This window comes from Eleutherodactylus coqui, chromosome 1 (assembly GCF_035609145.1).
Source record: "Eleutherodactylus coqui strain aEleCoq1 chromosome 1, aEleCoq1.hap1, whole genome shotgun sequence".
NCBI lineage: Eukaryota > Metazoa > Chordata > Amphibia > Anura > Eleutherodactylidae > Eleutherodactylus > Eleutherodactylus coqui.
In genome coordinates this window covers 332,860,510-332,998,655 of record NC_089837.1, presented here as the reverse complement: position 1 = coordinate 332,998,655, position 138,146 = coordinate 332,860,510, and the positions used below count along the sequence as shown (strand labels likewise).

Genomic DNA, 138,146 nt, shown 5'->3' with positions numbered 1-138,146 from the left:
CAAAAAGCAAAGAGGGATGCGGGCGGAAGCAGGGGACCGTCGCCAGAAAGAGGGCCGGTCCCGCCAAAAAGCAACGAGGGATGCGGGGGACCGTCGACAGAAAGGGGGCCGGTCCCGCCCAAAAGCAAAGAGGGATGCGGGCGGAAGCGGGGGACCGTCGCCAGAAAGAGGGCCGGTCCAGCCAAAAAGCAAAGAGGCATGCGGGCAAAAGCGGGGGGCCGTCGTCAGAAAGAGGGCCGGTCCAGCCAAAAAGCAAAGAGGGATGCGGGCAAAAGCGGGGGGCCGTCGCCAGAAAATGGGCCGGTCCCGCCAAAAAGCAAAGAGGGATGCGGGCGGAAGCGGGGGACCGTCGCCAGAAAAAGGGCCGCTCCCGCCAAAAAGCAAAGAGGGATGCGGGCGGAAGCAGGGGACCGTCGCCAGAAAGAGGGCCGGTCCCGCCAAAAAGCAAAGAGGGATGCGAGCAGAAGCGGAGGACCGTTGCCAGAAAACGGGTCGGTCCCGCCAAAAAGCAAAGAGGGATGCGGGCAGTAGCGGGTGACCGTCGCCAGAAAAGGGGCCGGTCCCGCCAAAAAGCAAAGAGGGATGCGGGCGGAAGCGGGGGTCCGTCCCAGAAAAAGGGCCGGTCCCGCCAAAAAGCAAAGAGGGATGCGGGCGGAAGCGGGGGACCGTCGCCAGAAAGAGGGCCGGTCCCGCCAAAAAGCAAATAGGGATGCGGGGGACCGTCGCCAGAAAGGGGGCCGGTCCCGCCAAAAAGGAAAGAGGGATGCGGGCGGAAGCGTGGGACCGTCGCCAGAAAGAGGGCCGGTCCCGCCGAAAAGCAAAGAGGGATACCGGCGGAAGCGGGGGACCGTCGCCAGAAAGAGGGCCGGTCCCGCCGGAAAGCAAAGAGGGATGCGGGCGGAAGCGGGGGACCGTTGCCAGAAAGAGGGCCGGTCCCGCCGAAAAGCAAAGAGGGATGCGGGCGGAAGCGGGGGACCGTTGCCAGAAAGAGGCCCGGTCCCGCCGAAAAGCAAAGAAGGATGCGGGCGGAAGCGGGGGTCCGTCCCAGAAAAAGGGCCGGTCCCGCCAAAAAGCAAAGAGGGATTCGGGCGGAAGCGGGGGACCGTCGCCAGAAAAAGGGCCAGTCCCGCCAAAAAGCAAAGAGGGATGCGGGCGGAAGCGGGGGACCGTCGCCAGAAAAGGGGCCGCTCCCGCCAAAAAGCAAAGAAGGATGCGGGCGGAAGCGGGGGACCGTCGCCAGAAAGGGGGCCGGTCCCGCCTAAAAGCAAAGAGGGATGCGGGCGGAAGCGGGGGTCCGTCCCAGAAAAAAGGCGGGTCCCGCCAAAAAGCAAAGAGGGATGCGGGCGGAAGCGGGGGACCGTCGCCAGAAAAAGGGCCAGTCCCGCCAAAAAGCAAAGAGGGATGCGGGCGGAAGCGGGGGACCGTCGCCAGAAAAGGGGCCGGTCCCGCCAAAAAGCAAAGAGGGATGCGGGCGGAAGCGGGGGACCGTCGCCAGAAAAGGGGCCGGTCCCGCCAAAAAGCAAAGAGGGATGCGGGCGGAAGCGGGGGACCGTCGCCAGAAAAGGGGCCGGTCCCGCCAAAAAGCAAAGAGGGATGCGGGTGGAAGCGGGGGACCGTCACCAGAAAGAGGGCCGGTCCCGCCAAAAAGCAAAGAGGGATGCGGGGGACCGTCGCCAGAAAGGGGGCCGGTCCCGCCAAAAAGCAAAGAGGGATGCGGGCGGAAGCGGGGGACCGTCGCCAGAAAAGGGGCCGGTCCCGCCAAAAAGCAAAGAAGGATGCGGGCGGAAGCGGGAGACCGTCGCCAGAAAAGGGGCCGGTCCCGCCAAAAAGCAAAGAGGGATGCGGGCAGAAGCGGGAGACCGTCGCCAGAAAAGAGGCCGGTCCCGCCAAAATGCAAAGAGGGATGCGGGCGGAAGCGGGGGACCGTCGCCAGAAAAGGGGCCGCTCCCGCCAAAAAGCAAAGAGGGATGCGGGCGGAAGCGGGGGGCCGTCGCCAGAAAAAGGGTCGGTCCCGCCAGAAAGCAAAGAGGGATGCGGGGGATCGTCGCCAGAAAGGGGGCCAGTCCCGCCAAAGAGCAAAGAGGGATGCGGGCGGAAGCGGGGGACCGTCGCCAGAAAAGGGGCCAGTCCCGCCAAAAAGCAAGGAGGGATTTGGGCGGAAGCGGGGGACCGCCGCCAGAAAGAGAGCGGTCCCAGCAAAAAGAAAAAAGGGATGCGGGCAGAAGCGGGGGACCGTCGCCAGAAAAAGGGCAGGTCCCGCCAAAAAGCAAAGAGGGATGCGGGCGGAAGCGGGGGACCGTCGCCAGAAACGGGGCCGGTCCCGCCAAAAAGCAAAGAGGAATGCGGGCGGAAGCGGGGGACCGTCGCCAGAAAGAAGGCCGGTCCCACCAAGAAGCAAAGAGGGATGCGGGCGGAAGCGGGGTACCGTCGCCAGAAAAGGGGCCAGTCCCGCCAAAAAGCAAGGAGGGATGCGGGCGGAAGCGGGGGACCGTCGCCAGAAAGAGGGCCGGTCCCGCCAAAAAGCAAAGAGGGATGCGGGCAGAAGCGGGGGACCGTCACCAGAAAAAGGGCCGGTCCCGCCAAAAAGCAAAGAGGGATGCGGGCGGAAGCGGGGGACCGTCACCAGAAAGAGGGCCGGTCCCGCCAAAAAGCAAAGAGGGATGCGGGGGACCGTCGCCAGAAAGGGGGCCGGTCCCGCCAAAAAGCAAAGAGGGATGCGAGCGGAAGCGGGGGACCGTCGCCAGAAAAGGGGCCGGTCCCGCCAAAAAGCAAAGAGGGATGCGGGCGGAAGCGGGGGACCGTCGCCAAAAAAGGGGCCGGTCCCGCCAAAAAGCAAATAGGGATGCGGGCAGAAGCGGGAGACCGTCGCCAGAAAAGAGGCCGTTCCCGCCAAAATGCAAAGAGGGATGCGGGCGGAAGCGGGGGACCGTCGCCAGAAAAGGGGCCGCTCCCGCCAAAAAGCAAAGAGGGATGCGGGCGGAAGCGGGGGACCGTCGCCAGAAAGAGGGCCGGTTCCGCCAAAAAGCAAAGAGGGATGCGGGCGGAAGCGGGGGGGGCCGTCGCCAGAAAAAGGGCCGGTCCCGCCAAAAAGCAAAGAGGGATGCGGGCGGAAGCGGGGGACCGTCGCCAGAAAGAGGGGCGGTCCCGCCGAAAAACAAAGAGGGATGCGGGCGGAAGCGGGGGACCGTCGCCAGAAAGAGGGCCGGTCCCGCCGAAAAGCAAAGAGGGATGCGGACGGAAGCGGGGGACCATCGCCAGAAAGATGGCCGTTCCCGCCGAAAAGCAAAGAGGGATGCGGGCGGAAGTGGGGGACCGTCGCCAGAAAGGGGGCCGGTCCGCCAAGAAGCAAAGAGGGATGCGGGCGGAAGCGGGGGACCGTCGCCAGAAAAGGGGCTGGTCCCGCCAAAAAGCAAGGAGGGATGCGGGCGGAAGCGGGGGACCGTCGCCAGAAAAAGGGCAGGTCCCGCCAAAAAGCAAAGAGGGATGCGGGCGGAAGCGGGGAACCGTCACCAGAAAGAGGGCCGGTCCCGCCAAAAAGCAAAGAGGGATGCGGGGACCGTCGCCAGAAAGGGGGCCGGTCCCGCCAAAAAGCAAAGAGGGATGCGGGCGGAAGCGGGGGACCGTCGCCAGAAAGGGGGCCGGTCCGCCAAGAAGCAAAGAGGGATGCGGGCGGAAGCGGGGGACCGTCGCCAGAAAAGGGGCCGGTCCCGCCAAAAAGCAAAGAGGGATGCGGGCGGAAGCGGGGGACCGTCGCCAGAAAAGGGGCCAGTCCCGCCAAAAAGCAAGGAGGGATGCGGGCGGAAGCGGGGGACCGTCGCCAGAAAAAGGGCAGGTCCCGCCAAAAAGCACAGAGGGATGCGGGCGGAAGCGGGGGACCCTCGCCAGAAAAAGGGCAGGTCCCGCCAAAAAGCAAAGAGGGATGCGGGCGGAAGCGGGGGACCGTCGCCAGAAACGGGGCCGGTCCCGCCAAAAAGCAAAGAGGAATGCGGGCGGAAGCGGGGGACCGTCGCCAGAAAAGGGGTTGGCCCCGCCAAAAAGTAAAGAGGGATGCGGGCGGAAGCGGGGGACCGTCGCCAGAAAAAGGGGCGGTCCCGCCAAAAAGCAAAGAGGGATGCGGGCGGAAGCGGGGGACCGTCGCCAGAAAAGGGGCCGGTCCCGCCAAAAAGCAAAGAGGGATGCGGGCGGAAGCGGGGGACCGTCGCCAGAAAAGGGGCCGGTCCCGCCAAAAAGCAAAGAGGGATGCGGGCGGAAGCGGGGGACCGTCGCCAGAAAGGGGGCCAGTCCCGCCAAAAAGCAAAGAGGGATGCGGGCGGAAGCGGGGGACCGTCACCAGAAAAGGGGCCGGTCCCGCCAAAAAGCAAAGAGGGATGCGGGCGGAAGCGGGGGACCGTCGCCAGAAAAGGGGCCGGTCCCGCCAAAAAGCAAAGAGGGATGCGGGCGGAAGCGGGGGACCGTCGCCAGAAACAGGGCCGGTCCCGCCAAAAAGCAAAGAGAGATGCGGGGGACCGTCACCAGAAAGGGGGCCGGTCCCGCCAAAAAGCAAAGAGGGATGCGGGCGGAAGCGGGGGACCGTCGCCAGAAAAGGGGCCGGTCCCGCCGAAAAGCAAAGAGGGATGCGGGCGGAAGCGGGGGACCGTCGCCAGAAAAGGGGCCGGTCCCGCCAAAAAGCAAAGAGGGATGCGGGCGGAAGCGGGAGACCGTCGCCAGAAAAGGGTCCGGTCCCGCCAAAAAGCAAAGAGGGATGCGGGCGGAAGCGGGGGACCGTCGCCAGAAAAAGGGCCAGTCCCGCCAAAAAGCAAAGAGGGATGCGGGCAGAAGCGGGGGACCGTCGCCAGAAAAGGGGCCGGTCCCGCCAAAAAGCAAAGAGGGATGCGGGCGGAAGCGGGGGACCGTCGCCAGAAAAGGGGCCGATCCCGCCAAAAAGCAAAGAGGGATGCGGGCGGAAGCGGGGGACCGTCACCAGAAAGAGGGCCGGTCCCGCCAAAAAGCAAAGAGGGATGCGGGCAGAAGCGGGGGACCGTCGCCAGAAAAAGGGCAGGTCCCGCCAAAAAGCAAAGAGGGATGCGGGCGGAAGCGGGGGACCGTCGCCAGAAACGGGGCCGGTCCCGCCAAAAAGCAAAGAGGAATGCGGGCGGAAGCGGGGGACCGTCGCCAGAAAAGGGGTTGGTCCCACCAAAAAGCAAAGAGGGAGGCGGGCGGAAGCGGGGGTCCGTCCCAGAAAAAGGGCCGGTCCCGCCAAAAAGCAAAGAGGGATGCGAGCGGAAGCGGGGGACCGTCGCCAGAAAAGGGGCCGGTCCCGCCAAAAAGCAAAGAGGGATGCGGGCGGAAGCGGGGGACCGTCGCCAAAAAAGGGGCCGGTCCCGCCAAAAAGCAAATAGGGATGCGGGCAGAAGCGGGAGACCGTCGCCAGAAAAGAGGCCGTTCCCGCCAAAATGCAAAGAGGGATGCGGGCGGAAGCGGGGGACCGTCGCCAGAAAGAGGGCCGCTCCCGCCAAAAAGCAAAGAGGGATGCGGGCGGAAGCGGGGGGGGCCGTCGCCAGAAAAAGGGCCGGTCCCGCCAAAAAGCAAAGAGGGATGCGGGCGGAAGCGGGGGACCGTCGCCAGAAAGAGGGCCGGTCCCGCCGAAAAGCAAAGAGGGATGCGGACGGAAGCGGGGGACCATCGCCAGAAAGATGGCCGTTCCCGCCGAAAAGCAAAGAGGGATGCGGGCGGAAGTGGGGGACCGTCGCCAGAAAGGGGGCCGGTCCGCCAAGAAGCAAAGAGGGATGCGGGCGGAAGCGGGGGACCGTCGCCAGAAAAGGGGCTGGTCCCGCCAAAAAGCAAGGAGGGATGCGGGCGGAAGCGGGGGACCGTCGCCAGAAAGAGGGCCGGTCCCGCCGAAAAGCAAAGAGGGATGCGGACGGAAGCGGGGGACCATCGCCAGAAAGATGGCCGTTCCCGCCGAAAAGCAAAGAGGGATGCGGGCGGAAGTGGGGGACCGTCGCCAGAAAGGGGGCCGGTCCGCCAAGAAGCAAAGAGGGATGCGGGCGGAAGCGGGGGACCGTCGCCAGAAAAGGGGCTGGTCCCGCCAAAAAGCAAGGAGGGATGCGGGCGGAAGCGGGGGACCGTCGCCAGAAAGAGGGCCGGTCCCGCCAAAAAGCTAAGAGGGATGCGGGCAGAAGCGGGGGACCGTCGCCAGAAAAAGGGCCGGTCCCGCCAAAAAGCAAAGAGGGATGCGGGCGGAAGCGGGGAACCGTCACCAGAAAGAGGGCCGGTCTCGCCAAAAAGCAAAGAGGGATGCGGGGACCGTCGCCAGAAAGGGGGCCGGTCCCGCCAAAAAGCAAAGAGGGATGCGGGCGGAAGCGGGGGACCGTCGCCAGAAAAGGGGCCAGTCCCGCCAAAAAGCAAGGAGGGATGCGGGCGGAAGCGGGGAACCGTCGCCAGAAAAAGGGCAGGTCCCGCCAAAAAGCACAGAGGGATGCGGGCGGAAGCGGGGGACCGTCGCCAGAAAAAGGGCAGGTCCCGCCAAAAAGCAAAGAGGGATGCGGGCGGAAGCGGGGGACCGTCGCCAGAAACGGGGCCGGTCCCGCCAAAAAGCAAAGAGGAATGCGGGCGGAAGCGGGGGACCGTCGCCAGAAAAGGGGTTGGCCCCGCCAAAAAGTAAAGAGGGATGCGGGCGGAAGCGGGGGACCGTCGCCAGAAAAAGGGGCGGTCCCGCCAAAAAGCAAAGAGGGATGCGGGCGGAAGCGGGGGACCGTCGCCAGAAAAGGGGCCGGTCCCGCCAAAAAGCAAAGAGGGATGCGGGCGGAAGCGGGGGACCGTCGCCAGAAAAGGGGCCGGTCCCGCCAAAAAGCAAAGAGGGATGCGGGCGGAAGCGGGGGGGGCCGTCGCCAGAAAAAGGGCCAGTCCCGCCAAAAAGCAAAGAGGGATGCGGGCAGAAGCGGGGGACCGTCGCCAGAAAAGGGGCCGGTCCCGCCAAAAAGCAAAGAGGGATGCGGGCGGAAGCGGGGGACCGTCGCCAGAAAAGGGGCCGATCCCGCCAAAAAGCAAAGAGGGATGCGGGCGGAAGCGGGGGACCGTCACCAGAAAGAGGGCCGGTCCCGCCAAAAAGCAAAGAGGGATGCGGGCAGAAGCGGGGGACCGTCGCCAGAAAAAGGGCAGGTCCCGCCAAAAAGCAAAGAGGGATGCGGGCGGAAGCGGGGGACCGTCGCCAGAAACGGGGCCGGTCCCGCCAAAAAGCAAAGAGGAATGCGGGCGGAAGCGGGGGACCGTCGCCAGAAAAGGGGTTGGTCCCACCAAAAAGCAAAGAGGGAGGCGGGCGGAAGCGGGGGTCCGTCCCAGAAAAAGGGCCGGTCCCGCCAAAAAGCAAAGAGGGATGCGGGCGGAAGCGGGGGACCGTCGCTAGAAAAAGGGCCAGTCCCGCCAAAAAGCAAAGAGGGATGCGGGAGGAAGCGGGGGACCGTTGCCAGAAAAGGGGCCGGTCCCGCCAAAAAGCAAAGAGGGATGCGGGCGGAAGCGGGGACCGTCGCCAGAAAAGGGGCCGGTCCCGCCAAAAAGCAAAGAGGGATGCGGGCGGAAGCGGGGGACCGTCGCCAGAAAAGGGGCCGGTCCCGCCAAAAAGCAAAGAGGGATGCGGGCGGAAGCGGGGGACCGTCGCCAGAAAAGGGGCCGGTCCCGCCAAAAAGCAAAGAGGGATGCGGGCGGAAGCTGGGGACCGTCAGAAAAGGGGCCGGTCCCGCCAAAAAGCAAAGAGGGATGCGGGCGGAAGCGGGGGACCGTCGCCAGAAAGAGGGCCGGTTACGCCAAAAAGCAAAGAGGGATGCAGGCGGAAGCGGGGGACCGTCGCCAGAAAGAGGGCCGGTTACGCCAAAAAGCAAAGAGGGATGCAGGCGGAAGCGGGGGGCCGTCGCCAGAAGAAGGGCCGGTCCCGCCGAAAAGCAAAGAGGGATGCGGGCGGAAGCGGGGGACCGTCGCCAGAAAAGGGGCCGTTCCCGCCAAAAAGCAAAGAGGGATGCGGGCGGAAGCGGAGGACCGTCGCCAGAAAAGGGGCCGGTCCCGCCAAAAAGCAAAGAGGGATGCGGGCGGAAGCGGGGGACCGTCGCCAGAAAAGGGGCCGGTCCCGCCAAAAAGCAAAGAGGGATGCGGGCGGAAGAGGGGGTCCGTCCCAGAAAAAGGGCCGGTCCCGCCAAAAAGCAAAGAGGGATGCGGGCGGAAGCAGGGGACCGTCGCCAGAAAGAGGGCCGGTCCCGCCAAAAAGCAACGAGGGATGCGGGGGACCGTCGACAGAAAGGGGGCCGGTCCCGCCCAAAAGCAAAGAGGGATGCGGGCGGAAGCGGGGGACCGTCGCCAGAAAGAGGGCCGGTCCAGCCAAAAAGCAAAGAGGCATGCGGGCAAAAGCGGGAGGGCCGTCGTCAGAAAGAGGGCCGGTCCAGCCAAAAAGCAAAGAGGGATGCGGGCAAAAGCGGGGGGCCGTCGCCAGAAAATGGGCCGGTCCCGCCAAAAAGCAAAGAGGGATGCGGGCGGAAGCGGGGGACCGTCGCCAGAAAAAGGGCCGCTCCCGCCAAAAAGCAAAGAGGGATGCGGGCGGAAGCAGGGGACCGTCGCCAGAAAGAGGGCCGGTCCCGCCAAAAAGCAAAGAGGGATGCGGGCGGAAGCGGGGGGGGGCCGTCGCCAGAAAAAGGGCCAGTCCCGCCAAAAAGCAAAGAGGGATGCGGGCAGAAGCGGGGGACCGTCGCCAGAAAAGGGGCCGGTCCCGCCAAAAAGCAAAGAGGAATGCGGGCGGAAGCGGGGGACCGTCGCCAGAAAAGGGGTTGGCCCCGCCAAAAAGTAAAGAGGGATGCGGGCGGAAGCGGGGGACCGTCGCCAGAAAAAGGGGCGGTCCCGCCAAAAAGCAAAGAGGGATGCGGGCGGAAGCGGGGGACCGTCGCCAGAAAAGGGGCCGGTCCCGCCAAAAAGCAAAGAGGGATGCGGGCGGAAGCGGGGGACCGTCGCCAGAAAAGGGGCCGGTCCCGCCAAAAAGCAAAGAGGGATGCGGGCGGAAGCGGGGGACCGTCGCCAGAAAAGGGGCCGATCCCGCCAAAAAGCAAAGAGGGATGCGGGCGGAAGCGGGGGACCGTCACCAGAAAGAGGGCCGGTCCCGCCAAAAAGCAAAGAGGGATGCGGGCAGAAGCGGGGGACCGTCGCCAGAAAAAGGGCAGGTCCCGCCAAAAAGCAAAGAGGGATGCGGGCGGAAGCGGGGGACCGTCGCCAGAAACGGGGCCGGTCCCGCCAAAAAGCAAAGAGGAATGCGGGCGGAAGCGGGGGACCGTCGCCAGAAAAGGGGTTGGTCCCACCAAAAAGCAAAGAGGGAGGCGGGCGGAAGCGGGGGTCCGTCCCAGAAAAAGGGCCGGTCCCGCCAAAAAGCAAAGAGGGATGCGGGCGGAAGCGGGGGACCGTCGCTAGAAAAAGGGCCAGTCCCGCCAAAAAGCAAAGAGGGATGCGGGAGGAAGCGGGGGACCGTTGCCAGAAAAGGGGCCGGTCCCGCCAAAAAGCAAAGAGGGATGCGGGCGGAAGCGGGGACCGTCGCCAGAAAAGGGGCCGGTCCCGCCAAAAAGCAAAGAGGGATGCGGGCGGAAGCGGGGGACCGTCGCCAGAAAAGGGGCCGGTCCCGCCAAAAAGCAAAGAGGGATGCGGGCGGAAGCGGGGGACCGTCGCCAGAAAAGGGGCCGGTCCCGCCAAAAAGCAAAGAGGGATGCGGGCGGAAGCTGGGGACCGTCGTCAGAAAAGGGGCCGGTCCCGCCAAAAAGCAAAGAGGGATGCGGGCGGAAGCGGGGGACCGTCGCCAGAAAGAGGGCCGGTTACGCCAAAAAGCAAAGAGGGATGCAGGCGGAAGCGGGGGACCGTCGCCAGAAAGAGGGCCGGTTACGCCAAAAAGCAAAGAGGGATGCAGGCGGAAGCGGGGGGCCGTCGCCAGAAGAAGGGCCGGTCCCGCCGAAAAGCAAAGAGGGATGCGGGCGGAAGCGGGGGACCGTCGCCAGAAAAGGGGCCGTTCCCGCCAAAAAGCAAAGAGGGATGCGGGCGGAAGCGGAGGACCGTCGCCAGAAAAGGGGCCGGTCCCGCCAAAAAGCAAAGAGGGATGCGGGCGGAAGCGGGGGACCGTCGCCAGAAAAGGGGCCGGTCCCGCCAAAAAGCAAAGAGGGATGCGGGCGGAAGAGGGGGTCCGTCCCAGAAAAAGGGCCGGTCCCGCCAAAAAGCAAAGAGGGATGCGGGCGGAAGCAGGGGACCGTCGCCAGAAAGAGGGCCGGTCCCGCCAAAAAGCAACGAGGGATGCGGGCGGAAGAGGGGGTCCGTCCCAGAAAAAGGGCCGGTCCCGCCAAAAAGCAAAGAGGGATGCGGGCGGAGCCAGGGGACCGTCGCCAGAAAGAGGGCCGGTCCCGCCAAAAAGCAAAGAGGGATGCGGGCGGAAGCGGGGGATCGTCACCAGAAAGAGGGCCGGTCCCGCCAAAAAGCAAAGAGGGATGCGGGCGGAAGCGGAGGACCGTCCCAGAAAAAGGGCCGGTCCCGCCAAAAAGCAAAGAGGGATGCGGGCGGAGCCAGGGGACCGTCGCCAGAAAGAGGGCCGGTCCCGCCAAAAAGCAAAGAGGGATGCGGGCGGAAGCGGGGGATCGTCACCAGAAAGAGGGCCGGTCCCGCCAAAAAGCAAAGAGGGATGCGGGCGGAAGCGGAGGACCGTCGCCAGAAAAGGGGCCGGTCCCGCCAAAAAGCAAAGAGGGATGCGGGCGGAAGCGGGGGACCGTCGCCAGAAAAGGGGCCGGTCCCGCCAAAAAGCAAAGAGGGATGCGGGCGGAAGAGGGGGTCCGTCCCAGAAAAAGGGCCGGTCCCGCCAAAAAGCAAAGAGGGATGCGGGCGGAAGCAGGGGACCGTCGCCAGAAAGAGGGCCGGTCCCGCCAAAAAGCAACGAGGGATGCGGGGGACCGTCGACAGAAAGGGGGCCGGTCCCGCCCAAAAGCAAAGAGGGATGCGGGCGGAAGCGGGGGACCGTCGCCAGAAAGAGGGCCGGTCCAGCCAAAAAGCAAAGAGGCATGCGGGCAAAAGCGGGAGGGCCGTCGTCAGAAAGAGGGCCGGTCCAGCCAAAAAGCAAAGAGGGATGCGGGCAAAAGCGGGGGGCCGTCGCCAGAAAATGGGCCGGTCCCGCCAAAAAGCAAAGAGGGATGCGGGCGGAAGCGGGGGACCGTCGCCAGAAAAAGGGCCGCTCCCGCCAAAAAGCAAAGAGGGATGCGGGCGGAAGCAGGGGACCGTCGCCAGAAAGAGGGCCGGTCCCGCCAAAAAGCAAAGAGGGATGCGAGCAGAAGCGGAGGACCGTTGCCAGAAAACGGGTCGGTCCCGCCAAAAAGCAAAGAGGGATGCGGGCAGAAGCGGGGGACCGTCGCCAGAAAAGGGGCCGGTCCCGCCAAAAAGCAAAGAGGGATGCGGGCGGAAGCGGGGGTCCGTCCCAGAAAAAGGGCCGGTCCCGCCAAAAAGCAAAGAGGGATGCGGGCGGAAGCGGGGGACCGTCGCCAGAAAGAGGGCCGGTCCCGCCAAAAAGCAAATAGGGATGCGGGGGACCGTCGCCAGAAAGGGGGCCGGTCCCGCCAAAAAGGAAAGAGGGATGCGGGCGGAAGCGTGGGACCGTCGCCAGAAAGAGGGCCGGTCCCGCCGAAAAGCAAAGAGGGATACCGGCGGAAGCGGGGGACCGTCGCCAGAAAGAGGGCCGGTCCCGCCGAAAGCAAAGAGGGATGCGGGCGGAAGCGGGGGACCGTTGCCAGAAAGAGGGCCGGTCCCGCCGAAAAGCAAAGAGGGATGCGGGCGGAAGCGGGGGACCGTTGCCAGAAAGAGGCCCGGTCCCGCCGAAAAGCAAAGAAGGATGCGGGCGGAAGCGGGGGTCCGTCCCAGAAAAAGGGCCGGTCCCGCCAAAAAGCAAAGAGGGATTCGGGCGGAAGCGGGGGACCGTCGCCAGAAAAAGGGCAAGTCCCGCCAAAAAGCAAAGAGGGATGCGGGCGGAAGCGGGGGACCGTCGCCAGAAAAGGGGCCGCTCCCGCCAAAAAGCAAAGAAGGATGCGGGCGGAAGCGGGAGACCGTCGCCAGAAAGGGGGCCGGTCCCGCCTAAAAGCAAAGAGGGATGCGGGCGGAAGCGGGGGTCCGTCGCCAGAAAAGGGGCCGGTCCCGCCAAAAAGCAAAGAGGGATGCGGGCGGAAGAGGGGGTCCGTCCCAGAAAAAGGGCCAGTCCCGCCAAAAAGCAAAGAGGGATGCGGGCGGAAGCGGGGGACCGTCGCCAGAAAAGGGGCCGGTCCCGCCAAAAAGCAAAGAGGGATGCGGGCGGAAGCGGGGGACCGTCGCCAGAAAAGGGGCCGGTCCCGCCAAAAAGCAAAGAGGGATGCGGGCGGAAGCGGGGGACCGTCGCCAGAAAAGGGGCCGGTCCCGCCAAAAAGCAAAGAGGGATGCGGGTGGAAGCGGGGGACCGTCACCAGAAAGAGGGCCGGTCCCGCCAAAAAGCAAAGAGGGATGCGGGGGACCGTCGCCAGAAAGGGGGCCGGTCCCGCCAAAAAGCAAAGAGGGATGCGGGCGGAAGCGGGGGACCGTCGCCAGAAAAGGGGCCGGTCCCGCCAAAAAGCAAAGAGGGATGCGGGCGGAAGCGGGAGACCGTCGCCAGAAAAGGGGCCGGTCCCGCCAAAAAGCAAAGAGGGATGCGGGCAGAAGCGGGGGACCGTCGCCAGAAAAGGGGCCGCTCCCGCCAAAAAGCAAAGAGGGATGCGGGCGGAAGCGGGGGGCCGTCGCCAGAAAAAGGGTCGGTCCCGCCAGAAAGCAAAGAGGGATGCGGGGGATCGTCGCCAGAAAGGGGGCCAGTCCCGCCAAAGAGCAAAGAGGGATGCGGGCGGAAGCGGGGGACCGTCGCCAGAAAAGGGGCCAGTCCCGCCAAAAAGCAAGGAGGGATTTGGGCGGAAGCGGGGGACCGCCGCCAGAAAGAGGGCCGGTCCCGCCAAAAAGCAAAAAGGGATGCGGGCAGAAGCGGGGGACCGTCGCCAGAAAAAGGGCAGGTCCCGCCAAAAAGCAAAGAGGGATGCGGGCGGAAGCGGGGGACCGTCGCCAGAAACGGGGCCGGTCCCGCCAAAAATCAAAGAGGAATGCGGGCGGAAGCGGGGGACCGTCGCCAGAAAGAAGGCCGGTCCCACCAAGAAGCAAAGAGGGATGCGGGCGGAAGCGGGGTACCGTCGCCAGAAAAGGGGCCAGTCCCGCCAAAAAGCAAGGAGGGATGCGGGCGGAAGCGGGGGACCGTCGCCAGAAAGAGGGCCGGTCCCGCCAAAAAGCAAAGAGGGATGCGGGCAGAAGCGGGGGACCGTCACCAGAAAAAGGGCCGGTCCCGCCAAAAAGCAAAGAGGGATGCGGGCGGAAGCGGGGGACCGTCACCAGAAAGAGGGCCGGTCCCGCCAAAAAGCAAAGAGGGATGCGGGGGACCGTCGCCAGAAAGGGGGCCGGTCCCGCCAAAAAGCAAAGAGGGATGCGAGCGGAAGCGGGGGACCGTCGCCAGAAAAGGGGCCGGTCCCGCCAAAAAGCAAAGAGGGATGCGGGCGGAAGCGGGGGACCGTCGCCAAAAAAGGGGCCGGTCCCGCCAAAAAGCAAATAGGGATGCGGGCAGAAGTGGGAGACCGTCGCCAGAAAAGAGGCCGGTCCCGCCAAAATGCAAAGAGGGATGCGGGCGGAAGCGGGGGACCGTCGCCAGAAAAGGGGCCGCTCCCGCCAAAAAGCAAAGAGGGATGCGGGCGGAAGCGGGGGACCGTCGCCAGAAAGAGGGCCGGTTCCGCCAAAAAGCAAAGAGGGATGCGGGCGGAAGCGGGGGGGGGCCGTCGCCAGAAAAAGGGCCGGTCCCGCCAAAAAGCAAAGAGGGATGCGGGCGGAAGCGGGGGACCGTCGCCAGAAAGAGGGGCGGTCCCGCGGAAAAACAAAGAGGGATGCGGGCGGAAGCGGGGGACCGTCGCCAGAAAGAGGACCGGTCCCGCCGAAAAGCAAAGAGGGATGCGGACGGAAGCGGGGGACCGTCGCCAGAAAGATGGCCGTTCCCGCCGAAAAGCAAAGAGGGATGCGGGCGGAAGCGGGGGACCGTCGCCAGAAAGGGGGCCGGTCCGCCAAGAAGCAAAGAGGGATGCGGGCGGAAGCGGGGGACCGTCGCCAGAAAAGGGGCTGGTCCCGCCAAAAAGCAAGGAGGGATGCGGGCGGAAGCGGGGGACCGTCGCCAGAAAGAGGGCCGGTCCCGCCAAAAAGCTAAGAGGGATGCGGGCAGAAGCGGGGGACCGTCGCCAGAAAAAGGGCCGGTCCCGCCAAAAAGCAAAGAGGGATGCGGGCGGAAGCGGGGAACCGTCACCAGAAAGAGGGCCGGTCCCGCCAAAAAGCAAAGAGGGATGCGGGGACCGTCGCCAGAAAGGGGGCCGGTCCCGCCAAAAAGCAAAGAGGGATGCGGGCGGAAGCGGGGGACCGTCGCCAGAAAAGGGGCCGGTCCCGCCAAAAAGCAAAGAGGGATGCGGGCGGAAGCGGGGGACCGTCGCCAGAAAGGGGGCCAGTCCCGCCAAAAAGCAAAGAGGGATGCGGGCGGAAGCGGGGGACCGTCACCAGAAAAGGGGCCGGTCCCGCCAAAAAGCAAAGAGGGATGCGGGCGGAAGCGGGGGACCGTCGCCAGAAAAGGGGCCGGTCCCGCCAAAAAGCAAAGAGGGATGCGGGCGGAAGCGGGGGACCGTCGCCAGAAACAGGGCCGGTCCCGCCAAAAAGCAAAGAGGGATGCGGGGGACCGTCACCAGAAAGGGGGCCGGTCCCGCCAAAAAGCAAAGAGGGATGCGGGCGGAAGCGGGGGACCGTCGCCAGAAAAGAGGCCGGTCCCGCCGAAAAGCAAAGAGGGATGCAGGCGGAAGCGGGGGGCCATCGCCAGAAAAAGGTCCGGTCCCGCCAAAAAGCAAAGAGAGATGCAGGCGGAAGCGTGGGACCGTCGCCAGAAAAAGGGCAGATCCCGCCAAAAGCAAAAAGGTAAGCAGACAGAGGCGGGGACCGTCGCCAGAAAAAAGGGAAGGTCCCGCCAAAAACAAAGAGGGATTCGGACGAAAATAGGGGACTGTCGCTGGAAAGAGGGCAGTCCCACCAAAGACAGAGAGGGTTGCGTATGGAAGTCGGGGACCGTCGCTAGAATATGGACCTTCTGATTTAATATTCAGAGCCAGTGTAGAAAATCCACCTTGAATGCAGGTACTCTTACGTAGCTACAGGCAATATTTTATCAACGACAGCAACAACATTTGTAGAACTGCGATAAAAGCACAAATTCTGGAAAGACGCACAGTTTTTGCCATGTGGTCATTCCTGCTACACCTTCACCGTTTCATGTGTAAATGTGTACCTTAGGCTATATTCACACTGTGTTTTTCTGAAGTGTAGAAGAAAAAAACATGCTTTTTTGTTTTAAATAAACTTTTTAAAAAAACACGTTTTTTTTTACTGCAATTTTTTTCACTGCATATCAGAAACGCATGAAACAAGACACAAAAAATGCTCAGTGTGACTGCAGAATAAAGCAATTACTGTACAATCCCCCCATATAAAAGGGCTTCCCATAATATCTAACAATCAGCTGTTCAGTATATAAACATGAAGACACAATTAGTCTAGACAGATGTGAAAAATAAGACGCAGGAAGAAAAACACTTATCTGCGAACATCCACCTAGAGCGTCCAGGAGCTCCTCTCGCCAGGGATGATGTATGCGGCTATCAGCGGCTATATCCACGTAACGTCCACCTAGAGCGTCCAGAAGCTCCTCTCGGACAGGAATGATATACGTGCCTATCAGCGAGTATCAGCTGTTATATCCATGTAACGTCCACCTAGAGCGTCCAGAAGCTCCTCTCGGACAGGGATGATGTACACAGCTAACGATGAGGAGATGTTAAGGTGTAGCAGAGGCAGCAGAGCTCAGGTGACTGTTGTAGTGCCGATGCTGCAGGAACTGCCTGTGTGGATGGGTTCTATCTGCATCTAGAACTGGAAACCGCTGTGACCTCATAAGGTCTCCATGGAAATAGCTGCACAGTGGGCCTGGACTGTCCGGAGACCCCCCAAAACCAGCAAATTTCTATACACATTTTAGGCAAATTTCACACAAATTAAAATTTTGCACTAAAATCCACAACAAATTCTGCACATGATTTTTGTGAGGATTTTGGTGCAGATTTCACTCGTGTTGAGATGAATAAAATACACCCTGAAATATCCACTACATACAGAGCATGCTGGGAATGCGAGAACCGCAGCAAGATGCCAATCCACGGCAGATTTTCCACCCTGTGAGTGAAATCCCCATTCACCAGCATTTTACTGTGCAACCAAATTGATGCAACCAGCACACAATGTGTTAAACCGGACTTCATCCAATATTTGTCTAGAAGTACTAACGAAGTGTTCCATATGTAGACCAGCGTTATGCAATTTATGTCGCCAATTCTGTCAGAATCCTAAAAAACGCAACACTGTGGGGTTTTCACCATTGCAAGATCAGATCCGCATGACAATTCAGGGTAACGCAATCTCATAGGCCAACGCTGCAGGGGGATCACAGCGCAATTTAGCACAAACAGGTGATACATTAAAACAGTGGAGTTTTCGCTTCAGGTGCTACAAGCGTCCTCCACCGCTCTCCTGCCCCCTGATGCCAGCGCTACCAACTTCCTCCACCGCTCTGTTGCCTCCCGATGCCGGCACTACCAAAGTCCTCCACCGCTCTCCTGCACCCTGATGCCGGCACTACCAACGTCCTTTACCGCTCTCTTGTCCCCTGATGCCAGTGCTACCAGTGTCCTCCACCACTCTGCTGCCCCCGATGACGGCGCTGCCAGCATCCTCCACCCTTCTCTGGGATCAAAACTGTCTAAAAGAAACTCTGTCATGGTTGCCCATAGCAACCAATCACAGCACAGTTTTGATTTCTGAAACTGCTCTAGTAAAATGGCAGCTGCGCTCTGATTGGTTGCTATGGGCAACAAGGCCTGTTTGTCTTCTAGATATATTACATAAATGAGGCCCTCTGTTCTTCTTGACATGTCCACACCACACGTGACCTCTGCATCCATGCTGTAGTGGTGACATGTTCGTACTACACGAGACCTCTGCATCCATGCTGTAGCCATGGCATGTCTACACCACACGTGCCCTTTGCATCCATGCTGTACCGGTGACATGTCCGTACCACACGTGTCTTCTGCATCCATGCTGTACCGGTGATTTGTCCGTATCACACGTGTCCTCTGCATCCATGCTGTAGCGGTAACATGTCTACACCACACGTGTCCTCTGCATCCATGCTGTAGCGGTGACATGTCCGTACCACACGTGTCCTCAGCATCCATGCTGTAGCAATGGCATGTCTACACCACACATGTCCTCTGCATCCATGCTGTAGTGGTGACATGTCCATACCACACGTGTCCTCCGCATCCCTGCTGTAGTGGTAACATGTCTGCACCACACAAGACCTCTGCATCCATGCTGTAGCAGTGACATGTCCGTACCACACGTGTCCTCTGCACCCATGCTGTAGCGGTGACATGTCCATATCACACGTGTCCTCTGCATCCATGCTGTAGTGGTAACATGTCTGCACCACACAAGACCTCTGCATCCATGCTGTAGCGGTGACATGTCCGTACCACACGTGACCTCTGCATCCATGCTGTAGCGGTAACATGTCTGCACCACATGTGTCCTCTGCATACATGCTGTACTGGTGACATGTCCACAGCACGCGTGACCTCTGCATCTATGCTGTAAGAGTAATAGAGAACGGCCGGGGACAAGGGACGTATTGGCAGAGGAGCGGCGGGTATTAATCCTCTTGTTATTTTACACCATTGTAGACTGTTCTTTATTCCTGGGATTGAACAACCCGACTATGGTGCCCACATACCCGCATACGATGCGGCGACCCGCAGTAATGGCCAAACCTGCAGGATGCTGCGATTACAAAATAAAGCCTCTGACCCAAGAAACATATGACTAAAGAAGAAAAACCCCAACAGAGGATCCCTGTATTCTTTATGGTGTTCCATACTTCGCTGTTGATCTGCTGCTAACATCCGGCCACAAGGTTTTATGGCAAAAATCACCCAGAAAAATGTCACTGAAAATGCACCTTTATTATGCTGGTGTAAAAGCGTCCTTAACGTGTCTTCACATGTCGCAGTCACAGTGCGGCTGAGAACCACATCAACGACCGCGTGTAGTTTTGCTGTGGTTTCGCGATGTCATCATTTACTTTAGGTTTCACCTGTGAAAATTATGTGGCCAAAACCACGTCTCACATCTGCGGTGAAACTGATGGGATTCTCAGATTTGGTGTGAATATACCCTTACACACAGCGCTCCGCACCACGTACTTTACACTGTATTTACACAGGCGAGTGCGATATAGGTCAGAGAAAATCAAATCTATATCTCAATAGTACACCTGTGATTTTCAGGCTTCTGTGATACGTTTCCATGTTAGAAATTTGATAATCGCATCACTGCACGTACGTTTTTAAGCATGTGAAAAAAAAAAACCAACGTGTTCAAATAGCTAAAATGGGAAAAAAGCATTGCACTCACATGCAAATAACATAGCATGTGAGTGTAATGCTTTTTTTTTCACGCTCCCATAGAAAAGCATGAGCAGTGGAATCGCCCCATAATAGGACATGCTGCAATTCTTCGATCTGGCACTCAAGTGCACCATGAGGTTTTAACCAGTACATGCGCAATGAGTAACACAAACCTGTCCACGATTACAAAGATACCAAAATTATTATGTTTTGTTTTTCCACTTTTGCATTTTTTTTACCTTGTTGCATTCAGAGTCCCATAACTTTTTTATTTTCCATGGACGGAGGTCTGTGACAGGGCTTATTTAGACGACCGTATATTGGCCGGGTATTCACGCTGGCCGAAAAACGGCATCTCTCTCTGCAGGTGGAGGAGGCTGGAAGAGTCGGCAGCAGTGCTCTGAGCTCCCGCCCCCTCTCTACTTCCTCTCTGGGAATTAGCTCCACCCCTGCCCCACCTCCCCTCATTGCAAATACTGCAGAGGGGCGTAGAGGGGGTGGAGAGTTGGCGGAGAGGGGGCGGGAGCTCAGTGCACTGCTCCCAACTCTTCCAGCCTCCTCCCCCTGCAGAGAGGGACGCCGTATATCGGCCGGCGTGAATACGCAGCCGATATACAGTCGTCTGAATAAGCCCACAGCTTGTTTTTTCATTGGTACCATTTTGGGGTCAAACAGCTTTTCTGACCACTTTTACTGTGTTTTTTGGAAGGCAAAATGAACAAACTAAGCATCTTGCCTCATTTTTTTATGGTTTTTGTACAGGTCATTATGGATATGATGATACCAAATATGTAAAATTTATTTTTTTATGCAAATGGGAAAGTGCGCAACAAGGCTTTTTGCCGAGTGTTTTTAATCGTTTTTTACATTATTTTTAACTTTTTTTTTTAACATATTTTTATGCCCTTGCAGGGAACAAGAGCTATAAAAGCTCTGATCACTATGATAATGCTTTGCAGTACTTGAATAGCAAGCACAGTCCATGAAAGGCCCAGGCACTAGAGTATGGTGTTTGTTTACCATAGCAACCCATCAGCCCTCCGTTTTCCCACTTTGAACTCTTTAGATGCCACAATGTACATTGATTGTGGCATGCAAGGGGTTGGAGGTTGGGGTTGTGTGGCAAGAGAAGAGACTGGTATTCATAAATTCCTGCTGTAGCAGTGGGAGGCTGGCTATTAGTCACAGCTTGCTGCCACTGTGGTATGGCACGTGATTACTTCTGAACCCGCGCCATCCACAGGACGGGAGTTTACATCCTGTCGCGTTAACTGCCACTCTGTCAGGGTGGAAACTTGGAGTTTTGCCCCCTGTGGTGTTAAGGGGCTAAACTCCAATTACTAAGATATATAACTGTGGAAAACAGAGGACCGTCAATATTATAGAGTTGCTCTTAGATTACTTTACTGAAATGTAATGACAGGTTCCCTTTAAAGGGGTTGTTCCCAATTCTAGCTGTTTGCTGCAGGAAGCAGACTGCTCCGTACATTGTACAGTGGCCCAGGTAGGTACTGCAGGCTGAGACTCATTCACTTAAATAGGGCTCATCCTGCAGTACCAACTTGGGCCGCTGCACAATGTACAGAGCGGTCTGCTTCCTGCAGCTAAACAGCTAGAAGTGGGCTAACTTTTTTAAGAGTGAAAAGCAGCCTAACCGTACCGAGATGTCAGAGTCTGGTGTATTGCAGGATGTGTCTGTGACTTGGCGTACTTTTATATGGAGCGATTATTAGCTGGAATGAGTGAATGACGACCGAGTTATTTGCTTTCAAACATCTGTTTACAGGCGCAGATCATCGTTAAAAAATTTTTTGTACTTTTCTCGTCATAAATTGTTCAGTCAATTGTTGGTCTTGTCTGGGAAGTCTGGGAATGGCTGAGAATCAGGGGCGTAACTGTATAGAGGATGCAGGGGATGCGGTTGCACCCGGGCCCAGGAGCTTTAGGGGGCCCATAAGACCTCTCCTCTCCATATAGGGAGCCCAGTACTATGAATAAAGCATTATAGTTGGGGGCCCTGTTACAGGTTTTGCATCGGGGCCCATGAGCTTCAAGTTACGCCTCTGCTGAGAATGGTCTGGGAACGACTAAATGATAGCCTTTTACACAAAAAGACTGGCAAACGATAAATAATTTGTTCGTTTACGTAAAATGAACAATATGTGAACGAATTACGGTTCATTATTCAATTGTTGAACAATAATTGTGCAGTGTAAACACGGACGTTTTCGCATGACTCAACGCTTATTTGAACAATAATCGTTCCATTTGAAAAGGACCCTGATTTGGCGCCCCGTTCATCGGCAAGTCTCTGTGTAGTTGCAGGAAGGCCAAAGCTATGAGACAAGATGTTGCCGGCAGCTCCTCCTCAGCATCTGCTCAATGCTGCTCTGCGCTCTGATGCTGCGGGTAGTAAAGATGGGGGACAAATGACTTATTGTAGTAATAAACTATTGTGGTGACCCGAGCGGGAGGCCCGCCGCAACAACCATGGGGAAACAAGATGGAATGTCACAGGTGGCTCTGCGATCTCTCCCATTAGCGGTGCCAGCTTGGCCTAGCTGTACATAAACGTAGTATTAAAGAATTGAATGTCACGTGACGCCAGCACCTCTTTTAGGGCTGTATTCATACGGTGCAAAATAAAGCACATTCACAGCATTCACTCAAGTTTTCTATTTGGTTCTCAGACTTCTTAAAGGGGTTGTCCGCCGCCGAAACTGATTTTTTTTTCCCCCCATGAATGCCCTGTAGAGGAGAAGCATCACACACTACAGCTTTACCCATAAAAAACTATATTTTGCTCACCTTTTTATTCCTTTCCTTCCCTATATAAAGCTTGCCTGAAGGATTTTTTCAAAGATGGCGCCGCTGGGTAGTTCCCATGATGCACTGCTGCCTTTCTCTCCTCAGTGCGCGCTCCCGATGACACCGGTCACATGACTGGAGGACCAGTGTCATGCATGCTTCACTGCTTTGAATGGAGCCGGCCGGCCCCATTCAAAGTAATGATAGGGCAGGGAGAGCAGTGCGATCTGCTCCTACTGCTCTGACAGCAGTAGCAAGAGTTTCCTTCATCTCCCCGGCATGTCCCCTCATCACTGGACACTGTGACAACAGTGTCCCAGTGTCCAGTGATGAGGGGACATGCTGGGGAGATGAAGAAATCTCCTGCTACACCTGTCACAGCAGTAGGAGCAGATCCTGATCTCTAGCGGCACTTTCAATAGCAGACGATGGTCTGCTATTGAAAGTGAAAGTAGCACCAAACATGCCCTACACACACACACACACCTTACAGTGCCCCCTCCACAGTGTCCCCCTCCAGTTCCCCCACCCCCCCACAGCCCCCCCTTCACAGTGCCCACACACAATGCACCCCCCCACAAGGACCTCCCCACAGTGCCACCAGCACCCCCCCCCCCCCCCCCCACACTCGGCATCTGACAGCCCGGCCGCCGGCACTACTAGCACCCCCCTCCCCTCCCCCTTTCCCCACTGCATCTGACAGCCCGGCCCCCACCAGCACCCCCCATCCCCCCAAACCCCCCCTTCAGGTTCTTACCTTACCAAGAAGATCAAGCAGCAGCACGTCCCCTGCAGGCAGACCAGAGCTTCCCAGCCGCTGAAGCTCTACTGCACATGCGCAGTAGAGAGAACAACCAGGAAGCAAGAAGCGCGTCCCCGACGTCCCGTCAAGACATGGAGCCGGCCCGACAAGAAGAACAGAAGACTTGTCGTAACCATGGACGACGGAGGAGCAACACAGGGGGGGCACCCCTAAAGGTAAGTCAATAACTTCTGTTTGCATCATTTTCCATGCACAATGTATATTAAAAAGTGCATGGAAATGGGCAAACAGAAGTAATGAGATGTAATGTTTCTGACCGGACAACCCCTTTAACCTGGAAAGGGGTTTTCCAGGACTGAAAGAAAACATCTAAAGGGCAAGGAAAGGTGTAAAATAAGTCATGCTCACCTCTTAAATGCCCTCCCTTGTCCAGCGTAATCACCCTGATACCTGCTGCCTTCATTCTGGAAGAAGCTACAGCACTTGTACCATTTAATTGTATGTTTCTCAGCCAATCACAGGCTTCAGCTGCAGCTTTTTCCAGAATTAAAGCGGCAGGGACCGGGGCTACGCTGGACGAGGGAAGAAGCATTTAAGTGAGAGGCGTATGGCTTTTTTTTACTTTCCACTATTCCCTGCCCATTATTTACTATTTTTCAATCCAGGAAAACCTCTGGGTGTGTTTACACGGGGCAAAACGTGCGGCATGTCCACAGCAGAATTGGCTGCAGAAAATCTGCAGCGTACTTTAACATTAAGGGCTCCTGCACACGGTCGGATTTGATTTGTAGAATCTGGGGCCAGTGTCTGTCCCCAGATTCTGCAGATGCATGTGCAATGCGATCTGTATACTTTTACTATTGAGGGTAAACACCCACTTTTTGCTCGCGATTGTCGATGGGACTTTCTAATGTTAAAAACTGCAGTCCTGGCTGCTGGCAGATCACATGACTCTGCACCCAAATCCCACTGCGTTTGCCATGTGGACCAGAAGTTAGGCTCTATGCAAGTCTGAGAAACTCACATTGAGGCATACAGGTAAGTGGGGGGTAAGGAAGAGGGAATTGGACCAATAAAAGAAAAATCTTGTAGTGTTTCTTAAGTCCAATATGCTTATTACCTATGGGAACAGATTGCATCCCGAAGCACTGAAGTCACCTTCATGGTGCGGTATATTGGATACAGAGAGGTAGACTTCTTTTATTTCACATTTTATTAATTCAGTGTAAAATACAGATATAAAACATTGTAATCCCACATGTAAAATGTACTGTACGTCGTCATACTGATCTCTGAAAACATTAGTGTTGAGACGTTTTCTACATTCAACTTACAGCAAGACCCAGATACTGTACCTAGAGGTGGTCAGGCTACAGCGAGTATGTACTGCTTGTAACCCAGTGTCTTGACATTGAACACCACTTCTATATCACATTACCATTGGCACACGGCACACTTATGATGTGATTTTTTTTCAGTGGATGCAATAAAAAGAATCAATACTTTTCCGGTTAGGAGTTGTGGCTTCACGGGAAAGGAGCACAACCTATCTGTGCCATTAGAAAGGGACCCTCCTAAGGGTGTGGAGTGCTGAAGAATATATCGCTGCCATATAAGCAACAGGAACTACATTTACATAAGGGAACAATGCTGAGATGAAAAATAAAACCATGCTTTCTCTAAGAGCCCTCATCTGCCTCGCATTGCACTTTAGCCTATGGGATTCAGATCTAGGGTAAACCATAACGTAGGTGGAGCATGGGTCATGGAGTAAGCACTTCTAGACTCCTTACATGGTCCATAAAGAGAATGTGTAACAATGAAAACTCCCTTGCAGCTACTATAATGAGTAGAAAGCAGAAGAGCCAGATTCCAGTCATGTCATTATTATATCTGAACTCACTTTCACTCCCCGCAGTAAACCTGCAAACAATTTGTGCTCTGCATTATAATATATCCCCCAGACTCCTAAACTCTGACAAACACCACAGGGGACTCCTAGATGCTTCATTAGAATACAGTGCACAGGCTATTTGCAGACTTGCTGCGGGGGGAGTGAAAGTGAATTCAGAGATAATCATTACATCACTGAAATTATCTCTCTTCAGCTACCCATCTATATATATAAAGACGAAAGCCCTCACTGACTCACTCACTGACTCACTCACTGACTCACTCACTGACTCACTCGCCAAAAGTTCTCCAACTTCCCGATGTCGTAAAAACATGAAATTTGGCACAAGCATAGATTATCTCCAAAATAGGAAAAGTAATTGGGTCCCAACTTGATTATTCAATTCTAGCGCAAAAGAATTGGAATCGAAATTTAATGTACATAATCTAAATCTCTCACTTCCCAATGTCATAGAAACTTAAAGTTTGGCACGAGCATTGAATATGTCATAAATAGGAAAAGTTAATGGGTCACAACTCGATTATTCAATCTATGCGCAAAAGAATTAGCATCCAAATTTTACGTACGGAATCTAATTCTCTCACTTCCGGGTGTCATAGAAACTCGAAATTTGGCAGGAGCATTGATTATGTCATAAATAGGAAAAGCTAATGGGTTCCAACTCGATTATTCCATTCTAAGCACCAAAGAATTAGCGTCCAAATTCTACGTACGGAATGTAATTTTCTCACTTTCCGGTGTCATAGAAACGTGAAATTTGGCACGAGCATTGATTAGGTCATAAATAGGAAAAGCTAATGGGTCCCAACTCAATTATTCAATTCTATGCGCAAAAGAATTAGTGTCCACATTTTACGTACGGAATGTAATTTTTTCACTTCCCAATGTCATAGAAACGTGAAATTTGGCATGAGCATTGATTATGTCATAAAAAAGAAAAGCTAATGGGTCCCAACTCAATTATTCAATTCTATGCGCAAAGAAATTAGCGTCCAAATTTTACGTGCGGAATCTAATTTTCTCACTTTCCGGTGTCATAGAAACGTGAAATTTGGCACGAGCATTGATTATGTCATAAATAGGAAAAGCTAATGGGTCCCAACTCGATTGTTCAATTCTATGCGCAAAAGAAATAGCGTCCAAATTTTATGTACGGAATGTAATTTTCTCACTTACCAATGTCATAGAAACGTGAAATTTGGCACGAGCATTGATTATGTCATAAATAGGAAAAGCTAATGGGTCCCAACTCGATTGTTCAATTCTATGCGCAAAAGAATTAGCGTCCAAATTTTATGTACGGAATGTAATTTTTTCACTTTCCGGTGTCATAGAAATGTGAAATTTGGCACGAGCATTGATTATGTCATAAATAAGAAAAGCTAATGGGTCCCAACTCGATTATTCAATTCTATGCGCAAAAGAATTAGTGTCCAAATTTCATGTACGGAATGTAATTTTCTCACTTACCAATGTCATAGAAACCTGAAATTTGGCACGAGCATTGATTATGTCATAAATAGGAAAAGCTAATGGGTCCCAACTCGATTATTCAATTCTATGCACAAAAGAATTAGCGTCCAAATTTTACGTACGGAATGTAATTTTCTCACTTTCCGGTGTCATAGAAACGTGAAATTTGGCACGGGCATTGATTATGTCATAAATAGGAAAAGCTAATGGGTCCCAAATCAATTATTCAATTCTAAGTGCAAAAGAATTAGCGTCCAAATTTTACGTATGAAATCTAATTCTCTCACTTCCTGATGTCATTTTATATAAAGGAAACGTTGCATGGTTACCTCCACGTGGTGTTTCCTGGGTAACGCAAGAGAACTATGCAAAATGGTGAACATATGTTTTTCCGGTATCTCTAAAGTAACCACAACTACATAAGATTTTCCGTGTGAACACCAGATAAACACCAGTACCAAATTAACTCGGGCGAAGCCGTGTATATCAGCTAGTACATTATAATAGTTTAGTGACATTTTCCCTTTAAAATAGAAGAAAACTGTTACTCATATACTTACAAGTAAAACAGCTCATCATACACTGGGTGTAAAGTTTTAGCTTTAACTTGTGTTCGTTGACCTTTCACCATTGGGAAAATATGATGGGGACAGAGATCAAGGATGACGAAGGGATCACTAAGACCTATAGAATATTATAGCATTAGACATAGAAATCATCTGCAGATAGTCGATCACATATAGCATATATCTTAAAGAGGCTCCTAGTATACATAGCATATTATCATATGTACATTATATAATGCTGCAGAGATCATTAGAAGTAAACGGCCTTCTTTAAACTCTCGATACACAATTGTTTGTGCCAAACTGTCACTTACAGTACTGCTTTTTTGCAAATGCTGGCTGTAGACACAAATGTAACAGCACCCCCTTTCAAATTTTAAAGGGAACCCGTCACCAGTTTTTGAGATAAACAAGGAGCATGATGGTCTAGCAATTTTTACAAGCATTCTACATATGTAGTTATTAAAATTGCAATTGTCTGATTCAACCCCAAAAACATACCTTCACAGCTGCATGTGCAATCTGTTACTTGGGCCCTCGGAGTCACTGTGGTGGAGCCAAAGCCTTCCCAATTGACTGTTTGTACAGGGACCATTCTGATTACATTGACCCTCCATGTGCTTGTGACATCATACTAGAAGTGCTGCTGTAAAGGTTTTTTGGAGTGAACAGCACGCAGACAATTACTTGTCTGTGTCATTGGGTAAAGCTGCTACCGCTAGGAGATGGACACAGAGCACAATAAGAGCTTGTCCCTCCCACTAGCTATACCCCTCCTGCAGGCACTGAGATACAGTTTACCCCTCCTGCAGGCCCATAGCAGGCGGGCCTTCCTGCTCTCTAGGTCTCTGCGCTTATCCCCTAGCTGGGAGCTGAAATGAAGATAATAAAGACACGGTGAGTAAATGGGATTCGTAAGTATGGCACTACCACCCCTCACCTCCCTACTTCCATCTCCCCCTCCTCCTAAGCAGATAAGAGGAGGTGAACCTCTCACTGGCGCTCCTTTAGGCTCTGACGCTGTGGTTGGCACTGCCTTACCCTGCGACATTACAGTTGCAGATCACTGGTCCTTTCAGGTACCACTAGCAATTTTGGGTCCTGTCATCGCAAAAGTGTAGATTTTTAACCATTTGTAGAGCTGCACCATTTTATTGCTATGATTGTAAAGCCTTAACTGATGGGCATTATGGACATGTTTTAGATCAGTGGTCCCCAACCTTTTTGGCACCAGGGACCGGCTTCAAGCAAGAACATTTTTACAAGGCCCGGCAAGGTTGGGCGGGACATAGGCGGGGCTTTGGTTATATGGGGCGGGGTTATGAAGGGGGTTGGAGTTTAGTGCATTCTTATTTAATTATGACATTTAGAATGTCCTGGCAGTACACACATAGGGCAGTATATAATATATCCCTCCCCCAGCACACACATAGGGCAACATATAATTTATCCCCCCCCAGCACACACATAGGGCAACATATAATTTATCTCCCCCCTCCCCCCCAGCACACACATAGGGCAGCATATAATTTATCTCCCCCCCCAGCACACACATAGGGCAGCATATCATTTATCTCCCCCCCAGTAATTAGCAGCCCCCCAGTAATTAGCAGCGCCTCTGCCTGTAATAAGTAGCCCCCCCCCTCAGTAATAAGCAGCCCCCCCCAGTAATAGGCAGTCCCCTCCCTTAGTAATAGGCAGCCCCTCCTGTAGTAAGCAGGCCCCCCAGTAGTAAGCAGCTTCCCCCAGTAGTAAGCAGACCCCCCAGTAGTAAGCAGACCCCCCCAGTAATAACAGTAATAAGCAGCCCCCCCCCCAGTTGTAAGCAGCCCCCCCGTAATAAACAGCCCCCCCAGTTGTAAGCAGCCCCCCCCCAGTAACAGGCAGCCCCCCCAGTAGTAAGCAGCCCCCACCCCTCAGTAATAACCAGAACCCCCCCCCCCTTCAACCCATATACTTACCTCCTCCCCGCTGTCATCGTCGGTCCCTCTCTGCTTGCCCAGACGTCAGTGTGCAGCCCGGCACGCTTCCTCCCCGAGTCCTCTCCTGCGGAACTAATGAGCAGGGAACTCGGGGAGGAGGTTCCTGGTTGCACACGGAGGTCAGTGTGTGCCGGGACCAGCGCGATTACCAGCGGGGAGCTGGGGCGCCCCCGCTGGTAATCGCCTCAGTGGTCAGCGGTGTCGGCACGCTGCGGGCCACATAGCACAAGGCAGCGGGCCCGATTCTGCCCGCAGGCCTTGTGTTTAGAAGAAAAGTTCCGCGCACCGGCGCTGACCTCCTAACGGCCCGGCCCCGGTCTGCGGACCGGTGGTTGGGGACCCCTGTTTTAGATGACGTGACAGCCGTTTGTCATCAGTATTTGCCTTTTGCGATCTACTGGGCAAATGTTGTCGGCATTTGTCCAATAGAAAATAATTGCAATACTGATGCAAATATGCTGATAGATCGTGAAAAGGCTGCAAACCTTCCACAGCAGAATTGGCTGCAGAAAATCCACAGGATTGTACAGAATCAGCAGTGTGGATGAGACTTCAAGGAATCTCAAGCAAACGCTGCAGTGGAAATCCGTCGCGTAAAATAACCTACAGTGCAGATTTTAATTCTGCATCTTGTCAATCCATGCTGCGGATTCTTAGCGCTGATTTCACCGTTTCATAAATGGAGTTGAAATCCATGACAAAGTTGGCCTGATTTGCACCAAAATCCAGAGCGGAATGCTTTACGATGAGGGAATGTAGCCTTTAGCTGTATAATTGGCAATGACCTTTTCTATTCCGTTGTCACCGGCATTTGGTATCTATGCAGTCTTAAAAAGATGTTTGTAATTTTTCAGATTAACAAATGATGAAAGTGATGAAGAAGAGTCGTCTGATGAGGAAGAAGAAGAGGGTAGTAGTGATGCTGCGAAAGGAAGTGATGAAGCCTCTGGAGAGGAGAGTGAGGAGGAGGAGGATGATAAGGCAGCCTGTAGTAAACCTGTTGTTTGGAAAGGAGTCAAAAAGAGACTCAGAGACTGAATTGGGAAAACCATGATCGTCACATCCCTCTGTATGAAATCATATATGTATAGTATTTTGTACTGTAAATGTACATGTTAAGTATTAAAATTAATTTAAATTTTCATTAGTCATTACATATTGGGCACTAATATTGATTTGTTTTAACCTTTGGCTGACAGCTGATGTACATCGGATATGCATGGGGTTTGTATGAAGTGGGCCCTATCTGGCTATTAACAAGTAAAGGCCCGTTTAGACAACGATTATCGCTCAAAAGCCGTCTTTTGAGTGATAATCGTTGTGTCTAATTGCACTGACATTGTCCAGTTTTCGTTAAGCAGTCGCTGAACTTTCAGCATGCTGAAAGATAGCGATCAGTTATCAGGCATTCACAGCGGAATACAGCTGATACTATTGTTTCAGTTGTATCCTGCTCTCTGAAGACAGGCGGGGGATATAAAGAACACAGCTGTCCAGCTGTGTTCTTCATCCCCCGCTCGGAGCGCTTGGCTGTATAACAGCCAGTCACTCTGAGCAGGGAACAGCTGGATGCAGAAGACATGCAGCCCCGCTTGTCTTCCGCATCCCCCGATTGGAGCGCAAGGTGATCGCTCAACGTTTGAGCAATCACCTTGCGCTATAAATGGAAACCCGATTATTGCTCAAAAGACATCTTTTGAGTGATAGTAATTGTGTTTAAATGGGCCTATACTAGATATGAGCAAGCACGCTTGGCAAGGTCAGATATTCGAGCGAGCCTCGCTCATCTCGACTAACTGCCCTCTCCTCCGAGCGTGCGCGCGCGGTGGGGGTGGGGTGGAAGAGAGAGACATCCCGCTCCCCTCCGCTTTTCCCTGCCGACCCCCGCTACCTCACCGAGCACGCTCGGAGAAGAAGGCAGTTACTTGAGATGAGCAAGGCTCGCTCAAGTAACTGACCTTACCGAGCGTGCTCACTTATCTCTAGCCTTTACATCTTGTGGTCAGTACTGGCAGCAGCATTTAAATGGCCCAACAGAAGGGGCTCCCACTGTCTGCCGATCTCTGAGATCTCGGGGTGCCATTCATTGTGGAGGCCTGAGAGCTGCCATGGATTTTCGCCTATAGAATGTCTGCAAAAATACAATATACTGTGATACTGAGAAATTGCAGTATGTTATAAGCATTCAAATGATTGCAAGTTTAAAGTTCCCTGTGGGAACAAACAAAAAAATGTAAAAATTAGAAATCTGTTTACCTTAAGAAAAAAAGGGAACGTTTCAACCCCCCCCCCTTCTTATTTTTAACATTGGATTTATTAAAGTCCTATCAATGAATTTGTAAAACAAACAAAAAGATTTATCCCACACAGTGAAAAGAAATACACAACACTAAAATTGTGTTGTTTTTGGTCATCCTGTCTCGAAGAAAAGATTTAAGAAGCATTTAAAGAGTCATGATGTATCTGAAAATAATACCAATAGAAACTGCAGGATGTGCTGCACACAAATGAGCCCTCCTACAGCCTCATCGACAGAAAAGTAAAGTCACGGGGTTAGAAGATGACAATGAAACTTTTAGTACGTACCTTTTTTTTCTTTACAAAAAATATTTTTTTTGAAAGTAGTGAAAGAAAATATGGCCGTATCAAATTTATGCTTTATTCATCCTGACCCACAGAATAAAGTCAGCTGCACCAGGTACGCCGTAAACACAAGATGCCCCCCAAAATAGCACAAGGGTTTTTTCCATTTCATACCACGGAGAAATATTTTAAAGTTTTTCAGTACGATAAGTTGTACCATAGAAAACTACAGCTTGTCCTGCAAAAAACAACACCTCGAGGCAGCTATGTCGATTGAAAAATTAAATTTTTTTTTAAAGCCAGGCAACCGCTTTAATTTTTTTTTCAACAGCTGTCCATGCAATAAAATAATAAAAAATACAAACTGTGACCTCTGATTGGCTGCAGTGGTCACCTGACTTCCACTTTCAGTACAATCAGACCTCACAGGAGCTGCTGCACCGTTATCCAGGGGTAGAAGAAAGTTGTTTTGCGGGAAAACGCCTCAATGGAAATGGTGTCCACGGCATCGGGGATCCTGTTTGCTAAGGACACGTCTCCTACGGAGCAGGAGAGGTTGGTCCTATGGATGAGGAAGCCCAAGGTAACAGTAGTGCCGCATATTTCTTGTGTGACACCCTTGTGCTGGTGACATCGACGACGCCTGGAGTTCTGCGGTGTTCGGACGCAGCGCCTACAGAGTGGAAGGGGTCAGTGATGATTGCAGAAGGCCCATGAAACAAGTGCCTTATGGCCACCAGATCGGGGCGTTGCACATGACATGTATATGCTGGTGAGAGACGCCACATGATGGAAAAAGCAGCGTATTATGCAGTGAAAAAACGTCCATGGGACTTACCCATAAATTGTGATTGTGTAAGGAGATGCCGAGTTATGACACAATTCACACCACATCCACAGCTAAATGGTGCCCATTTGGCTGCAGTTTTTTATTGCAGATCCTAACCCCTGTAGTTCAAGAATTGAATTCTGTAACATAAATGGACATTCTGCAGATTTGTCGCAGAAAATTTCAGCACCGTGTGAATATTTTTGAAAACTCCTGCCTCTGGATTGTACTGTAAGGCTGGGTTCAGATGGGGCGGAAATTCCGCCGGCAATCTTAAGGCCGAGCTTAAACACCAAAGTGGCCAAGATTTGCGCAACATGCAATAGCCCATTGATTTTTATTGGGCCACTCATACTTAGGTGTGTGAAAAAACACATCATTCATGTGAAAGAGAACTGCAGCATGCACTATAATGTTTGGAGATTGGCATCACGCAGCAAACGAACATCACTGTGTAGTTGTTGTGCAGCGCGCCGCTTCTCACGGCCATAATAATGGTGGCCAAAAACAATTGTACTATATTTTTCAGTGTATCCTCCATATATATATGGCGGCAAATTCTGAATATGAATTCACATGAAAAATGCGTCAAAAAGACGCGTACTTTGGAGGCAGAATTACCGTGGACATTCACACGTAGTGGAACCAGTGCGGATTTTCCGGAAGGAGAATTTGGACCAAAATCTGCATCAAATTCCATGTAAAAAAAACGCACAATTGGTGTGGACTTCAAAGGGGTGACGTCTGCTGCGGTGCCAAGTCAAAGGGCGAAATCTGTTGCAAATCTGTTTAATAAAATACAAAAAAAATCAACAATGGTGCAGAATGTGATGTAAATATTCCGCTGTGGAAAACCTGCATCGATTCTGTTACGTGTACCCTATGGCTGGGTTCACACAATCCAGAATTGCCGCAGAATTTCGGTGCAGACTTTCTGCAAGGAAATTCCACTGGCAATTCTAATCCCGGGATGAAGCAGCAAATTGGACGAGATTTGCAAAATTCTAGTCCACATGCTGCGGCCAAGCTGCGCTGAAATTAACATGGCGCACGGAAATCCAAGCCGCAGCATGTCAATATTATTGCCGTTTCCACTGCGGCCAACTCCCTTCTTAACCCCTTGAGTGGCAGGTTTTCTACCACCCTGTCGTGCCCACCAGGGCAGGTTTTTTAAAATGGTCTAATCATTGAATTTCAACTAGTTTTGCAGTTGTGTCTCAAGAGCCATAACTTTTTCATTTTTCCATTGACATGGCCATATGAGGGCTTGTTTTTTGCGGGACAAGTTGTGATTTTTTAAACAGGGGGGAGGAACAAAAGAAATGGGGAAAAAAGAAAAAAAGGGGCCATGTCATTAAGGGGTTAAATAATGTATTAACTTCCTTCTCTGGGTCATTACGACGCATGGATACCACATGTGTGATTGTATTTTTGATTTTTTACAAAGTAAAGGGAGACAAGTGTTTTTTGTTTTTTTTTAATAATTTTTTTACTTTAAAAAAAATTTTTTTTTTTTGTCCCTTTAGGGGACTTCCACAGGGACCCATCAGGACCCCTGATCACATTCCGGGGGTCTGATGGTGACAGCCCTTTACATGCTGCAGTGACAACCCTTTACATGCTGCAGTCACATAGACTGCAGCATGTAAAGGGTTAACACAGCAGAGACCAGAGGTTTTCTCTGATCTCTGCTGTAAGAGCTAGTACCTAGCTGTCCTCTGACAGCTAACAACCAGCTCTCCCTGCCACAGAAACCATCGGCTTGCTTCTGACAAGCCGATGGTCTCTATGGCAACCTGTAAACAAAGCAGGAGGTTGCCGACATGTCGGCAATATCTTCTGCTGGTTTTTCAAAGCCCTTGCTTTGTTCTCTGTGGGTCTGTGCATGCAGAGCACACTGTCACAGCTTGTGACATTGTGCTCTGCAGCTCCCATAGTGATACATAGCCCGGAAATCTTCCGGGCTATGTTGCTATGAGCAGTGGAGCTCGTCCCAGGAAATTTTCCGGGCGTGCCACTCAAGGGGTTAATGGGGAAGAGCTGGCCGCAGAGGAATAAGCCGCTTGAAAACCCGCTGGACTTCAAGCTGCGGAAATCTTGTGGAATTTCCGTGCTGTCCCACTGCGGAAATTCGCGTGAGATTTCCGCGGGATTTCCATCCTGTGTGACCGCAGCCTAAGGTCTCCCTCACACATGCGTTACGGTAAGCACCGCGATTTAAATCACGGTGGTTTGCCGCAATTTTACTTTCGCTTTTAGCCTCAGGGAGCTGCGGCTGACAGCGGAGTTTAACATACCTCACCATTGATGAGGTGCGCTAAACAGACAAAAATAGAACAGCCACCGCTCGAAAATCGCGGCACTGCGATGGAGCTGCTGTATAAGCGGTCTCATTGAAAACAATTTTTTAATACAAAGGAAAAAGGGAGGAGTTAATGCAATTTATATGAATAATATCTACAATACATAGGTAAAAAGGATGAAAACGCCTGTGCTTGGTAATTTATGAGAAGAAATTCATCATGAGAAATTAGGGTAATACAATAGTGTTTAATTCATCCATGCATTTTTCAACCTGAACACCATAAGGCATTAAGCCTCAAGAGAGCGGAAAAACTGTATTAAAAAACTCCAGAAAAATGCATGCTGGGTCTTGGCCAAATAGTGCCTATTGTTGAAGAGCAGGAAATTGCAAGGAAATTGCAAAACTGAAGCAAAAGATTGTCAGGACAGCACCAGGACTGACGATGAAATGGGTTAACCAGGCGTCCGCCATGTCATGGGGCACAGGCAGGATATCATTGCGCAGTACAAGTGTCTCTCCCTCGAGGGTCAGCTGTCTGAGGCTCCACAGTCCATCTTTACGTTGACTTTGGGCAAGAGATTTTGCCAATACTCTAGGACTGCATGATCTTTTCCGAATGTGACTCCCAGGATCTTCATAAAGTCCAGCTGGATGGAGAAAGGGGACGTACTATGGACTCCAACCTCCCGCAGTTGACTTTGGCTCCTGTAGCTTGACCATATTCCTCACAGGTCCGGATAAGCACCATCACGAAGTTCATTGTCGAGCAAATACTTGGCCACCTGGTTCTCTGGATTTCTATGAATAGACTCTGTAAAGAAATTCATGACACAAAAAAAAGAGAAGATGTGAAAGAAGGCAGTTTTATCTGAGCACAAAAGAGACCCAAGGTTATGGACGGAAGCGGGGGACCTTCGCCAGAAAAAGGGCCGGCCCCGCCAAAAAGCAAAGACGGAAGTGGGCGGAAGCGGGGGACGGTCGCCAGAAAAAGGGCCGGTCCCGCCAAAAAGCAAAGAGGGATGCGGGCGGAAGCGGGGGACCGTCGCCAGAAAAAGGGCCGGTCCCGCCAAAAAGCAAAGTGGGATGCGGGCGGAAGCGGGGACCGTCGCCAGAAAGAGGGCCGGTCCCACCAAAAAGCAAAGAGGGATGCGGGAGGAGGGGGGACCGTCGCCAGAAAGAGGGCCGGTACCGCCAAAAAGCAAAAAGGGATGCGGGCGGAAGCGGGGGACAATCGCCAGAAGGAGGACCGGTCCCGCCAAAAAGCAAAGAAGGATGCGGGCGGAAGCGGGGGACCGTCGCCAGAAAAAGGGTCGATCCCGTCATAAAGCAAAGAGGGATGCGGGCGGAAGCAGGGGACCGTCGCCAGAAAGAGGGCCGGTCCCGCCAAAAAGCAAAGAGGGATGCGGGTGGAAGCGGGGGACCGTCGCCAGAAGGAGGGCCGTTCCCGCCAAAAAGCAAAGAGGGATGCGGGCGGAAGCGGGGGACCGTCGCCAGAAAAAGAGCCGGTCCCGTCAAAAAGCAAAGAGGGATGCGGGCGGAAGCGGGGGACCGTCGCCAGAAAAAGGGCCGGTCCCGCCAAAAAGCAAAGAGGGATGAGGGCGGAAGCGGGGGACCGTCGCCAGAAAAAAGGCCGGTTCCGCCGAAAAGCAAAGAGGGATGCGGGCGGAAGTGGGGGACCGTTGCCAGAAAGAGGGCCGGTCCCGCCAAAAAGCAAAGAGGCATGCGGGCGGAAGCGGGCGACCGTCGCCAGAAGGAGGGCCGGTCCCGCCGAAAAGCAAAGAGGGATGCGGGTGGAAAGCGGGGGATCGTCGCCAGAAAGAGGGCCGGTCCCGCCGAAAAGCAAGGAGGGATGCGGGCGGAAGCGGGGGACCGTCGCCAGAAAGAGGGCCGGTCCCGCCGAAAGGCAAAGAGGGATGCGGGCGGAAGCGGGGGACCATCGCCAGAAAGAGGGCCGGTCCCGCCGAAAAGCAAAGAGGGATGCGGGCGGAAGCGGGGGACCGTCGCCAGAAAGAGGGCCGGTCCCGCCGAAAATTAAAGAGGGATGCGGGCGGAAGCAGGGGACCGTCGCCAAAAACAGATCCGGTCCCACCGAAAAGCAAAGAGGGATGCGGGCGGAGCGGTGGACCGTCGCCAGAAGGAGGGCCGGTCCCGCCGAAAAGCATAGAGGGATGCGGGCGGAAGCGGGGGACCGTCGCCAGAAGGAGGGCCGGTCCCGCCGAAAAGCAAAGAGGGATGCGGGAGGAGGGGGGACCGTCGCCAGAAAGAGGGCCGGTAACGCTAAAAAGCAAAGAGGGATGCGGGCGGAAGCAGGGGACCGTCGCCAAAAAGAGGGCCGGTCCCGCCGAAAAGAAAAGAGGGATGCGGGCGGAAGCGGGGGACCGTCGCCAGAAGGAGTGCCGGTCCCGCCGAAAAGCAATGAGGGAAGCGGGCGGAAGCAGGGGACCGTCGCCAGAAAGAGGGCCGGTCCCGCCGAAAAGCAAAGAGGGATGCGGGCGGAAGCGGGGACCGTCGCCAGAAAGAGGGCCGGTCCCGCCAAAAAGCAAAGTGGGATGCGGGCGGAAGCGGGGACCGTCGCCAGAAAGAGGGCCGGTCCCACCAAAAAGCAAAGAGGGATGCGGGCGGAAGCGGGGGACCGTCGCCAGAAAAAGGGCCGGTCCCTCCAAAAAGCAAAGAGGGATGCGGGCGGAAGCGGGGACCGTCGCCATAAAAAGGGCCGGTCCCGCCAAAAAGCAAAGAGGGATGAGGGCGGAAGCGGGGGACCGTCGCCAGAAAAAAGGCCGGTTCCGCCGAAAAGCAAAGAGGGATGCGGGCGGAAGCGGGGGACCGTCGCCAGAAAGAGGGCCGGTCCCGCCAAAAAGCAAAGAGGCATGCGGGCGGAAGCGGGCGACCGTCGCCAGAAGGAGGGCCGGTCCCGCCGAAAAGCAAAGAGGGATGCGGGTGGAAAGCGGGGGATCGTCGCCAGAAAGAGGGCCGGTCCAGCCGAAAAGCATGGAGGGATGCGGGCGGAAGCGGGGGACCGTCGCCAGAAAGAGGGTCGGTCCCGCCGAAAGGCAAAGAGGGATGCGGGCGGAAGCGGGGGACCGTTGCCAGAAAGAGGGCTGGTCCCGCCGAAAAGCAAAGAACGATGCGGGCGGAAGTGGGGGACCGTCGCCAGAAAAAGGGTCGATCCCGTCAAAAAGCAAAGAGGGATGCGGGCGGAAGCGGGGGACCGTCGCCAGAAGGAGGGCCGGTCCCGCCAAAAAGCAAAGAGGGATGCGGGCGGAAGCGGGGGACCGTCGCCAGAAAAAGGGTCGGTCCCGTCAAAAAGCAAAGAGGGATGCGGGCGGAAGCGCAAGACCGTCGCCAGAAAAAGGGCCGATCCCGCCAAAAAGGAAAGAGGGATGCGGCGGAAGCGGGGGACCGTTGCCAGAAAGAGGGCCGGTCCCGCCGAAAGGCAAAGAGGGATGCGGGCGGAAGCGGGGGACCGTCGCCAGAAAAAGGGCCGGCCCCGCCGAAAAGCAAAGAGGGATGCGGGCGGAAGCGGGGGACCGTCGCCAGAAAGAGGGCCGGTCCCGCCGAAAAGCAAAGAGGGATGCGGGCGGAAGCGGGGGACCGTCGCCAGAAAGAGGGCCGGTCCCGCCGAAAAGCAAAGAGGGATGCGTGCAGAAGCAGGGGACCGTCGCCAAAAAGAGGGCCGGTCCCGCCGAAAAGCAAAGAGGGATGCGGGCGGAAGCGGGGACCGTCGCCAGAAAGAGGGCCGGTCCCGCCAAAAAGCAAAGTGGGATGCGGGCGGAAGCTGGGACCGTCGCCAGAAAGAGGGCCGGTCCCGCCGAAAAGCAAAGAGGGATGCGGGCGGAAGCGGGGACCGTCGCCAGAAAGAGGGCCGGTCCCACCAAAAAGCAAAGAGGGATGCGGGCGGAGGGGGGACCGTCGCCAGAAAGAGGGCCGGTATCGCCAAAAAGCAAAGAGGGATGCGGGCGGAAGCGGGGGACCGTCGCCAGAAGGAGGACCGGTCCCGCAAAAAGCAAAGAACGATGCGGGCGGAAGCGGGGGACCGTCGCCAAAAAGAGGGCCGGTCCCACCGAAAAGCAAAGAGGGAAGCGGGCGGAAGCGGGGGACCGTCGCCAGAAAGAGGGCAGGTCCCGCCGAAAAGCAAAGAGGGATGCGTGCAGAAGCAGGGGACCGTCGCCAAAAAGAGGGCCGGTCCCGCCGAAAAGCAAAGAGGGATGCAGGCGGAAGCAGGGGACCGTCGCCAAAAAGAGGGCCGATGCCACCGAAAAGCAAAGAGGGAAGCGGGCGGAAGCGGGGGACCGTCGCCAGAAAGAGGGCCGGTCCCGCCGAAAAGCAAAGAGGGAAGCGGGCGGAAGCGGGGACCGTCGCCAGAAAGAGGGCCGGTCCCGCCAAAAAGCAAAGTGGGATGCGGGCGGAAGCTGGGACCGTCGCCAAAAAGAGGGCCGGTATCGCCGAAAAGCAAAGAGGGATGCGGGCGGAAGCGGGGACCGTCGCCAGAAAGAGGGCCGGTCCCGCCAAAAAGCAAAGTGGGATGCGGGCGGAAGCTGGGACCGTCGCCAGAAAGAGGGCCGGTCCCGCCGAAAAGCAAAGAGGGATGCGGGCGGAAGCGGGGACCGTCGCCAGAAAGAGGGCCGGTCCCACCAAAAAGCAAAGAGGGATGCGGGCGGAGGGGGGACCGTCGCCAGAAAGAGGGCCGGTATCGCCAAAAAGCAAAGAGGGATGCGGGCGGAAGCGGGGGACCGTCGCCAGAAGGAGGACCGGTCCCGCAAAAAGCAAAGAACGATGCGGACGGAAGCGGGGGACCGTAGCCAGAAAAAGGGTCGATCCCGTCAAAAAGCAAAGAGGGATGCGGGCGGAAGCGGGGGACCGTCGCCAGAAAGAGGGCCGGTATCGCCAAAAAGCAAAGAGGGATGCGGGCGGAAGCGGGGGACCGTCGCCAGAAGGAGGAACGTTCCCGCCAAAAAGCAAAGAACGATGCGGGCTGAAGCGGGGGACCGTCGCCAGAAAAAGGGTCGATCCCGTCAAAAAGCAAAGAGGGATGCGGGCGGAAGCAGGGGACCGTCGCCAGAAGGAGGGCCGATCACGTCAAAAAGCAAAGAGGGATGCGGGCGGAAGCGGGGGACCGTCGCCAGAAAGAGGGCCGGCCCCGCCGAAAAGCAAAGAGGGATGCGGGCGGAAGCGGGGGACCGTCGCCAGAAAGAGGGCCGGCCCCGCCGAAAAGCAAAGAGGGATGCGGGCGGAAGCGGGGGACTGTCACCAGAAAAGGGGTCGGTCCCGCCAAAAAGCAAAGTGGGATGCGGGCGGAAGCTGGGACCGTCGCCAGAAAGAGGGCCGGTCCCGCCGAAAAGCAAAGAGGGATGCGGGCGGAAGCGGGGACCGTCGCCAGAAAGAGGGCCGGTCCCGCCAAAAAGCAAAGTGGGATGCGGGCGGAAGCGGGGACCGTCGCCAGAAAGAGGGCCGGTCCCACCAAAAAGCAAAGAGGGATGCGGGCGGAGGGGGGACCGTCGCCAGAAAGAGGGCCGGTACCGCCAAAAAGCAAAGAGAGATGCGGGCGGAAGCGGGGGACCGTCGCCAGAGAAAGGGTCGATCCCGTCAAAAAGCAAAGAGGGATGCGGGCGGAAGCGGGGGACAGTCACCAGAAAGAGGGCCGGTCCCGCCAAAAAGCAAAGAGGGATGCGGGTGGAACGGGGGCCGTCGCCAGAAGGAGGGCCGGTCCCGCCAAAAAGCAAAGAGGGATGCGGGCGGAAGCGGGGGACCGTCGCTAGAAAAAGGGCCTGTCCCGTCAAAAAGCAAAGAGGGATGCGGGCGGAAGCGGGGGACCGTCGCCAGAAAAAGGGCCGGTCCGGCCAAAAAGCAAAGAGGGATGCGGGCGGAAGCGCAAGACCGTCGCCAGAAAAAGGGCCGATCCCGCCAAAAAGGAAAGAGGGATGCGGCGGAAGCGGGGGACCGTCGCCAGAAGGAGGGCAGGTCCCGTCAAAAAGCAAAGAGGGATGCCGGCGGAAGCGGGGGACCGTCGCCAGAAAAAGGGCCAGTCCCCCAAAAAGCAAAGAGGGATGCGGGCGGAAGCGGGGACCGTCGCCAGAAAAAGGGCCGGTCCCGCCAAAAAGCAAAGAGGGATGAGGGCGGAAGCGGGGGACCGTCGCCAGAAAAAAGGCCGTTTCCGCCAAAAAGCAAAGAGGGATGCTGGCGGAAGCGGGGGACCGTCGTCAGAAAGAGGGCCGATCCCGCCAAAAAGCAAAGAGGGATGCGGGCGGAAGCGGGCGACCGTCGCCAGAAGGAGGGCCGGTCCCGCCGAAAAGCAAAGAGGGATGCGGGCGGAAGCGGGGGATCGTCGCCAGAGAGAGGGTCGGTCCTGCCGAAAAGCAAGGAGGGATGCGGGCGGAAGCGGGGGACCGTCGCCAGAAAGAGGGCCGGTCCCGCCAAAAGGCAAAGAGGGATGCGGGCGGAAGCGCGGGGACCGTCGCCAGAAAGAGTGCCGGCCCCGCCGAAAAGCAAAGAGGGATGCGGGCGGAGGGGGGACCGTCGCCAGAAAGAGGGCCGGTACCGCCAAAAAGCAAAGAACGATGCGGGCGGAAGCGGGGGACCGTCGCCAGAAAAAGGGTCGATCCCGTCAAAAAGCAAAGAGGGATGCGGGTGGAACGGGGGACGTCGCCTGAAGGAGGGCCGGTCCCGCCAAAAAGCAAAGAGGGATGCGGGCGGAAGCGGGGGACCGTCGCTAGAAAAAGGGCCGGTCCCGTCAAAAAGCAAAGAGGGATGCGGGCGTAAGCGGGGGACCGTCGCCAGAAAAAGGGCCGGTCCGGCCAAAAAGCAAAGAGGGATGCGGGCGGAAGCGCAAGACCGTCGCCAGAAAAAGGGCCGATCCCGCCAAAAAGGAAAGAGGGATGCGGCGGAAGCGGGGGACCGTTGCTAGAAGGAGGGCAGGTCCCGTCAAAAAGCAAAGAGGGATGCCGGCGGAAGCGGGGGACCGTCGCCAGAAAAAGGGCCAGTCCCCCAAAAAGCAAAGAGGGATGCGGGCGGAAGCGGGGACCGTCGCCAGAAAAAGGGCCGGCCCCGCCAAAAAGCAAAGAGGGATGAGGGCGGAAGCGGGGGACCGTCGCCAGAAAAAAGGCCGGTTCCGCCAAAAAGCAAAGAGGGATGCGGGCGGAAGCGGAGGACCGTCGTCAGAAAGAGGGCCGGTCCCGCCAAAAAGCAAAGAGGGATGCGGGCGGAAGCGGGCGACCGTCGTCAGAAGGAGGGCCGGTCCCGCCAAAAAGCAAAGTGGGATGCGGGCGGAAGCTGGGACCGTCGCCAGAAAGAGGGCCGGTCCCGCCGAAAAGCAAAGAGGGATGCGGGCGGAAGCGGGGACCGTCGCCAGAAAGAGGGCCGGTCCCACCAAAAAGCAAAGAGGGATGCGGGCGGAGGGGGGACCGTCGCCAGAAAGAGGGCCGGTATCGCCAAAAAGCAAAGAGGGATGCGGGCGGAAGCGGGGGACCGTCGCCAGAAGGAGGACCGGTCCCGCAAAAAGCAAAGAACGATGCGGACGGAAGCGGGGGACCGTCGCCAGAAAAAGGGTCGATCCCGTCAAAAAGCAAAGAGGGATGCGGGCGGAAGCGGGGGACCGTCGCCAGAAAGAGGGCCGGTATCGCCAAAAAGCAAAGAGGGATGCGGGCGGAAGCGGGGGACCGTCGCCAGAAGGAGGAACGTTCCCGCCAAAAAGCAAAGAACGATGCGGGCTGAAGCGGGGGACCGTCGCCAGAAAAAGGGTCGATCCCGTCAAAAAGCAAAGAGGGATGCGGGCGGAAGCAGGGGACCGTCGCCAGAAGGAGGGCCGATCACGTCAAAAAGCAAAGAGGGATGCGGGCGGAAGCGGGGGACCGTCGCCAGAAAGAGGGCCGGCCCCGCCGAAAAGCAAAGAGGGATGCGGGCGGAAGCGGGGGACCGTCGCCAGAAAGAGGGCCGGCCCCGCCGAAAAGCAAAGAGGGATGCGGGCGGAAGCGGGGGACTGTCACCAGAAAAGGGGTCGGTCCCGCCAAAAAGCAAAGTGGGATGCGGGCGGAAGCTGGGACCGTCGCCAGAAAGAGGGCCGGTCCCGCCGAAAAGCAAAGAGGGATGCGGGCGGAAGCGGGGACCGTCGCCAGAAAGAGGGCCGGTCCCGCCAAAAAGCAAAGTGGGATGCGGGCGGAAGCGGGGACCGTCGCCAGAAAGAGGGCCGGTCCCACCAAAAAGCAAAGAGGGATGCGGGCGGAGGGGGGACCGTCGCCAGAAAGAGGGCCGGTACCGCCAAAAAGCAAAGAGAGATGCGGGCGGAAGCGGGGGACCGTCGCCAGAGAAAGGGTCGATCCCGTCAAAAAGCAAAGAGGGATGCGGGCGGAAGCGGGGGACAGTCACCAGAAAGAGGGCCGGTCCCGCCAAAAAGCAAAGAGGGATGCGGGTGGAACGGGGGCCGTCGCCAGAAGGAGGGCCGGTCCCGCCAAAAAGCAAAGAGGGATGCGGGCGGAAGCGGGGGACCGTCGCTAGAAAAAGGGCCTGTCCCGTCAAAAAGCAAAGAGGGATGCGGGCGGAAGCGGGGGACCGTCGCCAGAAAAAGGGCCGGTCCGGCCAAAAAGCAAAGAGGGATGCGGGCGGAAGCGCAAGACCGTCGCCAGAAAAAGGGCCGATCCCGCCAAAAAGGAAAGAGGGATGCGGCGGAAGCGGGGGACCGTCGCCAGAAGGAGGGCAGGTCCCGTCAAAAAGCAAAGAGGGATGCCGGCGGAAGCGGGGGACCGTCGCCAGAAAAAGGGCCAGTCCCCCAAAAAGCAAAGAGGGATGCGGGCGGAAGCGGGGACCGTCGCCAGAAAAAGGGCCGGTCCCGCCAAAAAGCAAAGAGGGATGAGGGCGGAAGCGGGGGACCGTCGCCAGAAAAAAGGCCGTTTCCGCCAAAAAGCAAAGAGGGATGCTGGCGGAAGCGGGGGACCGTCGTCAGAAAGAGGGCCGATCCCGCCAAAAAGCAAAGAGGGATGCGGGCGGAAGCGGGCGACCGTCGCCAGAAGGAGGGCCGGTCCCGCCGAAAAGCAAAGAGGGATGCGGGCGGAAGCGGGGGATCGTCGCCAGAGAGAGGGTCGGTCCTGCCGAAAAGCAAGGAGGGATGCGGGCGGAAGCGGGGGACCGTCGCCAGAAAGAGGGCCGGTCCCGCCAAAAGGCAAAGAGGGATGCGGGCGGAAGCGCGGGGACCGTCGCCAGAAAGAGTGCCGGCCCCGCCGAAAAGCAAAGAGGGATGCGGGCGGAGGGGGGACCGTCGCCAGAAAGAGGGCCGGTACCGCCAAAAAGCAAAGAACGATGCGGGCGGAAGCGGGGGACCGTCGCCAGAAAAAGGGTCGATCCCGTCAAAAAGCAAAGAGGGATGCGGGTGGAACGGGGGACGTCGCCTGAAGGAGGGCCGGTCCCGCCAAAAAGCAAAGAGGGATGCGGGCGGAAGCGGGGGACCGTCGCTAGAAAAAGGGCCGGTCCCGTCAAAAAGCAAAGAGGGATGCGGGCGTAAGCGGGGGACCGTCGCCAGAAAAAGGGCCGGTCCGGCCAAAAAGCAAAGAGGGATGCGGGCGGAAGCGCAAGACCGTCGCCAGAAAAAGGGCCGATCCCGCCAAAAAGGAAAGAGGGATGCGGCGGAAGCGGGGGACCGTTGCTAGAAGGAGGGCAGGTCCCGTCAAAAAGCAAAGAGGGATGCCGGCGGAAGCGGGGGACCGTCGCCAGAAAAAGGGCCAGTCCCCCAAAAAGCAAAGAGGGATGCGGGCGGAAGCGGGGACCGTCGCCAGAAAAAGGGCCGGCCCCGCCAAAAAGCAAAGAGGGATGAGGGCGGAAGCGGGGGACCGTCGCCAGAAAAAAGGCCGGTTCCGCCAAAAAGCAAAGAGGGATGCGGGCGGAAGCGGAGGACCGTCGTCAGAAAGAGGGCCGGTCCCGCCAAAAAGCAAAGAGGGATGCGGGCGGAAGCGGGCGACCGTCGTCAGAAGGAGAGCCGGTCCCGCCGAAAAGCAAAGAGGGATGCGGGCGGAAGCGGGGGATCGTCGCCAGAAAGAGGGTCGGTCCTCCTGAAAAGCAAGGAGGGATGCGGGCGGAAGCGGGGGACCGTCGCCAGAAAGAGGGCCGGTACCGCCGAAAGGCAAAGAGGGATGCGGGCGGAAGCGGGGGACCGTCACCAGAAAGAGTGCCGGCCCCGCCGAAAAGCAAAGAGGGATGCGGGCCGAGCGGGGGACCGTCGCCAGAAGGAGGGCCGGTCCCGCCGAAAAGCAAAGAGGGATGCGGGCGGAAGCGGGGGACCGTCGCCAGAAGGAGGGCCGGTCCCGCCGAAAAGCAAAGAGGGATGCGGGCGGAAGCGGGGGACCGTCGCCAGAAAGAGGGCCGGTCCCTCCAAAAAGCAAAGAGGGATGCGTGCGGAAGCAGGGGACCGTCGCCAAAAAGAGGGCCGCTCCCGCCGAAAAGCAAAGAGGGATGCAGGCGGAAGCAGGGGACCATCGCCAAAAAGAGGGCCGGTCCCACCGAAAAGCAAAGAGGGAAGCGGGCGGAAGCGAAGGACCGTCGCCAGAAAGAGGGCCGGTCCCGCCGAAAAGCAAAGAGGGATGCGGGCGGAAGCGGGGGACCGTCGCTAGAAAAAAGGCCGGTCCCTCCAAAAAGCAAAGAGGGATGCGGGCGGAAGCGGGGACCGTCGCCAGAAAAAGGGCCGGTCCCGCCAAAAAGCAAAGAGGGATGAGGGCGGAAGCGGGGGACTGTCGCCAGAAAAAAGGCCGGTTCCGCCGAAAAGCAAAGAGGGATGCGGGCGGAAGCGGGGGACCGTCGCCAGAAAGAGGGCCGGTCCCGTTAAAAAGCAAAGAGGGATGCGGGCGGAAGCGGGCGACCGTCGCCAGAAGGTGGGCCGGACCCGCCGAAAAGCAAAGAGGGATGCGGGCGGAAGCGGGGGATCGTCGCCAGAAAGAGGGCCGGTCCCGCCGAAAGGCAAAGAGGGATGCGGGCGGAAGCGGGGGACCGTCGCCAGAAAGAGGGCCGGCCCCGCCGAAAAGCAAAGAGGGATGCGGGCGGAAGCGGGGGACCGTCGCCAGAAAGAGGGCCGGTCCCGCCGAAAAGCAAAGAGGGATGCGGGCGGAAGCAGGGGACCGTCGCCAAAAAGAGGGCGGTCCCACCGAAAAGCAAAGAGGGAAGCGGGCGGAAGCGGGGGACCGTCGCCAGAAAGAGGGCCGGTCCCGCCGAAAAGCAAAGAGGGATGCGTGCGGAAGCAGGGGACCGTCGCCAAAAAGAGGGCCGGTCCCGCCGAAAAGCAAAGAGGGATGCAGGCGGAAGCAGGGGACCGTCGCCAAAAAGAGGGCCGATGCCACCGAAAAGCAAAGAGGGAAGCGGGCGGAAGCGGGGGACCGTCGCCAGAAAGAGGGCCGGTCCCGCCGAAAAGCAAAGAGGGAAGCGGGCGGAAGCGGGGACCGTCGCCAGAAAGAGGGCCGGTCCCGCCAAAAAGCAAAGTGGGATGCGGGCGGAAGCTGGGACCGTCGCCAGAAAGAGGGCCGGTCCCGCCGAAAAGCAAAGAGGGATGCGGGCGGAAGCGGGGACCGTCGCCAGAAAGAGGGCCGGTCCCGCCAAAAAGCAAAGTGGGATGCGGGCGGAAGCGGGGACCGTCGCCAGAAAGAGGGCCGGTCCCACCAAAAAGCAAAGAGGGATGCGGGCGGAGGGGGGACCGTCGCCAGAAAGAGGGCCGGGTACCGCCAAAAAGCAAAGAGGGATGTGGGCGGAAGCGGGGGACCGTCGCCAGAAAAAGGGTCGATCTTGTCAAAAAGCAAAGGGGGATGCGGGCGGCAGCAGGGGACAGTCACCAGAAAGAGGGCCGGTCCCGCCAAAAAGCAAAGAGGGATACGGGTGGAACGGGGGCCGTCGCCAGAAGGAGGGCCGGTCCGCCAAAAAGCAAAGAGGGATGCGGGCGGAAGCGGGGGACCGTCGCTAGAAAAATGGCCGGTCCCGTCAAAAAGCAAAGAGGGATGCGGGCGGAAGCGGGGGACCGTCGCCAGAAAATGGGCCGGGCCGGCCAAAAAGCAAAGAGGGATGCGGGCGGAAGCGCAAGACCGTCGCCAGAAAAAGTACCGATCCCGCCAAAAAGGAAAGAGGGATGCGGCGGAAGCGGGGGACCGTTGCCAGAAGGAGGGCAGGTCCCGTCAAAAAGCAAAGAGGGATGCCGGCGGAAGCGGGGGACCGTCGCCAGAAAAAGGGCCAGTCCCCCAAAAAGCAAAGAGGGATGTGGGCGGAAGCGGGGACCGTCGCCAGAAAAAGTGCCGGTCCCGCCAAAAAGCAAAGAGGGATGAGGGCGGAAGCGGGGGACCGTCACCAGAAAAAAGGCCGGTTCCGCCAAAAAGCAAAGAGGGATGCGGGCGGAAGCGGGGGACCGTCGTCAGAAAGAGGGCCGGTCCCGACAAAAAGCAAAGAGGGATGCGGGCGGAAGCGGGCGACCGTCGCCAGAAGGAGGGCCGGTCCCGCCGAAAAGCAAAGAGGGATGCGGGCGGAAGCGGGGGATCGTCGCCAGAAAGAGGGTCGGTCCTGCCGAAAAGCAAGGAGGAATGCGGGCGGAAGCGGGGGACCGTCGCCAGAAAGAGGGCCGGTCCCGCCGAAAGGCAAATAGGGATGCGGGCGGAAGCGGGGGAGCGTCGCCAGAAAGAGGGCCGGCCCCGCCGAAAAGCAAAGAGGGATGCGGGCGGAGGGGGGACCGTCGCCAGAAAGAGGGCCGGTACCGCCAAAAAGCAAAGAACGATGCGGGCCGAAGCGGGGGACCGTCGCCAGAAAAAGGGTCGATCCCGCCAAAAAGCAAAGAGGGATGAGGGCGGAAGCGGGGGACCGTCGCCAGAAAAAAGGCCGGTTCCGTCAAAAAGCAAAGAGGGATGCGGGCGGAAGCGGGGGACAGTCACCAGAAAGAGGGCCGGTCCCGCCAAAAAGCAAAGAGGGATGCGGGTGGAACGGGGGCCGTCGCCAGAAGAAGGGCCGGTCCCGCCAAAAAGCAAAGAGGGATGCGGGCGGAAGCGGGGGACCATCGCTAGAAAAAGGGCCGGTCCCGTCAAAAAGCAAAGAGGGATGCGGGCGGAAGCGGGGGACCGTCGCCAGAAAAAGGGCCGGTCCGGCCAAAAAGCAAAGAGGGATGCGGGCGGAAGCGCAAGACCGTCGCCAGAAAAAGGGCCGATCCCGCCAAAAAGGAAAGAGGGGTGCCGGCGGAAGCGGGGGACCGTTGCCAGAAGGAGGGCAGGTCCCGTCAAAAAGCAAAGAGGGATGCCGGCGGAAGCGGGGGACCGTCGCCAGAAAAAGGGCCAGTCCCCCAAAAAGCAAAGAGGGATGTGGGCGGAAGCGGGGACCGTCGTCAGAAAAAGGGCCGGTCCCGCCAAAAAGCAAAGAGGGATGAGGGCGGAAGCGGGGGACCGTCGCCAGAAAAAAGGCCGGTTCCGCCAAAAAGCAAAGAGGGATGCGGGCGGAAGCGGGGGACCGTCGTCAGAAAGAGGGCCGGTCCCGCCAAAAAGCAAAGAGGGATGCGGGCGGAAGCGGGCGACCGTCGCCAGAAGGAGGGCCGGTCCCGCCGAAAAGCAAAGAGGGATGCGGGCGGAAGCGGGGGATCGTCGCCAGAAAGAGGGTAGGTCCTGCCGAAAAGCAAGGAGGGATGCGGGCGGAAGCGGGGGACCGTCGCCAGAAAGAGGGCCGGTCCCGCCGAAAGGCAAAGAGGGATGCGGGCGGAAGCGGGGGACCGTCGCCAGTAAGAGTGCCGGCCCCGCCGAAAAGCAAAGAGGGATGCGGGCGGAGGGGGGACCGTCGCCAGAAAGAGGGCCGGTACCGCCAAAAAGCAAAGAACGATGCAGGCGGAAGCGGGGGACCGTCGCCAGAAAAAGGGTCGATCCCGTCAAAAAGCAAAGAGGGATGCGGGCGGAAGCGGGGGACAGTCACCAGAAAAAGGGCCGGTCCCGCCAAAAAGCAAAGAGGGATGCGGGCGGAAGCGGGCGACCGTCGCCAGAAGGAGGGCCGGTCCCGCCGAAAAGCAAAGAGGGAGGCGGGCGGAAGCGGGGGATCGTCGCCAGAAAGAGGGTCGGTCCTGCCGAAAAGCAAGGAGGGATGCGGGCGGAAGCGGGGGATCGTCGCCAGAAGGAGGGCCGGTCCCACCGAAAAGCAAAGAGGGATGCGGGCGGAGCGGGGGACCGTCGCCAGAAGGAGGGCCGGTCCCGCCGAAAAGCAAAGAGGGATGCGGGCGGAAGCGGGGGACCGTCGCCAGAAGGAGGGCCGGTCCCGCCGAAAAGCAAAGAGGGATGCGGGCGGAAGCGGGGGACCGTCGCCAGAAAGAGGGCCGGTCCCTCCAAAAAGCAAACAGGGATGCGTGCGGAAGCAGGGGACCGTCGCCAAAAAGAGGGTCGCTCCCGCCGAAAAGCAAAGAGGGATGCAGGCGGAAGCAGGGGACCGTCGCCAAAAAGAGGGCAGGTCCCACCGAAAAGCAAAGAGGGAAGCGGGCGGAAGCGGGGGACCGTCGCCAGAAAGAGGGCCGGTCCCGCCGAAAAGCAAAGAGGGATGCGGGCGGAAGCGGGGACCGTCGCCAGAAAAAGGGCCGGACCCGCCAAAAAGCAAAGAGGGACGCGGGCGGAAGCGGGGGACCGTCGCCAGAAAGAGGGACGGTCCCGCCGAAAAGCAAAGAGGGATGCGGGCGGAAGCGGGGGACCGTCGCCAGAAAGAGGGCCTGTCCCTCCGAAAAGCAAAGAGGGATGCGGGCGGAAGCGGGGGACCGTTGCCAGAAAAAGGGTCGATCCTGTCAAAAAGCAAAGAGGGATGCGGGCGGAAGCGGGGGACCGTCGCCAGAAGGAGGGCCGGTCCCGCCGAAAAGCAAAGAGGGATGCGGGCGGAGGGGGGACCGTCGCCAGAAAGAGGGCCGGTACCGCCAAAAAGCAAAGAGGGATGCGGGCGGAAGCGGGGGACCGTCGCCAGAAGGAGGACCGGTCCCGCCAAAAAGCAAAGAAGGATGCGGGCGGAAGCGGGGGACCGTCGCCAGAAAAAGGGTCGATCCCGTCAAAAAGCAAAGAGGGATGCGGGCGGAAGCGGGGGACCGTCGCCAGAAAGAGGGCCGGTCCCTCCAAAAAGCAAAGAGGGATGCGTGCGGAAGCAGGGGACCGTCGCCAAAAAGAGGGCCGCTCCCGCCGAAAAGCAAAGAGGGATGCAGGCGGAAGCAGGGGACCGTCGCCAAAAAGAGGGCCGGTCCCATCGAAAAGCAAAGAGGGAAGCGGGCGGAAGCGGGGGACCGTCGCCAGAAAGAGGGCCGGTCCCGCCGAAAAGCAAAGAGGGATGCGGGCGGAAGCGGGGACCGTCGCCAGAAAAAGGGCCGGTCCCGCCAAAAAGCAAAGAGGGACGCGGGCGGAAGCGGGGGACCGTCGTCAGAAAGAGGGACGGTCCCGCCAAAAAGCAAAGAGGGATGCGGGCGACCGTCGCCAGAAGGAGGGCCGGTCCCGCCGAAAAGCAAAGAGGGATGCGGGCGGAAGCGGGGGATCGTCGCCAGAAAGAGGGTAGGTCCTGCCGAAAAGCAAGGAGGGATGCGGGCGGAAGCGGGGGACCGTCGCCAGAAAGAGGGCCGGTCCCGCCGAAAGGCAAAGAGGGATGCGGGCGGAAGCGGGGGACCGTCGCCAGAAAGAGTGCCGGCCCCGCCGAAAAGCAAAGAGGGATGCGGGCGGAGGGGGGACCGTCGCCAGAAAGAGGGCCGGTACCGCCAAAAAGCAAAGAACGATGCGGGCGGAAGCGGGGGACCGTCGCCAGAAAAAGGGTCGATCCCGTCAAAAAGCAAAGAGGGATGCGGGCGGAAGCGGGGGACAGTCGCCAGAAAAGGGGCCGGTCCCGCCAAAAAGCAAAGAGGGATGCGGGCGGAAGCAGGGGACCGTCGCCAGAAAAGGGGCCGGTCCCGCCAAAAAGCAAACAGGGATGCGGTCGGAAGCGGGGGACCGTCGCCAGAAAGAGGGCCGGTCCCGCCAAAAAGCAAAGAGGGATGCAGGGGACCATCGCCAGAAAGGGGGCCGGTCCCGCCAAAAAGCAAAGAGGGATGCGGGCGGAAGCGGGGGACCGTCGCCAGAAAAGGGGCCGGTCCCGCGAAAAAGCAAAAAAGGATGCGGGCGGAAGCGGGGGACCGTCGCCAGAAAGAGGGCCGGTCCCGCCAAAAAGCAAAGAGGGATGCGGGCGGAAGCGGGGGACCGTCGCCAGAAAAGGGGCCGGTTCCGCCAAAAAGCAAAGAGGGATGCGGGCGGAAGCGGGGGACCGTCGCCAGAAAGAGGGCCGGTGCCGCCAAAAAGCAAAGAGGGATGCGGGCGGAAGCGGGGGACCGTCACCAGTAAAGGGGTCGGTCCCGCCAAAAAGCAAAGAGGGATGCGAGCGGAAGCAGGGGACCGTCGCCAGAAAAAGGGCCGGTCCCGCCAAAAAGCAAAGAAGGATGCGGGCGGAAGCAGGGGACCGTCGCCAGAAAGAGGGCCGGTCCCGCCAAAAAGCAAAGAGGGATGCGGGCGGAAGCGGGGGACCGTCGCCAGAAAAAGGGCCGGTCCCACCAAAAAGCAAAGAGGGATGCGGGCGGAAGCAGGGGACCGTCGCCAGAAAAAGGGCCGGTCCCACCAAAAAGCAATGAGGGATGCGGGCGGAAGCGGGGGACCGTCGCCAGAAAAGGGGCCGGTCCCGCCAAAAAGCAAAGAGGGATGCGGGCGGAAGCGGGGGACCGTCGCCAGAAAGAGGGCCGGTCCCGCCAAAAAGCAAAGAGGGATGCGGGGGACCGTCGCCAGAAAGGGGGCCGGTCCCGCCCAAAAGCAAAGAGGGATGCGGGCGGAAGCAGGGGACCGTCGCCAGAAAGAGGGCCGGTCCCGCCAAAAAGCAAAGAGGGATGCGAGCAGAAGCGGAGGACCGTCGCCAGAAAAAGGGTCGGTCCCACCAAAAAGCAAAGAGGGATGCGGGCAGAAGCGGGGGACCGTCGCCAGAAAAGGGGCCGGTCCTGCCAAAAAGCAAAGAGGGATGCGGGCGGAAGCGGGGGACCGTCGCCAGAAAAGGGGCCGGTCCCGCCAAAAAGCAAAGAGGGATGCGGGCGGAAGCGGGAGTCCGTCCCAGAAAAAGGGCCGGTCCCGCCAAAAAGTAAATAGGGATGCGGGGGACCGTCGCCAGAAAGAGGGCCGGTCCCGCCAAAAAGCAAAGAGGGATGCGGGGGACCGTCGCCAGAAAGAGGGCCGGTCCCGCCAAAAAGTAAATAGGGATGCGGGGGACCGTCGCCAGAAAGAGGGCCGGTCCCGCCAAAAAGCAAAGAGGGATGCGGGCGGAAGCGGGGGACCGTCACCAGAAAAGGGGTCGGTCCCGCCAAAAAGCAAAGAGGGATGCGGGCGGAAGCAGGGGACCGTCGCCAGAAAAAGGGCTGGTCCCGCCAAAAAGCAAAGAAGGATGCGGGCGGAAGCAGGGGACCGTCGCCAGAAAGAGGGCCGGTCCCGCCAAAAAGCAAAGAGGGATGCGGGCGGAAGCGGGGGACCGTCGCCAGAAAAAGGGCCGGTCCCACCAAAAAGCAAAGAGGGATGCGGGCGGAAGCGGGGGACCGTCGCCAGAAATAGGGCCGGTCCCACCAAAAAGCAATGAGGGATGCGGGCGGAAGCGGGGGACCGTCGCCAGAAAAGGGGCCGGTCCCGCCAAAAAGCAAAGAGGGATGCGGGCGGAAGCGGGGGACCGTCGCCAGAAAGAGGGCCGGTCCCGCCAAAAAGCAAAGAGGGATGCGGGGGACCGTCGCCAGAAAGGGGGCCGGTCCCGCCAAAAAGCAAAGAGGGATGCGGGCGGAAGCAGGGGACCGTCGCCAGAAAGAGGGCCGGTGCCGCCAAAAAGCAAAGAGGGATGCGGGCGGAAGCGGGGGACCGTCACCAGAAAAGGGGTCGGTCCCGCCAAAAAGCAAAGAGGGATGCGGGCGGAAGCAGGGGACCGTCGCCAGAAAAAGGGCCGGTCCCGCCAAAAAGCAAAGAAGGATGCGGGCGGAAGCAGGGGACCGTCGCCAGAAAGAGGGCCGGTCCCGCCAAAAAGCAAAGAGGGATGCGGGCGGAAGCGGGGGACCGTCGCCAGAAAAAGGGCCGGTCCCACCAAAAAGCAATGAGGGATGCGGGCGGAAGCGGGGGACCGTCGCCAGAAAAGGGTCGGTCCCGCCAAAAAGCAAAGAGGGATGCGGGCGGAAGCGGGGGACCGTCGCCAGAAAGAGGGCCGGTCCCGCCAAAAAGCAAAGAGGGATGCGGGGGACCGTCGCCAGAAAGGGGGCCGGTCCCGCCCAAAAGCAAAGAGGGATGCGGGCGGAAGCAGGGGACCGTCGCCAGAAAGAGGGCCGGTCCCGCCAAAAAGCAAAGAGGGATGCGGGCGGAAGCGGGGGACCGTCGCCAGAAAGAGAGCCGCTCCAGCCAAAAAGCAAAGAGGGATGCGGGCAAAAGCGGGGGGCCGTCGCCAGAAAGAGGGCCGGTCCAGCCAAAAAGCAAAGAGGGATGCGGGCAAAAGCGGGGGGCCGTCGCCAGAAAAAGGGCCGGTCCCGCCAAAAAGCAAAGAGGGATGCGGGCGGAAGTGGGGGACCGTCGCCATAAAAAGGGCCGGTCCCGCCAAAAAGCAAAGAGGGATGCGGGCGGAAGTGGGGGACCGTCGCCAGAAAAAGGGCCGATCCCGCCAAAAAGCAAAGAGGTATGCGGGCGGAAGCAGGGGACCGTCGCCAGAAAGAGGGTCGGTCCCGCCAAAAAGCAAAGAGGGATGCGGGCGGAAGCGGGGGACCGTCGCCAGAAAAGGGGCCGGTCCCGCCAAAAAGCAAAGAGGGATGCGGGCGGAAGCGGGGGACCGTCGCCAGAAAAGGGGCCGGTCCCGCCAAAAAGCAAAGAGGGATGCGGGCGGAAGCGGGGGACCGTCGCCAGAAAGAGGGCCGGTCCCGCCAAAAAGCAAAGAGGGATGCGGGGGACCGTCGCCAGAAAGAGGGCCGGTCCCGCCAAAAAGCAAAGAGGGAGCGGGGGACCGTCGCCAGAAAGAGGGCCGGTCCCGCCAAAAAGTAAATAGGGATGCGGGGGACCGTCGCCAGAAAGAGGGCCGGTCCCGCCAAAAAGCAAAGAGGGATGCGGGCGGAAGCGGGGGACCGTCACCAGAAAAGGGGTCGGTCCCGCCAAAAAGCAAAGAGGGATGCGGGCGGAAGCAGGGGACCGTCGCCAGAAAAAGGGCCGGTCCCGCCAAAAAGCAAAGAAGGATGCGGGCGGAAGCAGGGGACCGTCGCCAGAAAGAGGGCCGGTCCCGCCAAAAAGCAAAGAGGGATGCGGGCGGAAGCGGGGGACCGTCGCCAGAAAAAGGGCCGGTCCCACCAAAAAGCAAAGAGGGATGCGGGCGGAAGCGGGGGACCGTCGCCAGAAAAAGGGCCGGTCCCACCAAAAAGCAATGAGGGATGCGGGCGGAAGCGGGGGACCGTCGCCAGAAAAGGGGCCGGTCCCGGCAAAAAGCAAAGAGGGATGCGGGCGGAAGCAGGGGACCGTCGCCAGAAAGAGGGCCGGTCCAGCCAAAAAGCAAAGAGGGATGCGGGCGGAAGCGGGGGACCGTCGCCAGAAAAAGGGCCGGTCCCACCAAAAAGCAATGAGGGATGCGGGCGGAAGCAGGGGACCGTCGCCAGAAAAGGGGCCGGTCCCGCCAAAAAGCAAAGAGGGATGCGGGCGGAAGCGGGGGACCGTCGCCAGAAAGAGGGCCGGTCCCGCCAAAAAGCAAAGAGGGATGCGGGGGACCGTCGCCAGAAAGGGGGCCGGTCCCGCCCAAAAGCAAAGAGGGATGCGGGCGGAAGCAGGGGACCGTCGCCAGAAAGAGGGCCGGTGCCGCCAAAAAGCAAAGAGGGATGCGGGCGGAAGCGGGGGACCGTCACCAGAAAAGGGGTCGGTCCCGCCAAAAAGCAAAGAGGGATGCGGCGGAAGCAGGGGACCGTCGCCAGAAAAAGGGCCGGTCCCGCCAAAAAGCAAAGAAGGATGCGGGCGGAAGCAGGGGACCGTCGCCAGAAAGAGGGCCGGTCCCGCCAAAAAGCAAAGAGGGATGCGGGCGGAAGCGGGGACCGTCGCCAGAAAAAGGGCCGGTCCCACCAAAAAGCAAAGAGGGATGCGGGCGGAAGCGGGGGACCGTGGCCAGAAAAAGGGCCGGTCCCACCAAAAAGCAATGAGGGATGCAGGCGGAAGCGGGGGACCGTCGCCAGAAAAGGGGCCGGTCCCGCCAAAAAGCAAAGAGGGATGCGGGCGGAAGCGGGGGACCATCGCCAGAAAGAGGGCCGGTCCCGCCAAAAAGCAAAGAGGGATGCGGGGGACCGTCGCCAGAAAGGGGGCCGATCCCGCCCAAAAGCAAAGAGGGATGCGGGCGGAAGCAGGGGACCGTCGCCAGAAAGAGGGCCGGTGCCGCCAAAAAGCAAAGAGGGATGCGGGCGGAAGCGGGGGACCGTCACCAGAAAAGGGGTCGGTCCCGCCAAAAAGCAAAGAGGGATGCGGGCGGAAGCAGGGGACCGTCGCCAGAAAAAGGGCCGGTCCCGCCAAAAAGCAAAGAAGGATGCGGGCGGAAGCAGGGGACCGTCGCCAGAAAGAGGGCCGGTCCCGCCAAAAAGCAAAGAGGGATGCGGGCGGAAGCGGGGGACCGTCGCCAGAAAAAGGGCCGGTCCCACCAAAAAGCAATGAGGGATGCGGGCGGAAGCGGGGGACCGTCGCCATAAAAGGGGCCGGTCCCGCCAAAAAGCAAAGAGGGATGCGGGCGGAAGCGGGGGACCGTCACCAGAAAGAGGGCCGGTCCCGCCAAAAAGCAAAGAGGGATGCGGGGGACCGTCGCCAGAAAGGGGGCCGGTCCCGCCCAAAAGCAAAGAGGGATGCGGGCGGAAGCAGGGGACCGTCGCCAGAAAGAGGGCCGGTCCCGCCAAAAAGCAAAGAGGGATGCGGGCGGAAGCGGGGGACCGTCGCCAGAAAGAGAGCCGCTCCAGCCAAAAAGCAAAGAGGGATGCGGGCAAAAGCGGGGGGCCGTCGCCAGAAAGAGGGCCGGTCCAGCCAAAAAGCAAAGAGGGATGCGGGCAAAAGCGGGGGGCCGTCGCCAGAAAAAGGGCCGGTCCCGCCAAAAAGCAAAGAGGGATGCGGGCGGAAGTGGGGGACCGTCGCCATAAAAAGGGCCGGTCCCGCCAAAAAGCAAAGAGGGATGCGGGCGGAAGTGGGGGACCGTCGCCAGAAAAAGGGCCGATCCCGCCAAAAAGCAAAGAGGTATGCGGGCGGAAGCAGGGGACCGTCGCCAGAAAGAGGGCCGGTCCCGCCAAAAAGCAAAGAGGGATGCGAGCAGAAGCGGAGGACCGTCGCCAGAAAAAGGGTCGGTCCCGCCAAAAAGCAAAGAGGGATGCGGGCGGAAGCAGGGGACCGTCGCCAGAAAAGGGGCCGGTCCCGCCAAAAAGCAAAGAGGGATGCGGGCGGAAGCGGGGGACCGTCGCCAGAAAAGGGGCCGGTCCCGCCAAAAAGCAAAGAGGGATGCGGGCGGAAGCGGGGGACCGTCGCCAGAAAGAGGGCCGGTCCCGCCAAAAAGCAAAGAGGGATGCGGGGGACCGTCGCCAGAAAGAGGGCCGGTCCCGCCAAAAAGCAAAGAGGGAGCGGGGGACCGTCGCCAGAAAGAGGGCCGGTCCCGCCAAAAAGTAAATAGGGATGCGGGGGACCGTCGCCAGAAAGAGGGCCGGTCCCGCCAAAAAGCAAAGAGGGATGCGGGCGGAAGCGGGGGACCGTCACCAGAAAAGGGGTCGGTCCCGCCAAAAAGCAAAGAGGGATGCGGGCGGAAGCAGGGGACCGTCGCCAGAAAAAGGGCCGGTCCCGCCAAAAAGCAAAGAAGGATGCGGGCGGAAGCAGGGGACCGTCGCCAGAAAGAGGGCCGGTCCCGCCAAAAAGCAAAGAGGGATGCGGGCGGAAGCGGGGGACCGTCGCCAGAAAAAGGGCCGGTCCCACCAAAAAGCAAAGAGGGATGCGGGCGGAAGCGGGGGACCGTCGCCAGAAAAAGGGCCGGTCCCACCAAAAAGCAATGAGGGATGCGGGCGGAAGCGGGGGACCGTCGCCAGAAAAGGGGCCGGTCCCGGCAAAAAGCAAAGAGGGATGCGGGCGGAAGCAGGGGACCGTCGCCAGAAAGAGGGCCGGTCCAGCCAAAAAGCAAAGAGGGATGCGGGCGGAAGCGGGGGACCGTCGCCAGAAAAAGGGCCGGTCCCACCAAAAAGCAATGAGGGATGCGGGCGGAAGCAGGGGACCGTCGCCAGAAAAGGGGCCGGTCCCGCCAAAAAGCAAAGAGGGATGCGGGCGGAAGCGGGGGACCGTCGCCAGAAAGAGGGCCGGTCCCGCCAAAAAGCAAAGAGGGATGCGGGGGACCGTCGCCAGAAAGGGGGCCGGTCCCGCCCAAAAGCAAAGAGGGATGCGGGCGGAAGCAGGGGACCGTCGCCAGAAAGAGGGCGGTGCCGCCAAAAAGCAAAGAGGGATGCGGGCGGAAGCGGGGGACCGTCACCAGAAAAGGGGTCGGTCCCGCCAAAAAGCAAAGAGGGATGCGGGCGGAAGCAGGGGACCGTCGCCAGAAAAAGGGCCGGTCCCGCCAAAAAGCAAAGAAGGATGCGGGCGGAAGCAGGGGACCGTCGCCAGAAAGAGGGCCGGTCCCGCCAAAAAGCAAAGAGGGATGCGGGCGGAAGCGGGGGACCGTCGCCAGAAAAAGGGCCGGTCCCACCAAAAAGCAATGAGGGATGTAGGCGGAAGCGGGGGACCGTCGCCAGAAAAGGGGCCGGTCCCGCCAAAAAGCAAAGAGGGATGCGGGCGGAAGCGGGGGACCGTCGCCAGAAAGAGGGCCGGTCCCGCCAAAAAGCAAAGAGGGATGCGGGGGACCGTCGCCAGAAAGGGGGCCGGTCCCGCCCAAAAGCAAAGAGGGATGCGGGCGGAAGCAGGGGACCGTCGCCAGAAAGAGGGCCGGTCCCGCCAAAAAGCAAAGAGGGATGCGGGCGGAAGCGGGGGACCGTCGCCAGAAAGAGAGCCGCTCCAGCCAAAAAGCAAAGAGGGATGCGGGCAAAAGCGGGGGGCCGTCGCCAGAAAGAGGGCCGGTCCAGCCAAAAAGCAAAGAGGGATGCGGGCAAAAGCGGGGGGCCGTCGCCAGAAAAAGGGCCGGTCCCGCCAAAAAGCAAAGAGGGATGCGGGCGGAAGTGGGGGACCGTCGCCAGAAAAAGGGCCGGTCCCGCCAAAAAGCAAAGAGGGATGCGGGCGGAAGCGGGGGACCGTCGCCAGAAAAAGGGCCGATCCCGCCAAAAAGCAAAGAGGGATGCGGGCGGAAGCAGGGGACCGTCGCCAGAAAGAGGGCCGGTCCCGCCAAAAAGCAAAGAGGGATGCGAGCAGAAGCGGAGGACCGTCGCCAGAAAAAGGGTCGGTCCCGCCAAAAAGCAAAGAGGGATGCGGGCGGAAGCGGGGGACCGTCGCCAGAAAAGGGGCCGGACCCGCCAAAAAGCAAAGAGGGATGCGGGCGGAAGCGGGGGACCGTCGCCAGAAAAGGGGCCGGTCCCGCCAAAAAGCAAAGAGGGATGCGGGCGGAAGCGGGGGACCGTCGCCAGAAAGAGGGCCGGTCCCGTCAAAAAGCAAAGAGGGATGCGGGGGACCGTCGCCAGAAAGGGGGCCGGTCCCACCCAAAAGCAAAGAGGGATGCGGGCGGAAGCAGGGGACCGTCGCCAGAAAGAGGGCCGATCCCGCCAAAAAGCAAAGAGGGATGCGAGCAGAAGCGGAGGACCGTCGCCAGAAAAAGGGTCGGTCCCGCCAAAAAGCAAAGAGGGATGCGGGCGGAAGCGGAGGACCGTCGCCAGAAAAAGGGTCGGTCCCGCCAAAAAGCAAAGAGGGATGCGGGCGGAAGCAGGGGACCGTCGCCAGAAAAGGGGCCGGTCCCGCCAAAAAGCAAAGAGGGATGCGGGCGGAAGCGGGGGACCGTCGCCAGAAAAGGGGCCGGTCCCGCCAAAAAGCAAAGAGGGATGCGGGCGGAAGCGGGGGACCGTCGCCAGAAAGAGGGCCGGTCCCGCCAAAAAGCAAAGAGGGATGCGGGGGACCGTCGCCAGAAAGAGGGCCGGTCCCGCCAAAAAGCAAAGAGGGAGCGGGGGACCGTCGCCAGAAAGAGGGCCGGTCCCGCCAAAAAGTAAATAGGGATGCGGGGGACCGTCGCCAGAAAGAGGGCCGGTCCCGCCAAAAAGCAAAGAGGGATGCGGGCGGAAGCGGGGGACCGTCACCAGAAAAGGGGTCGGTCCCGCCAAAAAGCAAAGAGGGATGCGGGCGGAAGCAGGGGACCGTCGCCAGAAAAAGGGCCGGTCCCGCCAAAAAGCAAAGAAGGATGCGGGCGGAAGCAGGGGACCGTCGCCAGAAAGAGGGCCGGTCCCGCCAAAAAGCAAAGAGGGATGCGGGCGGAAGCGGGGGACCGTCGCCAGAAAAAGGGCCGGTCCCACCAAAAAGCAAAGAGGGATGCGGGCGGAAGCGGGGGACCGTCGCCAGAAAAAGGGCCGGTCCCACCAAAAAGCAATGAGGGATGCGGGCGGAAGCGGGGGACCGTCGCCAGAAAAGGGGCCGGTCCCGGCAAAAAGCAAAGAGGGATGCGGGCGGAAGCAGGGGACCGTCGCCAGAAAGAGGGCCGGTCCAGCCAAAAAGCAAAGAGGGATGCGGGCGGAAGCGGGGGACCGTCGCCAGAAAAAGGGCCGGTCCCACCAAAAAGCAATGAGGGATGCGGGCGGAAGCAGGGGACCGTCGCCAGAAAAGGGGCCGGTCCCGCCAAAAAGCAAAGAGGGATGCGGGCGGAAGCGGGGGACCGTCGCCAGAAAGAGGGCCGGTCCCGCCAAAAAGCAAAGAGGGATGCGGGGGACCGTCGCCAGAAAGGGGGCCGGTCCCGCCCAAAAGCAAAGAGGGATGCGGGCGGAAGCAGGGGACCGTCGCCAGAAAGAGGGCGGTGCCGCCAAAAAGCAAAGAGGGATGCGGGCGGAAGCGGGGGACCGTCACCAGAAAAGGGGTCGGTCCCGCCAAAAAGCAAAGAGGGATGCGGGCGGAAGCAGGGGACCGTCGCCAGAAAAAGGGCCGGTCCCGCCAAAAAGCAAAGAAGGATGCGGGCGGAAGCAGGGGACCGTCGCCAGAAAGAGGGCCGGTCCCGCCAAAAAGCAAAGAGGGATGCGGGCGGAAGCGGGGGACCGTCGCCAGAAAAAGGGCCGGTCCCACCAAAAAGCAATGAGGGATGTAGGCGGAAGCGGGGGACCGTCGCCAGAAAAGGGGCCGGTCCCGCCAAAAAGCAAAGAGGGATGCGGGCGGAAGCGGGGGACCGTCGCCAGAAAGAGGGCCGGTCCCGCCAAAAAGCAAAGAGGGATGCGGGGGACCGTCGCCAGAAAGGGGGCCGGTCCCGCCCAAAAGCAAAGAGGGATGCGGGCGGAAGCAGGGGACCGTCGCCAGAAAGAGGGCCGGTCCCGCCAAAAAGCAAAGAGGGATGCGGGCGGAAGCGGGGGACCGTCGCCAGAAAGAGAGCCGCTCCAGCCAAAAAGCAAAGAGGGATGCGGGCAAAAGCGGGGGGCCGTCGCCAGAAAGAGGGCCGGTCCAGCCAAAAAGCAAAGAGGGATGCGGGCAAAAGCGGGGGGCCGTCGCCAGAAAAAGGGGCGGTCCCGCCAAAAAGCAAAGAGGGATGCGGGCGGAAGTGGGGGACCGTCGCCAGAAAAAGGGCCGGTCCCGCCAAAAAGCAAAGAGGGATGCGGGCGGAAGCGGGGGACCGTCGCCAGAAAAAGGGCCGATCCCGCCAAAAAGCAAAGAGGGATGCGGGCGGAAGCAGGGGACCGTCGCCAGAAAGAGGGCCGGTCCCGCCAAAAAGCAAAGAGGGATGCGAGCAGAAGCGGAGGACCGTCGCCAGAAAAAGGGTCGGTCCCGCCAAAAAGCAAAGAGGGATGCGGGCGGAAGCGGGGGACCGTCGCCAGAAAAGGGGCCGGACCCGCCAAAAAGCAAAGAGGGATGCGGGCGGAAGCGGGGGACCGTCGCCAGAAAAGGGGCCGGTCCCGCCAAAAAGCAAAGAGGGATGCGGGCGGAAGCGGGGGACCGTCGCCAGAAAGAGGGCCGGTCCCGTCAAAAAGCAAAGAGGGATGCGGGGGACCGTCGCCAGAAAGGGGGCCGGTCCCACCCAAAAGCAAAGAGGGATGCGGGCGGAAGCAGGGGACCGTCGCCAGAAAGAGGGCCGATCCCGCCAAAAAGCAAAGAGGGATGCGAGCAGAAGCGGAGGACCGTCGCCAGAAAAAGGGTCGGTCCCGCCAAAAAGCAAAGAGGGATGCGGGCGGAAGCGGAGGACCGTCGCCAGAAAAAGGGTCGGTCCCGCCAAAAAGCAAAGAGGGATGCGGGCGGAAGCAGGGGACCGTCGCCAGAAAAGGGGCCGGTCCCGCCAAAAAGCAAAGAGGGATGCGGGCGGAAGCGGGGGACCGTCGCCAGAAAAGGGGCCGGTCCCGCCAAAAAGCAAAGAGGGATGCGGGCGGAAGCGGGGGACCGTCGCCAGAAAGAGGGCCGGTCCCGCCAAAAAGCAAAGAGGGATGCGGGGGACCGTCGCCAGAAAGAGGGCCGGTCCCGCCAAAAAGCAAAGAGGGAGCGGGGGACCGTCGCCAGAAAGAGGGCCGGTCCCGCCAAAAAGTAAATAGGGATGCGGGGGACCGTCGCCAGAAAGAGGGCCGGTCCCGCCAAAAAGCAAAGAGGGATGCGGGCGGAAGCGGGGGACCGTCACCAGAAAAGGGGTCGGTCCCGCCAAAAAGCAAAGAGGGATGCGGGCGGAAGCAGGGGACCGTCGCCAGAAAAAGGGCCGGTCCCGCCAAAAAGCAAAGAAGGATGCGGGCGGAAGCAGGGGACCGTCGCCAGAAAGAGGGCCGGTCCCGCCAAAAAGCAAAGAGGGATGCGGGCGGAAGCGGGGGACCGTCGCCAGAAAAAGGGCCGGTCCCACCAAAAAGCAAAGAGGGATGCGGGCGGAAGCGGGGGACCGTCGCCAGAAAAAGGGCCGGTCCCACCAAAAAGCAATGAGGGATGCGGGCGGAAGCGGGGGACCGTCGCCAGAAAAGGGGCCGGTCCCGGCAAAAAGCAAAGAGGGATGCGGGCGGAAGCAGGGGACCGTCGCCAGAAAGAGGGCCGGTCCAGCCAAAAAGCAAAGAGGGATGCGGGCGGAAGCGGGGGACCGTCGCCAGAAAAAGGGCCGGTCCCACCAAAAAGCAATGAGGGATGCGGGCGGAAGCAGGGGACCGTCGCCAGAAAAGGGGCCGGTCCCGCCAAAAAGCAAAGAGGGATGCGGGCGGAAGCGGGGGACCGTCGCCAGAAAGAGGGCCGGTCCCGCCAAAAAGCAAAGAGGGATGCGGGGGACCGTCGCCAGAAAGGGGGCCGGTCCCGCCCAAAAGCAAAGAGGGATGCGGGCGGAAGCAGGGGACCGTCGCCAGAAAGAGGGCGGTGCCGCCAAAAAGCAAAGAGGGATGCGGGCGGAAGCGGGGGACCGTCACCAGAAAAGGGGTCGGTCCCGCCAAAAAGCAAAGAGGGATGCGGGCGGAAGCAGGGGACCGTCGCCAGAAAAAGGGCCGGTCCCGCCAAAAAGCAAAGAAGGATGCGGGCGGAAGCAGGGGACCGTCGCCAGAAAGAGGGCCGGTCCCGCCAAAAAGCAAAGAGGGATGCGGGCGGAAGCGGGGGACCGTCGCCAGAAAAAGGGCCGGTCCCACCAAAAAGCAATGAGGGATGTAGGCGGAAGCGGGGGACCGTCGCCAGAAAAGGGGCCGGTCCCGCCAAAAAGCAAAGAGGGATGCGGGCGGAAGCGGGGGACCGTCGCCAGAAAGAGGGCCGGTCCCGCCAAAAAGCAAAGAGGGATGCGGGGGACCGTCGCCAGAAAGGGGGCCGGTCCCGCCCAAAAGCAAAGAGGGATGCGGGCGGAAGCAGGGGACCGTCGCCAGAAAGAGGGCCGGTCCCGCCAAAAAGCAAAGAGGGATGCGGGCGGAAGCGGGGGACCGTCGCCAGAAAGAGAGCCGCTCCAGCCAAAAAGCAAAGAGGGATGCGGGCAAAAGCGGGGGGCCGTCGCCAGAAAGAGGGCCGGTCCAGCCAAAAAGCAAAGAGGGATGCGGGCAAAAGCGGGGGGCCGTCGCCAGAAAAAGGGGCGGTCCCGCCAAAAAGCAAAGAGGGATGCGGGCGGAAGTGGGGGACCGTCGCCAGAAAAAGGGCCGGTCCCGCCAAAAAGCAAAGAGGGATGCGGGCGGAAGCGGGGGACCGTCGCCAGAAAAAGGGCCGATCCCGCCAAAAAGCAAAGAGGGATGCGGGCGGAAGCAGGGGACCGTCGCCAGAAAGAGGGCCGGTCCCGCCAAAAAGCAAAGAGGGATGCGAGCAGAAGCGGAGGACCGTCGCCAGAAAAAGGGTCGGTCCCGCCAAAAAGCAAAGAGGGATGCGGGCGGAAGCGGGGGACCGTCGCCAGAAAAGGGGCCGGACCCGCCAAAAAGCAAAGAGGGATGCGGGCGGAAGCGGGGGACCGTCGCCAGAAAAGGGGCCGGTCCCGCCAAAAAGCAAAGAGGGATGCGGGCGGAAGCGGGGGACCGTCGCCAGAAAGAGGGCCGGTCCCGTCAAAAAGCAAAGAGGGATGCGGGGGACCGTCGCCAGAAAGGGGGCCGGTCCCACCCAAAAGCAAAGAGGGATGCGGGCGGAAGCAGGGGACCGTCGCCAGAAAGAGGGCCGATCCCGCCAAAAAGCAAAGAGGGATGCGAGCAGAAGCGGAGGACCGTCGCCAGAAAAAGGGTCGGTCCCGCCAAAAAGCAAAGAGGGATGCGGGCGGAAGCGGGGGACCGTCGCCAGAAAAGGGGTCGGTCCCGCCAAAAAGCAAAGAGGGATGCGGGCGGAAGCGGGGGACCGTCGCCAGAAAAGGGGCCGGTCCCGCCAAAAAGCAAAGAGGGATGCGGGCGGAAGCGGGAGTCCGTCCCAGAAAAAGGGCCGGTCCCGCCAAAAAGTAAATAGGGATGCGGGGGACCGTCGCCAGAAAGAGGGCCGGTCCCGCCAAAAAGCAAAAAGGGATGCGGGGGACCGTCGCCAGAAAGAGGGCCGGTCCCGCCAAAAAGTAAATAGGGATGCGGGGGACCGTCGCCAGAAAGAGGGCCGGTCCCGCCAAAAAGCAAAGAGGGATGCGGGCGGAAGCGGGGGACCGTCACCAGAAAAGGGGTCGGTCCCGCCAAAAAGCAAAGAGGGATGCGGGCGGAAGCAGGGGACCGTCGCCAGAAAAAGGGCCGGTCCCGCCAAAAAGCAAAGAAGGATGCGGGCGGAAGCAGGGGACCGTCGCCAGAAAGAGGGCCGGTCCCGCCAAAAAGCAAAGAGGGATGCGGGCGGAAGCGGGGGACCGTCGCCAGAAAAAGGGCCGGTCCCACCAAAAAGCAAAGAGGGATGCGGGCGGAAGCGGGGGACCGTCGCCAGAAAAAGGGCCGGTCCCACCAAAAAGTAATGAGGGATGCGGGCGGAAGCGGGGGACCGTCGCCAGAAAAGGGGCCGGTCCCGCCAAAAAGCAAAGAGGGATGCGGGCGGAAGCAGGGGACCGTCGCCAGAAAGAGGGCCGGTCCAGCCAAAAAGCAAAGAGGGATGCGGGCGGAAGCGGGGGTCCGTCGCCAGATAAAGGGCCGGTCTCGCCAAAAAGCAAAGAGGGATGCGGGCGGAAGCAGGGGACCGTCGCCAGAAAAAGGGCCGGTCCCGCCAAAAAGCAAAGAGGGATGCGGGCGGAAGCGGGGGACCGTCGCCAGAAAGAGGGCCGGTCCCGTCAAAAAGCAAAGAGGGATGCGGGGGACCGTAGCCAGAAAGGGGGCCGGTCCCGCCCAAAAGCAAAGAGGGATGCGGGCGGAAGCAGGTGACCGTCGCCAGAAAGAGGGCCGATCCCGCCAAAAAGCAAAGAGGGATGCGAGCAGAAGCGTAGGACCGTCGCCAGAAAAAGGGTCGGTCCCGCCAAAAAGCAAAGAGGGATGCGGGCGGAAGCGGGGGACCGTCGCCAGAAAAGGGGCCGGTCCCGCCAAAAAGCAAAGAGGGATGCGGGCGGAAGCGGGGGACCGTCGCCAGAAAAGGGGCCGGTCCCGCCAAAAAGCAAAGAGGAATGCGGGCGGAAGCGGGAGTCCGTCCCAGAAAAAGGGCCGGTCCCGCCAAAAAGTAAATAGGGATGCGGGGGACCGTCGCCAGAAAGAGGGCCGGTCCCGCCAAAAAGCAAAAAGGGATGCGGGGGACCGTCGCCAGAAAGAGGGCCGGTCCCGCCAAAAAGTAAATAGGGATGCGGGGGACCGTCGCCAGAAAGAGGGCCGGTTCCGCCAAAAAGCAAAGAGGGATGCGGGCGGAAGCGGGGGACCGTCACCAGAAAAGGGGTCGGTCCCGCCAAAAAGCAAAGAGGGATGCGGGCGGAAGCAGGGGACCGTCGCCAGAAAAAGGGCCGGTCCCGCCAAAAAGCAAAGAAGGATGCGGGCGGAAGCAGGGGACCGTCGCCAGAAAGAGGGCCGGTCCCGCCAAAAAGCAAAGAGGGATGCGGGCGGAAGCGGGGGACCGTCGCCTGAAAAAGGGCCGGTCCCACCAAAAAGCAAAGAGGGATGCGGGCGGAAGCGGGGGACCGTCGCCAGAAAAAGGGCCGGTCCCACCAAAAAGCAATGAGGGATGCGGGCGGAAGCGGGGGACCGTCGCCAGAAAAGGGGCCGGTCCCGCCAAAAAGCAAAGAGGGATGCGGGCGGAAGCAGGGGACCGTCGCCAGAAAGAGGGCCGGTCCAGCCAAAAAGCAAAGAGGGATGCGGGCGGAAGCGGGGGTCTGTCGCCAGAAAAAGGGCCGGTCTCGCCAAAAAGCAAAGAGGGATGCGGGCGGAAGCAGGGGACCGTCGCCAGAAAAAGGGCCGGTCCCGCCAAAAAGCAAAGAGGGATGCGGGCGGAAGCAGGGGACCGTCGCCAGAAAGAGGGCCGGTCCCGCCAAAAAGCAAAGAGTGATGCGGGCGGAAGCGGGGGATCGTCGCCAGAAAGAGGGCCGGTCCCGCCAAAAAAGCAAAGAGGGATGCGGGCGGAAGCGGGGGACCGTCGCCAGAAAGAGGGCCGGTCCCGCCAAAAAGCAAAGAGGGATGCGGGCAGAAGCGGGGGACCGTCGCCAGAAAAAGGGCCGGTCCCGCCAAAAAGCAAAGAAGGATACGGGCGGAAGCGGGGGACCGTCGCCAGAAAAAGGGCCGGTCCCACCAAAAAGCAATGAGGGATGCGGGCGGAAGCGGGGGACCGTCGCCAGAAAAGGGGCCGGTCCCGCCAAAAAGCAAAGAGGGATGCGGGCGGAAGCGGGGACCGTCGCCAGAAAGAGGGCCGGTCCCGCCAAAAAGCAAAGAGGGATGCGGGGGACCGTCGCCAGAAAGGGGGCCGGTCCCGCCCAAAAGCAAAGAGGGATGCGGGCGGAAGCAGGGGACCGTCGCCAGAAAGAGGGCCGGTCCCGCCAAAAAGCAAAGAGGGATGCGGGCGGAAGCGGGGGACCGTCGCCAGAAAGAGAGCCGCTCCAGCCAAAAAGCAAAGAGGGATGCGGGCAAAAGCGGGGGGCCGTCGCCAGAAAGAGGGCCGGTCCAGCCAAAAAGCAAAGAGGGATGCGGGCAAAAGCGGGGGGCCGTCGCCAGAAAAAGGGCCGGTCCCGCCAAAAAGCAAAGAGGGATGCGGGCGGAAGCGGGGGACCGTCGCCAGAAAGAGGGCCGGTCCCGCCAAAAAGCAAAGAGGGATGCAGGCGGAAGCGGGGGACCGTCGCCAGAAAAAGGGCCGGTCCCGCCAAAAAGTAAATAGGGATGCGGGGGACCGTCGCCAGAAAGAGGGCCCGTTCCGCCAAAAAGCAAAGAGGGATGCGGGCGGAAGCGGGGGACCGTCGCCAGAAAAAGGGCCGGTCCCACCAAAAAGCAATGAGGGATGCGGGCGGAAGCGGGGGACCGTCGCCAGAAAAGGGGCCGGTCCCGCCAAAAAGCAAAGAGGGATGCGGGCGGAAGCAGGGGACCGTCGCCAGAAAGAGGGCCGGTCCAGCCAAAAAGCAAAGAGGGATGCGGGCGGAAGCGGGGGTCCGTCGCCAGAAAAAGGGCCGGTCCCGCCAAAAAGCAAAGAGGGATGCGGGCGGAAGCGGGGGACCGTCGCCAGAAAAAGGGCCGGTCTCGCCAAAAAGCAAAGAGGGATGCGGGCGGAAGCAGGGGACCGTCGCCAGAAAAAGGGCCGGTCCCGCCAAAAAGCAAAGAGGGATGCGGGCGGAAGCAGGGGACCGTCGCCAGAAAGAGGGCCGGTCCCGCCAAAAAGCAAAGAGTGATGCGGGCGGAAGCGGGGGATCGTCGCCAGAAAGAGGGCCGGTCCCGCCAAAAAGCAAAGAGGGATGCGGGCGGAAGCGGGGGACCGTCGCCAGAAAGAGGGCCGGTCCCGCCAAAAAGCAAAGAGGGATGCGGGCGGAAGCGGGGGACCGTCGCCAGAAAAAGGGCCGGTCCCGCCAAAAAGCAAAGAAGGATACGGGCGGAAGCGGGGGACCGTCGCCAGAAAAAGGGCCGGTCCCGCCAAAAAGCAAAGAGCGATGCGGGCGGAAGCGGGGGACCGTTGCCAGAAAGAGGGCCGGTCCCGCCAAAAAGCAAAGAGGGATGCGGGCGGAAGCGGGGGACCGTCGCCAGAAGGAGGGCCGGTCCCGCCAAAAAGCAAAGAGGGATGCGGGCGGAAGCGGGGGACCGTCGCCAGAATAGGGGCCGGTCCCGCCAAAAAGCAAAGAGGGATGCGGGCGGAAGCGGGAGACCGTCGCCAGAAAAGGGTCCGGTCCCGCCAAAAAGCAAAGAGGGATGCGGGCGGAAGCGGGGGACCGTCGCCAGAAAAGGGGCCGGTCCCGCCAAAAAGCAAAGAGGGATGCGGGCGGAAGCAGGGGACCGTCGCCAGAAAAGGGGCCGGTCCCGCCAAAAAGCAAACAGGGATGCGGGCGGAAGCGGGGGACCGTCGCCAGAAAGAGGGCCGGTCTCGCCAAAAAGCAAAGAGGGATGCAGGGGACCATCGCCAGAAAGGGGGCCGGTCCCGCCAAAAAGCAAAGAGGGATGCGGGCGGAAGCGGGGGACCGTCGCCAGAAAAGGGGCCGGTCCCGCCAAAAAGCAAAGAGGGATGCGGGCGGAAGCGGGGGACCGTCGCCAGAAAAGGGGCCGCTTCCGCCAAAAAGCAAAGAGGGATGCGGGCAGAAGCGGGGGACCGTCGCCAGAAAGAGGGCCGGTGCCGCCAAAAAGCAAAGAGGGATGCGGGCGGAAGCGGGGGACCGTCACCAGAAAAGGGGTCGGTCCCGCCAAAAAGCAAAGAGGGATGCGGGCGGAAGCAGGGGACCGTCGCCAGAAAAAGGGCCGGTCCCGCCAAAAAGCAAAGAAGGATGCGGGCGGAAGCAGGGGACCGTCGCCAGAAAGAGGGCCGGTCCCGCCAAAAAGCAAAGAGGGATGCGGGCGGAAGCGGGGGACCGTCGCCAGAAAAAGGGCCGGTCCCACCAAAAAGCAATGAGGGATGCGGGCGGAAGCGGGGGACCGTCGCCAGAAAAGGGGCCGGTCCCGCCAAAAAGCAAAGAGGGATGCGGGCGGAAGCGGGGGCCGTCGCCAGAAAGAGGGCCGGTCCCGCCACAAAGCAAAGAGGGATGCGGGGGACTGTCGCCAGAAAGGGGGCTGGTCCCGTCCAAAAGCAAAGAGGGATGCGGGCGGAAGCAGGGGACCGTCGCCAGAAAGAGGGCCGGTCCCGCCAAAAAGCAAAGAGGGATGCGAGCAGAAGCGGAGGACCGTCGCCAGAAAAAGGGTCGGTCCCGCCAAAAAGCAAAGAGGGATGCGGGCGGAAGCGGGGGACCGTCGCCAGAAAAGGGGCCGGTCCCGCCAAAAAGCAAAGAGGGATGCGGGCGGAAGCGGGGGACCGTCGCCAGAAAAGGGGCCGGTCCGGCCAAAAAGCAAAGAGGGATGCGGGCGGAAGCGGGGGACCGTCGCCAGAAAAGGGGCCGGTCCCGCCAAAAAGCAAAGAGGGATGCGGGCGGAAGCGGGAGTCCGTCCCAGAAAAAGGGCCGGTCCCGCCAAAAAGTAAATAGGGATGCGGGGGACCGTCGCCAGAAAGAGGGCCGGTCCCGCCAAAAAGCAAAGAGGGATGCGGGGGACCGTCGCCAGAAAGAGGGCCGGTCCCGCCAAAAAGGAAATAGGGATGCGGGGGACCGTCGCCAGAAAGAGGGCCGGTCCCGCCAAAAAGCAAAGAGGGATGCGGGCGGAAGCGGGGGACCGTCACCAGAAAAGGGGTCGGTCCCGCCAAAAAGCAAAGAGGGATGCGGGCGGAAGCAGGGGACCGTCGCCACAAAAAGGGCCGGTCCCGCCAAAAAGCAAAGAGGGATGCGGGCGGAAGCGGGGGACCGTCGCCAGAAAAAGGGCCGGTCCCACCAAAAAGCAATGAGGGATGCGGGCGGAAGCGGGGGACCGTCGCCAGAAAAGGGGCCGGTCCCGCCAAAAAGCAAAGAGGGATGCGGGCGGAAGCGGGGGACCGTCGCCAGAAAGAGGGCCGGTCCCGCCAAAAAGCAAAGAGGGATGCAGGGGACCGTCGCCAGAAAGGGGGCCGGTCCCGCCCAAAAGCAAAGAGGGATGCGAGCGGAAGCAGGGGACCGTCGCCAGAAAGAGGGCCGGTGCCGCCAAAAAGCAAAGAGGGATGCGGGCGGAAGCGGGGGACTGTCACCAGAAAAGGGGTCGGTCCCGCCAAAAAGCAAAGAGGGATGCGGGCGGAAGCAGGGGACCGTCGCCAGAAAAAGGGCCGGTCCCGCCAAAAAGCAAAGAAGGATGCGGGCGGAAGCAGGGGACCGTCGCCAGAAAGAGGGCCGGTCCCGCCAAAAAGCAAAGAGGGATGCGGGCGGAAGCGGGGGACCGTCGCCAGAAAAAGGGCCGGTCCCACCAAAAAGCAATGAGGGATGCGGGCGGAAGCGGGGGACCGTCGCCAGAAAAGGGGCCGGTCCCGGCAAAAAGCAAAGAGGGATGCGGGCGGAAGCAGGGGACCGTCGCCAGAAAGAGGGCCGGTCCAGCCAAAAAGCAAAGAGGGATGCGGGCGGAAGCGGGGGACCGTCGCCAGAAAAAGGGCCGGTCCCACCAAAAAGCAATGAGGGATGCGGGCGGAAGCAGGGGACCGTCGCCAGAAAAGGGGCCGGTCCCGCCAAAAAGCAAAGAGGGATGCGGGCGGAAGCGGGGGACCGTCGCCAGAAAGAGGGCCGGTCCCGCCAAAAAGCAAAGAGGGATGCGGGGGACCGTCGCCAGAAAGGGGGCCGGTCCCGCCCAAAAGCAAAGAGGGATGCGGGCGGAAGCAGGGGACCGTCGCCAGAAAGAGGGCCGGTGCCGCCAAAAAGCAAAGAGGGATGCGGGCGGAAGCGGGGGACCGTCACCAGAAAAGGGGTCGGTCCCGCCAAAAAGCAAAGAGGGATGCGGGCGGAAGCAGGGGACCGTTGCCAGAAAAAGGGCCGGTCCCGCCAAAAAGCAAAGAAGGATGCGGGCGGAAGCAGGGGACCGTCGCCAGAAAGAGGGCCGGTCCCGCCAAAAAGCAAAGAGGGATGCGGGCGGTAGCGGGGACCGTCGCCAGAAAAAGGGCCGGTCCCCCAAATAGCAAAGAGGGATGCGGGCGGAAGCGGGGGACCGTCGCCAGAAAAAGGGCCGGTCCCACCAAAAAGCAATGAGGGATGCAGGCGGAAGCGGGGGACCGTCGCCAGAAAAGGGGCCGGTCCCGCCAAAAAGCAAAGAGGGATGCGGGCGGAAGCGGGGGACCGTCGCCAGAAAGAGGGCCGGTCCCGCCAAAAAGCAAAGAGGGATGCGGGGGACCGTCGCCAGAAAGGGGGCCGGTCCCGCCCAAAAGCAAAGAGGGATGCGGGCGGAAGCAGGGGACCGTCGCCAGAAAGAGGGCCGGTCCCGCCAAAAAGCAAAGAGGGATGCGGGCGGAAGCGGGGGACCGTCGCCAGAAAGAGAGCCGCTCCAGCCAAAAAGCAAAGAGGGATGCGGGCAAAAGCGGGGGGCCGTCGCCAGAAAGAGGGCCGGTCCAGCCAAAAAGCAAAGAGGGATGCGGGCAAAAGCGGGGGGCCGTCGCCAGAAAAAGGGCCGGTCCCGCCAAAAAGCAAAGAGGGATGCGGGCGGAAGTGGGGGACCGTCGCCAGAAAAAGGGCCGGTCCCGCCAAAAAGCAAAGAGGGATGCGGGCGGAAGTGGGGGACCGTCGCCAGAAAAAGGGCCGATCCCGCCAAAAAGCAAAGAGGGATGCGGGCGGAAGCAGGGGACCGTCGCCAGAAAGAGGGCCGGTCCCGCCAAAAAGCAAAGAGGGATGCGAGCAGAAGCGGAGGACCGTCGCCAGAAAAAGGGTCGGTCCCGCCAAAAAGCAAAGAGGGATGCGGGCGGAAGCGGGGGACCGTCGCCAGAAAAGGGGCCGGACCCGCCAAAAAGCAAAGAGGGATGCGGGCGGAAGCGGGGACCGTCGCCAGAAAAGGGGCCGGTCCCGCCAAAAAGCAAAGAGGGATGCGGGCGGAAGCGGGGGACCGTCGCCAGAAAGAGGGCCGGTCCCGTCAAAAAGCAAAGAGGGATGCGGGGGACCGTCGCCAGAAAGGGGGCCGGTCCCGCCCAAAAGCAAAGAGGGATGCGGGCGGAAGCAGGGGACCGTCGCCAGAAAGAGGGCCGATCCCGCCAAAAAGCAAAGAGGGATGCGAGCAGAAGCGGAGGACCGTCGCCAGAAAAAGGGTCGGTCCCGCCAAAAAGCAAAGAGGGATGCGGGCGGAAGCGGGGGACCGTCGCCAGAAAAGGGGCCGGTCCCGCCAAAAAGCAAAGAGGGATGCGGGCGGAAGCGGGAGTCCGTCCCAGAAAAAGGGCCGGTCCCGCCAAAAAGCAAAAAGGGATGCGGGGGACCGTCGCCAGAAAGAGGGCCGGTCCCGCCAAAAAGTAAATAGGGATGCGGGGGACCGTCGCCAGAAAGAGGGCCGGTCCCGCCAAAAAGCAAAGAGGGATGCGGGCGGAAGCGGGGGACCGTCACCAGAAAAGGGGTCGGTCCCGCCAAAAAGCAAAGAGGGATGCGGGCGGAAGCAGGGGACCGTCGCCAGAAAAAGGGCCGGTCCCGCCAAAAAGCAAAGAAGGATGCGGGCGGAAGCAGGGGACCGTCGCCAGAAAGAGGGCCGGTCCCGCCAAAAAGCAAAGAGGGATGAGGGCGGAAGCGGGGGACCGTCGCCAGAAAAAGGGCCGGTCCCACCAAAAAGCAAAGAGGGATGCGGGCGGAAGCGGGGGACCGTCGCCAGAAAAAGGGCCGGTCCCACCAAAAAGCAATGAGGGATGCGGGCGGAAGCGGGGGACCGTCGCCAGAAAAGGGGCCGGTCCCGCCAAAAAGCAAAGAGGGATGCGGGCGGAAGCAGGGGACCGTCGCCAGAAAGAGGGCCGGTCCAGCCAAAAAGCAAAGAGGGATGCGGGCGGAAGCGGGGGTCTGTCGCCAGAAAAAGGGCCGGTCTCGCCAAAAAGCAAAGAGGGATGCGGGCGGAAGCAGGGGACCGTCGCCAGAAAAAGGGCCGGTCCCGCCAAAAAGCAAAGAGGGATGCGGGCGGAAGCAGGGGACCGTCGCCAGAAAGAGGGCCGGTCCCGCCAAAAAGCAAAGAGTGATGCGGGCGGAAGCGGGGGATCGTCGCCAGAAAGAGGGTCGGTCCCGCCAAAAAAGCAAAGAGGGATGCGGGCGGAAGCGGGGGACCGTCGCCAGAAAGAGGGCCGGTCCCGCCAAAAAGCAAAGAGGGATGCGGGCGGAAGCGGGGGACCGTCGCCAGAAAAAGGGCCGGTCCCGCCAAAAAGCAAAGAAGGATACGGGCGGAAGCGGGGGACCGTCGCCAGAAAAAGGGCCGGTCCCACCAAAAAGCAATGAGGGATGCGGGCGGAAGCGGGGGACCGTCGCCAGAAAAGGGGCCGGTCCCGCCAAAAAGCAAAGAGGGATGCGGGCGGAAGCGGGGGACCGTCGCCAGAAAGAGGGCCGGTCCCGCCAAAAAGCAAAGAGGGATGCGGGGGACCGTCGCCAGAAAGGGGGCCGGTCCCGCCCAAAAGCAAAGAGGGATGCGGGCGGAAGCAGGGGACCGTCGCCAGAAAGAGGGCCGGTCCCGCCAAAAAGCAAAGAGGGATGCGGGCGGAAGCGGGGGACCGTCGCCAGAAAGAGAGCCGCTCCAGCCAAAAAGCAAAGAGGGATGCGGGCAAAAGCGGGGGGCCGTCGCCAGAAAAAGGGCCGGTCCAGCAAAAAAGCAAAGAGGGATGCGGGCAAAAGCGGGGGGCCGTCGCCAGAAAAAGGGCCGGTCCCGCCAAAAAGCAAAGAGGGATGCGGGCGGAAGTGGGGGACCGTTGCCAGAAAAAGGGCCGGTCCCGCCAAAAAGCAAAGAGGGATGCGGGCGGAAGTGGGGGACCGTCGCCAGAAAAAGGGCCGATCCCGCCAAAAAGCAAAGAGGGATGCGGGCGGAAGCAGGGGACCGTCGCCAGAAAGAGGGCCGGTCCCGCCAAAAAGCAAAGAGGGATGCGAGCAGAAGCAGAGGACCGTCGCCAGAAAAAGGGTCGGTCCCGCCAAAAAGCAAAGAGGGATGCGGGCGGAAGCGGGGGACCGTCGCCAGAAAAGGGGCCGGTCCCGCCAAAAAGCAAAGAGGGATGCGGGCGGAAGCGGGGGACCGTCGCCAGAAAGAGGGCCGGTCCCGCCAAAAAGCAAAGAGGGATGCGGGGGACCGTCGCCAGAAAAGGGGCCGGTCCCGCCAAAAAGCAAAGAGGGATGCGGGCGGAAGCGGGGGACCGTCGCCAGAAAAGGGGCCGGTCCCGCCAAAAAGCAAAGAGGGATGCGGGCGGAAGCGGGGGACCGTCGCCAGAAAGAGGGCCGGTCCCGCCAAAAAGCAAAGAGGGATGCGGGGGACCGTCGCCAGAAAGGGAGCCGGTCCCGCCCAAAAGCAAAGAGGGATGCGGGCGGAAGCAGGGGACCGTCGCCAGAAAGAGGGCCGATCCCGCCAAAAAGCAAAGAGGGATGCGCGCAAAAGCGGAGGACCGTCGCCAGAAAAAGGGTCGGTCCCGCCAAAAAGCAAAGAGGGATGCGGGCGGAAGCGGGGGACCGTCGCCAGAAAAGGGGCCGGTCCCGCCAAAAAGCAAAGAGGGATGGGGGGGACCGTCGCCAGAAAGAGGGCCGGTCCCGCCAAAAAGTAAATAGGGATGCGGGGGACCGTCGCCAGAAAGAGGGCCGGTCTCGCCAAAAAGCAAAGAGGGATGCGGGCGGAAGCGGGGGACCGTCGCCAGAAAAAGGGCCGGTCCCACCAAAAAGCAATGAGGGATGCGGGCGGAAGCGGGGGACCGTCGCCAGAAAAGGGGCCGGTCCCGCCAAAAAGCAAAGAGGGATGCGGGCGGAAGCAGGGGACCGTCGCCAGAAAGAGGGCCGGTCCAGCCAAAAAGCAAAGAGGGATGCGGGCGGAAGCGGGGGTCCGTCGCCAGAAAAAGGGCCGGTCCCGCCAAAAAGCAAAGAGGGATGCGGGCGGAAGCGGGGGACCGTCGCCAGAAAAAGGGCCGGTCTCGCCAAAAAGCAAAGAGGGATGCGGGCGGAAGCAGGGGACCGTCGCCAGAAAAAGGGCCGGTCCCGCCAAAAAGCAAAGAGGGATGCGGGCGGAAGCAGGGGACCGTCGCCAGAAAGAGGGCCGGTCCCGCCAAAAAGCAAAGAGTGATGCGGGCGGAAGCGGGGGATCGTCGCCAGAAAGAGGGCCGGTCCCGCCAAAAAGCAAAGAGGGATGCGGGCGGAAGCGGGGGACCGTCGCCAGAAAGAGGGCCGGTCCCGCCAAAAAGCAAAGAGGGATGCGGGCGGAAGCGGGGGACCGTCGCCAGAAAAAGGGCCGGTCCCGCCAAAAAGCAAAGAAGGATACAAGCGGAAGCGGGGGACCGTCGCCAGAAAAAGGGCCGGTCCCGCCAAAAAGCAAAGAGGGATGCGGGCGGAAGCGGGGGACCGTCGCCAGAAAGAGGGCCGGTCCCGCCAAAAAGCAAAGAGGGATGCGGGCGGAAGCGGGGGACCGTCACCAGAAGGAGGGCCGGTCCCGCCAAAAAGCAAAGAGGGATGCGGGCGGAAGCGGGGGACCGTCGCCAGAATAGGGGCCGGTCCCGCCAAAAAGCAAAGAGGGATGCGGGCGGAAGCGGGAGACCGTCGCCAGAAAAGGGTCCGGTCCCGCCAAAAAGCAAAGAGGGATGCGGGCGGAAGCGGGGGACCGTCGCCAGAAAAGGGGCCGGTCCCGCCAAAAAGCAAAGAGGGATGCGGGCGGAAGCAGGGGACCGTCGCCAGAAAAGGGGCCGGTCCCGCCAAAAAGCAAACAGGGATGCGGGCGGAAGCGGGGGACCGTCGCCAGAAAGAGGGCCGGTCTCGCCAAAAAGCAAAGAGGGATGCAGGGGACCATCGCCAGAAAGGGGGCCGGTCCCGCCAAAAAGCAAAGAGGGATGCGGGCGGAAGCGGGGGACCGTCGCCAGAAAAGGGGCCGGTCCCGCGAAAAAGCAAAAAAGGATGCGGGCGGAAGCGGGGGACCGTCGCCAGAAAGAGGGCCGGTCCCGCCAAAAAGCAAAGAGGGATGCGGGCGGAAGCGGGGGACCGTCGCCAGAAAAGGGGCCGCTTCCGCCAAAAAGCAAAGAGGGATGCGGGCAGAAGCGGGGGACCGTCGCCAGAAAGAGGGCCGGTGCCGCCAAAAAGCAAAGAGGGATGCGGGCGGAAGCGGGGGACCGTCACCAGAAAAGGGGTCGGTCCCGCCAAAAAGCAAAGAGGGATGCGGGCGGAAGCAGGGGACCGTCGCCAGAAAAAGGGCCGGTCCCGCCAAAAAGCAAAGAAGGATGCGGGCGGAAGCAGGGGACCGTCGCCAGAAAGAGGGCCGGTCCCGCCAAAAAGCAAAGAGGGATGGGGGCGGAAGCGGGGAACCGTCGCCAGAAAAAGGGCCGGTCCCACCAAAAAGCAAAGAGGGATGCGGGCGGAAGCGGGGGACCGTCGCCAGAAAAAGGGCCGGTCCCACCAAAAAGCAATGAGGGATGCGGGCGGAAGCGGGGGACCGTCGCCAGAAAAGGGGCCGGTCCCGCCAAAAAGCAAAGAGGGATGCGGGCGGAAGCGGGGGACCGTCGCCAGAAAGAGGGCCGGTCCCGCCACAAAGCAAAGAGGGATGCGGGGGACCGTCGCCAGAAAGGGGGCTGGTCCCGTCCAAAAGCAAAGAGGGATGCGGGCGGAAGCAGGGGACCGTCGCCAGAAAGAGGGCCGGTCCCGCCAAAAAGCAAAGAGGGATGCGAGCAGAAGCGGAGGACCGTCGCCAGAAAAAGGGTCGGTCCCGCCAAAAAGCAAAGAGGGATGCGGGCGGAAGCGGGGGACCGTCGCCAGAAAAGGGGCCGGTCCCGCCAAAAAGCAAAGAGGGATGCGGGCGGAAGCGGGGGACCGTCGCCAGAAAAGGGGCCGGTCCCGCCAAAAAGCAAAGAGGGATGCGGGCGGAAGCGGGGGACCGTCGCCAGAAAAGGGGCCGGTCCCGCCAAAAAGCAAAGAGGGATGCGGGCGGAAGCGGGAGTCCGTCCCAGAAAAAGGGCCGGTCCCGCCAAAAAGTAAATAGGGATGCGGGGGACCGTCGCCAGAAAGAGGGCCGGTCCCACCAAAAAGCAAAGAGGGATGCGGGGGACCGTCGCCAGAAAGAGGGCCGGTCCCGCCAAAAAGGAAATAGGGATGCGGGGGACCGTCGCCAGAAAGAGGGCCGGTCCCGCCAAAAAGCAAAGAGGGATGCGGGCGGAAGCGGGGGACCGTCACCAGAAAAGGGGTCGGTCCCGCCAAAAAGCAAAGAGGGATGCGGGCGGAAGCAGGGGACCGTCGCCACAAAAAGGGTCGGTCCCGCCAAAAAGCAAAGAGGGATGCGGGCGGAAGCGGGGGACCGTCGCCAGAAAAAGGGCCGGTCCCACCAAAAAGCAATGAGGGATGCGGGCGGAAGCGGGGGACCGTCGCCAGAAAAGGGGCCGGTCCCGCCAAAAAGCAAAGAGGGATGCGGGCGGAAGCGGGGGACCGTCGCCAGAAAGAGGGCCGGTCCCGCCAAAAAGCAAAGAGGGATGCAGGGGACCGTCGCCAGAAAGGGGGCCGGTCCCGCCCAAAAGCAAAGAGGGATGCGAGCGGAAGCAGGGGACCGTCGCCAGAAAGAGGGCCGGTGCCGCCAAAAAGCAAAGAGGGATGCGGGCGGAAGCGGGGGACTGTCACCAGAAAAGGGGTCGGTCCCGCCAAAAAGCAAAGAGGGATGCGGGCGGAAGCAGGGGACCGTCGCCAGAAAAAGGGCCGGTCCCGCCAAAAAGCAAAGAAGGATGCGGGCGGAAGCAGGGGACCGTCGCCAGAAAGAGGGCCGGTCCCGCCAAAAAGCAAAGAGGGATGCGGGCGGAAGCGGGGGACCGTCGCCAGAAAAAGGGCCGGTCCCACCAAAAAGCAATGAGGGATGCGGGCGGAAGCGGGGGACCGTCGCCAGAAAAGGGGCCGGTCCCGCCAAAAAGCAAAGAGGGATGCGGGGGACCGTCGCCAGAAAGGGGGCCGGTCCCGCCCAAAAGCAAAGAGGGATGCGGGCGGAAGCAGGGGACCGTCGCCAGAAAGAGGGCCGGTCCCGCCAAAAAGCAAAGAGGGATGCGGGCGGAAGCGGGGGACCGTCGCCAGAAAGAGAGCCGCTCCAGCCAAAAAGCAAAGAGGGATGCGGGCAAAAGCGGGGGGCCGTCGCCAGAAAGAGGGCCGGTCCAGCCAAAAAGCAAAGAGGGATGCGGGCAAAAGCGGGGGGCCGTCGCCAGAAAAAGGGCCGGTCCCGCCAAAAAGCAAAGAGGGATGCGGGCGGAAGTGGGGGACCGTCGCCAGAAAAAGGGCCGGTCCCGCCAAAAAGCAAAGAGGGATGCGGGCGAAAGTGGGGGACCGTCGCCAGAAAAAGGGCCGATCCCGCCAAAAAGCAAAGAGGGATGCGGGCGGAAGCAGGGGACCGTCGCCAGAAAGAGGGCCGGTCCCGCCAAAAAGCAAAGAGGGATGCGAGCAGAAGCGGAGGACCGTCGCCAGAAAAAGGGTCGGTCCCGCCAAAAAGCAAAGAGGGATGCGGGCGGAAGCGGGGGACCGTCGCCAGAAAAGGGGCCGGTCCCGCCAAAAAGCAAAGAGGGATGCGGGCGGAAGCGGGGGACCGTCGCCAGAAAAGGGGTCGGTCCCGCCAAAAAGCAAAGAGGGATGCGGGCGGAAGCGTGGGACCGTCGCCAGAAAGAGGGCCGGTCCCGCCAAAAAGCAAAGAGGGATGCGGGGGACCGTCGCCAGAAAGAGGGCCGGTCCCGCCAAAAAGCAAAGAGGGATGCGGGCGGAAGCAGGGGACCGTCGCCAGAAAGAGGGCCGGTCCCGCCAAAAAGCAAAGAGGGATGCGAGCAGAAGCGGAGGACCGTCGCCAGAAAAAGGGTCGGTCCCGCCAAAAAGCAAAGAGGGATGCGGGCGGAAGCGGGGGACCGTCGCCAGAAAAGGGGCCGGTCCCGCCAAAAAGCAAAGAGGGATGCGGGCGGAAGCGGGGGACCGTCGCCAGAAAAGGGGTCGGTCCCGCCAAAAAGCAAAGAGGGATGCGGGCGGAAGCGGGGGACCGTCGCCAGAAAGAGGGCCGGTCCCGCCAAAAAGCAAAGAGGGATGCGGGGGACCGTCGCCAGAAAGAGGGCCGGTCCCGCCAAAAAGTAAATAGGGATGCGGGGGACCGTCGCCAGAAAGAGGGCCGGTCCCGCCAAAAAGCAAAGAGGGATGCGGGCGGAAGCGGGGGACCGTCACCAGAAAAGGGGTCGGTCCCGCCAAAAAGCAAAGAGGGATGCGGGCGGAAGCAGGGGACCGTCGCCAGAAAAAGGGCCGGTCCCGCCAAAAAGCAAAGAAGGATGCGGGCGGAAGCAGGGGACCGTCGCCAGAAAGAGGGCCGGTCCCGCCAAAAAGCAAAGAGGGATGCGGGCGGAAGCGGGGGACCGTCGCCAGAAAAAGGGCCGGTCCCACCAAAAAGCAAAGAGGGATGCGGGCGGAAGCAAGGGACCGTCGCCAGAAAGAGGGCCGGTCCCGCCAAAAAGCAAAGAGGGATGCGGGCGGAAGCGGGGGACCGTCGCCAGAAAAAGGTCCGGTCCCACCAAAAAGCAATGAGGGATGCGGGCGGAAGCGGGGGACCGTCGCCAGAAAAGGGGCCGGTCCCGCCAAAAAGCAAAGAGGGATGCGGGCGGAAGCGGGGGACCGTCGCCAGAAAGAGGGCCGGTCCCGCCACAAAGCAAAGAGGGATGCGGGGGACCGTCGCCAGAAAGGGGGCTGGTCCCGTCCAAAAGCAAAGAGGGATGCGGGCGGAAGCAGGGGACCGTCGCCAGAAAGAGGGCCGGTCCCGCCAAAAAGCAAAGAGGGATGCGAGCAGAAGCGGAGGACCGTCGCCAGAAAAAGGGTCGGTCCCGCCAAAAAGCAAAGAGGGATGCGGGCGGAAGCGGGGGACCGTCGCCAGAAAAGGGGCCGGTCCCGCCAAAAAGCAAAGAGGGATGCGGGCGGAAGCGGGGGACCGTCGCCAGAAAAGGGGCCGGTCCCGCCAAAAAGCAAAGAGGGATGCGGGCGGAAGCGGGGGACCGTCGCCAGAAAAGGGGCCGGTCCCGCCAAAAAGCAAAGAGGGATGCGGGCGGAAGCGGGAGTCCGTCCCAGAAAAAGGGCCGGTCCCGCCAAAAAGTAAATAGGGATGCGGGGGACCGTCGCCAGAAAGAGGGCCGGTCCCACCAAAAAGCAAAGAGGGATGCGGGGGACCGTCGCCAGAAAGAGGGCCGGTCCCGCCAAAAAGGAAATAGGGATGCGGGGGACCGTCGCCAGAAAGAGGGCCGGTCCCGCCAAAAAGCAAAGAGGGATGCGGGCGGAAGCGGGGGACCGTCACCAGAAAAGGGGTCGGTCCCGCCAAAAAGCAAAGAGGGATGCGGGCGGAAGCAGGGGACCGTCGCCACAAAAAGGGTCGGTCCCGCCAAAAAGCAAAGAGGGATGCGGGCGGAAGCGGGGGACCGTCGCCAGAAAAAGGGCCGGTCCCACCAAAAAGCAATGAGGGATGCGGGCGGAAGCGGGGGACCGTCGCCAGAAAAGGGGCCGGTCCCGCCAAAAAGCAAAGAGGGATGCGGGCGGAAGCGGGGGACCGTCGCCAGAAAGAGGGCCGGTCCCGCCAAAAAGCAAAGAGGGATGCAGGGGACCGTCGCCAGAAAGGGGGCCGGTCCCGCCCAAAAGCAAAGAGGGATGCGAGCGGAAGCAGGGGACCGTCGCCAGAAAGAGGGCCGGTGCCGCCAAAAAGCAAAGAGGGATGCGGGCGGAAGCGGGGGACTGTCACCAGAAAAGGGGTCGGTCCCGCCAAAAAGCAAAGAGGGATGCGGGCGGAAGCAGGGGACCGTCGCCAGAAAAAGGGCCGGTCCCGCCAAAAAGCAAAGAAGGATGCGGGCGGAAGCAGGGGACCGTCGCCAGAAAGAGGGCCGGTCCCGCCAAAAAGCAAAGAGGGATGCGGGCGGAAGCGGGGGACCGTCGCCAGAAAAAGGGCCGGTCCCACCAAAAAGCAATGAGGGATGCGGGCGGAAGCGGGGGACCGTCGCCAGAAAAGGGGCCGGTCCCGCCAAAAAGCAAAGAGGGATGCGGGGGACCGTCGCCAGAAAGGGGGCCGGTCCCGCCCAAAAGCAAAGAGGGATGCGGGCGGAAGCAGGGGACCGTCGCCAGAAAGAGGGCCGGTCCCGCCAAAAAGCAAAGAGGGATGCGGGCGGAAGCGGGGGACCGTCGCCAGAAAGAGAGCCGCTCCAGCCAAAAAGCAAAGAGGGATGCGGGCAAAAGCGGGGGGCCGTCGCCAGAAAGAGGGCCGGTCCAGCCAAAAAGCAAAGAGGGATGCGGGCAAAAGCGGGGGGCCGTCGCCAGAAAAAGGGCCGGTCCCGCCAAAAAGCAAAGAGGGATGCGGGCGGAAGTGGGGGACCGTCGCCAGAAAAAGGGCCGGTCCCGCCAAAAAGCAAAGAGGGATGCGGGCGAAAGTGGGGGACCGTCGCCAGAAAAAGGGCCGATCCCGCCAAAAAGCAAAGAGGGATGCGGGCGGAAGCAGGGGACCGTCGCCAGAAAGAGGGCCGGTCCCGCCAAAAAGCAAAGAGGGATGCGAGCAGAAGCGGAGGACCGTCGCCAGAAAAAGGGTCGGTCCCGCCAAAAAGCAAAGAGGGATGCGGGCGGAAGCGGGGGACCGTCGCCAGAAAAGGGGCCGGTCCCGCCAAAAAGCAAAGAGGGATGCGGGCGGAAGCGGGGGACCGTCGCCAGAAAAGGGGTCGGTCCCGCCAAAAAGCAAAGAGGGATGCGGGCGGAAGCGTGGGACCGTCGCCAGAAAGAGGGCCGGTCCCGCCAAAAAGCAAAGAGGGATGCGGGGGACCGTCGCCAGAAAGAGGGCCGGTCCCGCCAAAAAGCAAAGAGGGATGCGGGGGACCGTCGCCAGAAAGAGGGCCGGTCCCGCCAAAAAGTAAATAGGGATGCGGGGGACCGTCGCCAGAAAGAGGGCCGGTCCCGCCAAAAAGCAAAGAGGGATGCGGGCGGAAGCGGGGGACCGTCACCAGAAAAGGGGTCGGTCCCGCCAAAAAGCAAAGAGGGATGCGGGCGGAAGCAGGGGACCGTCGCCAGAAAAAGGGCCGGTCCCACCAAAAAGCAAAGAGGGATGCGGGCGGAAGCGGGGGACCGTCGCCAGAAAAAGGGCCGGTCCCACCAAAAAGCAATGAGGGATGCGGGCGGAAGCGGGGGACCGTCGCCAGAAAAGGGGCCGGTCCCGCCAAAAAGCAAAGAGGGATGCGGGCGGAAGCGGGGGACCGTCGCCAGAAAGAGGGCCGGTCCCGCCAAAAAGCAAAGAGGGATGCAGGGGACCGTCGCCAGAAAGGGGGCCGGTCCCGCCCAAAAGCAAAGAGGGATGCGAGCGGAAGCAGGGGACCGTCGCCAGAAAGAGGGCCGGTCCCGCCAAAAAGCAAAGAGGGATGCGGGCGGAAGCGGGGGACTGTCACCAGAAAAGGGGTCGGTCCCGCCAAAAAGCAAAGAGGGATGCGGGCGGAAGCAGGGGACCGTCGCCAGAAAAAGGGCCGGTCCCGCCAAAAAGCAAAGAAGGATGCGGGCGGAAGCAGGGGACCGTCGCCAGAAAGAGGGCCGGTCCCGCCAAAAAGAAAGAGGGATGCGGGCGGAAGCGGGGGACCGTCGCCAGAAAAAGGGCCGGTCCCACCAAAAAGCAATGAGGGATGCGGGCGGAAGCGGGGGACCGTCGCCAGAAAAGGGGCCGGTCCCGCCAAAAAGCAAAGAGGGATGCGGGGGACCGTCGCCAGAAAGGGGGCCGGTCCCGCCCAAAAGCAAAGAGGGATGCGGGCGGAAGCAGGGGACCGTCGCCAGAAAGAGGGCCGGTCCCGCCAAAAAGCAAAGAGGGATGCGGGCGGAAGCGGGGGACCGTCGCCAGAAAGAGAGCCGCTCCAGCCAAAAAGCAAAGAGGGATGCGGGCAAAAGCGGGGGGCCGTCGCCAGAAAGAGGGCCGGTCCAGCCAAAAAGCAAAGAGGGATGCGGGCAAAAGCGGGGGGCCGTCGCCAGAAAAAGGGCCGGTCCCGCCAAAAAGCAAAGAGGGATGCGGGCGGAAGTGGGGGACCGTCGCCAGAAAAAGGGCCGGTCCCGCCAAAAAGCAAAGAGGGATGCGGGCGGAAGTGGGGGACCGTCGCCAGAAAAAGGGCCGATCCCGCCAAAAAGCAAAGAGGGATGCGGGCGGAAGCAGGGGACCGTCGCCAGAAAGAGGGCCGGTCCCGCCAAAAAGCAAAGAGGGATGCGAGCAGAAGCGGAGGACCGTCGCCAGAAAAAGGGTCGGTCCCGCCAAAAAGCAAAGAGGGATGCGGGCGGAAGCGGGGGACCGTCGCCAGAAAAGGGGCCGGTCCCGCCAAAAAGCAAAGAGGGATGCGGGCGGAAGCGGGGGACCGTCGCCAGAAAAGGGGTCGGTCCCGCCAAAAAGCAAAGAGGGATGCGGGCGGAAGCGGGGGACCGTCGCCAGAAAGAGGGCCGGTCCCGCCAAAAAGCAAAGAGGGATGCGGGGGACCGTCGCCAGAAAGAGGGCCGGTCCCGCCAAAAAGTAAATAGGGATGCGGGGGACCGTCGCCAGAAAGAGGGCCGGTCCCGCCAAAAAGCAAAGAGGGATGCGGGCGGAAGCGGGGGACCGTCACCAGAAAAGGGGTCGGTCCCGCCAAAAAGCAAAGAGGGATGCGGGCGGAAGCAGGGGACCGTCGCCAGAAAAAGGGCCGGTCCCGCCAAAAAGCAAAGAAGGATGCGGGCGGAAGCAGGGGACCGTCGCCAGAAAGAGGGCCGGTCCCGCCAAAAAGCAAAGAGGGATGCGGGCGGAAGCGGGGGACCGTCGCCAGAAAAAGGGCCGGTCCCACCAAAAAGCAAAGAGGGATGCGGGCGGAAGCAAGGGACCGTCGCCAGAAAGAGGGCCGGTCCCGCCAAAAAGCAAAGAGGGATGCGGGCGGAAGCGGGGGACCGTCGCCAGAAAAAGGTCCGGTCCCACCAAAAAGCAATGAGGGATGCGGGCGGAAGCGGGGGACCGTCGCCAGAAAAGGGGCCGGTCCCGCCAAAAAGCAAAGAGGGATGCGGGCGGAAGCGGGGGACCGTCGCAAGAAAGAGGGCCGGTCCCGCCAAAAAGCAAAGAGGGATGCGGGGGACCGTCGCCAGAAAGGGGGCCGGTCCCGCCCAAAAGCAAAGAGGGATGCGGGCGGAAGCAGGGGACCGTCGCCAGAAAGAGGGCCGATCCCGCCAAAAAGCAAAGAGGGATGCGAGCAGAAGCGGAGGACCGTCGCCAGAAAAAGGGTCGGTCCCGCCAAAAAGCAAAGAGGGATGCGGGCGGAAGCGGTGGACCGTCGCCAGAAAAGGGGCCGGTCCCGCCAAAAAGCAAAGAGGGATGCGGGCGGAAGCGGGGGACCGTCGCCAGAAAAGGGGCCGGTCCCGCCAAAAAGCAAAGAGGGATGCGGGCGGAAGCGGGGGACCGTCGCCAGAAAGAGGGCCGGTCCCGCCAAAAAGCAAAGAGGGATGCAGGGGACCGTCGCCAGAAAGGGGGCCGGTCCCGCCCAAAAGCAAAGAGGGATGCGAGCGGAAGCAGGGGACCGTCGCCAGAAAGAGGGCCGGTGCCGCCAAAAAGCAAAGAGGGATGCGGGCGGAAGCGGGGGACTGTCACCAGAAAAGGGGTCGGTCCCGCCAAAAAGCAAAGAGGGATGCGGGCGGAAGCAGGGGACCGTCGCCAGAAAAAGGGCCGGTCCCGCCAAAAAGCAAAGAAGGATGCGGGCGGAAGCAGGGGACCGTCGCCAGAAAGAGGGCCGGTCCCGCCAAAAAGCAAAGAGGGATGCGGGCGGAAGCGGGGGACCGTCGCCAGAAAAAAGGCCGGTCCCACCAAAAAGCAATGGGGGATGCGGGCGGAAGCGGGGGACCGTCGCCAGAAAAGGGGCCGGTCCCGCCAAAAAGCAAAGAGGGATGCGGGGGACCGTCGCCAGAAAGGGGGCCGGTCCCGCCCAAAAGCAAAGAGGGATGCGGGCGGAAGCAGGGGACCGTCGCCAGAAAGAGGGCCGGTCCCGCCAAAAAGCAAAGAGGGATGCGGGCGGAAGCGGGGGACCGTCGCCAGAAAGAGAGCCGCTCCAGCCAAAAAGCAAAGAGGGATGCGGGCAAAAGCGGGGGGCCGTCGCCAGAAAGAGGGCCGGTCCAGCCAAAAAGCAAAGAGGGATGCGGGCAAAAGCGGGGGGCCGTCGCCAGAAAAAGGGCCGGTCCCGCCAAAAAGCAAAGAGGGATGCGGGCGGAAGTGGGGGACCGTCGCCAGAAAAAGGGCCGGTCCCGCCAAAAAGCAAAGAGGGATGCGGGCGGAAGTGGGGGACCGTCGCCAGAAAAAGGGCCGATCCCGCCAAAAAGCAAAGAGGGATGCGGGCGGAAGCAGGGGACCGTCGCCAGAAAGAGGGCCGGTCCCGCCAAAAAGCAAAGAGGGATGCGAGCAGAAGCGGAGGACCGTCGCCAGAAAAAGGGTCGGTCCCGCCAAAAAGCAAAGAGGGATGCGGGCGGAAGCGGGGGACCGTCGCCAGAAAAGGGGCCGGTCCCGCCAAAAAGCAAAGAGGGATGCGGGCGGAAGCGGGGGACCGTCGCCAGAAAAGGGGTCGGTCCCGCCAAAAAGCAAAGAGGGATGCGGGCGGAAGCGGGGGACCGTCGCCAGAAAGAGGGCCGGTCCCGCCAAAAAGCAAAGAGGGATGCGGGGGACCGTCGCCAGAAAGAGGGCCGGTCCCGCCAAAAAGCAAAGAGGGATGCGGGGGACCGTCGCCAGAAAGAGGGCCGGTCCCGCCAAAAAGTAAATAGGGATGCGGGGGACCGTCGCCAGAAAGAGGGCCGGTCCCGCCAAAAAGCAAAGAGGGATGCGGGCGGAAGCGGGGGACCGTCACCAGAAAAGGGGTCGGTCCCGCCAAAAAGCAAAGAGGGATGCGGGCGGAAGCAGGGGACCGTCGCCAGAAAAAGGGCCGGTCCCGCCAAAAAGCAAAGAAGGATGCGGGCGGAAGCAGGGGACCGTCGCCAGAAAAAGGGCCGGTCCCACCAAAAAGCAAAGAGGGATGCGGGCGGAAGCAAGGGACCGTCGCCAGAAAGAGGGCCGGTCCCGCCAAAAAGCAAAGAGGGATGCGGGCGGAAGCGGGGGACCGTCGCCAGAAAAAGGTCCGGTCCCACCAAAAAGCAATGAGGGATGCGGGCGGAAGCGGGGGACCGTCGCCAGAAAAGGGGCCGGTCCCGCCAAAAAGCAAAGAGGGATGCGGGCGGAAGCGGGGGACCGTCGCAAGAAAGAGGGCCGGTCCCGCCAAAAAGCAAAGAGGGATGCGGGGGACCGTCGCCAGAAAGGGGGCCGGTCCCGCCCAAAAGCAAAGAGGGATGCGGGCGGAAGCAGGGGACCGTCGCCAGAAAGAGGGCCGATCCCGCCAAAAAGCAAAGAGGGATGCGGGCGGAAGCAGGGGACCGTCGCCAGAAAGAGGGCCGGTCCCGCCAAAAAGCAAAGAGGGATGCGAGCAGAAGCGGAGGACCGTCGCCAGAAAAAGGGTCGGTCCCGCCAAAAAGCAAAGAGGGATGCGGGCGGAAGCGGGGGACCGTCGCCAGAAAAGAGGCCGGTCCCGCCAAGAAGCAAAGAGGGATGCGGGCGGAAGCGGGGGACCGTCGCCAGAAAAGGGGCCGGTCCTGACAAAAAGCAAAAAGGGATGCGGGCGGAAGCAGCGGACCGTCGCCAGAAAGAGGGCCGGCCCCCCAAAAAGCAAAGAGGGATGCGGGGGACCGTCGCCAGAAAGAGGGCCGGTCCCGCCGAAAAGCAAAGAGGGATGCGGGCGGAAGCGGGGGACCGTTGCCAGAAAGAGGGCCGGTCCCGCCGAAAAGCAAAGAAGGATGCGGGCGGAAGCGGGGGTCCGTCCCAGAAAAAGGGCCGGTCCCGCCAAAAAGCAAACAGGGATGCGGGCGGAAGCGGGGGACCGTCGCCAGAAAAAGGGCCAGTCCCGCCAAAAAGCAAAGAGGGATGCGGGCGGAAGCGGGGGACCATCGCCAGAAAAAGGGCCGGTCCCGCCAAAAAGCAAAGAAGGATGCGGGCGGAAGCGGGGGACCGTCGCCAGAAAGGGGGCCGGTCCCGCCTAAAAGCAAAGAGGGATGAGGGCGGAAGCGGGGGTCCGTCCCTGAAAAAGGGCCAGTCCCGACAAAAAGCAAAGAGGGATGCGGGCGGAAGCGGGGGACTGTCGCCAGAAAAGGGGCCGGTCCCACCAAAAAGCAAAGAGGGATGCGGGCGGAAGCGGGGGACCGTCGCCAGAAAAGGGGCCGGTCCCGCCAAAAAGCAAAGAGGGATGCGGGCAGAAGCGGGGGACCGTCACCAGAAAGAGGGCCGGTCCCGCCAAAAAGCAAAGAGGGATGCGGGGGACCGTCGCCAGAAAGGGGGCCGGTCCCGCCAAAAAGCAAAGAGGGATGCGGGCGGAAGCGGGGGACCGTCGCCAGAAAAGGGGCCGATCCCGCCAAAAAGCAAAGAGGGATGCGGGCAGAAGCGGGAGACCGTCGCCAGAAAAGAGGCCGGTCCCGCCAAAATGCAAAGAGGGATGCGGGCGGAAGCGGGGGACCGTCGCCAGAAAAGGGGCTGGTTCCGCCAAAAAGCAAAGAGGGATGCGGGCGGAAGCGGGGGGCCGTCGCCAGAAAAAGGGTCGGTCCCGCCAGAAAGCAAAGAGGGATGCGGGGGACCGTCGCCAGTAATGGGGCCAGTCCCGCCAAAAAAGCAAAGAGGGATGCGGGCGGAAGTGGGGGACCGTCGCCAGAAAGAGGGCCGGTCCCGCCAAAAAGCAAAGAGGGAAGCGGGCAGAAGCGGGGGACCGTCGCCAGAAAAAGGGCAGGTCCCACCAAAAAGCAAAGAGGGATGCGGGCGGAAGCAGGGGACCGTCGCCAGAAACGGGGCCGGTCCCGCCAAAAAGCAAAGAGGAATGCGGGCGGAAGCGGGGGACCGTCGCCAGAAAAGGGGTTGGTCCCGCCAAAAAGCAAAGAGGGATGCGGGCGGAAGCGGGGGACCGTCGCCAGAAAAAAGGCCAGTCCCGCCAAAAAGCAAAGAGGGATGCGGGCGGAAGCGGGGGACCGTCGCCAGAAAAGGGGCCGGTCCCGCCAAAAAGCAAAGAGGGATGCGGGCGGAAGCGGGGGACCGTCGCCAGAAAAGGGGCCGGTCCCGCCAAAAAGCAAAGAGGGATGCGGGCGGAAGCGGGGGACCGTCGCCAGAAAAGGGGCCGGTCCCGCCAAAAAGCAAAGAGGGATGCGGGCGGAAGCGGGGGACCGTCGCCAGAAAAAGGGCCGGTCCCGCCAAAAAGTAAAGAGGGATGCGGGCGGAAGCAGGGGACCGTCGCCAGAAAGAGGGCCGTTCCCGCCGAAAAGCATAGAGGGATGCGGGCGGAAGCGGGGGACCGTCGCCAGAAAGAGGGCCGGTCCCGCCGAAAAGCAAAGAAGGATGCAGGCGGAATCGGGGGACCGTCGCCAGAAAGGGGGCCGGTCCCGCCAAGAAGCAAAGAGGGATGCGGGCGGAAGCGGGGGAGCGTCGCCAGAAAAGGGGCCGGTCCCGCCAAAAAGCAAAGAGGGATGCGGGCAGAAGCGGGAGACCGTCGCCAGAAAAGAGGCCGGTCCCGCCAAAATGCAAAGAGGGATGCAGGCGGAAGCGGGGGACCGTCGCCAGAAAAGGGGCTGGTTCCGCCAAAAAGCAAAGAGGGATGCGGGCGGAAGCGGGGGGCCGTCGCCAGAAAAAGGGTCGGTCCCGCCAGAAAGCAAAGAGGGATGCGGGGGACCGTCGCCAGTAATGGGGCCAGTCCCGCCAAAAAGCAAAGAGGGATGCGGGCGGAAGTGGGGGACCGTCGCCAGAAAGAGGGCCGGTCCCGCCAAAAAGCAAAGAGGGAAGCGGGCAGAAGCGGGGGACCGTCGCCAGAAAAAGGGCAGGTCCCGCCAAAAAGCAAAGAGGGATGCGGGCGGAAGCAGGGGACCGTCGCCAGAAACGGGGCCGGTCCCGCCAAAAAGCAAAGAGGAATGCGGGCGGAAGCGGGGGACCGTCGCCAGAAAAGGGGTTGGTCCCGCCAAAAAGCAAAGAGGGATGCGGGCGGAAGCGGGGGTCCGTCCCAGAAAAAGGGCCGGTCCTGCCAAAAAGCAAAGAGGGATGCGGGCGGAAGCGGGGGACCGTCGCCAGAAAAAAGGCCAGTCCCGCCAAAAAGCAAAGAGGGATGCGGGCGGAAGCGGGGGACCGTCGCCAGAAAAGGGGCCGGTCCCGCCAAAAAGCAAAGAGGGATGCGGGCGGAAGCGGGGGACCGTCGCCAGAAAAGGGGCCGGTCCCGCCAAAAAGCAAAGAGGGATGCGGGCGGAAGCGGGGGACCGTCGCCAGAAAAGGGGCCGGTCCCGCCAAAAAGCAAAGAGGGATGCGGGCGGAAGCGGGGGACCGTCGCCAGAAAAGGGGCCGGTCCCGCCAAAAAGCAAAGAGGGATGCGGGCGGAAGCAGGGGACCGTCGCCAGAAAGAGGGCCGTTCCCGCCGAAAAGCATAGAGGGATGCGGGCGGAAGCGGGGGACCGTCGCCAGAAAGAGGGCCGGTCCCGCCGAAAAGCAAAGAAGGATGCAGGCGGAAGCGGGGGACCGTCGCCAGAAAGGGGGCCGGTCCCGCCAAGAAGCAAAGAGGGATGCGGGCGGAAGCGGGGGAGCGTCGCCAGAAAAGGGGCCGGTCCCGCCAAAAAGCAAGGAGGGATGCGGGCGGAAGCGGGGGACCGTCGCCAGAAAGAGGGCCGGTCCCGCCAAAAAGCAAAGAGGGATGCGGGCAGAAGCGGGAGACCGTCGCCAGAAAAAGGGCCGGTCCCGCCAAAAAGCAAAGAGGGATGCGGGCGGAAGCGGGGGCCCGTCGCCAGAAAAGGGTCCGGTCCCGCCAAAAAGCAAAGAGGGATGCGGGCGGAAGCGGGGGACCGTCGCCTGAAAAGGGGCCGGTCCCGCCAAAAAGCAAAGAGGGATGCGGGCGGAAGCGGGGGACCGTCGCCAGAAAAGGGGCCGGTCCCGCCAAAAAGCAAAGAGGGATGCGGGCGGAAGCAGGGGACCGTCGCCAGAAAGAGGGCCAGTCCAGCCAAAAAGCAAAGAGGGATGCGGGCGGAAGCGGGGGTCAGTCGCCAGAAAAAGGGCCGGTCCCGCCAAAAAGCAAAGAGGGATGCGGGCGGAAGCAGGGGACCGTCGCCAGAAAAAGGGCCGGTCCCGCCAAAAAGCAAAGAGGGATGCGGGCGGAAGCGGGGGACCGTCGCCAGAAAGAGGGCCGGTCCCGCCAAAAAGCAAAGAGGGATGTGGGCGGAAGCAGGGGACCGTCGCCAGAAAAGGGGCCGGTCCCGCCAAAAAGCAAAGAGGGATGCGGGCGGAAGCGGGGGACCGTCGCCAGAAAAGGGGCCGGTCCCGCCAAAAAGCAAAGAGGGATGCGGGCGGAAGCGGGGGGACCGTCGCCAGAAAGAGGGCCGGTCCCGCCAAAAAGCAAAGAGGGATGCAGGGGACCGTCGCCAGAAAGGGGGCCGGTCCCGCCCAAAAGCAAAGAGGGATGCGAGCGGAAGCAGGGGACCGTCGCCAGAAAGAGGGCCGGTGCCGCCAAAAAGCAAAGAGGGATGCGGGCGGAAGCGGGGGACTGTCACCAGAAAAGGGGTCGGTCCCGCCAAAAAGCAAAGAGGGATGCGGGCGGAAGCAGGGGACCGTCGCCAGAAAAAGGGCCGGTCCCGCCAAAAAGCAAAGAAGGATGCGGGCGGAAGCAGGGGACCGTCGCCAGAAAGAGGGCCGGTCCCGCCAAAAAGCAAAGAGGGATGCGGGCGGAAGCGGGGGACCGTCGCCAGAAAAAAGGCCGGTCCCACCAAAAAGCAATGGGGGATGCGGGCGGAAGCGGGGGACCGTCGCCAGAAAAGGGGCCGGTCCCGCCAAAAAGCAAAGAGGGATGCGGGGGACCGTCGCCAGAAAGGGGGCCGGTCCCGCCCAAAAGCAAAGAGGGATGCGGGCGGAAGCAGGGGACCGTCGCCAGAAAGAGGGCCGGTCCCGCCAAAAAGCAAAGAGGGATGCGGGCGGAAGCGGGGGACCGTCGCCAGAAAGAGAGCCGCTCCAGCCAAAAAGCAAAGAGGGATGCGGGCAAAAGCGGGGGGCCGTCGCCAGAAAGAGGGCCGGTCCAGCCAAAAAGCAAAGAGGGATGCGGGCAAAAGCGGGGGGCCGTCGCCAGAAAAAGGGCCGGTCCCGCCAAAAAGCAAAGAGGGATGCGGGCGGAAGTGGGGGACCGTCGCCAGAAAAAGGGCCGGTCCCGCCAAAAAGCAAAGAGGGATGCGGGCGGAAGTGGGGGACCGTCGCCAGAAAAAGGGCCGATCCCGCCAAAAAGCAAAGAGGGATGCGGGCGGAAGCAGGGGACCGTCGCCAGAAAGAGGGCCGGTCCCGCCAAAAAGCAAAGAGGGATGCGAGCAGAAGCGGAGGACCGTCGCCAGAAAAAGGGTCGGTCCCGCCAAAAAGCAAAGAGGGATGCGGGCGGAAGCGGGGGACCGTCGCCAGAAAAGGGGCCGGTCCCGCCAAAAAGCAAAGAGGGATGCGGGCGGAAGCGGGGGGACCGTCGCCAGAAAAGGGGTCGGTCCCGCCAAAAAGCAAAGAGGGATGCGGGCGGAAGCGGGGGACCGTCGCCAGAAAGAGGGCCGGTCCCGCCAAAAAGCAAAGAGGGATGCGGGGGACCGTCGCCAGAAAGAGGGCCGGTCCCGCCAAAAAGCAAAGAGGGATGCGGGGGACCGTCGCCAGAAAGAGGGCCGGTCCCGCCAAAAAGTAAATAGGGATGCGGGGGACCGTCGCCAGAAAGAGGGCCGGTCCCGCCAAAAAGCAAAGAGGGATGCGGGCGGAAGCGGGGGACCGTCACCAGAAAAGGGGTCGGTCCCGCCAAAAAGCAAAGAGGGATGCGGGCGGAAGCAGGGGACCGTCGCCAGAAAAAGGGCCGGTCCCGCCAAAAAGCAAAGAAGGATGCGGGCGGAAGCAGGGGACCGTCGCCAGAAAAAGGGCCGGTCCCACCAAAAAGCAAAGAGGGATGCGGGCGGAAGCAAGGGACCGTCGCCAGAAAGAGGGCCGGTCCCGCCAAAAAGCAAAGAGGGATGCGGGCGGAAGCGGGGGACCGTCGCCAGAAAAAGGTCCGGTCCCACCAAAAAGCAATGAGGGATGCGGGCGGAAGCGGGGGACCGTCGCCAGAAAAGGGGCCGGTCCCGCCAAAAAGCAAAGAGGGATGCGGGCGGAAGCGGGGGACCGTCGCAAGAAAGAGGGCCGGTCCCGCCAAAAAGCAAAGAGGGATGCGGGGGACCGTCGCCAGAAAGGGGGCCGGTCCCGCCCAAAAGCAAAGAGGGATGCGGGCGGAAGCAGGGGACCGTCGCCAGAAAGAGGGCCGATCCCGCCAAAAAGCAAAGAGGGATGCGGGCGGAAGCAGGGGACCGTCGCCAGAAAGAGGGCCGGTCCCGCCAAAAAGCAAAGAGGGATGCGAGCAGAAGCGGAGGACCGTCGCCAGAAAAAGGGTCGGTCCCGCCAAAAAGCAAAGAGGGATGCGGGCGGAAGCGGGGGACCGTCGCCAGAAAAGAGGCCGGTCCCGCCAAGAAGCAAAGAGGGATGCGGGCGGAAGCGGGGGACCGTCGCCAGAAAAGGGGCCGGTCCTGACAAAAAGCAAAAAGGGATGCGGGCGGAAGCAGCGGACCGTCGCCAGAAAGAGGGCCGGCCCCCCAAAAAGCAAAGAGGGATGCGGGGGACCGTCGCCAGAAAGAGGGCCGGTCCCGCCGAAAAGCAAAGAGGGATGCGGGCGGAAGCGGGGGACCGTTGCCAGAAAGAGGGCCGGTCCCGCCGAAAAGCAAAGAAGGATGCGGGCGGAAGCGGGGGTCCGTCCCAGAAAAAGGGCCGGTCCCGCCAAAAAGCAAACAGGGATGCGGGCGGAAGCGGGGGACCGTCGCCAGAAAAAGGGCCAGTCCCGCCAAAAAGCAAAGAGGGATGCGGGCGGAAGCGGGGGACCATCGCCAGAAAAAGGGCCGGTCCCGCCAAAAAGCAAAGAAGGATGCGGGCGGAAGCGGGGGACCGTCGCCAGAAAGGGGGCCGGTCCCGCCTAAAAGCAAAGAGGGATGAGGGCGGAAGCGGGGGTCCGTCCCTGAAAAAGGGCCAGTCCCGACAAAAAGCAAAGAGGGATGCGGGCGGAAGCGGGGGACTGTCGCCAGAAAAGGGGCCGGTCCCACCAAAAAGCAAAGAGGGATGCGGGCGGAAGCGGGGGGACCGTCGCCAGAAAAGGGGCCGGTCCCGCCAAAAAGCAAAGAGGGATGCGGGCAGAAGCGGGGGACCGTCACCAGAAAGAGGGCCGGTCCCGCCAAAAAGCAAAGAGGGATGCGGGGGACCGTCGCCAGAAAGGGGGCCGGTCCCGCCAAAAAGCAAAGAGGGATGCGGGCGGAAGCGGGGGACCGTCGCCAGAAAAGGGGCCGATCCCGCCAAAAAGCAAAGAGGGATGCGGGCAGAAGCGGGAGACCGTCGCCAGAAAAGAGGCCGGTCCCGCCAAAATGCAAAGAGGGATGCGGGCGGAAGCGGGGGACCGTCGCCAGAAAAGGGGCTGGTTCCGCCAAAAAGCAAAGAGGGATGCGGGCGGAAGCGGGGGGCCGTCGCCAGAAAAAGGGTCGGTCCCGCCAGAAAGCAAAGAGGGATGCGGGGGACCGTCGCCAGTAATGGGGCCAGTCCCGCCAAAAAAGCAAAGAGGGATGCGGGCGGAAGTGGGGGACCGTCGCCAGAAAGAGGGCCGGTCCCGCCAAAAAGCAAAGAGGGAAGCGGGCAGAAGCGGGGGACCGTCGCCAGAAAAAGGGCAGGTCCCACCAAAAAGCAAAGAGGGATGCGGGCGGAAGCAGGGGACCGTCGCCAGAAACGGGGCCGGTCCCGCCAAAAAGCAAAGAGGAATGCGGGCGGAAGCGGGGGACCGTCGCCAGAAAAGGGGTTGGTCCCGCCAAAAAGCAAAGAGGGATGCGGGCGGAAGCGGGGGACCGTCGCCAGAAAAAAGGCCAGTCCCGCCAAAAAGCAAAGAGGGATGCGGGCGGAAGCGGGGGACCGTCGCCAGAAAAGGGGCCGGTCCCGCCAAAAAGCAAAGAGGGATGCGGGCGGAAGCGGGGGACCGTCGCCAGAAAAGGGGCCGGTCCCGCCAAAAAGCAAAGAGGGATGCGGGCGGAAGCGGGGGACCGTCGCCAGAAAAGGGGCCGGTCCCGCCAAAAAGCAAAGAGGGATGCGGGCGGAAGCGGGGGACCGTCGCCAGAAAAAGGGCCGGTCCCGCCAAAAAGTAAAGAGGGATGCGGGCGGAAGCAGGGGACCGTCGCCAGAAAGAGGGCCGTTCCCGCCGAAAAGCATAGAGGGATGCGGGCGGAAGCGGGGGACCGTCGCCAGAAAGAGGGCCGGTCCCGCCGAAAAGCAAAGAAGGATGCAGGCGGAATCGGGGGACCGTCGCCAGAAAGGGGGCCGGTCCCGCCAAGAAGCAAAGAGGGATGCGGGCGGAAGCGGGGGAGCGTCGCCAGAAAAGGGGCCGGTCCCGCCAAAAAGCAAAGAGGGATGCGGGCAGAAGCGGGAGACCGTCGCCAGAAAAGAGGCCGGTCCCGCCAAAATGCAAAGAGGGATGCAGGCGGAAGCGGGGGACCGTCGCCAGAAAAGGGGCTGGTTCCGCCAAAAAGCAAAGAGGGATGCGGGCGGAAGCGGGGGGCCGTCGCCAGAAAAAGGGTCGGTCCCGCCAGAAAGCAAAGAGGGATGCGGGGGACCGTCGCCAGTAATGGGGCCAGTCCCGCCAAAAAGCAAAGAGGGATGCGGGCGGAAGTGGGGGACCGTCGCCAGAAAGAGGGCCGGTCCCGCCAAAAAGCAAAGAGGGAAGCGGGCAGAAGCGGGGGACCGTCGCCAGAAAAAGGGCAGGTCCCGCCAAAAAGCAAAGAGGGATGCGGGCGGAAGCAGGGGACCGTCGCCAGAAACGGGGCCGGTCCCGCCAAAAAGCAAAGAGGAATGCGGGCGGAAGCGGGGGACCGTCGCCAGAAAAGGGGTTGGTCCCGCCAAAAAGCAAAGAGGGATGCGGGCGGAAGCGGGGGTCCGTCCCAGAAAAAGGGCCGGTCCTGCCAAAAAGCAAAGAGGGATGCGGGCGGAAGCGGGGGACCGTCGCCAGAAAAAAGGCCAGTCCCGCCAAAAAGCAAAGAGGGATGCGGGCGGAAGCGGGGGACCGTCGCCAGAAAAGGGGCCGGTCCCGCCAAAAAGCAAAGAGGGATGCGGGCGGAAGCGGGGGACCGTCGCCAGAAAAGGGGCCGGTCCCGCCAAAAAGCAAAGAGGGATGCGGGCGGAAGCGGGGGACCGTCGCCAGAAAAGGGGCCGGTCCCGCCAAAAAGCAAAGAGGGATGCGGGCGGAAGCGGGGGACCGTCGCCAGAAAAGGGGCCGGTCCCGCCAAAAAGCAAAGAGGGATGCGGGCGGAAGCAGGGGACCGTCGCCAGAAAGAGGGCCGTTCCCGCCGAAAAGCATAGAGGGATGCGGGCGGAAGCGGGGGACCGTCGCCAGAAAGAGGGCCGGTCCCGCCGAAAAGCAAAGAAGGATGCAGGCGGAAGCGGGGGACCGTCGCCAGAAAGGGGGCCGGTCCCGCCAAGAAGCAAAGAGGGATGCGGGCGGAAGCGGGGGAGCGTCGCCAGAAAAGGGGCCGGTCCCGCCAAAAAGCAAGGAGGGATGCGGGCGGAAGCGGGGGACCGTCGCCAGAAAGAGGGCCGGTCCCGCCAAAAAGCAAAGAGGGATGCGGGCAGAAGCGGGAGACCGTCGCCAGAAAAAGGGCCGGTCCCGCCAAAAAGCAAAGAGGGATGCGGGCGGAAGCGGGGGCCCGTCGCCAGAAAAGGGTCCGGTCCCGCCAAAAAGCAAAGAGGGATGCGGGCGGAAGCGGGGGACCGTCGCCTGAAAAGGGGCCGGTCCCGCCAAAAAGCAAAGAGGGATGCGGGCGGAAGCGGGGGACCGTCGCCAGAAAAGGGGCCGGTCCCGCCAAAAAGCAAAGAGGGATGCGGGCGGAAGCAGGGGACCGTCGCCAGAAAGAGGGCCAGTCCAGCCAAAAAGCAAAGAGGGATGCGGGCGGAAGCGGGGGTCAGTCGCCAGAAAAAGGGCCGGTCCCGCCAAAAAGCAAAGAGGGATGCGGGCGGAAGCAGGGGACCGTCGCCAGAAAAAGGGCCGGTCCCGCCAAAAAGCAAAGAGGGATGCGGGCGGAAGCGGGGGACCGTCGCCAGAAAGAGGGCCGGTCCCGCCAAAAAGCAAAGAGGGATGTGGGCGGAAGCAGGGGACCGTCGCCAGAAAAAGGGCCGGTCCCGCCAAAAAGCAAAGAAGGATGCGGGCGGAAACGGGGGACCGTCGCCAGAAAGAGGGCCGGTCCCGCCAAAAAGCAAAGAGGGATGCGGGCGGAAGCAGGGGACCGTCGACAGAAAAAGGGCCGGTCCCGCCAAAAAGCAAAGAAGGATGCGGGCGGAAGCGGGGGACCGTCGCCAGAAGGAGGGCCGGTCCCGCCAAAAAGCAAAGAGGGATGCGGGCGGAAGCGGGGGACCGTCGCCAGAATAGGGGCCAGTCCAGCCAAAAAGCAAAGAGGGATGCGGGCGGAAGCGGGGGTCAGTCGCCAGAAAAAGGGCCGGTCCCGCCAAAAAGCAAAGAGGGATGCGGGCGGAAGCAGGGGACCGTCGCCAGAAAAAGGGCCGGTCCCGCCAAAAAGCAAAGAGGGATGCGGGCGGAAGCGGGGGACCGTCGCCAGAAAGAGGGCCGGTCCCGCCAAAAAGCAAAGAGGGATGTGGGCGGAAGCAGGGGACCGTCGCCAGAAAAAGGGCCGGTCCCGCCAAAAAGCAAAGAAGGATGCGGGCGGAAACGGGGGACCGTCGCCAGAAAGAGGGCCGGTCCCGCCAAAAAGCAAAGAGGGATGCGGGCGGAAGCAGGGGACCGTCGACAGAAAAAGGGCCGGTCCCGCCAAAAAGCAAAGAAGGATGCGGGCGGAAGCGGGGGACCGTCGCCAGAAGGAGGGCCGGTCCCGCCAAAAAGCAAAGAGGGATGCGGGCGGAAGCGGGGGACCGTCGCCAGAATAGGGGCCGGTCCCGCCAAAAAGCAAAGAGGGATGCGGGCGGAAGCGGGAGACCGTCGCCAGAAAAGGGGCCGGCCCCGCCAAAAAGCAAAGAGGGATGCGGGCGGAAGCGGGGGACCGTCGCCAGAAAAGGGTCCGGTCCCGCCAAAAAGCAAAGAGGGATGCGGGCGGAAGCAGGGGACCGTCGCCAGAAAAGGGGCCGGTCCCGCCAAAAAGCAAACAGCGATGCGGGCGGAAGCGGGGGACCGTCGCCAGAAAGAGGGCCGGTCCCGCCAAAAAGCAAAGAGGGATGCAGGGGACCATCGCCAGAAAGGGGGCCGGTCCCGACAAAAAGCAAAGAGGGATGCGGGCGGAAGCGGGGGACCGTCGCCAGAAAAGGGGCCGGTCCCGCGAAAAAGCAAAAAAGGATGCGGGCGGAAGCGGGGGACCGTCGCCAGAAAGAGGGCCGGTCCCGCCAAAAAGCAAAGAGGGATGCGGGCGGAAGCGGGGGACCGTCGCCAGAAAAGGGGCCGGTCCCGCCAAAAAGCAAAGAGGGATGCGGGCGGAAGCGGGGGACCGTAGCCAGAAAGAGGGCCGTTCCCGCCGAAAAGCATAGAGGGATGCGGGCGGAAGCGGGGGACCGTCGCCAGAAAGAGGGCCGGTCCCGCCGAAAAGCAAAGAAGGATGCAGGCGGAAGCGGGGGACCGTCGCCAGAAAGGGGGCCGGTCCCGCCAAGAAGCAAAGAGGGATGCGGGCGGAAGCGGGGGACCGTCGCCAGAAAAGGGGCCGGTCCCGCCAAAAAGCAAGGAGGGATGCGGGCGGAAGCGGGGGACCGTCGCCAGAAAGAGGGCCGGTCCCGCCAAAAAGCAAAGAGGGATGCGGGCAGAAGCGGGAGACCGTCGCCAGAAAAAGGGCCGGTCCCGCCAAAGAGCAAAGAGGGATGCAGGCAGAAGCGGGGGCCCGTCGCCAGAAAAGGGTCCGGTCCCGCCAAAAAGCAAAGAGGGATGCGGGCGGAAGCGGGGGACCGTCGCCTGAAAAGGGGCCGGTCCCGCCAAAAAGCAAAGAGGGATGCGGGCGGAAGCGGGGGACCGTCGCCAAAAAAGGGGCCGGTCCCGCCAAAAAGCAAAGAGGGATGCGGGCGGAAGCAGGGGACCGTCGCCAGAAAGAGGGCCGGTCCAGCCAAAAAGCAAAGAGGGATGCGGGCGGAAGCGGGGGTCCGTCGCCAGAAAAAGGGCCGGTCCCGCCAAAAAGCAAAGAGGGATGCGGGTGGAAGCGGGGGACTGTCGCCAGAAAAGGGGCCGGTCCCGCCAAAAAGCAAAGAGGGATGCGGGCGGAAGCAGGGCACCGTCGCCAGAAAGAGGGCCGGTCCAGCCAAAAAGCAAAAAGGGATGCGGGCGGAAGCGGGGGTCAGTCGCCAGAAAAAGGGCCGGTCCCGCCAAAAAGCAAAGAGGGATGCGGGCGGAAGCGGGGGACCGTCGCCAGAAAAAGGGCCGGTCCCGCCAAAAAGCAAAGAGGGATGCGGGCGGAAGCAGGGGACCGTCGCCAGAAAAAGGGCCGGTCCCGCCAAAAAGCAAAGAGGGATGCGGGCGGAAGCGGGGGACCGTCGCCAGAAAGAGGGCCGGTCCCGCCAAAAAGCAAAGAGGGATGCGGGCGGAAGCAGGGGACCGTCGCCAGAAAAAGGGCCGGTCCCGCCAAAAAGCAAAGAAGGATGCGGGCGGAAACGGGGGACCGTCGCCAGAAAGAGGGCCGGTCCCGCCAAAAAGCAAAGAGGGATGCGGGCGGAAGCAGGGGACCGTCGACAGAAAAAGGGCCGGTCCCGCCAAAAAGCAAAGAAGGATGCGGGCGGAAGCGGGGGACCGTCGCCAGAAGGAGGGCCGGTCCCGCCAAAAAGCAAAGAGGGATGCGGGCGGAAGCGGGGGACCGTCGCCAGAATAGGGGCCGGTCCCGCCAAAAAGCAAAGAGGGATGCGGGCGGAAGCGGGAGACCGTCGCCAGAAAAGGGGCCGGTCCCGCCAAAAAGCAAAGAGGGATGCGGGCGGAAGCGGGGGACCGTCGCCAGAAAAGGGGCCGGTCCCGCCAAAAAGCAAAGAGGGATGCGGGCGGAAGCAGGGGACCGTCGCCAGAAAAGGGGCCGGTCCCGCCAAAAAGCAAACAGGGATGCGGGCGGAAGCGGTGGACCGTCGCTAGAAAGAGGGCCGGTCCCGCCAAAAAGCAAAGAGGGATGCAGGGGACCATCGCCAGAAAGGGGGCCGGTCCCGCCAAAAAGCAAAGAGGGATGCGGGCGGAAGCGGGGGACCGTCGCCAGAAAAGGGGCCGGTCCCGCGAAAAAGCAAAAAAGGATGCGGGCGGAAGCGGGGGACCGTCGCCAGAAAGAGGGCCGGTCCCGCCAAAAAGCAAAGAGGGATGCGGGCGGAAGCGGGGGACCGTCGCCAGAAAAGGGGCCGGTTCCGCCAAAAAGCAAAGAGGGATGCGGGCGGAAGCGGGGGACCGTCGCCAGAAAGAGGGCCGGTGCCGCCAAAAAGCAAAGAGGGATGCGGGCGGAAGCGGGGGACCGTCACCAGAAAAGGGGTCGGTCCCGCCAAAAAGCAAAGAGGGATGCGGGCGGAAGCAGGGGACCGTCGCCAGAAAAAGGGCCGGTCCCGCCAAAAAGCAAAGAAGGATGCGGGCGGAAGCAGGGGACCGTCGCCAGAAAGAGGGCCGGTCCCGCCAAAAAGCAAAGAGGGATGCGGGCGGAAGTGGGGGACCGTCGCCAGAAAAAGGGCCGGTCCCGCCAAAAAGCAAAGAGGGATGCGGGCGGAAGTGGGGGACCGTCGCCAGAAAAAGGGCCGGTCCCGCCAAAAAGCAAAGAGGGATGCGGGCGGAAGCAGGGGACCGTCGCCAGAAAGAGGGCCGGTCCCGCCAAAAAGCAAAGAGGGATGCGAGCAGAAGCGGAGGACCGTCGCCAGAAAAACGTCGGTCCCGCCAAAAAGCAAAGAGGGATGCGGGCGGAAGCGGGGGACCGTCGCCAGAAAAGGGGCCGGTCCCGCCAAAAAGCAAAGAGGGATGCGGGCGGAAGCGGGGGACCGTCGCCAGAAAAGGGGCCGGTCCCGCCAAAAAGCAAAGAGGGATGCGGGCGGAAGCGGGAGTCCGTCCCAGAAAAAGGGCCGGTCCCGCCAAAAAGTAAATAGGGATGCGGGGGACCGTCGCCAGAAAGAGGGCCGGTCCCGCCAAAAAGCAAAGAGGGATGCGGGGGACCGTCGCCAGAAAGAGGGCCGGTCCCGCCAAAAAGTAAATAGGGATGCGGGGGACCGTCGCCAGAAAGAGGGCCGGTCCCGCCAAAAAGCAAAGAGGGATGCGGGCGGAAGCGGGGGACCGTCGCCAGAAAAGGGGCCGGTCCTGACAAAAAGCAAAAAGGGATGCGGGCGGAAGCGGGGGACCGTCGCCTGAAAAGGGGCCGGTCCCGCCAAAAAGCAAAGAGGGATGCGGGCGGAAGCGGGGGACCGTCGCCAAAAAAGGGGCCGGTCCCGCCAAAAAGCAAAGAGGGATGCGGGCGGAAGCAGGGGACCGTCGCCAGAAAGAGGGCCGGTCCAGCCAAAAAGCAAAGAGGGATGCGGGCGGAAGCGGGGGTCCGTCGCCAGAAAAAGGGCCGGTCCCGCCAAAAAGCAAAGAGGGATGCGGGTGGAAGCGGGGGACTGTCGCCAGAAAAGGGGCCGGTCCCGCCAAAAAGCAAAGAGGGATGCGGGCGGAAGCAGGGGACCGTCGCCAGAAAGAGGGCCGGTCCAGCCAAAAAGCAAAAAGGGATGCGGGCGGAAGCGGGGGTCAGTCGCCAGAAAAAGGGCCGGTCCCGCCAAAAAGCAAAGAGGGATGCGGGCGGAAGCGGGGGACCGTCGCCAGAAAAAGGGCCGGTCCCGCCAAAAAGCAAAGAGGGATGCGGGCGGAAGCAGGGGACCGTCGCCAGAAAAAGGGCCGGTCCCGCCAAAAAGCAAAGAGGGATGCGGGCGGAAGCGGGGGACCGTCGCCAGAAAGAGGGCCGGTCCCGCCAAAAAGCAAAGAGGGATGCGGGCGGAAGCAGGGGACCGTCGCCAGAAAAAGGGCCGGTCCCGCCAAAAAGCAAAGAAGGATGCGGGCGGAAACGGGGGACCGTCGCCAGAAAGAGGGCCGGTCCCGCCAAAAAGCAAAGAGGGATGCGGGCGGAAGCAGGGGACCGTCGACAGAAAAAGGGCCGGTCCCGCCAAAAAGCAAAGAAGGATGCGGGCGGAAGCGGGGGACCGTCGCCAGAAGGAGGGCCGGTCCCGCCAAAAAGCAAAGAGGGATGCGGGCGGAAGCGGGGGACCGTCGCCAGAATAGGGGCCGGTCCCGCCAAAAAGCAAAGAGGGATGCGGGCGGAAGCGGGAGACCGTCGCCAGAAAAGGGGCCGGTCCCGCCAAAAAGCAAAGAGGGATGCGGGCGGAAGCGGGGGACCGTCGCCAGAAAAGGGGCCGGTCCCGCCAAAAAGCAAAGAGGGATGCGGGCGGAAGCAGGGGACCGTCGCCAGAAAAGGGGCCGGTCCCGCCAAAAAGCAAACAGGGATGCGGGCGGAAGCGGTGGACCGTCGCTAGAAAGAGGGCCGGTCCCGCCAAAAAGCAAAGAGGGATGCAGGGGACCATCGCCAGAAAGGGGGCCGGTCCCGCCAAAAAGCAAAGAGGGATGCGGGCGGAAGCGGGGGACCGTCGCCAGAAAAGGGGCCGGTCCCGCGAAAAAGCAAAAAAGGATGCGGGCGGAAGCGGGGGACCGTCGCCAGAAAGAGGGCCGGTCCCGCCAAAAAGCAAAGAGGGATGCGGGCGGAAGCGGGGGACCGTCGCCAGAAAAGGGGCCGGTTCCGCCAAAAAGCAAAGAGGGATGCGGGCGGAAGCGGGGGACCGTCGCCAGAAAGAGGGCCGGTGCCGCCAAAAAGCAAAGAGGGATGCGGGCGGAAGCGGGGGACCGTCACCAGAAAAGGGGTCGGTCCCGCCAAAAAGCAAAGAGGGATGCGGGCGGAAGCAGGGGACCGTCGCCAGAAAAAGGGCCGGTCCCGCCAAAAAGCAAAGAAGGATGCGGGCGGAAGCAGGGGACCGTCGCCAGAAAGAGGGCCGGTCCCGCCAAAAAGCAAAGAGGGATGCGGGCGGAAGTGGGGGACCGTCGCCAGAAAAAGGGCCGGTCCCGCCAAAAAGCAAAGAGGGATGCGGGCGGAAGTGGGGGACCGTCGCCAGAAAAAGGGCCGGTCCCGCCAAAAAGCAAAGAGGGATGCGGGCGGAAGCAGGGGACCGTCGCCAGAAAGAGGGCCGGTCCCGCCAAAAAGCAAAGAGGGATGCGAGCAGAAGCGGAGGACCGTCGCCAGAAAAACGTCGGTCCCGCCAAAAAGCAAAGAGGGATGCGGGCGGAAGCGGGGGACCGTCGCCAGAAAAGGGGCCGGTCCCGCCAAAAAGCAAAGAGGGATGCGGGCGGAAGCGGGGGACCGTCGCCAGAAAAGGGGCCGGTCCCGCCAAAAAGCAAAGAGGGATGCGGGCGGAAGCGGGAGTCCGTCCCAGAAAAAGGGCCGGTCCCGCCAAAAAGTAAATAGGGATGCGGGGGACCGTCGCCAGAAAGAGGGCCGGTCCCGCCAAAAAGCAAAGAGGGATGCGGGGGACCGTCGCCAGAAAGAGGGCCGGTCCCGCCAAAAAGTAAATAGGGATGCGGGGGACCGTCGCCAGAAAGAGGGCCGGTCCCGCCAAAAAGCAAAGAGGGATGCGGACGGAAGCGGGGGACCGTCGCCAGAAAAGGGGCCGGTCCTGACAAAAAGCAAAAAGGGATGCGGGCGGAAGCAGCGGACCGTCGCCAGAAAGAGGGCCGGCCCCCCAAAAAGCAAAGAGGGATGCGGGGGACCGTCGCCAGAAAGAGGGCCGGTCCCGCTGAAAAGCAAAGAGGGATGCGGGCGGAAGCGAGGGACCGTTGCCAGAAAGAGGGCCGGTCCCGCCGAAAAGCAAAGAGGGATGCGGGCGGAAGCGGGGGACCGTTGCCAGAAAGAGGGCCGGTCCCGCCGAAAAGCAAAGAAGGATGCGGGCGGAAGCGGGGGTCCGTCCCAGAAAAAGGGCCGGTCCCGCCAAAAAGCAAAGAGGGATGCGGGCGGAAGCGGGGGACCGTCGCCAGAAAAAGGGCCAGTCCCGCCAAAAAGCAAAGAGGGATGCGGGCGGAAGCGGGGGACCGTCGCCAGAAAAAGGGCCGGTCCCGCCAAAAAGCAAAGAAGGATGCGGGCGGAAGCGGGGGACCGTCGCCAGAAAGGGGGCCGGTCCCGCCTAAAAGCAAAGAGGGATGAGGGCGGAAACGGGGGACCGTCGCCAGAAAGAGGGCCGGTCCCGCCAAAAAGCAAAGAGGGATGCGGGCGGAAGCAGGGGACCGTCGACAGAAAAAGGGCCGGTCCCGCCAAAAAGCAAAGAAGGATGCGGGCGGAAGCGGGGGACCGTCGCCAGAAGGAGGGCCGGTCCCGCCAAAAAGCAAAGAGGGATGCGGGCGGAAGCGGGGGACCGTCGCCAGAATAGGGGCCGGTCCCGCCAAAAAGCAAAGAGGGATGCGGGCGGAAGCGGGAGACCGTCGCCAGAAAAGGGGCCGGTCCCGCCAAAAAGCAAAGAGGGATGCGGGCGGAAGCGGGGGACCGTCGCCAGAAAAGGGGCCGGTCCCGCCAAAAAGCAAAGAGGGATGCGGGCGGAAGCAGGGGACCGTCGCCAGAAAAGGGGCCGGTCCCGCCAAAAAGCAAACAGGGATGCGGGCGGAAGCGGTGGACCGTCGCTAGAAAGAGGGCCGGTCCCGCCAAAAAGCAAAGAGGGATGCAGGGGACCATCGCCAGAAAGGGGGCCGGTCCCGCCAAAAAGCAAAGAGGGATGCGGGCGGAAGCGGGGGACCGTCGCCAGAAAAGGGGCCGGTCCCGCGAAAAAGCAAAAAAGGATGCGGGCGGAAGCGGGGGACCGTCGCCAGAAAGAGGGCCGGTCCCGCCAAAAAGCAAAGAGGGATGCGGGCGGAAGCGGGGGACCGTCGCCAGAAAAGGGGCCGGTTCCGCCAAAAAGCAAAGAGGGATGCGGGCGGAAGCGGGGGACCGTCGCCAGAAAGAGGGCCGGTGCCGCCAAAAAGCAAAGAGGGATGCGGGCGGAAGCGGGGGACCGTCACCAGAAAAGGGGTCGGTCCCGCCAAAAAGCAAAGAGGGATGCGGGCGGAAGCAGGGGACCGTCGCCAGAAAAAGGGCCGGTCCCGCCAAAAAGCAAAGAAGGATGCGGGCGGAAGCAGGGGACCGTCGCCAGAAAGAGGGCCGGTCCCGCCAAAAAGCAAAGAGGGATGCGGGCGGAAGTGGGGGACCGTCGCCAGAAAAAGGGCCGGTCCCGCCAAAAAGCAAAGAGGGATGCGGGCGGAAGTGGGGGACCGTCGCCAGAAAAAGGGCCGGTCCCGCCAAAAAGCAAAGAGGGATGCGGGCGGAAGCAGGGGACCGTCGCCAGAAAGAGGGCCGGTCCCGCCAAAAAGCAAAGAGGGATGCGAGCAGAAGCGGAGGACCGTCGCCAGAAAAACGTCGGTCCCGCCAAAAAGCAAAGAGGGATGCGGGCGGAAGCGGGGGACCGTCGCCAGAAAAGGGGCCGGTCCCGCCAAAAAGCAAAGAGGGATGCGGGCGGAAGCGGGGGACCGTCGCCAGAAAAGGGGCCGGTCCCGCCAAAAAGCAAAGAGGGATGCGGGCGGAAGCGGGAGTCCGTCCCAGAAAAAGGGCCGGTCCCGCCAAAAAGTAAATAGGGATGCGGGGGACCGTCGCCAGAAAGAGGGCCGGTCCCGCCAAAAAGCAAAGAGGGATGCGGGGGACCGTCGCCAGAAAGAGGGCCGGTCCCGCCAAAAAGTAAATAGGGATGCGGGGGACCGTCGCCAGAAAGAGGGCCGGTCCCGCCAAAAAGCAAAGAGGGATGCGGGCGGAAGCGGGGGACCGTCGCCAGAAAAGGGGCCGGTCCTGACAAAAAGCAAAAAGGGATGCGGGCGGAAGCAGCGGACCGTCGCCAGAAAGAGGGCCGGCCCCCCAAAAAGCAAAGAGGGATGCGGGGGACCGTCGCCAGAAAGAGGGCCGGTCCCGCTGAAAAGCAAAGAGGGATGCGGGCGGAAGCGAGGGACCGTTGCCAGAAAGAGGGCCGGTCCCGCCGAAAAGCAAAGAGGGATGCGGGCGGAAGCGGGGGACCGTTGCCAGAAAGAGGGCCGGTCCCGCCGAAAAGCAAAGAAGGATGCGGGCGGAAGCGGGGGTCCGTCCCAGAAAAAGGGCCGGTCCCGCCAAAAAGCAAAGAGGGATGCGGGCGGAAGCGGGGGACCGTCGCCAGAAAAAGGGCCAGTCCCGCCAAAAAGCAAAGAGGGATGCGGGCGGAAGCGGGGGACCGTCGCCAGAAAAAGGGCCGGTCCCGCCAAAAAGCAAAGAAGGATGCGGGCGGAAGCGGGGGACCGTCGCCAGAAAGGGGGCCGGTCCCGCCTAAAAGCAAAGAGGGATGAGGGCGGAAGCGGGGGTCCGTCCCAGAAAAAGGGCCAGTCCCGCCAAAAAGCAAAGAGGGATGCGGGCGGAAGCGGGGGACCGTCGCCAGAAAAGGGGCCGGTCCCACCAAAAAGCAAAGAGGGATGCGGGCGGAAGCGGGGGACCGTCGCCAGAAAAGGGGCCCGTCCCGCCAAAAAGCAAAGAGGGATGCGGGCGGAAGCGGGGGACCGTCGCCAGAAAACGGGCCGGTCCCGCCAAAAAGCAAAGAGGGATGCGGGCGGAAGCGGGGGACCGTCACCAGAAAGAGGGCCGGTCCCGCCAAAAAGCAAAGAGGGATGCGGGGGACCGTCGCCAGAAAGGGGGCCGGTCCCGCCAAAAACAAAGAGGGATTCGGACGAAAATAGGGGACTGTCGCTGGAAAGAGGGCAGTCCCACCAAAGACAGAGAGGGTTGCGTATGGAAGTCGGGGACCGTCGCTAGAATATGGACCTTCTGATTTAATATTCAGAGCCAGTGTAGAAAATCCACCTTGAATGCAGGTACTCTTACGTAGCTACAGGCAATATTTTATCAACGACAGCAACAACATTTGTAGAACTGCGATAAAAGCACAAATTCTGGAAAGACGCACAGTTTTTGCCATGTGGTCATTCCTGCTACACCTTCACCGTTTCATGTGTAAATGTGTACCTTAGGCTATATTCACACTGTGTTTTTCTGAAGTGTAGAACAAAAAAACATGCTTTTTTGTTTTAAATAAACTTTTTAAAAAAAACACGTTTTTTTTTTTACTGCAATTTTTTTCACTGCATATCAGAAACGCATGAAACAAGACACAAAAAATGCTCAGTGTGACTGCAGAATAAAGCAATTACTGTACAATCCCCCCATATAAAAGGGCTTCCCATAATATCTAACAATCAGCTGTTCAGTATATAAACATGAAGACACAATTAGTCTAGACAGATGTGAAAAATAAGACGCAGGAAGAAAAACACTTATCTGCGAACGTCCACCTACAGCGTCCAGGAGCTCCTCTCGCCAGGGATGATGTATGCGGCTATCAGCGGCTATATCCACGTAACGTCCACCTAGAGCGTCCAGAAGCTCCTCTCGGACAGGGATGATGTATGCGGCTATCAGCTGTTATATCCACGTAACGTCCACCTAGAGTGTCCAGAAGCTCCTCTCGTACGGGGATGATGTACGTGGCTATCAGCGAGTATCAGCAGTTATATCCACGTAACGTCCACCTAGAGCGTCCAGAAGCTCCTCTCGGACAGGAATGATATACGTGGCTATCAGCGAGTATCAGCTGTTATATCCATGTAACGTCCACCTAGAGCGTCCAGAAGCTCCTCTCGGACAGGGATGATGTACACAGCTAACGATGAGGAGATGTTAAGGTGTAGCAGAGGCAGCAGAGCTCAGGTGACTGTTGTAGTGCCGATGCTGCAGGAACTGCCTGTGTGGATGGGTTCTATCTGCATCTAGAACTGGAAACCGCTGTGACCTCATAAGGTCTCCATGGAAATAGCTGCACAGTGGGCCTGGACTGTCCGGAGACCCCCCAAAACCAGCAAATTTCTATACACATTTTAGGCAAATTTCACACAAATTAAAATTTTGCACTAAAATCCACAACAAATTCTGCACATGATTTTTGTGAGGATTTTGGTGCAGATTTCACTCGTGTTGAGATGAATAAAATACACCCTGAAATATCCACTACATACAGAGCATGCTGGGAATGCGAGAACCGCAGCAAGATGCCAATCCACGGCAGATTTTCCACCCTGTGAGTGAAATCCCCATTCACCAGCATTTTACTGTGCAACCAAATTGATGCAACCAGCACACAATGTGTTAAACCGGACTTCATCCAATATTTGTCTAGAAGTACTAACGAAGTGTTCCTTATGTAGACCAGCGTTATGCAATTTATGTCGCCAATTCTGTCAGAATCCTAAAAAACGCAACACTGTGGGGTTTTCACCATTGCAAGATCAGATCCGCATGACAATTCAGGGTAACGCAATCTCATAGGCCAACGCTGCAGGGGGATCACAGCGCAATTTAGCACAAACAGGTGATACATTAAAACAGTGGAGTTTTCGCTTCCGGTGCTACAAGCGTCCTCCACCGCTCTCCTGCCCCCTGATGCCAGCGCTACCAACTTCCTCCACCGCTCTGTTGCCTCCCGATGCCGGCACTACCAAAGTCCTCCACCGCTCTCCTGCACCCTGATGCCGGCACTACCAACGTCCTTTACCGCTCTCTTGTCCCCTGATGCCAGTGCTACCAGTGTCCTCCACCACTCTGCTGCCCCCGATGACGGCGCTGCCAGCATCCTCCACCCTTCTCTGGGATCAAAACTGTCTAAAAGAAACTCTGTCCTGGTTGCCCATAGCAACCAATCACAGCACAGTTTTGATTTCTGAAACTGCTCTAGTAAAATGACAGCTGCGCTCTGATTGGTTGCTATGGGCAACAAGGCCTGTTTGTCTTCTAGATATATTACATAAATGAGGCCCTCTGTTCTTCTTGACATGTCCACACCACACGTGACCTCTGCATCCATGCTGTAGTGGTGACATGTTCGTACTACACGAGACCTCTGCATCCATGCTGTAGCCATGGCATGTCTACACCACACGTGCCCTTTGCATCCATGCTGTACCGGTGACATGTCCGTACCACACGTGTCTTCTGCATCCACGCTGTACCGGTGATTTGTCCGTATCACACGTGTCCTCTGCATCCATGCTGTAGCGGTAACATGTCTACACCACACGTGTCCTCTGCATCCATGCTGTAGCGGTGACATGTCCGTACCACACGTGTCCTCAGCATCCATGCTGTAGCAATGGCATGTCTACACCACACATGTCCTCTGCATCCATGCTGTAGTGGTGACATGTCCATACCACACGTGTCCTCCGCATCCCTGCTGTAGTGGTAACATGTCTGCACCACACAAGACCTCTGCACCCATGCTGTAGCAGTGACATGTCCATATCACACGTGTCCTCTGCATCCATGCTGTAGTGGTAACATGTCTGCACCACACAAGACCTCTGCATCCATGCTGTAGCGGTGACATGTCCGTACCACACGTGACCTCTGCATCCATGCTGTAGTGGTGACATGTCTACACCACACGTGTCCTCTGCATCCATGCTGTAGCGGTGACATGTCCGTACCACACGTGTCCTCGGCATCCATGCTGTAGCAATGGCATGTCTACACCACACATGTCCTCTGCATCCATGCTGTAGTGGTGACATGTCCATACCACACGTGTCCTCCGCATCCCTGCTGTAGTGGTAACATGTCTGCACCACACAAGACCTCTGCATCCATGCTGTAGCGGTGACATGTCCGTACCACACGTGACCTCTGCATCCATGCTGTAGCGGTAACATGTCTGCACCACATGTGTCCTCTGCATACATGCTGTACTGGTGACATGTCCACAGCACGCGTGACCTCTGCATCTATGCTGTAAGAGTAATAGAGAACGGCCGGGGACAAGGGACGTATTGGCAGAGGAGCGGCGAGTATTAATCCTCTTGTTATTTTACACCATTGTAGACTGTTCTTTATTCCTGGGATTGAACAACCCGACTATGGTGCCCACATACCCACATACGATGCGGCGACCCGCAGTAATGGCCAAACCTGCAGGATGCTGCGATTACAAAATAAAGCCTCTGACCCAAGAAACATATGACTAAAGAAGAAAAACCCCAACAGAGGATCCCTGTATTGTTTATGGTGTTCCATACTTCGCTGTTGATCTGCTGCTAACATCCGGCCACAAGGTTTTATGGCAAAAATCACCCAGAAAAACGTCACTGAAAATGCACCTTTATTATGCTGGTGTAAAAGCGTCCTTAACGTGTCTTCACATGTCGCAGTCACAGTGCGGCTGAGAACCACATCAACGACCGCGTGTAGTTTTGCTGTGGTTTCGCGATGTCATCATTTACTTTAGGTTTCACCTGTAAAAATTATTTGGCCAAAACCACGTCTCACATCTGCGGTGAAACTGATGGGATTCTCAGATTTGGTGTGAATATACCCTTACACACAGCGCTCCGCACCACGTACTTTACACTGTATTTACACAGGCGAGTGCGATATAGGTCAGAGAAAATCAAATCTATATCTCAATAGTACACCTGTGATTTTCAGGCTTCTGTGATACGTTTCCATGTTAGAAATTTGATAATCGCATCACTGCACGTACGTTTTTACGCATGTGAAAAAAAAAAAAAACAACGTGTTCAAATAGCTAAAATGGGAAAAAAGCATTGCACTCACATGCAAATAACATAGCATGTGAGTGTAATGCTTTTTTTTTCACGCTCCCATAGAAAAGCATGAGCAGTGGAATCGCCCCAAAATAGGACATGCTGAAATTCTTCGATCTGGCACTCAAGTGCACCATGAGGTTTTAACCAGTACATGCGCAATGAGTAACACAAACCTGTCCACGATTACAAAGATACCAAAATTATTATGTTTTGTTTTTCCACTTTTGCATTTTTTTTACCTTGTTGCATTCAGAGTCCCATAACTTTTTTATTTTCCATGGACGGAGGTCTGTGACAGGGCTTATTTAGACGACCGTATATTGGCCGGGTATTCACGCTGGCCGAAAAACGGCATCTCTCTCTGCAGGTGGAGGAGGCTGGAAGAGTCGGCAGCAGTGCTCTGAGCTCCCGCCCCCTCTCTACTTCCTCTCTGGGAATTAGCTCCACCCCTGCCCCACCTCCCCTCATTGCAAATACTGCAGAGGGGCGGAGAGGGGGTGGAGAGTTGGCGGAGAGGGGGCGGGAGCTCAGTGCACTGCTCCCAACTCTTCCAGCCTCCTCCCCCTGCAGAGAGGGACGCTGTATATCGGCCGGCGTGAATACGCAGCCGATATACAGTCGTCTGAATAAGCCCACAGCTTGTTTTTTCATTGGTACCATTTTGGGGTCAAACAGCTTTTCTGACCACTTTTACTGTGTTTTTTGGAGAGCAAAAAGAACAAACTAAGCATCTTGCCTCATTTTTTTAGGGTTTTTGTACAGGTCATTATGGATATGATGATACCAAATATGTAAAATTTATTTTTTTATGCAAATGGGAAAGTGCGCAAAAAGGCTTTTTTCTGAGTGTTTTTAATCGTTTTTTACATTATTTTTAACTTTTTTTTTTACATACTTTTATGCCCTTGCAGGGAACAAGAGCTATAAAAGCTCTGATCACTATGATAATGCTTTGCAGTACTTGAATAGCAAGCACAGTCCATGAAAGGCCCAGGCACTAGAGTATGGTGTTTGTTTACCAGAGCAACCCATCAGCCCTCCGTTTTCCCACTTTGAACTCTTTAGATGCCACAATGTACATTGATTGTGGCATGCAAGGGTTTGGAGGTTGGGGTTGTGTGGCAAGAGAAGAGACTGGTATTCATAAATTCCTGCTGTAGCAGTGGGAGGCTGGCTATTAGTCACAGCTTGCTGCCACTGTGGTATGGCACGGGATTACTTCTGAACCCGCGCCATCCACAGGACGGGAGTTTACATCCTGTCGCGTTAACTGCCACTCTGTCAGGGTGGAAACTTGGAGTTTTGCCCCCTGTGGTGTTAAGGGGCTAAACTCCAATTACTAAGATATATAACTGTGGAAAACAGAGGACCGTCAATATTATAGAGTTGCTCTTGGATTACTTTACTGAAATGTAATGACAGGTTCCCTTTAAAGGGGTTGTTCCCAATTCTAGCTGTTTGCTGCAGGAAGCAGACTGCTCCGTACATTGTACAGTGGCCCAGGTAGGTACTGCAGGCTGAGACTCATTCACTTCAATAGGGCTCATCCTGCAGTACCAACTTGGGCCGCTGCACAATGTACAGAGCGGTCTGCTTCCTGCAGCTAAACAGTTAGAAGTGGGCTAACTTTTTTAAGAGTGAAAAGCAGCCTAACCGTACCGAGATGTCAGAGTCTGGTGTATTGCAGGATGTGTCTGTGACTTGGCGTACTTTTATATGGAGCGATTATTAGCTGGAATGAGTGAATGACGACCGAGTTATTTGCTTTCAAACATCTGTTTACAGGCGCAGATCATCGTTAAAATTTTTTTTGTAATTTTCTCGTCATAAATTGTTCAGTCAATTGTTGGTCTTGTCTGGGAAGTCTGGGAATGGCTGAGAATCAGGGGCGTAACTATATAGAGGATGCAGGGGATGCGGTTGCACCCGGGCCCAGGAGCTTTAGGGGGCCCATAAGACCTCTCCTCTCCATATAGGGAGCCCAGTACTATGAATAAAGCATTATAGTTGGGGGCCCTGTTACAGGTTTTGCATCGGGGCCCATGAGCTTCAAGTTACGCCTCTGCTGAGAATGGTCTGGGAACGACTAAATGATAGCCTTTTACACAAAAAGACAGGCAAACGATACATAATTTGTACGTTTACGTAAAATGAACAATATGTGAACGAATTACGGTTCATTATTCAATTGTTGAACAATAATTGTGCAGTGTAAACACGGACGTTTTCGCATGACTCAACGCTTATTTGAACAATAATCGTTCCATGTGAAAAGGACCCTGATTTGGCGCCCCGTTCATCGGCAAGTCTCTGTGTAGTTGCAGGAAGGCCAAAGCTATGAGACAAGATGTTGCCGGCAGCTCCTCCTCAGCATCTGCTCAATGCTGCGCTGCGGGTAGTAAAGATGGGGGACAAATGACTTATTGTAGTAATAAACTATTGTGGTGACCCGAGCGGGAGGCCCGCCGCAACAACCATGGGGAAACAAGATGGAATGTCACAGGTGGCTCTGCGATCTCTCCCATTAGCGGTGCCAGCTTGGCCTAGCTGTACATAAACGTAGTATTAAAGAATTGAATGTCACGTGACGCCAGCACCTCTTTTAGGGCTGTATTCATACGGTGCAAAATAAAGAGGCCACAGTCCAACAATACGTTTTCCAGAAAATCAACCAGAGGTACATGGTTCTACTTTACTCACAACTTTTCAGCTTGGATTCTCCAACAAGTCGTATTGTATTGTGCAGACATAACAATCTTCTTTACAGATATTCACTTCTCTTCCACACCTTCAATGTTACAGGCTTTTTAAGAGACACTCTTCCCTCGAAGTTTAGATGTCTTCAGTCTCAGTTATCTGATAGACCATCCGTGGGGTATGCACTCCCGACTCATTAACAGCATTCACTCAAGTTTTCTATTTGGTTCTCAGACTTCTTAAAGGGGTTGTCCGCCGCCGAAACTGATTTTTTTCCCCCCATGAATGCCCTGTAGAGGAGAAGCATCACACACTACAGCTTTACCCATAAAAAACTATATTTTGCTCACCTTTTTATTCCTTTCCTTCCCTATATAAAGCTTGCCTGAAGGATTTTTCAAAGATGGTGCCGCTGGGTAGTTCCCATGATGCACTGCTGCCTTTCTCTCCTCAGTGCGCGCTCCCGATGACACCGGTCACATGACTGGAGGACCAGTGTCATGCATGCTTCACTGCTTTGAATGGAGCCGGCCGGCCCCATTCAAAGTAATGATAGGGCAGGGAGAGCAGTGCGATCTGCTCCTACTGCTCTGACAGCAGTAGCAAGAGTTTCCTTCATCTCCCCGGCATGTCCCCTCATCACTGGACACTGTGACAACAGTGTCCCAGTGTCCAGTGATGAGGGGACATGAAGAAATCTCCTGCTACACCTGTCACAGCAGTAGGAGCAGATCCTGATCTCTAACGGCACTTTCAATAGCAGACGATGGTCTGCTATTGAAAGTGAAAGTAGCACCAAACATGCCCCACACACACACACACACACACACACACACACACACACACACACATATGCCCACCCCCCTTACAGTGCCCCCTCCACAGTGTCCCCCTCCAGTTCCCCCCCCCCCCCACAGCCCCCCCCTTCACAGTGCCCACACACAATGCACCCCCCCACAATGACCTCCCCACAGTGCCACCAGCACCCCCCCCCCCCCACACTCGGCATCTGACAGCCCGGCCCCCACCAGCACCCCCCATCCCCCCAAAACCCCCCCTTCAGGTTCTTACCTTACCAAGAAGATCAAGCAGCAGCACGTCCCCTGCAGGCAGACCAGAGCTTCCCAGCCGCTGAAGCTCTACTGCACATGCGCAGTAGAGAGAACAACCAGGAAGCAAGAAGCGCGTTCCCGACGTCCCGTCAAGACATGGAGCCGACCCGACAAGAAGAACAGAAGACTTGTCGTAACCATGGACGACGGAGGAGCAACACGGGGGGCACCCCTAAAGGTAAGTCAATAACTTCTGTTTGCATCATTTTCCATGCACAATGTATATTAAAAAGTGCATGGAAATGGGCAAACAGAAGTAATGAGATGTAATGTTTCTGGCCGGACAACCCCTTTAACCTGGAAAGGGGTTTTCCAGGACTGAAAGAAAACATCTAAAGGGCAAGACTGGGAACACTCAATCACTTACCCGCTCACTTACCTAATAAATAACCAATGTCTTACAACTTCTTGCTGAAATTGTGGGGTAGGCCACAGCTTTATTTATTAAACGGTCTCAACGATAACTTAATTTAACGATCGATCACTATCCATGCTGTCCGTGTTAATTCTTACAGTTCGTAAACCGTCCACTGAGGACGTTTGTAAGCCCCGTTCCTTCGGCTTGCAAACCTTCCTCTATTCCTTAACAGCATGGACAAATTCTGGGCCAAAACCAGCTGTGACAACTTCCGATGACTGTCCTCTCTAACTAGCCCACCTCCTCTCCCTCCCTGACCTTACGGGCGGGTGGGCGGGTGTCTCTGCTCTGTTCCTCTCTCTTCACCGCTTGACTCCTGACTGAAGCTCCTTCCGCTCCCCCCCCCCTTCTTTCCTGTCTAAACTCCACCCCTTATGCTCGCTCTGCTTAACCCCTACCGTGCCTGTTCCCAGTCATGTGCCGCCTCCTTAGTTAGCTCGCGGCATTCAGGACTGGGAACACTCAATCACTTACCCGCTCACTTACCTAATAAATAACCAATGTCTTACAACTTCTTGCTGAAATTGTGGGGTAGGCCACAGCTTTATTTATTAAACGGTCTCAACGATAACTTAATTTAACAATCGATCACTATCCATGCTGTCCGTGTTAATTCTTGCAGTTCGTAAACCGTCCACTGAGGACGTTTGTAAGCCCCATTCCTTCGGCTTGCAAACCTTCCTCTATTCCTTAACAGCATGGACAAATTCCGGGCCACACGGGATGTGCCGCGTTACTGCGGCTCATTCCGTCCCCACCCCACCAACCCGAGCTAGAGCTTTCTCGACCCCATCCTGCAAGCCGGATAGGAACGTATCCAACCCCACCTCGTTGAGGTGAACACCGTCCCTCCTCAATGCCCCCTTCTCCTTCTCTTCCAACTCCCAATGGCGAACCGCCACCCCTCCAATAGACTGAACAAACTGAGCTATTTTCCTGTTCACCAGCCTCCTGGCTCTATCCACCGCTTCCAGGTTTCTTGCTCCATTCCAGTGTCTCCGTGCCACTATGTCTGACCAAACGATGATGCCTCCATTAAAACATTCCCAAAAACGCAACAAATCCTGTTTCATAATGACCAACAGGTCGCGAGTCTTTACTTTCCCGAGATCATTTCCCCCGGCGTGAACAACCAAAACCACTCTCCGGGGGGTACTTCTGGCAATGTCCACCACCAACTTCCACATGTCGGGCCATATCAGCACCCGGACTCCGTGCCAGGTTACGGATGTTCCGGTCAGGCCTAGCTCCGATCCTAAAGGCTGAACGGCTGCCCTCCTTTCCGCCCAGTAAATGTAGGAGTGACCGATTATATGCACTTTCCACGGCTCAGCTGCTGCAAACAAATGAAAACCAAACGAGGGCAAAAACTTGAAAACACACGAGCCTACCGCTAAAACAGAAAGCGGGATACCAGGTGCTAACTTAAATCTCCCACAGTTAGATCGGGTCGCACATATGACTTATATTTTTGTGACTTCCATCTCCCAAGCCGTTTCACACCATCTTTGTTCATCCCTCCCGCATCTGCCGACGTCGCCGCTCCAATTCTAAAAGAATGGGTCCCGAATTCCTTCGGGTCGAGGCCCATAGTCCTCAAAGACGATTTTAACCCTGCCGAAACTTGAAAACGAGTGAGGGGGAGGCCGGACGCATGGACCAGAAATTGCTCCCCTGCCGGCCTTGATGCCATGTAACTGGCTGCCGTATCTACTGAGCACCATCCTGAGCCTAATCGAGTGATCGGCACCCACTCACCCCTGCCGTACACGTCGGTTTTTGATTTTTTAATCCTGACGCGTAAACCGTCATCCACCGCTACCATGTCGTCAACCATTAATCCTCCCGGCATAACAACTTGCTCTTCGGCACTAACTCGCCGATCCTGAGCGCCGCAAAAAACGCCAGTAAGAATGCCGTCCTGAACAGCAACGCCTCGTGGTCGTTGTAACACGTGACTTGTAAAGAGTCCAATAATTTACACAACAACTGATACGTAATCGGGCGACGGGGAATCTGAACCGACCTTTTCTTTCTTCCACCCGCGCACTATCTGGCGAAAAACGAACTCTGTTGTAACGTCCTTAAAACCGTGCAACTTTAATAAAAATGCCACGCCCGCGAGGTGCTTTTTGCCGAATCTACCGACGCCCGTCTCACCCGCAGAGACGCCAACATATCCAGGGTCGCTGAACGGGCCTTCTTGCCCCCAGCCACAGAACCGTCCACAAAAAAAACAACCATTTTTGCCACACCGCGTTATAATTTTCCAGGTTCCCCACCGCTACGGATGACTCGACAAGCTTCAGCAGCTCTGCTCTACCAGTTACCACAAGAAATGCGGGCAGCGTACCCCCAATGCATCCGCCTGTGGGTGCCGCTCTCTGAACCGCTCCATCTGCGAACGAGAGAGCGCGTCAGCTGCCACGTTTTTATAACCCGGTACATGTTTTGCCAGTAAATATATATTAAGCTGTAAACATCTCAGAACCACATGTCTCACAAGCGCCAACACCGGTGGGAAGATGATGACTGCCGGTTAATAATTTGCACCACTGAAGCATTATCGAACCAAAAAAAAAAAAACCTTGTGGTCTTGTAACTCCTTGCCACCACCAACGGGAAAAACCTCCAACAGAGTAATGTTTTGATTCCATCGTTTCTCCAACCAGGATACCGGCCAGGGTTCCCTGCACCAGTGATTCCGGAAAATTACACCAAAAACTTGTTGATCCCGCTGCGTCCGCGGACAGGCTAAGACCTGTATCCGACCACTCCTCTTTGAGGCACACCGCCTGCCCATTAAAGGCTTCCAAGAAGATTTTCCATATGTGTAAATCCCCTCGTATCCCTGGTGTGACTCTAATGAAGTAATGTGGCTCCTTTATAGAGACAATCTTCTAGAAAAATGGGACCCATGAGCCTGCATGTGACGCAACGTAACTTTTTTACATTGTACGACATTGTTTACCGTCTGCCGAAGGCGGGCCATTTTTTCTATCGGTAGTCTAAAAACCATTTCCTCGGTGTCTATCTCGATCCCTAGGAAAATCAGCCTAGTCACCGGGCCCATCGTTTTTTTCTCTGACAATGGGACCCCCGCCTCATGCATCAGCGACCGGAAAGTATGCAACAAAAAACCCCAGGTGCCCGATGATACCGTACCGATAAACAGGAAATCATCCAGGTAATGGGTCACCGATGTGATGCCCGTTTCAAACCTGAGCCTCCATTCCCGGAAGGAACTGAAAAGCTCGAAGTAATAGCATGAAATCGAACAGCCCATCGGCAGGCACATGTCGTAGAAGAACTGGTTATCTACCTTGCATCCCAACAAGTGGAACCCTCAGGATGAATCGGCAGCCGCCTAAAAAAACCGACTCAATGTCGGCTTTAGCTAAATGTGCCCGCTTACCTGCTGCTCTAACCAGAGCGACCGCTTGGTCAAAGGACGCATAAACCACCGATGCTTGTTCTTTTGTAATGCCATCATCTACCGACTCCCCTTTTGGGAAGGATAGATGATGTATCAGTCGAAACTTGCCTGTCTCCTTCTTAGGGACTAACCCCAATGGGGAGACCCGCAAATTCACAAATGGTGGTTCGTCGAAAGGGGCTGGCCATACGGCCGGCCGCCACTTCTTTATTAACCTTTTCTTTCACTAGCTCTATATTTTTTTTTTAAAGCCGATTTTAAATTTGCGCACATAATGGAAGCCGCCTAAAAGGAAAACGGGATTAAAAAACCGTAGGTAAAACCCTGTCTAAGGATTCTTGCTTCCTCACCCTTGAAAAGTAGGTTTAGAGGGCGTTGCGCTAAGATGAGTTGCAACCATACGCCGAAACGCGCCGACGAAAGTCCTCGTCATAGCGCCACCACACGACCCACAGGTGAGTCCCGAGGAATCTGAAAACCGTAAACCATCCTTGACCGACTCTTCGCTTCTCCCGCTCGCCACCGCTGACGATTCCGGGGCGCGTGAGTTAAATTACCAACCACGGGAAAATTACCAACCACGGGCGAGCCTCGGTTCCCCGCCACTAAAAAATTGGATCAGAAATCGTAAACCATCTTTTACCGACTCTTCGCTTTTCCCGCTTGCCACCGCTGACGAGTCCCGGGCGCGTGAGTTAAATTACCAACCACGGGCGAGCCTCGGCTCCCCGCCACCAAAAATTGGATCAGAAAGCGTAAACCATCTTTTACCGACTCTTCGCTTTTCCCGCTCGCCACCGCTGACGAGTCCTGGGAGCGTGAGCCACATTACCAACCACGGGTGAGTCTCGTCTCCCCGGATGACCATAAGACACTTTTTTTTTTTTTGTATATACGAGTCAACATCACCACTGGCTGCTAAGCCACCACCCTCCCGCCCCGCAGGCGGGCCCGAGCCCCCTGGGGATCCACAGGACACCGATAACACATCACTTTTATCCGTTTCATTCAACACCTATTTCAACACCAAAACCAAATCATTTTTCTCCGCTGCCTTAGCGGGATCCATAACATTCTTCCATGCATTTAAACAATGTAACTCACCGGCATGACTGTCCTCCGGCACCGCCAAGGGCAAGGTCCCTGCCATCCTTTCTCCGGGGCTCCTGCCTCTGCTATACGATGGCTGCCACGTACTCACATGCGGAGCTTCTCTCGTTGCAGAACCATTTGCTGTACAAAGGTGGCCCTGCTCCGGCCGTTCTTGTGGTGTATCCCGCCTCGCGTGGCGTATATTGTGCATACTTGCTGTATAAGGTGACGGAGGTGCTGCTTGGCAGTAGGTTTCCTGGTGATACCGCTGACCTGGATCCCTTGCCCCTTCGCCCAGAGCCTCTCCGCTTGGTCTCCTCCTGTTTTCGCTTGCCTCTGCCCCTAATCTAGCAAGCTCGCTTTCGCGCCTTTTCTGGTATCTCCCTCCTGGCTCTCTCTTGCTGTCTACGTTCTGCACCCACACCTTGTCTATTGCCGCTAGCGCGACTGGCGTACCCCTGCGATGAATCCCCCCCCCCCCCCCCCGGAAGATGGGGCCACCACGAAACGTGGATTGACATAGCGGTGCCTATGCGTGCTAGTGCCTGCGATTGCTTGCTGCTGTAAAAAATGATGTCTGCGAGCCACACGGCTGCTATGCTCGCGACCCTGGGTGCTGCCTGCGTACCCGGTGCCAGCGGGTGTGATATATGGTACGTGCTGGCTATGGCGCCGCCTATGTGCGGAGTGACCGACATAGGCCCCTATTGGGGGGCCCTCCGTAATGAGTGCCACCGCGGACGTCCCACTATCTCCTGATATCTCCCCACTTTCCCTGCATCCCTGTGCGCTCCCTGCCCTAGTGCCTACACTACTAGCAGAGCTGGTGGCCGGGCTATAATCCCTATCCCTCCCCCCCCCCCCTGTGTTTCCCCTCCCGGGCAATGGGTTTAAGGGCCTGGCCACCTGCTCCCCTGGGGCTTCTCCTCCCCCCGTTCTCCCCGGTACCTGACGCTGCCGCATCGCTGTGCCGCCATCTTGAGAGGGCCTGCTTTCCCGCCATGCCTCCACACGTGTCTCGTGCCTCCTCAATTGCTCCGTGCTATGTCCTGCTGCAGCCGTGCGCCCGACTGCGCGCTGGCTCCTGGAAGCGGAGCCTCCGCTTAATGCTGCCGCTGTGCCTCTTCTGCCTTGCGGACTGCCAATCGGCTGTTCCCGCTGCTCCTCCGCGGGCGCTCCAACTGCCGCGCGGTTTGAATCTCCCGCCGCACACCTCGTGGCGCGTCCCGCCGCCGCGACCGCTCCTGCGGCCGACCCTCTTAGCTGCGGGGCTTAGGCTAAGCCTCGCTGGGGGGTTTTTTCTTCTCTTCGGGCGGCCCCGCCCGGCATCCCCCGTTTGCTCCGCTCCTCCGCTTGCCGCCGGAAGCCCTGTAGCCGGCCCGACTGGCCTCCCCGACTCCGAGCCCGATCGGCAACTTGCCATTATTTCCTCCAGCCACTCAGCGCCGTCCCGATGAATCGCCTCCTGGATCTGCGCACGCCGGTCAGCCATCCTCGAATCTTGGGGCTTCTGGATCCCACGGACTTGATGGTGCTCCTTTCTTCCCACTTGCAGGTACTCTTTTCCGCGCCTCCCTTCTTCTCGCTGCTCCTTCTCTCTGTTGCACTCTCGCTGCTTCAAAAATCCTCTTTTTCTCCTTGAAAACTTCTTATGCTGCTGTCTCTGCTCTGTCCTTCTCTCATCACTGCTTGACTCCTGACTCCACCCCTTATGCTCGCTCTGCTTAACCCCTACCGTGCCTGTTCCCAGTCATGTGCTGCCTCCTTAGTTAGCTCGCGGCATTCAGGGAAAGGTGTAAAATAAGTCATGCTCACCTCTTAAATGCCCTCCCTTGTCCAGCGTAATCACCCTGATACCTGTTGCTTTCATTCTGGTAGAAGCTACAGCACTTGTACCATTTAATTGTATGCTTGTCAGCCAATCACAGGCTTCAGCTGCAGCTTTTTCCGGAATTAAAGCGGCAGGGGGGGGGCTACGCTGGACGAGGAAAGAAGCATTTAAGTGAGAGGCGTATGGCTTTTTTACTTTCCACTATTCCCTGCCCATTATATACTACTATTCAATCCAGGAAAACCTCTGGGTGTGTTTACATGGGGCAAAACGTGCGGCATGTCCACAGCAGAATTGGCTGCAGAAAATCTGCAGCGTACTTTAACATTAAGGGCTCCTGCACACGGTCGGATTTGATTTGTAGAATCTGGGGCCAGTGTCTGTCCCCAGATTCCCCAGCTAATAACGCTAATTGTCTTCTATGAAGAGCCGCTGCTTTCTGCGCATGACCGGAAATTTCCGCTTGTGGCAGGAAAAATGCAGCATGCGATTTTCAGTCCCGCGGCCCTTTTACAGTGAGCACTGCAGTAGAGTCGCGGGATCTGCCTAATCGCCTAGCGACTGCACAGCCTTTTCTCTACTGCCCATGCGTGCCAGCATGACGGCAGACGCTCCTGCAGTACAGACAAAGAAGAACCCGTACGGGCACAGAAGTCCTAAAGTGAATGGTATTTTATGGAATACCATTCACATGTTGCGGAAACAATCCGCAACCGAATTTGTAAAACCGCAGCATGTAAATTTCCGCTGCAGAAATCTGCAGCATATTTTATAAAATGCACCTTCATAGAAGCATCGGGAATCTTGAGGTCCTATCTGTCAGGCCAGCTCAGCAATAGTTGGGGCATTTTAATACATATGTGCTGGGGAAGTCGAGGTGTATAATCCTTGTTTTATGTGCTATAAGACACTGCAGGAGGATTGCACAGTGCATTCGTCATTTTTCCGTTCTGCCGAGCTCGACACGAAACAGTGTGACATTGAGAGTCTAATGAGGCCGGGTTTTCCTCTACATATACAGGGGAATGGTGGGTGATAGGGAATTTAGGGGATAGGAAGGAGAGAAGTAGTAGAGGGGGGTCAGAGGGAGAAAAGGTATAAGCGTGAAGAATAAGGAATGGAGGAGTAGAGAGGGGATGGTGGGTGACAGGGAGTATAGGGGAAATTGGTAGGTGATAGGGATAAGATGGGGGTACTGAGGGAGAGAAGTAGAGGGGAAATGGTGGATGATGGAGTAGAAAAGGAAGAGAGAGGAGGAGTAGAGGGCATAGTGGGTGACTGAGTAGGGGGGGAACAGAGGGAGAGATCGTGGATGATGGGTAGTAGTGGGGGGGATGGTGGGTGACAGAGGTGATAGAAGGAGTAAAGCGGGAGATGGTGGGTGACAGTATGGAGGGGAAGAGTAGAGGGGGGATTATAGGTGTGACTATCCAAAAATGATAAAATATTAAATAAAAAAAAAAAACCCTATACATCATTTAAATTATAGAACAGGTCCCAACATACCACAGGCCAGCCAACAACAATCACAAGAAGGTTGGGGGAGTTTTATCAGAAGAAAGAAGGGATGGTAAGTCACAGAGTATGGATTTTGAGCAGCCCGGCCCATCACCCTCTTCAGCCATCCTGCAAAGAAGATCAAGAACACAGCGCCAGCAACCAGTACATCTCATGCCAATTCACGTCCAGAGTCAGGATGACAACAACCTGGGCAGCAGAATGTGGAGGCGGAAGCGCTTTCAACGAACTGTCATGTAAATGAGATGGATTATTGGGATTGTATTGAGATTGAGTTATCTGCCAGAACATCATCAGTGGGCATGAATCCCAGTCCTGTGTTTCGTAATAGACATCTTTTCATTAAACAACCTCAGAGCTGATCCCTTAGATCTAATGGTCCACATATGGAATCGAATTTAGTCTTTAATCTTCTGGAGCTTCCTTTAATTCCTCTATGTAGTCTTTCCCCTCAATTCCTCCATCTTCTTGTCTTTCTTACCTGAACACCCCTTCTGCTACTTCTTTTCAAATCTTGACTTATCTGGCACCATAAGGCCTGTTTTACATGGGTTAAAAAATTGCACGATTTTGTAGCAATGCAACATCACTACAAAACGCATGTATGAGAAGCTCATGGTTTCCAATGAGTTCTTTCAGACTACAAAACATCTCATGTGAAAGAACCCATTGGAAACCATGGGCTTCACATACATGACTTTTGAAGTGATGTCGAATTGCTACAAAATCGTACGATTTTCGTAGCCCGTTTGAACGAGGCCTTAAGGCCTCATGTCCATGGGCGGGTCGGATTCCGTATGTAGGAGCCTGCAGCGTAATCCAAACCTGCCCACGGCCGGTGACCCTGCGTACCTATATCTGCAGGCAGCAACCGCGCGGACCTGTATTCTTCTGGAATATCTGTACTGCAGATGGTCCACACAGCTCACTGTTAAAAACGCGCAGTACAAATTTTTTTCCCGCAGATGGGTCGCGAATCGGACTGCTTCCATTGACTTCAATGAAAGCCGTCCATGCGGTAAACGTAGTGAAATGGAACATGCTGCAATTTGTTTTCCGCATCAAAAGATCCGCCAAACAAATCCGCATGCTCTAATTCAGGTGTGGACGCCAATGCTTTTCTATGGGCAGCTTGAATTGCAGATCTTCCGCAAATCAAGTCAACCCATAGACATTGGGCCTTAAGCCAACAAGTGTAATCTCTACCACTACTTCTTCCAGCATCAGCCCTACAAGTACTCAAACTGCCTCTTCTGATTCATCGTCTCACACGGTTTTTAATTTGCAGTAATTTTATTTGCACATGATATAAAAATGTGTGACGAGTATTCCACAAGCTTATTGGACATGACTGTAACCTTCTGCTTGCACATCCTCAGTCTGTAGTAAATCACTAAAGGTACGTTCACATGGGGTGGAAACGCTGTGGAGTGTCCGTTGCAAAAAATTCCACCGCAAATTGGGCAGCTTTTCCAATCTGGAAAATATCCACAGCTGACGTTAGTAGCTACATCGCTCCCCCTCAAAATAGACACTCCAGCACAGGCCCCTTGGCAGCCTCTAGTGAGCGCGGACCACCGGTCAGCACCTACGGTGCTCAGCCGCACACAGCAAGGGTGTCACAGGAATGCCTCCATAACATTGTCACACTTCTGTGGTCTTCCTGATTGCCAGATTTATAGCATAGAGAACATGTCTGGGACCATCTGGGACACCAACTTCAACAGCCTATGAGTTTGCACGATCCAGAGGCTCAGTTATAGCAAATGTGGACTGATATGCCGTAGGATACCATAATGAACCTGTATGCCTCCATGCCTGCCCGTAGAGGCGAGCGTATTAGTGCATGAACCACGGGTTTGTTTTTTTTCCCTTTGGACTATTCACACACACATAAGTTTGAAAAAAGATAGTGGGAAGATAGGTCCGGCCTTATCTTTCTCGCAAGTAGTATTAACGCGCAAGAATCCTGATAGTGAAAATGAAACCAGTGAAATTAATGGTTTCATTTCATTCCGTTATGCAGCCATGGTTTTCATAGCTGTATAATGGGACTAAAGCACGCTCATCTGTTTAAACCCTAACCTCCATAGAAGCATCTCCCCCTGTACACCCAGATCTGTGCTGGCGAGGGCACTGCCCATTGTAACCTATGGTAATACACATCATATATCTGGATAATGAACACTTATAGAATGGAGCAGATAATGACCCTCACAAGGCTTTATTATTCCTAATATTAGTACAATTTGTGGTTTGTTCCTCCATGGGGACCATTTTAATTGTCACACAACTGCAAGTTTCCTAAAACTTGAGCAGTTTGTGATGAACTATGGGCACTGCTGCCAACCCAGACATGAAGTGCCATCCCTGCCCCATCTACTAATATGTGGCACTAGCAGAACCAGCCATGAATTTCTCATTTTCTCTGGGCACTAGACCATCACTCATGGTGCCCACATTACTATGTATATGGCAGAGCAGGGTACTGGCAAGCTGATGTCAACATCGGCTTCAATGACCTTTGACCTCCACTCGGCCAACTGCCATTTCCTTCCAACTGTCAACGGCAGCGATTGGATAGAAAACTGCAGATTGTGAAAAATGGCGTCCACTGGACACAGAGGATATGGCGAAAAACGTAAACGAGAAGAAGAGAGCGTGAGCGGACTCACAGAGATAAAGAAGAGGAAGAGCGGAGAGGATAGGCCTGAGGATGAGGAGCCAAGACTGGGCACCAGCCAGGACCCTGCGCCATCACACCACAGATTTGACATCAGCTGCTTCACCGCCCTTCAGATATTGGGTAGAGGAAGCTTCAGCAAGGTGAGTTTTATTTTCAGTTACCAGCCATTTAATCCACATAGAGAGGCTCAGGATACATTCACACATTGTGAATTTTGGTGTTGATCTACACCAAAAAAACGCATCCAAATCCGCTCCAATTCCACTACATGTGAACATAACATTAATGTAGTTTTACAGGACGACTATCGAGCACTTAAGCACCCAACAGCCGTCTGAACGATTACTAAATGTAGGTGGAGCGCGCTGGGGATCTCTTCTAGCCATTCAGAGTAAACAGGTAGTCGCTCATAGATGGACAACTCCCTGTTTAAACACACAAAAATATATACATATCTTTCATTAAAGCGTATAATTAGCATATTGTGCCAATGCTATATGCTGTCTTTAGGCTGGTATGACAGTATAAATCAGACAGTGTACATAGTAGTATATATTCATATGTCCATTATTTTGGCTCTTTATGGTAGTTTTTGGCCAATTTAATATCATTTTTGTGAGATCTACATTTTCCATCTTCCTTGACCGTTCTCGCTGGACTTTAAAAAAAAAAAAAGTATTTGAAAGTGGATCTCCCAAATATGATGTGAAATCAGCCTTATTGGGTTATAGAATGCCAATGCTGTTTGCTTGTGATATTATTTCAACAATATCCAGTATGATGATAGTCTTTGCGTGGTATAATAGTATTATTTGAAGGATGTATTGTGGCGTTATTTGAGCAATGGATAGCGCTGTCTTTTCTGCATGGTATGATGGTATTAGTTAACATAGTATAGCAGTATTACATGGGAACATTGTGGCGGTATTATTTGAACAGCATACGGTACCATTAGGTGAACAGTCTATTTTATTATTACATTTGTATGGGGAAAGTTATTGTAGGTAGCTATGCATTTTGCGCAGTGTCATACCCTTCCCCTTGCACATTTTGAACCTCCCATAGACTTCATATTGTCTTTTACACAGTAATGGAGCTCTTACACAGTAACTAGCCCCCTTTATGGTTTCCGCACAGTAATTAGCCCTCCTTGTTGCCCCCACACAATAAACAATGGCATACTGTAGCTAGAGGGGGCAGGTGGGCATGTGTCCTGGGCGCAGTAAGGACTGAGAAGGGGAGGCACCAGCCAACAGTTTAAGACACCAGCTGATGCTGCGGCTACCTGGCCCTTTTTTTACAGTAAATCAGTCACCTGTAAGGATGAGCAGCAACTACAGTATCAGATGATATCTTAAAACGGTATTACGGAGAGGAAAAGTTTTCAGAATTTTTCACCCATCTGTTACATATAGATAAAAAAGATCAAACAAATGCGCGTGTTTTAGTCCTGTTATGTGGCCATGAAAATCACAGATGCATAATGGGAGGAAACAAAACCATCAATATCAATGGTTTAGTTTCCACTGTGGGGCAGGGATGGCACTTCATGTCTGGTTTGGCAGCGGTGCCCATAGTTCATCACAAACTGCTCAAGTTTTAGAAAACTTGCAGTTGTGTGGAAATTAAAATGATCCCGATGGAGGAACCTTTTACATTAATACTACATGTGAGAAAAATGGTGCAGCACCTATCTTCCCACATTTTTTATACCTGCATGCACTAGCGCAGAGTTTGGATAGTCAAAAAAACGTACATTCAGGTTTTGACGCACATTTGCTGTGTGAACCTAGCCTTGAGGCGAGGAATAGCCAGAAGCCCCTACTGATAAATCCCCCATGTAATACATGGATATGATTTCCCCTCTGGCCACTGTCAGTGATCATTTCCTACTTGCTCTCCTCAGGTGGTCCTGGCATCATTCCCCGAAAGAAACACCTTCATGGCCATCAAGGTTATCAACAAGGAAAGAAGCGAAGAACACATCTTAATGAGAGAGAGACGGATACTCCTGAAGGCCCAAGACTGCCCCTTCATATGCCAACTGTATGCCGCACAGCAGTCTGCCAGCCGAGTCTACTTCATCACGGAGTATCTGTCCGGCGGAAGCCTGGGGGCAATGATCAAGATGTGCGGCTGCTTGGACATCAGCAATGTGAGGTGAGTAAATGACTAATCAGGAGACGGGAGGGAAACTCTGAGGGTGACATGACAGGTCAGACATAGAAGAATGGAGGGCGTACAGGCTGCGACAAACAGCGCCTCCTCTCTTCTAGTGCTGACAGACACTTTGATGGTGACATGATGTCATGGAACTGATATCATGTCATTGATACTACACTCTTCTCTCCGTCAGATTCTACACAGCGGAGATTGTATGCGTCCTCCAGTTCCTGCACCGACGCAGCATCGTCCACCGGTAAGCACAACTTTCCCACATTTCTCTGCTTCCTTGCACAGGTGGAGATAATGGACGCAGCTTTCCCAGAGTCCGGAATTAGGACTGAACTGATTTGCATCTTTTCTTTATTGCAGAGATATAAAGCCAGAGAACATCATGCTGGACAGATCTGGACATATCCGCCTGATTGACTTGGGGCTGGCCCAAGACGGCGTCACCTCGTCTAATAAGATCAACGGAATGACGGGCACATTTCAATATATGGCTCCAGAGGTGCTTCTTGAAGAGGAGTACGACGCAGCAGTCGACTGGTGGAGCCTGGGGATTGTTGTATCCTGGATGGCGGCAGGACAGTCCCCTTTCTACCACGGCCCCATCAGAAGAAAGCTCATCAAATCCGTCACCAGAAAGCAGCCCAAATTTCCATCTTGGCTTGATGCTGATGTGAAGCATCTTCTGGAGAGACTGCTGCGAAAGAATCCTGAGAAGAGGCTGGGTGTCTATAAGAACATCAGAGGTCACCCTTTCTTCAAAACCATAGATTGGGAAGAACTGGAACGGAAGAAAGCCCGCCCGCCATTCAAACCATACAGGAAAGTTCTGGAGAATCGAAACCTGCAGTGGCCGGAAAATAAGACACCCCTTCACCCCATAGACGGATTCTCGTACACTTCACCAAGCTGGACCCGGTAAGATCTTCCTTCTCTAGGGATGATATTCTTCAGTCTGACCTCTGTGTTCATCATCATTGTTCCTCTGGTGTCAGACAGCACAGGAGGTCATATAATAATCTATCTTCATGTCCCCATGTCAGTTCCAGGGTCTTCTCTCCCCTCAGCTTAATTATTATTAACTATGTCTCTGCTTCTTCTTAGGATGATGAGAAGAATCCGATTGTGAAGGAAGCGACAACCATCTGGTAAGTACCTTCTATACACACCTACACATGCATATCTGTACACCTAGACATACCTATACGCATAAGACATCTACCATTATAGCCATACATTGTAACAAAACTTCACATACATTAGAAAGTTTAATATTAAAAAACGTTTCCTCTAAAATAAGAAAAGGCTTTGGGAAAAATATTAAGACCGGCATTTGAAATGCCGGTCTTGTTATTAGCACTGGTGCTAGATGCTCCTAATATATGAAGAAGCACATCGTTCTTCATATATTAGGTGCCTCTCAGCTCCTCTGTTTTCGTACAGAGAAATGTATGCCAGGTACAATCAGGCATACATTTCTGGCATAATTTACACCAGCTTCTGGTTGACAAGTTATGTGGCCTCAATTATGGCTACCAGAATTACAAAACCCCTAATATCAACTCATAATACAGAAATTCACTCCTATTTATATCAGGTTCAAATCAGATCCTGATATAAGTCGTCATGTTAGAGTAGTTCACTTGTTTATATCCACAGCAGGTAAAAGTAACATTTCTCTCATGTCTTGTAGGCTGAGCCTACGCCAACTGTCTCCTGAACCCAAGACTCTGCTGCTGTAGAAGACCTCGGCTTGCCCAAAACATCCTCTCTCCACCAACTGTATGATGCATACTTCCACCAACCCCTGAATCTTGACATCCTCCGGCTGGCATCGGACATCATCCTCTCCTGAAGACACTCTACACCGCCGGAGCGGCCTGTGCTTGATTGGTAACTGGTGAGTTCAGGAAAAATAGCCAGAGCGGCTATTATCCCTGAACTCCTGGTTGCTAGTAAGACCTCAGCACAGGCCGGGTAAGTAGCCCACACCGCATACATTAGGATTAGACACAAGTATAGACACAAACACATACATAGACACAAACAGATACATAGACACAAGTACACTCAGATAGGCGTAGATGTCGGCTTTGATCCTGGGACTTGTTCTGATTGCCATATTTGGGGTCAGGAAGGAATTTTTCCAACTTGTGGACAATTGGCTCATACCTCAAGGAGGTTTTTGCCTTCCTCTGGATCAACTCACAGCCTTAAATAGGTTTAGCTTTTATTTATAGGGAAGTAGCCACATAAATAACGTAATACATACATATAAAAAATAATAAAGAACTTTAGCTTTGTAGAATTTCTAGCTAACACGACATGTACCAGGGAGGTGAGCTGCTGGCGTTTGATCCTGAGATTTATTCTGATTGCCATATTTGGGGTCAGGAAGGAATTTTTTCCCCCTTAAAACAGGATAATTGGCTCTTTCCTAAAGGGGGTTTTTGCCTTCCTCTGGATCAACACAGTCTATAAGTAGGTTTAGTTCCTACACTTTATAGTTCACACAAACATACAGTAAATAGTAAGAACAGATTTATTTATTTAGATTCATGAAAACAATAATAATATAATATTTTGGAGAGTCAGATAGGTCAGATGGCGGTTTTGATCCTGGGACTTGTTCTGATCGCCATATTTGGGGTCAGGAAGGAATTTTTTCCCCCTTAAAACAGGATAATTGGCTCTTTCCTCAAGGGGGTTTTCGCCTTCCTTTGGATCAACACAGTCTATAAGTAGGTTTAGTTCCTACACTTTATAGTTCACACAAACATACAGTAAATAGTAAGAACAGATTATATATTCAAATCTATAACTAGAAAACAATATACTTTAAAAAGTCAAATATCGGCTTTGATCCTGGGACTTGTTCTGATCGCCATATTTGGGGTCAGGAAGGATTTTTTCCCCTAGGGTACGTTCACACGTAACAGAAATGCTGTGGATATTCTGAAGTGGAAAAATATGGAACATGTCTGCATCAAAATCCACATCATTAGGGCTTCGACAGACGACCGTGTTTGCGGAAGGTTTTGTGAGCGTGAAATTCACGGCCACAGAATGTGATGAAGCGAAGCCATTGATTTAAATGGTTTTGTTTTCATGAGCGTGTTTCTTGCGCAAGAAAATATAGGACTTACCCTATCTTTCTGGCACATATTTTTTATATATGGGAAAAAAAGATCGATCCTGCCCTATCTCTCTGCTTTTTTTTATGCGTGCAATAGAGCAGAGTTTAAACTGTTAAAAAAAAAAGGCCGTGGACTTTTCATTCGCAAATATGCTCCGTAGCGGCGAGTGTATTTGCGCATGCATTTTTCTGCTTAAGCCCTTAGTGTGGATTCTGACTCGACTTGAGCTGCAGATCCCCCACTGATTTCCATCTCTAACGCCGCCCCTCTCACCTTGGAATACTGAGCTCTTACTACAGTCACATCCTTCACACAGCAACCACTACTGAGCCCGTCGCCACCATCGCCATTGGTCAGGGAGTGCGCCCACTCCCACATCACCTGACCAGCAGCGCTCAGTAGCGGTTTCTGGGTGAGGAATGTGCATTACGGTGAGGGCTCAGTATTCCGAGGTAAGAGCGGCGGCGTTGCAGACTGAAATCAGCTGCAGATAAAACTGAGTCTAAATTCGCAATGGTGCAGATTTTGCTGATGTGGAAATGCTGCACATTTTTTCATGGATTTTCTGCCAAGGAAAATCCGCCAAATTTCTGCTACGTGTGAACATACCTTTGACAAAGATTGGCTCATACCTCAAGGGGATTTTTTTCCTTCCTCTCGATCAACTCAGCCTCTAAATTCCCCATTCTAAAATCTACTATTGCCTATAACTTGAAATAAAATCTTCTTTCCCCCCTTATATCTTTGTGTCCGTGTCTTTATTTCCACTGGAAGTCTATGTAGTTTTCCCATGAATGGGCCAAGCTCCCCGATGGTTTCTACTACAAAAGTCAGGTATATGCTCTCCACAAAACCAGCGCCTCTCCATGGGTCGTGTCCAGTCTGTTCTACAGCTGCTGCTGTCCTGGGCACTGATTCTGTTTAGGGCTTAGACAGATGGCCATGATTTTGTCCCGTTTTGCAGCCATGATAATCACGGCCACATAACGGGGCGAAACGAAACCATTGAGTTCATAGTTTTGTTTTCACTAGCAGTATTCTCGCCCGTTGATACTATGTGTCAGTAATATTGGGCAGGACCTATCTTCACGATTTTTTTTTTTCAAACTCGCATAGAATAGTGCAGAGTTCAAAAGGTTAAAAAACAAAATATTTCTACTTCTATTCATGCTGAAGCGCACTGTGTAGCGGGGAGCATGAACAAGGTACGCCTGTGTAAAGAAGCCCTTACACCCAGTTTTAGAAATTGAACCCGATTCCTCTTTTTATAGTACATTCGCACAGCATACTTTGGCCAGGAGTTTCTATGTGTTTGTGAAATTGTGGCCAAACTGTGACAAATGTGTGAATGTGCTCTTATTTAGGATGGGTTCATTGTAGTCGTACCTCTACCTCAAGGTGTCTTATAAGGGCTGAAGTAGATGGCTGTGATTTCCTTATGTTTTGGGGAATGAAAATCATGGCCACAAAACATTATGAAATGAAACCATTGCTTTCCACGGCTTCATTTTGACTAGCCAGATTCTGGCGTGTTAATACTACGTATAAGGAAAGATGGCACTTGCTCTATCTTTCTCACACGTAGCTCTTATTGCGAGAAAAGACAAGGCCGGACCTATTGTCCTCCTTTTTTTTTTTACTGTGCACAATAGCGCAAAATTTAAAAACGTTTAAAAAACCAAAGGATTTTACCTTGTTCTGGCGCTAATACCCTCCATAGCGGTGAGCGTATTTGTGCATGCGCCAGTCTGTTTCAGCCCTAAGTGACCAGCTGTAGTTCGGATATTTGTCTGTAGGGATTAGTTCACTCTACACAATGGAGAAGCAGAGCCCAACCTGCAGAATCCAGATGTTCTGGCACTATAACTCTAAGGGCGCCTTCACATGAGCGTATTTGTGCGCCAAAAATATGCCGAGAATAAAACCCATTGATTTTAATGGGTTCATTCTCAGTACTCTTTTTTATTACCACAGTATGCTCTATTTTTGTGCACTTTTGCACATCAAAAATCACCATAGAAGTCTATGAGAGGTGCACAATTGCACAATGCGCTGCACAATTCCTGGGGAAAGGGAACATATCTGGAACTCGTTAGTCTAATTCGCCTTTAACCCCTTAAGGACCAAGCTGTTTTGCACCTTAAGGACCAGACACTTTTTAGAGATTTTACCCATGTGGCGGTTTTACTGCTCTATTTTATTTCCTTTAACTACCAAAATTATTTTTACTGCGTTTTTTTTTTCCATGACAAATAGGGCGACTTTTAAAGTATCTTTTTCACTTACTTTTTTTCCCATTTTTTAGTCTTATTGGGGGTAAAATGCTAAAAAAAAAAGATTTTTTTTTTACATTTATAGATCTTTTTTTCTATTTAGTATATTTATGCTAAAATAAAGTATGGGAACGGGTTCCTCTATTTGCTTTGATATATAGTATGTATGGTTTTGGTTTACAGGCCGCATACGGCACCCCCCCCCCCCCCTCCCTTCCCTTCCACTTTCATTTTCAGTACACAGTGCTCATTGAGAGAAGCAGAAGGCAGAAAGGGTTAAAAAAACCCTCCTGCCTTCTTCTCTGGATTTTCAGCTGTCACTAAGAGCTGATAACTAGAGATGAGCGAGCCTTCTCTGCCACGCCCCTTTTTCGCCCGAGCACCGCGATTTTCGAGTACTTCCGTACTCGGGCGAAAAGATTCGGGGGGCGCCGTGAGTGAGTGGGGGGTTGCAACGGGGAGTGGGGGTGAGAGGGAGAGAGAGAGCTCCCCCCTGTTCCCCGCTGCTACCTCCCACGCCGCCACGCCTTCCCCAGCCCCCCGGCGCCCCCCGAATCTTTTCACCCGAGTACTGAAGTACTCGAAAATCGCGGTGCTCGATTGAGTAAATACTCGAAACGAGTAGATTCGCTCATCTCTACTGATAACCCGTTTCTGCCTCTGATTGATTGCAGAGCCAGGAGTCTTAAAGCGCCGCCATAATTTTACTATTGGCGGTGCTTTAAGCCCAGGACCAGTAAATTTACTGTGCCTGGTCCTTAATGAGTTAAAAGCACAGTGGGGGTGAACTGGACCTACAAGTGAAAAAGTCCAAGAGTATGTACAAAAATGCACAAAAAGCGATCGTTCATGGAGCAAATTAGGGGCCCTTATATGTAGGCTTTTGGGGTGTACTGAATGCCTCCCAACAGATATTCAGCCACAGGCTGCGCACCACTGCCCCCTAGTGTAGCACACAGACAACTGAAGTGCAGTTCTCACTTTTATAAGGCGGCCCAGCTATAGGAACAGCTTTATAATAAAGTGGGACATGTGTGTTCAGGCTCAGCTGTACAAGGAAACATATTGGCTTGGAAGGATGCTGCCATATCGGTATAAACAGGCGATGGAAACCCGGTGAAATGAAGAAGAAACCAGACAATATTACTGGTTATAAAACGGAAACCTGTTTCATGTCCCTCTGAAAGGAGCCCGACAGGAAATCTGATAATGATTCCTCAGGGCTTAAATACATGGCTGTGATTTAGGGCTTATTTACACAAGTGTATATCGGTTGTGTTTTCATGGCCGGCCGATCTACGCTTCCATCTGAGCAGTACCTTCCTTCCCTCCCCCTCACCGACTCTCTGCCCTCTCTCCTCCCTTCTGAGCGATTTGCATTGGGAGTGGGCGGGGCAGGGGTGGAGCCTGTATTAGATCATGAACATTTTTTTTTAGACTCATTGCTCTGCTCCCAGCCCGTCCCACCTCCTCCCCCTGCAGAGCGAGACAGCGTATATCGGTCGGGTGTGAAAACCTGGCTGATATACGGACGTCTGAATAAGCCCTAATATTAAGTATGTGTGAGAAAGGTAGGGGAGGTCCTATCTTTTTTCCCCATGTACTATTAACGCGCAAGAATCCCGATAATGAAAACAAAACCATTGAAAGCCTAACGAGGTCCGGCAGTCTTGTTTTCCTGCGTTTCTTGCAGTGTTTCACGCATCCTCTTGCTTATTTGCATGCCTGCCATGGACTTCTATGGCAATTTCGCTGCGTAAAACACGAAAAAAAGAGGACATATTTGTTTGTGAAAGCAAAATTTGCGCGTGCAAAACATACTTATGAGAACAAACCTAGTGAGATCAATGAGTTATTTTCTCTGTTTAGAGTGCGCAGATTTTATGTGCACAAAAACCTGCGCAAAATCAATCTTCTGGAGGGCTTATTCACAGGACAGTATTGTTCATCAGTATTTGAGCCAAAACCAGGAGTGGAGAAAAAGTATAATAGAGAGATTTTCAGGTCTTCCTGGTTTTGGCTGACAAATACTGATAAAAAATCCTGACGTGTGAATAAGCCTGAAGGGCGGTTTAAGACGAGCGTTAGCGTAAATACTGTCGCAGCAGAGCCGTGTACTTGCACCTGATTGATGTTTGAAGAGCCTGGTAATCAAGGTGATGCACGTCCCAGCTCATATTATTTGGACTTCTTGCACACTCAGGGACAGTTCACACACGCACAGGTCACTGCCTTTTCATGGGGTTGATTGACTATTAAAGCCAAATAATGTCCATTGTTCTTTTCCTGTATTTTGCGCAGTATTTCAGCTTTCCCCTTACATGGTTACGCACCTGTAATAGACTTCTATGGCAGTTTCACTGCGCAAAGTGCAAGAAAGTAGGGTCAAAACTACTTTTTTTGCGCACACAAAATCTACGGACACAAAACATAGAGGATAGAACCCAAACAGAGAAAGGGATTCTGGGCCATACAAAAGGCGCTGGTGGATTCGGCTAGAGGTCATGTGCGATAACATGTCAGATCCTTCATGAATAAAGTGATCAGTAAGTGCGGTAACTGCACTAATACACACTTTACCTGAAAGGAACACAGAAAATAAAAGAGTTCCCTGAAGTGCTGCTTTACAGGGTTCATGGATACAGTAGCGCCCATCTGAAACAATATTTCCTTTCTTGATGTATACCTCCACGAGGCTCAGGCTTCTGTAATTACTACTATATATCTATATATAAATATATATACATACACATACATACATACATACATACATACACACACCGACAACCTGGGGGTTACTTGCTCTCTGGGATCGCCCTCTTCTCCATTCAAGATAGATGGCACCACACGCATAAAGACTCAGGGCCACCGGATTAAGTTTTAGGCAGGAGTGAAAAGATGCTGCAAAGTCATACAATTTCAGTGTTTTAAACTGCAGGGTCCCCGTCACTATCCCCCACCAGGGGTGTCTAGAGGGCATCTTCCCCATTGAGACATGCGATGGGTCCTAATCTGGTCCACGCCGGACCTCAGGCTCCCACTTTCTGACGCTGTTACCGCAGCCTCTCACTCTGGCTTCATTATGGGGTGTTCACGTACCAGGGACTCCATGCTCACATAGGTCTGCTTGTAGGGGAAACTCCAGTGAACCCAGGTGTGATCAGCGTGCCAGTGATCTGGTACTCAGTCCGAGCTGCTGCCTCAAGAGCTGCATTCATAACTCTGCTAATTGTTGCTATGCAACATAAAGTTCTGCAATGTTCAACTATACTGGATTTCTGATACAAATCAGTACTTAATCCCCCCTTCCTGCGTACAGCGTTTTGTGCTTGCCCATAGGAACACGGTACGTTGAGGCGGCGCTCGCAGAAACAGGAGGACAAACGGTAATCTGGTTTTATGTTTGGCGCTGAATGGTAATGCGGTTTGTATTTCTTTTCTCTCTGTGTAGAATAACGATCACCGCGGACACTAAAGTGCCGAACGCCTGCCTGTTCACCATCAACAAGGAGGATCATACTATCGGGAATATCATTAAAGGGGTTATCCCGCCCCCAAAACTATTTCTTTTCCCCCTTGAATGCCCTGTAGAGGAGAAGCATCACACACAACAGCCTTTCCCATAAAAAACAATATTTTCCTCACCTTTTTATTCCTTTTCTTCCCCTTATAAAAAGCTTGCCTGAACTTTTTAAAGCCGGCGCCGCTTGGTAGTTCCCATCATGCACTGCTGCCTCTCTCTCCTCAGCGTGCGCGCTTCCCATGATGCCGGTCACATGACTGGAGGACCGGAGTCATGGAGACGCACACTTCACTGCTGTGAATGGAGCCGGCAGCCGGCGGCTCCATTCAAAGCAATGAGAGGGCAGTGCGATCTCCTGCTACTGCTCTGACAGCTGTTAGCAGATTCCTTCATCTCCCCGGCATGTCTCCTCATCACTGGACACTGGGACAACAGTGTCACAGCCTCCAGTGATGAGAGGACATGCTGGGGAGATGAAGGAATCTCCTGCTACAGCTGTCACAGCAGTAGCAAGAGATCCTGATCTGTAGCAGCACTTTCAATAAGCAGAGGATCGCGATCCTCTGCTTATTGAAAGTGAAAGTAGCACCAAGAATGACACACACACACATGCCCCCCCTCACAGTGACCCTCCAGTGCCCACACACATGCCCCCCCCACAGTCCCCCCCTCCAGTGCGCCCCCCCCCCACAGTCCCCCTTCAGTGTCCACACACACACACACGTGCCCCCCCTCACAGTGCCCACACACAGTGCCCACACACATGCCCCCCCCCCCACAGTCCCCCCCTCCAGTGCGCCCCCCCCACAGTCCCCCTTCAGTGTCCACACACACACACACGTGCCCCCCCTCACAGTGCCCACACACAGTGCCCCCTCCAGTGCCCACACAGTGCACCCCCCCCCACAATGACCTCCCCACAGTGCCCTCCAAAGTACACCCCCTCAGTGCCCCCACCACACACATGCCCCTCCACAGTGCACCCCCCACAATGCCCCCACCACAGTTCCCCCCCTCCAGTGTCACCCACCACAATGCCCTCCCACAGTCCCCCGCCACAATGCACTCCCACAGTCCCCCCCCAAAGTGCACTCTTGCATCCACCTCTGCCAGAAGTCTATGTGTCAGCACATCCACCTCCGCCAGAAGTCTATGCGAAAGCACATCCACCTCCGCCAGACGTCTATGTGACCGCACACCCACCTCCGCCAGAAGTCTATGTGACCACACACCCACCCCATTAGAAGTCTATGTGACCACACACCCACCTCCGCCAGAAGTCTATGTGTCCGCACACCCACCCCATTAGAAGTCTATGTGACCGCACACCCACCTCCGCCAGAAGTCTATGCGAAAGCACATCCACCTCCGCCAGACGTCTATGTGACCGCACACCCACCTCCGCCAGAAGTCTATGTGACCGCACACCCACCTCCGCCAGAAGTCTATGTGACCGCACACCCACCCCCGCCAGAAGTCTATGTGACCGCACACCCACCCCCGCCAGAAGTCTATGTGACCGCACACCCACCCCCGCCAGAAGTCTATGTGACCGCACACCCACCCCCGCCAGAAGTCTATGTGACCGCACACCCACCCCCGCCAGAAGTCTATGTGACCGCACACCCACCCCACAAGAAGTCTATGTGTCCGCACACCCACCTCCACCAGAGGTCTATGTGACTGCACACCCACCTTCGCCAGAAGTCTGTGACCGCACACCCACCCCGCAAGTAGTCTATGTGACCACACACCCACCTCCGCCAGAAGTCTATGTGACCGCACACCCACTCCATTAGAAGTCTATGTGACCGCTCACCCACCTCCACCAGAAGTCTATGTGACTGCACACCCACCTCCGCCAGAAGTCTATGTGACCGCACACCCACCCCACAAGACAGCCCCTGCAAAGTGACAGCTGGCCCGCCGACTCCCGCACCCACCTCCCCGCAAAGTGACAGCTGGCCCGCCGACTCCCGCACCCACCTCCCCGCAAAGTGACAGCCGGCCCGACTCCAGCACCGACCACCCCTCTCCCCGCAAAGTGACAGCCGGCCCGACTCCAGCACCGACCACCCCTCTCCCCGCAAAGTAACAGCCCAAGGCCGACTCCTGATCTACCTCCCCCCCCCCCCCCCAGCCACAAGTGACAGGCCGCCCCCCTCCCACAGCCCAACCACACCCCCTTCTCATTGACTTACCCAGCCCAGAAGGAAGGTCCGCGGGGGAAGCTACTCCTCTTCTGTCTGCCGGAGCCAGGAGAAGCCAGGTGAAGACTGCGCATGCGACTGCATCAGGCGCGTTCACAGGGACATGAGCAGCCAGAAGAAGAGCGCCTGCGCGACTGGTGGGAGAAGACCGACTGATGGGAGAAGAGCCAAGGAATGCTCGGAGGCGGAGCCAAGGCAACGGACAGGTAAATATAGGGGGGGGGGGGGGGGGGAGGTAAGTATATATCTTCTGTATGGCGTATTTACAAAGCACACATTATATTACAAAGTACTTCTGTAATAGCCATACAGAAGTATATAGGGCCATTTGTCACGGTGGAACAACCCCTTTAAGCCGTAAATTTCAGTCATGAAAATCTGATAAAAGTTGGTTGTATATCAGAGACCGTTCACGCCTTCTGTTGGAGATGTATGTCACCTGGCACACCCCTGGCAGAAGGCGCCAATGCATGCCGCTATTTAGGCATAGGTCAGGCTTGGATGTAAACAACATATTCTGCATGTCGTTGTTTTGAAAATCTGAAAAGCTGATGTGGCATCAAAGGGGTTAAACTGGTGGGCTGCATTATTGTGCATTAGCAGGTAAGGGTGGTCTCACATCTGCCCTCAGGGTTTTACTTTCCTGGTTTGGGAGCAGTCGAATGCCTCCGTGTCTGGATGGAACTGAACAGCATTGGGTGCATCCCATTGACTATTATGGGGTCCGCTCACTTTCGCCCGGCTTTTGGACAGAACAAACAGCGTCGCCTGCAGTCCTTTTTCTTCCGGTATTGTGAGCCACGTGTGATGGAACCTCCAGGTCCGACAGATGTGAAACCGGACGGATTGTTTCTGGGCTGATACCTGCGACCGCTGCAGACAGAAGTAATTGCTATGGATCCAGTATACTTGTAGTCTGCCCAGTACAGTGACTTATGTCTCCCTGATGCTGGCCAGTGCTCTGCTGATGTACATTTACTGCTAGCTGTGCTTCTTTTGAAGAAGGTCCCCAACAGATCTCAGTGTGCAGCTCTTAAGGTGCATTTAGACACAAAGATGATCGCTCATAAGATGGCTTTTGAGCGATCATTTTGCATAAACTACTTCTTGGTACTAATGCCTATTAGTACCAATTAGTAGCATGTGAGCAGCAATCAGGGGACAGACCACCCGCTGTTCTCTGAATGAATTCTCTTTGTTCTGCAGGCAAGGGTGACAGCTGAGACAATGTAATCAGCGCTCCCCAGGCAGAGCACAGCATGCGGTCCTGCTTATCAGCTCTTCTGCCGAACAATGGATTTCATGCTGAACTGAAATTCATTGTTCTGCAGAGAAGTGAAAGATGGGCACATTTACACACAACGATTATCACTCAAAAGATGGCTTTTGAGCGAATTTTGAGTGATAATTGTTGTCTTAATTGGCTCTTACACACCAGTAGTTGTTCTGCACCATGCAGTCTGCTCCGTGTTGTCTTCCCACCTGTAACCATCGCCCCTGTTTGATCGGTTGCATCAGGAGCCGTCCTGTGTAATGGGAGGAGCACTAGTGGTACATGCAAGGACCATCTCTTTTAGTAGACCTCCACTGATCTAGATCAGAATGTATGTATAATATATATGTATATTCCATCATGCCTCTGAAGACTGTATGCCGTGTTCTATGTATTTTGCAGGCAGCTGTTGAAGGACCCCCAGGTGCTGTTTGCTGGGTACAAAGTACCACATCCCCTGGAACATAAAATTATTATAAGAGTGCAGACGACCCCCGAGTACAGCCCGCAGGAGGCCTTCACCAATGCCATCACTGACTTGATTAGTGAGCTATCCCTGTTGGAAGAAAGATTCCGAGTACGTATTCAAGCAAGTAGATACTGGAAATGGTTCTCTCTGTTTTAGTG

General features: G+C 57.9%; 1 protein-coding gene across 1 annotated transcript; it reads left to right on the top strand.

The window, feature by feature from the left end:
• Positions 1-22,274: 22,274 nt before the first annotated feature.
• LOC136576330 (protein kinase C theta type-like) lies at positions 22,275-128,061 on the top strand. Its single transcript, XM_066575530.1, has 7 exons — positions 22,275-22,391; positions 120,217-120,297; positions 124,838-125,091; positions 125,288-125,350; positions 125,467-126,021; positions 126,208-126,251; positions 126,797-128,061. Exons 1-6 carry the CDS (start codon positions 22,308-22,310, stop codon positions 126,230-126,232), a joined length of 1,062 nt encoding a protein of 353 aa, XP_066431627.1. The 5' UTR covers positions 22,275-22,307; the 3' UTR covers positions 126,233-126,251; positions 126,797-128,061.
• Positions 128,062-138,146: the final 10,085 nt, after the last annotated feature.

Coding starts and splice junctions, on each gene's coding strand:
- LOC136576330 (XM_066575530.1), top strand. CDS start 22,308: ATGGAGCCGGCCCGACAAGAAGAACAGAAGACTTGTCGTAACCATGGA. Junction 120,298..124,837: donor ATCAGAAGAAAGAAGGGATG/GTAAGTCACAGA, acceptor TGCTCTCCTCAG/GTGGTCCTGGCATCATTCCC. Junction 125,092..125,287: donor TTGGACATCAGCAATGTGAG/GTGAGTAAATGA, acceptor TCTCTCCGTCAG/ATTCTACACAGCGGAGATTG.